This window comes from Capricornis sumatraensis, chromosome 13, assembly GCF_032405125.1.
Source record: "Capricornis sumatraensis isolate serow.1 chromosome 13, serow.2, whole genome shotgun sequence".
In the NCBI taxonomy this organism is placed as follows: Eukaryota; Metazoa; Chordata; class Mammalia; order Artiodactyla; family Bovidae; genus Capricornis; species Capricornis sumatraensis.
The window spans coordinates 90,871,736-91,012,663 of NC_091081.1; the positions used below are offsets into that span (position 1 = coordinate 90,871,736).

The 140,928-nt window shown below is 52.1% G+C and overlaps 2 protein-coding genes across 3 annotated transcripts; one reads left to right on the forward strand and one right to left on the reverse strand.

The window, feature by feature from the left end:
* Nucleotides 1-33,943: 33,943 nt before the first annotated feature.
* Nucleotides 33,944-43,020, reverse strand: DLL1 (delta like canonical Notch ligand 1). Its single transcript, XM_068984849.1, has 10 exons — nt 42,114-43,020; nt 41,657-41,953; nt 40,943-41,003; nt 40,455-40,712; nt 38,707-38,767; nt 37,537-37,933; nt 37,206-37,422; nt 35,335-36,130; nt 34,644-34,761; nt 33,944-34,551 (listed from the first exon to the last, which is right to left on the reverse strand). Exons 1-10 carry the CDS (start codon nt 42,165-42,167, stop codon nt 34,546-34,548), a joined length of 2,265 nt encoding a protein of 754 aa, XP_068840950.1. The 5' UTR covers nt 42,168-43,020; the 3' UTR covers nt 33,944-34,545.
* An 11,837-nt stretch (nt 43,021-54,857) lies between these two features.
* Nucleotides 54,858-119,688, forward strand: FAM120B (family with sequence similarity 120 member B). 2 transcript variants are annotated; one of them, XM_068985177.1, is made up of 11 exons: nt 54,858-54,919; nt 72,474-73,691; nt 78,782-78,962; nt 92,038-92,139; nt 94,901-95,073; nt 100,206-100,298; nt 107,178-107,384; nt 108,615-108,723; nt 111,195-111,287; nt 117,652-117,703; nt 117,870-119,688. In XM_068985177.1, exons 2-10 carry the CDS (start codon nt 72,495-72,497, stop codon nt 117,690-117,692), a joined length of 2,196 nt encoding a protein of 731 aa, XP_068841278.1. In that variant the 5' UTR covers nt 54,858-54,919; nt 72,474-72,494; the 3' UTR covers nt 117,693-117,703; nt 117,870-119,688. The 2 variants fall into 2 exon arrangements, with proteins under 2 accessions (XP_068841278.1, XP_068841279.1); XM_068985178.1 differs by lacking the exon at nt 111,195-111,287.
* The last annotated feature ends 21,240 nt before the right edge of the window (nt 119,689-140,928 follow it).

Below are 140,928 nucleotides of genomic sequence, written 5' to 3' on the forward strand. Positions count from 1 at the left end.
TGGCCATCAGCCTCTCAGGCTGGAGGGGAGAGAGCTTGGAGCAGACGCATGGAGGCAGCTCTGTCACCCTACCAGCGGTCAGAGGGGCCTGTCCTCCACCGGGCTCTGAACAGGCCCCAGTCTCGTCTAGGCCATTAAAGGGCCACTAAACACCCTTGACTGGACCCGTGGTGGGAGGCCGACTGCCCCAACCCAGGAACACAGATTCCCTGTTACAGTCAGGGCTTGGGAGATACAGAGCAAGCCCAAACCCAGACCAAGATCCTGCCTCTAACTCAAGCTTTGCTTCTCACCCAAAAGACAGGCTCCTCCCTTGAAGTTGGGAGTGTCTCAGTCACGGGAGCTCAGATGGGGCAGCTAGGGGCGAACTGAGGCAGGACCACCATACCACACTCACCACCCCCGGTGCAAACATTCACAGACGCCTGCACTTGGGAGGGACGGCCGCACTGAGGCGCCCGGCTGGGACTCGGAGGCGTCTGTTTGTCAGGGGCCGGGGAAGAGGCCACGGCTGTCGCAGAGTCCTGGAGCGTCACTTTTCTGCGCTGGGAGTTGCCTGTCCCAGGCGCTATGCAGGCAGATTCTCTCTGCTTCTCTAAGAGCCTCTCGCGACAGAGCAGCAGCTTTGTCAGTCACCCCTGAGGCACAGAACCCACAGCGTCTCATACCCTCCCCGGGGGGGACCACAGCTGCCCACCGCACGCGGGACCCCCGGACAGGGATCCAGAAGGACCCTGCACAACCACTCACCCCAAGGCCTGGTCTGTGGCCCGTGGGCCTTTTTCATTTTCCTTAAGGGCTTATCTGAAGAAAAATGATCCTTATTTGCTCATCTTTTTAGACGCTCTCGTTGGGCACACTTTACTTTTAAGAAACCAGCTCAGAGAGTCAAATCCAAAGGCTCAGAGACCAGGCCTAGGGCTGCTGCTTCTTGGGCAGTGGGCAGGCCCACCACGTGTCCGGAACTGCAGACACGTGCCCGAGACAGGTTCAGGGTGCCCGAGGGGCCAGCGTGGCTCCCAACGCAGGTGCACAAACCGCATCCGACTCTTGGCTAGACTCTGCCATGTGTCGAGACGACGCCACCCGTTCCAGGGTCCTCGAGACGTGGAGGCAGGCTGCTTCCTAAGAGCAACGGCGAACGGGAGAAACCGCGCCTGGAGAATGAGTGGGTTTCCTAAGACCACGCGCAGAGCCACTTAACTGAGTCTAGAAGGAAATCCTTTGTTGCCATGACGCCCTGGGGCTTTCCTCTCCGAGCGCAATTCTTTTTAATTAAAAGCCTCACAGCTCTTGCCCTGGCAGCGAGGCCTGTGCTCTGACCCTCTTTCCAGACGTGGCTGCACAGAGGCTCAGGTGAAAGGAGAGGGAAGGGAGAGGCCTGGGGGCAGGGCTGGCAGGGCTCAGCCCAGGAGGAGACGTGGGGAGCTTCTTGGACCAACAGTCACCGACGATCGCTCTTTGCTTCAAATAAAATTAAAATGAGAGTGAAGCCAACAGGCCCTGCCTGGATCAGGACCAGATGACAGCTTGCTCTTGCAGCTGAGCCGGGTCTGCCGTCCAGACGCCGCTTCTATTTCTCTCCCGGGCTTCCTGCGCCCGGGGCCGCTTCGTCCCTGGCTCACCAAGGACGCCTCTCATCTGGAAAATGACATGATGGCACTAAGAAGCAGGAGTATTTGTTTGGGGGAGAGCGAGCGGAACACCTCCTGTGTGACCTTCCACCCTCTCCGGGTTGGTGTAACTGGGGCCTTCAGGGGCAAGACGTGTCCAGCAGGAGAAATCGCTTCACGGTGAGTCTGGGGCCCACGTCGTCCATGCAGGTGAGGATACGCTCCCTGCACCCCCCACCACAGGACCCGAACGCCCCCCATTTAGGCCCCACCCAAGAGGACAAGGACCCCAGAGGCTCTGGTCCTGCCCAATAGTCCTCCAGGCACAGGGCGAGCGTGTGAGCAGCAGGGACTCTCAGCTCGGCGCCAGGCCGGCTGCGTCCAGAAGAGCCGAGAGGCACTGCCCCCCGCGCCCCCCGCCCCGCCAGGAGAGGCGCAGAGTGTCCTCGCTGTGGGACCCAGGGGTCCTGTCCGGTCATCCCTCGAGCACAGGAGCCACGGCGTCTGCTCCAGGAAGGCCTCGGAGAGCTGCTTGGTGCCCTGGAGGCCATCCTGGGGCTGCCGCTTGAGCCGAGCGCAGCAACCTTGGCAGCCGCCAGGGCTCCAGGGCCTGGGGTGGAGGGCCCTTCCCCGGCAGAGACGGCTGTGTCCCAGGGACAGGCTGGTCTGCCACGTGAGGGAGGCCCCGACCAGGACTGGCCTCCCAGGAGACGTCAAATGGGGCAGGAGGCCAGGCCCACAGCAAGCCAGGGGGCCTTCAGTTGGGGGGCTCCCAGGGAAGCCGCTGCACCCAGGAGCTTGTGCTGCACAGCCAACAGGCTCTCAGATCCGGCCCCATTACTGCGAAGCGGGACCCCCCCAGTGGGGTGGGTGTTCACTGTGGGGAAAGCCAGGACCACCTACCACGGCCCTCTTGAGCGCCTGAGGAGACCTTCCTGTCCCCACCGACCAGGGCCGAGTCGTCGCTGGAGTGGGCCCACGGGGAGCTACAGCCCAGAGCCCTGGTGACCACAAACCGTGACACGTGACAGACATGTGTGACAAACACGGACACGCGACAGACACGTGTAACACACGTGACAGACACGTGTGACGCGTGCGACGGACACGTGTGACACGCGCGCGATGGACACGTGTGACACACACACGCTCAAGATGGCCGTTCTCCAGCCTTTGTCCACCCACGACACTGCCAGCTTCATCATTAGTCAGCTCATCGATCAGTTTAGCGTAGTATCAGAGTCTCTGTTCTAAACTGACCGCTTGACCCTAAACAGACTTCTTGAAAGTCTGCATGGACAGCCCCAGACCACCAGCCCTTTGAGGGGCAAGTTTAAGCTGCAACAAAAGACGATTCGGAGGAAGGAGTTACGGGTGGTCGTGTGGACTCACGCCCGTGTTGGGTCAGGCCCCAGGAGCTGAGTGAGGCCTCCCCTTGCACAGGGCACCCTCAGCCTGGCTCTCTGCCATCAGACCCACAGGACCCAACCCAAGGACAAAACAAGTTGGCCCGACGCTGAGAGCCGCCAGGATGTAAGCCTCTCAAGGCCGGCACGGCGCCCACCTTCCAACTGACTGTTCTCACGGGACGAAGGCAGCAGCAATGCAGAGACCAAGTCCACATGACTAGCGGCCCTCAAGTGAGTGGGAGCAGGGGCTCAGGCTCTCGGTGTCACCCTGAGAAGCGTCGCGCTGCGCAGGGTGCAGGTTGTCTCCTTTGGCCGGTATGCTCTTTGTAAGACACTGCCAGATTCTTAGCTGAAATTTCCAAGAGAACCAAAGTGTAGTCTCCCCTGTTTGCCGATGAGATTCTGACGCAAGAAAACTGCAGGGCGGGGCCAGCTTCCAGCCTCCCCTGCCCTGGCTCTCAGCCGGCGTCAGGAGGCAGAACTGTGACTATCGAGGGGACGTGCAGGGACCACCGTCATCTGCGGCGGAGGGCAGACGGCCGGCCAGGACCCGCCCTCGCCCAGCGAACGATGCTGGGCTAGTGTTTCCAGGAAAGAAGCTCAGTGGAAACAGCACCACCTGCCACACGGGCCCCAGGAGACAGGGAGGTAACAAGGATGGAGCGTGTCTTACGAAGCCACTATTGTTCCGCTGCACCTGACAGAGGCCTTGAGTCCTGTATGCAAATACAGACTCAGTTCTTTACATTTCCGACCTTATTGACCACGTGCAGATTCAGTAAACACCTAACATGTGCCAGGAATGTGTGAGAAGCAGAGGAAAGAGATGAAAGAGGCTTCGACCCCAGTGAAGACTGCAGACAGGAGACGAGACAGACGCCAGAGGAGCAGCGTCTTCCTGAAGGAGGTGCTGAGGTCTGGGCCCTGAAGGGTGCGTGGGAGTCTTCCATGCGGCAAGAGCTGCATTCAGCGTCACTGTGGACGGAGTGAGAGGAGAGGACGGACCGGGGGACACGGTTTCATCCTGCAGCCAATGAGGCCGTGAAGCGCCTGATTGGAGGTGACCCGCCCAGCACGGCAGACAGACATTTGCTCGGATTTTCCAGGAAAAGCAAAGCACGCGTGTGATCGTTCTGGGAGAGTCGACTGTAGAAGTGTCGACACCAGCGCGCCAATGAGAGGCAGCCCGAGTGTCGCCCACTGTTCCTCTGGAAATCACATTGATTTCCTTAAAGCATTCTTTCACCTGCTTCTGTGATGCCTGAAATAGTAAACTGCTTTTTCTTAAATATATATTTTTTGTCAAGCTATTTAGCTTTTCACTAATTTGCCACAGTCTTCCTCCAACTAACAGACCTAATGAGATTTGGCTAAATTCCCTTAGAATGAATCCTCAAGCACACGTGGGCAGATGTCGGCCTGCAGGACTGCCCTGCTCCTGCCCTGGGGCGCAGACACCTGGGAGGAGGGGAGTGTGTGCGGTACAGAAGCGGGGGTCCCCCAGCGGCTCCCAGGAGGCCTCAGGAGGGCCTGGCAGGCCAAGCGCCGCTCCTGAGAGGCCTGTGCCACCCGCCCTGCCCCCCACGACTGCCCTCAGCTCCCCCGACTTTGACTCGGTGCCCCCCATCCCCACCCCCCACAACGGTCCTCGGCTCTGGCGGCTCAGGACCGAGGCCAGCCTGTCCCTGGCCCTGGGAGGCGCCCCAGAGCCTGGCCTCCTCCCGCAGAGCTGAGGGCCTCCCTGCAGCCCTGTCAGCACACACAGTGTCTAGACACGCCACGACACTTAAGTCACGTCTCTACGCAACCTAGCAGGAGGGCACCGCCAGTATGCTTCTCTCCACAGAGGGCACTCAGTCCACCGGTATTTATCAAGCACCTACTATATGCCAGCATTTCAGGGAATGCTGGAGATTAAATGCAAAAGATAAATAAGCCCCCAAGGAGGAATCATTGTCTCACGGGGAGGGGACTCAGGGCCAGAAGAACCTTATCAGGATGAGGGGGGTAGCCACACGTACGAACCGGGCCGTCCCCCAGGACAGACGGACCAAGAGGCCCTGGTGTATGAACTGGGGTCCGCCTGGGCCTTGAGCCTCAGAGGCCCCAGGAAGTGCACTGTACAAGCGAGAGCAGGAAGCTTCAGGGTCAGGAGCCCAGGGGCTCCCGGGTGAGGTCGGTGGGAAGGGCCCCGGGGGAAGCAAGGAGCCCGTCCAGGGGAGCAGCTCGGGGGCTCAGCCCCCAAAACGCTCCTCGCTCAGAGTCTGGCCGGCAGGACCCTCGGAAAGCCGGGTCCTTCTGGGAAGTAGGGGCCGACCCGAGCCCGGGCTGTCTGAAGAGCGAAGGCTGGGGGCGCCCAGCACTGAGGCCCTCCGTCCCCTCACCCAGTCTCTCCGTCTCTGACTGTCTCTGCCTCTCCCCGTCTTTCTCCGCCTCTCCCCGTCTTTCTCTGTCTCTCCCTGTCTCTCTGTCTCTCCCTGTCTCTCTGTCTCTGTGTCTCTCTCTGTCTCTCTGTCTCTCCCTGTCTGTCTCTCCCTGTCTCTCCCTCCCTGTCTCTCCCTGTCTCTCTGTCTCTGTCTCTCTATCTCCCTGTCTCTGTGTCTCTCCCTGTCTCCCTGTCTCTCCCCATCTCTCCCTGTCTCTCTCTGTCTCTATCTCCCTGTCTCTCTCTGTCTCTCCCTCTCTCTCCCTCTCTCTCTATCTCTCTGTCTCTGCCTCTCCCCGTCTTTCTCTGTCTCCCTGTCTCTCCCTGTCTCTCCCTGTCTCTCTCTGTCTCTCTCTGTCTCTCTGTCTCTGTCTCTCTATCTCCTTGTCTCTGTGTCTCTCCCTGTCTCCCTGTCTCTCCCCATCTCTCCCTGTCTCTCTGTCTCCCTGTCTCTCTCTGTCTCTATCTCCCTGTCTCCCTGTCTCTCTGTCTCTCCCTCTCTCTCTATCTCTCTGTCTCTGTGTCTCTCCCCGTCTCTCCCCGTCTCTCCCCGTCTCTCCCCATCTCTCCCCGTCTCTCCCTGTCCCCCTCTCTCTCCCCGTCTCTCCCCATCTCTCCCCGTCTCTCCCTGTCCCCCTCTCTCTCCCCGTCTCTCCCCATCTCTCCCCGTCTTTCCCTGTCCCCCTCTCTCTCCCCGTCTCTCCCCGTCTCTCCCCGTCTCTCCCCATCTCTCCCCGTCTCTCCCCGTCTCTCCCCGTCTCTCCCTGTCCCCCTCTCTCTCCCCGTCTCTCCCCGTCTCTCCCCGTCTCTCCCCATCTCTCCCCATCTCTCCCCATCTCTCCCCATCTCTCCCCGTCTCTCCCCGTCTCTCCCCATCTCTCCCTGTCCCCCTCTCTCTCCCCGTCTCTCCCCGTCTCTCCCCATCTCTCCCCGTCTCTCCCCGTCTCTCCCCGTCTCTCCCTGTCCCCCTCTCTCTCCCCGTCTCTCCCCATCTCTCCCCATCTCTCCCCATCTCTCCCCATCTCTCCCTGTCCCCCTCTCTCTCCCCGTCTCTCCCCGTCTCTCCCCATCTCTCCCCGTCTCTCCCCATCTCTCCCCATCTCTCCCTGTCCCCCTCTCTCTCCCCGTCTCTCCCCGTCTCTCCCCATCTCTCCCCGTCTCTCCCCGTCTCTCCCCGTCTCTCCCTGTCCCCCTCTCTCTCCCCGTCTCTCCCCATCTCTCCCCATCTCTCCCCGTCTCTCCCTGTCTCTCCCCGTCTTTCCCCATCTCTCCCTGTCCCCCTCTCTCTCCCCGTCTCTCCCCATCTCTCCCCGTCTCTCCCCATCTCTCCCCATCTCTCCCTGTCCCCCTCTCTCTCCCCGTCTCTCCCCATCTCTCCCCATCTCTCCCCATCTCTCCCCATCTCTCCCTGTCCCCCTCTCTCTCCCCGTCTCTCCCCGTCTCTCCCCATCTCTCCCCATCTCTCCCTGTCCCCCTCTCTCTCCCCGTCTCTCCCCGTCTCTCCCCGTCTCTCCCCGTCTCTCCCCATCTCTCCCTGTCCCCCTCTCTCTCCCCGTCTCTCCCCATCTCTCCCCATCTCTCCCCATCTCTCCCCATCTCTCCCTGTCCCCCTCTCTCTCCCCGTCTCTCCCCGTCTCTCCCCATCTCTCCCCATCTCTCCCTGTCCCCCTCTCTCTCCCCGTCTCTCCCCGTCTCTCCCCGTCTCTCCCCGTCTCTCCCCATCTCTCCCTGTCCCCCTCTCTCTCCCCGTCTCGACAGACATCCCTGGATGCAGGCTGTTGTCGTGGCTCAGCCGTGTGTCCTGGCACTGACCTTGACCAGGGTCTCTCGTCTGTGACTCCCCACCGTCTCTGTGGGTTTGCCCTGAGGATGGACATGCGGGCGTCTAAAGTCTGCTCAGTGAACGCCGCATTTGTGACCCCTGGCTCTGCTCGGCACCCTTTCCTGGAGCTGCTCGCTGTAGGACAGGGTCAGAGCAGAAGCTCTGCGGAGCTCAGCAGGCTCCACGCCCGAGGAGAGCCAGCGCCCACTCGGGTCCTGCCGAGTCGGCAGAAAGCACCGGCCCGCGCAGCCGCCCCAGGAGGCCGGCCTCCTGAGAGGGACCGAGCTGACGCTGCTGCCGGAGCCTCCAGCACTCTGCCGGCCCTGAATCTTGACCCTCGCTGCTCCTTGCCGTCCGCCCAACACCCTCAGGACACGAGCAAGTCGCTCCCTAGAAATAGACCAGCTGCTTTGGAGAAGAAACTTCTGAAGCCCAAGTTAAGCCAGGGCAGAGGCCGGCGCCGAAAATACCTCTCCTTGTGTTACGATAAATCATGGCCCAGGCCTGCTGGAGCTGCACACGCCTGTGTCACCTGTCACCTCTTGCCGCGCCTGCCCCACCCCCAGCCCTGGGGCCAGCTTTCTGCTCTGGGCCATTTTCTCCCGAAATGAAGCTTCAGAGAAGGCCCTTGGGATCATGGCCTGATTTAGCAAATAAAAGTGCAGGACGTACATTTAAGTGTGAGTTTAAGATAAACGATGAATTTTTTAGCATAGCTTCATCCCATGCAATATTTGGGTCACACTTTATAGTAACAAAATTTCTAGTCCACCCAAAATCCAAGTTTAGCAGAGCCTCCCCTTTCTACCTGGGAGCACTGCCTTTACAGATTCTCATCGTCCTGGGCTCCCACCTGCAGGTGAGGGTGGACGCAGTGATCTCACGGGGCCCCAGGTCCTGAAGACACCACCTTCCTTCTTTAGTAAACAGCGAGCGGCTCATGCCAGGAAGGTCTGCCGTCCACATCGGCAGGACCCAGGCCAGGAAGCGAGGGCCGGCCCGCTGAGCAACAGACGTCAGACTGAGCAACGGCCACACACCCTGCTCTTGGGCACTAGACTTGAGGAGGCCAGCTCCAGGAGCGGCCAGGCCAGCCCCTGCCCTCCGCCCCCCGAGACGACAGGGCATTCAGGGCCCTGCCTCCACGCCAAGAGCCTTGGGGCTGCAGAGGGCCTCCCTTGCTTCCTGCCCTCTGTGGGCCCAGAAGCTGCCTGTCAGCTTCCCTCCCAACACAGCAACAAGCTGTGTGTTTGCAGGCAGAACTGCCCCAGGTGCCGGGCCTGCGCGTGTGCCTCTCCGTCCGGCGTCTGCTGGCTCACCCTTGTGTCGTGACACAGGGCCCTGCTGCTTCCAGCACGACGCTTGGCTCATCCACCAGACCCTGCCAGGCAGGGGTCAACTCGGTGTCCCGGTGGGTAGGCGGAGGCAGCTACCGCAGAGAGACCATGAATCAGACACAGGCTGGGCCTTCGTCCCCAGGGGCCACCAGGACTCTCCGCTGGGCAGTCTCTCAGGAAGCTGCTCAGAGCGACCGTCCATGCTTTTCACTTTCACTGTTCTATTCTAGGGTGGCTGTTCTAATAATCAGAGGAAGAAGCTGAGCTCAACAGCAAGGTCACCACTTCCTGATTCCTGCTGCTGGACTGAGAACGCCCTGCCGCCTCCACATGGAGGATGTGTGGCAGGCTCTGGGGACCTCCTCTGCGGCCTGCCCTCAGCAGAGACAGCACTTCTGTCTGCCTCAGGCCTGCTGGTCCCCGTCGGACCTCCTAGTCTCCATCAGGCCTGCTTGTCTGCGTCAGATGCTCTTGCTGGCCACGTGTCTGGGGCCATGTGGGGCCAGCGGCCAAGGCTGTGATGCTTTGCTGCTGCCCCAGGGGCAGAAGGACCTCTCTGCAGCTCAGCCGCTAGGGGAGGAAAGCTCACCAGAGTGGACGACACGACGTCAGGCAAGCTCCCTGCTGTGGTCCTGAACGTAGTCCACCCAAAGTCTACAGGCTGACAAGGTTTCCAGGCCTCCTATTTCCAGCATGTCAGGTGAAGACAGCAGACCTGGTACCTGCCCTAATTCAGCACCAGGAGTGGAGGGGTTCCCGACCATGGGAAGCTGCCAGAGCCTCGGGAACCGCTGAGATCAGGCCCAAGTGCCCCAGGAGGACCAGTCAGTGGGGAGTGGCCCCACGGGCTCCCACCCATCTCCTTGCAAAGACGCTGAGAACAGTGACTGTCACCTGACTATCACTGAAGAGCATGAAGGTCGGTGGGGTTTAATCTTCAGCATACTTTACGTGTGAGGGAAGAGTGATGAAGGTAGGTTACTACTCTGTGTGGGATCTATCATATTCTAGGACTGCCATCCTGTTCCCTAAAACCCTGGCATCCAGGGGGCCAGCGGCCCTGGGGACGCTGATTTCAAAGAAGAGAAAGATCGGAAGCTGGAGTCACCAGTCCTTTACCAACTCTTGATTTCTCTTCCTCCTCCCCTTCTTCCTTCTACCCCTCTGTTTCTCTCCACACCCCTCCGGTCCTCACGGGCGCCTCGCTCTCCTTGTCGCCACCCTAAGCTCCAGCGGTGTCAGGTGCAAACAGTGGGCGCTTGTGGTGACTTCATCCGACTGGAAACTGGGTCTGTGCTCCACACCGTCAGCTGCCCCCTCCTGTCCTGGGTCCCGGGCATGGAGGCGAGCTCAAAGCAGTGGTCTGGTTCACCACAACGCAGCAAAAATAAAACCTCATGACAATAAGTGACCAAATCAAAAGAGAACGTCTTTTTTTGGTTCATTGCTGCCACACAATCAGCTGACAGAAGTGCTCCCACACCTGGCCCTGCCCTCCTCCAGCCCCCAAGACTCCAGGTGGGACGAGAGACAGCATGTGTGCCGTCCACCTCACGAAGCGCAGACAGAGGACCAGCTCCTGTGCTAAAGGCCTGTGTTTCTCAGAAGCACCGACAGGCACTGCCTTAGAATTGCTGGTGAGCTGCAGACACAGACCCGCACCCGGCAGGGTGAGGCTGGATGTAACTGCTGAAGGATTCAGTCGGAAGATTCTCTGCCTGGGGTGTCAGCAAGCTTTCCTGCAAGCTTGTTACCACGTGGGATTTGCCTTGGTCTGAGCCTTCAGAAATCTATAAAATTGGATCCAACAGAGAACTCTTTTTCTCTGGATGGCAGAAACGAAATTGCCAAGAATTAATACTATACATGCTTCTACTGAGCCCTTTTATAAGTGTTTATTTCATTTACGCCTCTAGGCTCCTCTGTCCATGGAATTCTCCAGGCAAGGATACTAGAGTGGGTTGTGTTTCCCTCTCCAGGGGACCTTCCTGACCCAGGGACTGAACCCAGGTTTCCTGCACTGCAGGCGGACTCTTTACCTTCTGCGCCACCGGGGAAGCCCTGTTCCATCTAACCTCACAGCAGCTCTGAAGGGAGAGCTGTCGTCTCCTTCTGCAGGAGGGAACAGTGCGGTCAGAGGGTCTAAACTCCCTGGCTGAGGTGCAGCCATGCCCAGAACAGGTCTGCCTGGTCCAGGGCCCCCGCTCCGGGCAGGCCATCAGCACACATGCCAGTCTGGCCCACCTGTTACCACTGTCGTTAAAATCTGGTTCTTGTGGGTCCAAGCCCGACACCTAAGTGAAATAAAGCACCTCAACTGCCGAAGGCTGGGCCCTCGGGAATGTCGCAGACTGCGGCGACCCGGCTGCCACGCGCAGGAAACCAGCCATGCTCCCACCCATTTCGTCACATGGAGAATCTCTGTGAGCTCCTCAGAGCTCTGAGTCCTAATGTGACTTTGTAAAAGTGGGTGAGCTTGGGGTGCCTGAGGCCCTGGAAGGCAGGGTGGATGAACAGACACCTCCTCTCCATAAGCCCCACTCCCAGGCACGCCAGCAGGGTCTGGGCCTGTTGTGATTTCAGGAAGAAGGTGGCACAGGTTCAGACAATCTGAGAAGTGGGAGTTGTCACGGGGATCCCCAAGTAATCACCTGAACTACACCAATTAGCTAAAACAGTCTTTGCTTTTGGTGGAATCACATCAAATTATTCAACACTCACCAGCTGCTCTTTGGCAATTAAATATGCCTTTGATCAACAAAATGGTAAGATGCATCAATGTACAAATGAACATAGGCTTTGTGGGGAAAACAATGAAAAGGTCTTTGATAATAGAAAGATTGAGATTATCACTGTTCTTGATAAGTTCTGGTACCCCAGAGAGGCTGAGATCTTGCCGTGTGGCAAGATCAATCAAATTGATAGGAAAACCATCACTATTCTACTAGATGGTGGTGAAAGAAAATTATAACTCAATGAGAGAATAGCCCACCTTGCTCATGGTCAAATCGTGTGATGAAAATGATTGCTGACCCATTTTGTTATAAAACATCCGTGATAAGTTCTGGCACAAAAGGCATCTCATCCGCCAAGGGCACAGAAACTGGTTCCACTGAGGGGAAGAGGTTCGAGTTTGGCAAGAGTTCTGAGAGCAGGGCCGGCTTAGGCTCCGCTACGCGGGGATCTGGGCGGCAGGCGGCAGGGGCTGTTGGCAAGAACCTTATGGTGCTGACAATCTTCCAAAGAAACGCTTTGTGGGGCGTTAAGCAGCCTGTTAGAGTTAGGGTTTAAAGACTATGTAGTAACAGAGAGACTGATTATAAACTTGATTAAAGATAGCAAGGTATGAAATTGTCCTGAGTATGATTACAAGCCTACGTGGAGTGCACTAGGAAAGAGGTATGAGAAAACACAGCAGATGACATGCATGCTGGGATCGTCTTATCTCACCAGAGCTTCTGTGGCATGGCTTAAGTTCAGACTTTCCAACTAAAGTTACTTCTTTGAACAGAGGGGCGTCTCGGGTTTCCCTCTTGGTTGTGCTAAGAGGCGGTTCCGAGCCAGGGCCGCACACAGGCTCACGGCTGGCCACGTGTCTCCCCGAGGGACTCCAGGTGACGCCTAGCAGCCTGAGGACACCCCTCCGCTTGGGGACCAGAAATAAGCAGCACCTTCAAGAACATCATGATAAAATACATATTACATAATAGAAACACAGCACCTAGAAAAAGCCATTATATAATGGATCCATTTGACCTACAACTTAAAGCCTTGTTGGAAAACTGCCCACACAGTCCACCAGGTTGAAAAACGTTTGACCTACATTTCAGAGCTGCATTTATCTTCTTCAACATAACTATTTTTTCAAATTTATATCACTCCATAAAACAACAGCTCTTTTCACAGTGACAATTATAAGCAAAAAAGAATGCGAAACCTTTTTCTGTACCTTCTCCCCCAAACTCACTGACTCAGATTCTGTGGAGACGTGTTTCCCGGGCTTACGTCTCCCTAACTCACCCCCCGGCCCGCCCCGCCCCCGGCGGCTCTTTCTGACTTGGAAGATCCTGGTTTTCCTGAGATTGCTGAGATAAAACACGCAGAAGTGATTCGTAAAAAGCAAAGCAAGACGAAGCTGCGGCTCTGCACACTAAGACACACACAGGTCACTGCTCCTGGACACCCGGGTCCCAGAGACACAGGCCTCTCCCGGGTCCGACAGAAAGACACCAGGTCACAGGTTCACCCAGCTATCTGCGTCCTGGCACTGGGACAGAGGAGGCTCCACACGCAGGAATCAGGCACTTTTCTCAGCTAAAATCTGGGCAGAGCCTGGAGAAAAGCCAGTTAAAGGATGACCAGACAGGAGGGTGGAAACACAAGTTCCTGGAAGACGTGGTTGGCTTGCCCCAGGGGCAGGACGGAGCCTGGATGTCTCCGGGGTTCTCGGGACCAGGGTGTGCAGGGACAGCAGGCGCCTGAGCACCTCCCCCTGGGCCCAGGAGAGCGGGAGGAGCAAGGGGGCCTCGCGGGAGCAAGAGGTGCCACCGAGACCTCGGGCACCGTCAGGGCTCACGGCGTGGCATCAGCTACAGCACGCGCTCGGCGCGAAGCTCCAGATGAGCGTTGCTCCTGTGAGCCCGAAACGACACCCGACTGACTCGCGCCGTCCCTCGGCGCTTCCCAGGGTGCGGCGGGGGCAGAGCTTCCGCGCGTCGGGTGGAGCCCCACCTGCGCACCTCCCGAGAAGCTTCAAGCCGCCAGAGTCACAGCTTCAAGAGCTGCAGCCGCAAGGGCAGCAGACCTTCCCAACGAGCGGCCGGCGGGCGCCCACCCGGCGCGCGGGCTCCCAGCGCCTCGGCCCCGGGACCACCGCACCCCGGTTTCTGCTCCGGCCCGCCGGCACACGGGGCAGGAGCTTTATTCCCACTGCGCACCGGCCGTCCCCTCTGTTCAGAGCAAGAGCCCGCAGTTCCACCCTTGGAGTGGAGCCCTGAGGGAGTGGGGCCTCTTTCAGGATCTGGGCCTCTGCGTGACGCCCTCTCCCAGGTCCCAGGTCCCTCCCACACACAGAGCTCGTGTTGCTTCTCTGAGCTCCACTGGGGCGTCTTAGGGGGTCTGCAGTTTAGAAGGGGGGACGCGGTGCCCTTGCTGGGGACAGAGCTGGCGGTGGGCACGGAGGGAGGGCACAGGGCCCAGCCAGTCCCTGCCCGGCCAGCAGCAGTGCCAGCGGAGACACGGGGCCATCGCCACTTTCCAAGCCACTTGATGTTAGCAGTCGCTCAGCTGCCAGGCTGCCCCAGGTAACAAGGTAGAAACATTTTCCCCACTTCCCCGGCGACTGAGACCGGGACTGGGAAACTGGCGGGGGCAGAGGCCCGTGTTCCTCTCTTCTCCGTTGCTGAAGTCGTTGCCAGCTCTTCTCCTGTCCTGTGCTGACCCAAGGAAGGAGCTCTTTCCATGGTTTCTGCCGTCTGCCAAGTGCCCTGCGCCCTTCCGTGCAAAGACCCAGCAAGTCTCGGGGCAGGGGCCTCTGCAGGCCACAGCCGCCATGGGGACCTCAGGGCAGCAAAAGGGGAAGTGAGAGCGATGGGTAGGGGGCCATCCGAAAGGGGACCCCAGTCCCTGAGGGGGTGCCTGACCCCTCAGAGCTTCCCTTCCAGCAAAGCTCACACTCACACCACCACACACAACGGGTCTGCGAGGGTCCAGCTCTGGGGAGGGAGCTCTCCAGCCTGGAAGTGGTACCTTCTCCTAAACTTCCCTTTCAAAACTGGCCTGGGTCCTTGGTATTCTTGGAAAAATCTGGCCAAGAAGACTTGATAATTTCACAGAAAAAAATTCAGTGTTAATGAATGCATCACTGGACATTATTTACTTAAAAAAAATGAAAGCCTAAAGCCCCAGAACGTAAGCGTTAAGAGGGCAGAGGAGGGAGAGGCCGCCTGGCACTGGGGAGACACCTCGGCCTGTGAGCCAGGCTTCTCTGCACCCCCAGGGGCAGACGCAGCAAGACCTCAGGCAAGCGCTGGGCCCTCTCCTGGCTGCCCCTCCGCCCTGCCCAGCGATGCGCTCGGATTGAGCCCAGGGGCTCGGGTCAACACGGTCACTTTCCTCTTTGTTTTTCAAAGAGGTCAAAGGTCAGGGGCCGGGGGCTGAAGAGACTGGGATTCTGAAATGTGGTTTCTTAGAAAACACCCCCAGGAAGAAAATACTTCTGTCACAAAGTATCAGTGCTGACCAGATGCCACCGAATTTTTTTTTTTTTGCATGTGTCCCTTAACAGCTGGCAAGAGTATGAGCTCAAGTTATTCACCAGGAGCACACACTTTCTGTTTGTCTCCAGATAAAGGGATTTAAAATCCTATTTGTCAGTAAGGGCTGGTGAAAACTGTGGGATGGATTCTTCTAGACCAAGAGGAGGCGTCCCTGCTCCCTGCACGTGGTCCCAGGACTGCAGGACTGCTCCCGCCTCCTACCGGTGACCGGGGGTTTTCCCTGGGTGAGTCCCATCGCAACCAGTGGGTCCTTCAGCAGAGCAGAGTTGAGGACAACTGTCACTGCCTGTTCCGTCACGGGGCTTTTATCCACATAAACCCCATCTCCTTACAATTTAGAAGCTCCCAGTCGTTCCTGCTCTGTTGAGGTCCAGTAGCACATTCGATCATACGTCTGATCACATAGGCCGTCTTGGGATGTGTTCCTGGCTTCATGTACAGCATGTACATCTTGTCTTTTCAGGCGCTGGTTTCTATTACATCTCCACTCCCTGGGGGCTTTGGACAAATAGGTTCTCAGAAAATACTGAGGAAAATCTGAAGCAGATCGCATGGTGTGTAAGCTCAGTTGTGTCTGACTCTGTGCCGCCCCATGGACTGTACCCTGCTGGGTTCCTCTGTCCATGGGATTTCCCAGGCAAGAATACGGGAGTGGGTTGCCATTTCCTACTCCAGGGGATCTTCCTGACGCAGGGATCGAACCCGGGTTTCCTGCATCTCTGGCACTCAGCCACCTGGGAAGCCCTTTAAGCAGATACTCTTTTTTAAGCCATTTCATCCATCATGATGACACCATGTGCAGTAAATTAAATGATCTCCCTCCAAGCCCAGCGCCTCAGAGCTTGACCTTGTGCGTAAAGCGGGTCTTTACAGACAATTCGGAATGGAGGGGGCTCACACTCCCTGGATGGCCCTTGACCCAGAGGCCAGTGTCCTCGCGGTAGCAGGAGAGGCGCACAGGAGGGGCCCTGAGAAGATGGAGCCGGAGCAGAGGCCAAGGCGACGCCGCCCGAGCCCAGAACCCTGGGAGCCAGGGTCGGGGGCTGGCACAGAGACCCTTGGAGCCTCCAGAGGGACACGCTCACTGGCAGCCCTGACGTTACTCTGGCCGCAGAACGGTGGGAGACCATGCTGCTGTCGTTTAAACCTACCCGGCTCAAGGGACGTGCTGTGGTGGCCCCAGGACTCGGTTCAGGACCCAGGAGGAGAAAAGCATCCAGTCAGTTCTAAGGAGGGCAGCTGCCCCAAAGGAAGAGCCTGCGAAGCACCAGCATCTTAGAGTCGCTTCCAGACCAGCCCTCAGGCCACGCACTCTCCTGGAAACCCTGCAGCCACACCTCTCTGCCCAGGACCCCAGGACAACGTCCCCCTGTGGACTGCCCTGGGAGGTGCCTCAGGCACAAGCTGAGTGGGCTTGGTGAGGGGAGCCCACAGGACTACCCCGGGCCCCAGAGGGGCATGGCCTTGGCAGGAGCAGGGGGCTCTGTGGCTTGAACCAATGAGAGAGCTTCCTATTTCACCGTGCTGATAAACAGCAGGCAAGGGCAAGACTGGACTCTGCTCTCCTCACCAAGAGCGCGGAGGTGTTGACTCAAAGTCGGAGACTTGGCTGCTGGTTATTATCCACACAACACAGCATGGGTACCCGGGGTGCCTGGCGCGTGAACTCCACGGGTGAGCACGCTCCTGGCTCCGTCTCAAGCATTCGACCCCGCGGCTCCGAGCAGGTTAGAGCCCGCAGTGAGCAGGCAGCCAGCGGTGCTGTTGCAAACCTGGAGAGTGGGCCGAGGACTCGCCAGGAGGGTGTGTGGAGCCCTCACTCTGAACACCAGCAGGGCCAGCGCCCAGGTCACAGTCTTCACACCAAAGAACCTAATCGGTAACTTAATCACACTTCCAGGAGGTACAGAAAAAATGAGCGAGAAAATCTTGTAGAAATTCTTAGCACTTGGTAGCTCAGCGTCTGAGAGTACAGAACCCAGCGGATCCCAGGGACCAGCTCAGCGAACACTGCAGCCTGTCATCTCCGTACGGGGAGGGCGGTGCCCACACAAAGGGACCCTGCTGGTGGGCAGGGGGAGGGTGCTGCCTGCAGCCCGCCCTTGATCAGGACAGATCCCTCCAGAAATGCAGCTGGAGGGGTGCAGCTCAGGAACCAGGCACCGAACCTCAGGCCAAGACCCGCCTCCAAGTTACCCGGCCACACCCGTGCGTGTCTCCCACACTGTGTACGTGGCTCCTGGCAGCGGTTTCAGCCTAGGCTTGTAGAGGAGGCAACCGCCATCTCAGAAAGACACCACGAAGGGCCAGGTGTCACTCCACAGCGACTGCAGGAGCTGCGGCCCGGCGCCCCAGCTTGCCCCCCTCTGGCTCTGCCGCAGGTCCCATGAGTCAGCTCACAAAACTAAAACTGTCACTGTCATAAGGAAAAGCAAGAAACATTCCTTGAATATTTCAGAGCAAAATGCTTCTGAAAGCCCTTGGTTCCTCCGCAGAAAACATATTTAAAGAAGAAGTGTCCTGAGTCAGTAGCAGCTGCTCCCCCACCTGTTATTTATTCCCGTCACTAACGCTCTCGTGGCGTTTTGGAAAGAGCTGAGCATTTTCCTACAGAAATGCTCTGGGTTCTGGAGCGCGCACCTGGCTGCATCCGACTGCTGTGAGACAAAGGCTCCCAGGGCGTCTGAGCAGAGCCGGCCTCCCCGCCGGCCCGCAGGGCCGAGCCCCGAGCCAGACCCGCTCCGCAGCCCTCTGGCCTCCCCGCCCTGCTCCGGGCCTGTTCCTGCAAGGACTCAGGTGGACCCATCTGCAATTCTCCCTGCCAGAGGGCATCTGGAGTGAGGGTCTTTGGAGCACTGGACACGCATTCTGAGGGTCCAACTTCAGACGCTGGCTGCTGGTGAGGCCAGAGCGAGGGGGGCCAGGTCCTCGACCCCATCTGTCTGCAGCCCCCAGAGAAGCTGAACCCTGGACTCACTTCCTCTTGCTGCTGTAACGAATGTCTCCAAACAAACAAAACCTCATCCTGCATTTGGGAAGGGCAGAGACAGGCCCCTGGGCTAAGTCCCATGGTCCACACGGCTGCTCTTCAGGGGCCTCCAGGGCACAGTCCTTCCTGCTCCTCCAGCTCCTAGAGGCCACTTTTTGCTTGGCTCCTGGACCCTCCCCCACCGTCTCTCTGGTCCTGACCTCCGCTCCCACAGTCACATCCACTTCCTGACTGACCACCCTGCCCCCCTCCTCCCTTATTAGGACCCTCTGAAGTTTTGCCAAGAGAACACACTGGTCAGAGCAAACACCCTCCTCCAACAACACAAGAGAAGACTCTACACGTGGACATCACCAGGTCAACACCAAATCAGACTGATTATATTCTCTGCAGCCAAAGATGGAGAAGCTCTATACAGTGAGCAAAAACAAGACCGGGAGCTGACTGTGGCTCAGATCATGACTCCTTATTGCCAAATTCAGACTCAAATTGAAGAAAGTAGGGGAAACTACTAGACCATTCAGATATGACCTAAATCAAATCCCTCACAATTATACAATGGAAGTGAGAAACAGATTCAAGGGATTAGATCTGATAGAGAGAGTGCCTGCAGAACGATGGACAGAGGTTCATGACATTGTGCAGGAGGAAGTGATCAAGACCATCCCCAAGAAAAGAAATGCCAAAAGGCAAAATGGTTGTCTGAAAAGGCCTTACACATAGCTGTGAACAGAAGAGAAGCGAAAGGCAGAGGAGAAGAGGAAAGATGTGCCCATGTGAATGCAGAGCTCCAAAGAACAGCAAGGAGAGATAAGAAAGCCTTCCTCAGTGGTCAATGCAAAGAAATAGAGGAAAACAATAGAATGGGAAAGAAGAGATGTCTTCAAGAAAATTAGAGATACCAAGGGAACATTTCATGCAAAGATTGGCTCAATAAAGGACAGAAATGGTCTGGACCTAACAGAAGATATTAAGAAGAGGTGGCAAGAATACACAGAGAACTATACAAAAAAGATCTTCACGACCCAGATAATCACGATGGTGCTATCACTCACCTAGAGCCAGACATCTTGGAATGTGAAGTCAAGTGGGCCTTAGAAAGCATCACTACGAACAAAGCTAGTGGAGGTGATGGAATTCCAGTTGAGCTATTTCAAATCCTGAAAGATGATGCTGTGAAAGTGCTGCACTCAATATCCCAGCAAATTTGGAAAACTCAGCAGTGGCCACAGGACAGGAAAAGGTCAGTTTTCATTCCTATTCCAAAGAAAGGCAATGCCAAAGAATGCTCAAACTATCACACAGTGGCACTCATCTCACACGCTAGTAAAGTAATGCTCAAAATTCTCCAAGCCAGGCTTCAGCAATATTTCCTCTATTTCTTTGCATGAACTTTAGGTGAAGTTCCAGATGTTCAAGCTGGTTTTAGAAAAGGCAGAGGAACCAGATATCAGATTGCCAACATCCATTGGACTATCAAAAAAGCAAGAGAGGTCCAGAGAAAACATCTATTTCTGCTTTATTGACTATGCTAAAGCTTTTGACTGTGTGGATCACAACAAATTGTGGAAAATTCTTCAAGAGATGGGAATACCAGACCACCTGACCTGCCTCCTGAGAAATCTGAATGCAGGTCAAGAGGGAACAGTTAGAACTGGACATGGAACAACGGACTGGTTCCAAATCAGGAAAGGAGTACATCAATGCTGTATGTTGTCACCCTGCTTGTTTAACTTATATGCAGAGTACATCATGAGAAACGCTGGGCTGGAGGAAGCACAAGCTGGAATCAAGTTTGCCGGGAGAAATATCAATAACCTCAGATATGCAGATGACACCACCCTTATGGCAGAAAGCAAAGAAGATCTAAAGAGCCTCTTGATGAAAGTGAAAGAGGAGAGTGAAAAAGTAGGCTTAAAACTCAATATTCAGAAAACTAAGATCATGGCATCTGGTCCCATCACTTCATGACAAATAGATGGGGAAACAGTGGAAACAGTGACAGACTATTTCCTTGGGCTCCAAAATCACTGCAGATGGTGACTGCAGCCATGAAATTAAAAGATGCTTACTCCTTGGAAGCAAAGTTATGACCAAGTGAGACAGCATATTAAAAAGCAGAGACATTACTTTGCTGACAGAGTTTTGTCTAGTCAAAGCTATTGCTTTCCCAGTAGCCATGTATGGATGTGAGGGTTGGACTATAAAGAAAGCTGAGCGCTGAAGAATTGATGCGTTTGAACTGTGGTGTTAGGAAGACTCTTGAAAGTTCTTTGAACTGCAAGGAGATCCAACCAGTCCATCCTAAAGGAAATCAGTCCTGAACATTCATTGGAAGGACTGATGCTGAAGCTGAAGCTCCAATCCTTTGGCCACCTGATGAGAAGAACTGACTCATTTGAAAAGACTCTGATGCTGGGAAAGATTGAAGGCAGGAGGAGAAGGGGATGACAGAGGATGAGATAGTTGGATGGCATCACCAACTTGATGGACATGAGTTTGAGTAAACTCCGGGAGTTGGTGATAGACAGGGAGGCCTGGCATGCTGCAGTCCATAGGATCACAAAGAGTTGGATATGACTGAATGACTGAACGGAACTGATTACGTCGGGCCACCCAGCGACCCAGCATTACCTCCCATCCCGACGTCCTCAGCTGATCACAAGGGCAGGTCCGGTTGCCACAGGACGCAGCATGTTCACAGGTTCAGGGGTTCTGGAGGCCAACAACTCTGGGCCTTCTGTCCACCACATCCTTAATCTAGGTAATTTTTAAATGATCTCTTTGAATTGCATCAGTTTCTATCATCCTTGAAGCTGATGCTTCACCTTCACCTGACCGTTAGTGAGTGAGTAAGTGAGTGAAGTCTCTCAGTCATGTCCAACTCTTTGTGACCCCGTGGACTGTAGCCTACCAGGCTCCTCTGTCCATGGGATTCTCCAGGCAAGAGTACTGGAGTGGGTTGCCATTCCCTTCTCCAGGGGATCTTCCCGACCCAGGGATCGAACCCAGGTCTCCCGCATTGGAGCAGACGCTTTAACCTCTGAGCCCCCAGGGAAGCCCCTGACCATTAACTACTGGGCTCCAATTCCAGGATGCTGGGAGGCGCAAAGGGCAGCGGAAGGGGTCTTTTCCGCCTGCATCATTCTGCCAGTTGTTGCTGAGCACCTGGCACAGAAGACGCCAAGCTCAGGGTGACCAGGACCATGGAAGGCACAGGGTCGCAGGTGGGCAGGACAGCGAATGGCCTCCAGGAGCCCCTCTCACTGTGTCCAGTCCAGCCACGTGGACGGAGATCCTGGGGCACATGTCCTTCCCCCAGAAGTCAGCCGGGAGCAATAAAGTTTCCTGTGGGTTGTGTTTTCTTGCCAGTTTGTGGGAAAATGCACAAACACAACCCCCAATGATCTGAATGAGTGTCACATGTTAATTTGGAATTTTCACTTCCTCAGTGAACCAAAGCGAGAAAGTGAAAGTATAATAAGAGGTCAGAACCTACTTCTTAGAACTTCCCAAATTTCTAGAGGTCGTTGGATTTCCTGTGGAGACGGCAGGCTGTCAGCATGGAGTATACGGCCAACGACCGGGATCGCCACGGCATCTCAGTGCCCACGCGTGTGGTTCCTAGTCAAGTCTGGAGGGCCTGGGTCTTGTGACCCTCTCACCCTCATAAGCTGCGGAAACTGGTGATTGAACCCCCATGTGCCTCAATTTTTCATCTGTAAAGCCCTTAACCCAAGGCCAAGCATCAGCCCAGCCCAGCCCAGGGCAAGAGCGATTGTTACTCCAGGTAAAGTCTGGACCTTTCCAGGAGGCTAATCCCAGGACCCAGGGGGCTTTGATGCTGGAAGGAAGGCTTGCTGAGAAGATCAGCCTGAAAGTGCGGTGCGCTCAGCACAGCTAGCGGACCGCGGGAACGGGGGGCCGTGAAGCAGCGCAGGGGCCGGGGCTGCAGTGGGAGGGAGGCAGCTGCCATCGGCGCATATCCTGGCCTCGCTCCAGGCCCCTCTTCCTCTCTCCAGGGTCAGACGGGCACCAGCGAGTGCTCTTCTGCAGAGGCCAGGCCTGGGAGGGGAGCAGTTAGAGTTACAAAGCGGCAGCTCCTCTGGGCCTCTCCAGCCAGGACGGGAGTTCTGCCGATGAGTGGGGGCCATCAGGGGCCAGGCAGTCACGTGGACAGGGGCAGGAGGCCCAGCCTCATTTCCTTGTTGATGGGGTGGAAACTGTGTCCCTCACTTAGAATCGGAGAACCATGGCCTTGCCTCCAAATCCCCCTGGAAAGGTGTTTATTTAAATGCTGTCACTGGCCACCAGAAAGCTGTGTGGTGAGGGCGGCTCAGAGACCTCTGGGACTTGGTCTTGTTGGTGCTGGGACCTTGGGCTTCAACCTCCACATGTGAGAATAAGGATTAAATGACACGCACTCGGTGCAGGGCAGGGACCCTGGCTCTGGGTGGCTGTGTGAAGAGCAGGTTGGAGGCTCGACCCTGAACGGGCGGCAGGGAGGCCCTGGCCCCAGGTGGGGTCCTCGCGTTGCCCCGCGGGCTCGCTGAGCTCGGGACCGCGGGCAGGAAGCTGCCGCCGAGCCGCTGGCTCTCCTCTCGCTGACCTTGCCTCAGCTCCTGCCGCTCTCACGCCTGGTCCCAGCGCTGACAGCCGCTGCCCTTCTGAAGCCGCTTCCCTCTGGCCACAAGCTCCTGTCCACACACAGCCAGACTTCCGTGCAGTGTTCAGGGCCCGCTCCTGACTCTTCTGTTTTTGCATAGTGATACTTTACTCATGTGGGACTTCACAGCACAATAGCAAAAGGTGGTTTGTGATAACAGCCAAAGTTATTAATGATTAGTGTGGTCAGATCATTTGAACCGTAATATTGCATGAAGAATTTCTCAAACTGCATCTCACTGCATCAGGTGCGAATAACCTGGGGGTAGGTGTTTGGTATACTGGAACTCAAGTCGGCACCCCGTGAGAGTGGCCGATATCCCCACCTCACGTGTGGCCGGTGCCACAGCCATCCTGGGCTCACGAGCCCACCTGGCCGCTTCTCTGGGCTTGGTGTGGGCTCGACATCTGCCCGTTGCTCCAGCTGCAGGGGCAGTGAGATGCTTCCAGCCCCCTGCACGCGAGGACTTCTCAGAAAGAGCGACTGGGAGGCTGGAGCTGCTAGAGCAGGACTCCTCCTGTACCGACCAAAAGACAGAACTGCAGGCTAACTGCCATCCAGGCCCAGAGAGGACGACAGGAGGGCAGATCTCGCTCGTTCTCTGTCCACTGAAAGTTTCCAAGCGCTCCTGTTGCTGACACTCCAGTGAAGGAGGCCCAGCCCCGCGCCGCAGCGTCAGCTGACAGGAGCCACAGGCTGGGTGCTCTGGTGCCGCCAGGGGCCAGGGGCTCGTCTTCTGGGCTTTCCCGGGGTCAGCAAACCCTAGAGCAGCCGGGCTCAAGATCCACGGGAGACCAGGCCGTGACTTTGAGCCTGCTCACAACAGAACCCTAGAAATCACGGTGAAGCATTGCAGGGTGTGAGGCCCAGAGGCAGCCACACAGCTGACCCTCGCTGCCCACAGTGAGGTATCCGGAGCTCTGGGCCCCGGTGGGAGGGGCCGTGGAGCCCAAGGACTCTGACGCAAACTGAACTCAGACGCAATGAGTCGGGGCAGAGCCCTTCTTTCACCAGATGGCCTGTCTACACAGGCGACTTCATGTCTCAAAAACTTTAAGCTCCCAAGGACATGAGGGGCATGGAGCGAGGCCAGGAAGGGTGAGGCAGGACTGCTGGGAGAAACTCTCTGGGATTGTTACCCGGGGGCCAGCGTGAGGAGCTCCGCCCATGGCATAGAACTGCAGCTGCTTTATGCTGCAAAGGTGGCTGTATATCGTCCCTGCCTCCTGAACCAGGAGGGTGGGGGATGGGAGCAGGTAGGGAGCAACATGGTCCTTTGTATCATTGCTGGCTGACTTGTGGAATGTCGCTTATTTCACCCAAAGAAAGCTGCTCTCTGGGCTTCCCACTGGCCCTGACGCCCTCAGTGGGAGCCCTCATCCTACCTCCAACCATTTCCCAACCAGTCTCCCCACAACCCTGTTCCAGGTGCCAACTGATGAGATTTACCCAGACTCCATGAAGACCAGCAGAGGTGCCACGCCTGCTTCCTAATCCCTCTGTGAAGTGCTTAGGAGAGGCCACCTCCTCGGCCACTCCCATCCTATTCTCCCAACTGCACCAGAAACCCTGCTTCCACCAAGGGCTGGCCTTCAGCAGAGAGAGGGAGCTGGCTTCAGAAGCAGAAGGGGCCCAGTAGGCAAGGTACTGATGGCAGCCCCAGAGGGGCCCCCAGAAGCATGGGTGGGAAAAGAAGGCTGAAAAAAGCGATCAGCATCCATACCGGGGGTCAGTGTCCATACCAGGGATCACTGTCCATGCCAAGGACCAGCGTCCATACCAAGGACCAGCACCCATATCAAGAATAAGCACCCATACCAAGGACCAGCGTCCATACCAAGGACCAGCACCCATATCAAGAATAAGCACCCATACCAAGGACCAGCGTCCATACCAAGGACCAGTGTCCAAGACAAGGACCAGCGTCCATGCTGCGTGTGTCTTCTCTGAGCCAAGACTGCATTGGTGACCAGGCCAGCCAAGGACAAACTGTGCAGTGGCCAATTTCCACATGGGCAGAGGTAAGGCAGAAGTCCCTTTACCTCCCCCAGGTGGGAGGCTTGGGTGGAAAAATTCTTACAAAATTTCTAAACAAGGAAAAGAGACATATGATACATGTGAGCAGAGACAGTTCAGCCCAGTAGGAAGGAAGACAAGGACCAGCTTCCAAGACAAGGACCAGCGTCCATACCAAGGACAAGCAACTATACCAAGGACCAGCACCCACACCAAGGACCAGCACCCACACCAAGGACCAGCACCCACACCAAGGACCAGCACGCACACCAAGGACCAGCACCCACACCAAGGACAAGCACGCACACCAAGGACCAGCACCCACACCAAGGACCAGCACGCACACCAAGGACCAGCACCCACACCAAGGACCAGCACCCACACCAAGGACCAGCACGCACACCAAGGACCAGCACGCACACCAAGGACCAGCACCCACACCAAGGACCAGCACCCACACCAAGGACCAGCACCCACACCAAGGACAAGTGAACTTGTCCACATGCGTGGACTTGCCCCGCCTCTGTTACTGGAGCCAGCTGAGCCACAGCAGAGGCTGTGCACAGAGCCTTCGGGGTGGCGGGGTGCAGGCCCTCCATCTCGCCTGTGCAGCTGTGCTCGTAAACGTGCACATTTCTCAAAACTCATGCAACAGCGAGTCTACCATGAGTCTACCATATCACATATTGATTATATTGCAAATACGGTTGTTTAGAAAAATTAAGACAAAAGTACACCCACCTATGAAGAAAACGCAAGCCACACAGACTGTAGACTGTAGACACACTGGGAGGGTCTGCAGAAGGGATGTTCTCCCAGGACACTGGCCCTCACTGCTCGTGGTTGGCCTGCTAGGCCCTTCACTGAACCTGAGACTTTTCTGGGTCATGGGAAAAGGAAGGAACTATTCCACCCTTTAAAATGTCTATGAAACACCCAACATGCGGTGGGCCCTCCTTGTGGACAACAGGTGCCAGGTGCCACCACTGAACAGATAGCGTAGATTAATTCTGATCACTATTTTCACTAATCAAACTGGGGAATCAATTTCTTAATCATGATTTATTTTGTTGGTGAAGAACTGGCGGGATTATAAATCGGTTCAAATTTTCTACTGGAAATTTATAGACGGTTAGAGTCTTTCAGTGTGAATTTCCTCTGGCAAATGAATTTCAAGTCTAAAAATTTATCATAACGAATAAACGACACAACCACAAGCGTTTATGTACAAAGATGTTCACTGAAACATTATTTAGACCGACAGCCATCAGATGTCTACAAATGGGGAGAGCAAGTGTATGCGAGCACAGCTGAGGAGGAGAACAGTCTTCCTCCAACTGCCAGGCTCATCCCACTGAGGACAGAAGAGCGCCTCGGAGCCCAGGAGGGTCCTGCCAGGGGGACATCTCCCAGGCCGTCAGAAGGGAGCCACCCAAAGGTCACCTGGAACAGTAGGTAAATAAAAATAGCACCCTTGGCTTTGGAACGAGCAGGAAAGGAAAGGTGAGCACACAGGCTCCAAGTTCTGCTTGGGTCAGTTTGTTAGTATCAGTGAGTTCGCCTGGGGACACACCAAATCCGTTCAAGGAAATGCAGCCAGGACTGACTCACAAGGTGGCTTCACCACAAGCCGTGGGGGACAGAGCCCACCTCCCTTCCTCAGTCATATGGAGGAGCCCTACCTTCCACAGAGTCCCCTTGGGGCTGGGAAGCAAGTTTGTGCCATCAGACCAGTGTGAGAGTCAGCAGAAAGGCCTGAAAACCAGGACCAAGGGCAGCGCCTCCTCTGAGAATGTAGGAATGGCCGAGAGCGGCTGTTGCTGCATTCAGAGCGTTGGGGACCCCACCCCTCACCCTGCGTCTCCTAGTCAGATTGTCCCCCACAGCCCAGTGCCCATGACTCTGCCAAGCCAGGATCGTGCAGTTGCGACCCGTCCCTCTTGCTGACCCGGACAGCAGCGCAAAGGCTCACCAGCCTCCTCTCTTCCCTTTCTGCCAAGAGAAACAGAAAGGGACCTCACCTGCCTTTTTCACCTTAACTGAAACGCCTCCTGAATTTTCAATGTTTTCCACTCAGAAGTTTGCCCTTTTAAATATCGCACTGACCTTGACTTTTCATTCTCAAGTTGCTTCTACGCTTCCAAGGAAGGGCTGAAAGCTGCAAGTCCTGGGCACCCACTCTAATTCTTGGAGTCGGGCTCAGGCTGTGTGTCCGTGAGCGGCAAACACAGAAGGCACTTCCCCCCACTTGAGATGCAGGGGCACAGCCCGAGGGGGCCCTGGAAACGCCACTGATGCTGCGAGAGCACGCCACAGGTCACTTCTGTACAAGGGGAGGTGCCTCGAGACTGGCCAGAGCCGTGCGCGGCACTCCTGCGCCCTAAAAGTGGCAGAGACCCTCAGCCAGTTCCATATCCGCAGGTGAATTCACATTCATGAAGCCTCCTGTCAAGTGTCCAAGACGAGCACATTATCCCTTCTGATCCAGTCATGTTAAAATCCAAGTTAACTTAAAAATGTACTAACTTTTTGATATTGATGTGAGCACGTTAGAGGTAAAACCCAGCATGTACAGGGCGCAGACGCCGCCAGCAGGAGTTGATGGCAGAGAATTCAAACTGGACCTTGTAGCGTTCTAGGTCTTCATGCTTCTTCCCACTCGACATTCCCGGGGTTTTCAGAGGTCACATCACAAGGAAATGCAGTCACCGCAACAACCCGCTGCCAGACCAGCCAGTCTTCTGATCCCACACGAGCCCCGCGACAGTTGTGGACACTCCCCTCTTACCCTGGCCCAGTTGCTGTCGGGACTGCCGCCACCCACACCTCGCTGCTTCTTTGTGTGCGTTAGGAAAGGAAGCCCCGGAGTCTGTGTTGCCGTACTTTTTAAACACTGCGTCATGCTGGCGCCTTAGGGACCCCGTTCTCGTTTCTTTTAAGACTGTAATCTCCAGAATGTGCAGAAGGCAATGGCACCCCACTTCAGTGCTCTTGCCTGGAAAATCCCAGGGACGGGGGAGTCTGATGGGCTGCAGTCCGTGGGGTCTCTAAGAGTCGGACACGACTGAGCGACTTCACTTTCATTTTTCACTTTCATGCATTGGAGAAGGAAATGGCAACCCACTCCAGTGTTCTTGCCTGGAGAATCCCAGGGACGAGGGAGCCTGGTGGGCTGCCGTCTGTGGGGTCACACAGAGTCGGACACGACTGAAGTGACTCAGCAACAACTCCAGAATATGCAATCAGAGAAGCCAGATGTGAGGTAGTGGATGTTTCCTTAGGAAACGAGAAAGATGAAAAAGGGAGAGTGTTGTTTTTCAAGTTTTATTAGCAAGAAAAGGCAAGCATGACATCAGCCGCACCTCCCAGGGTGATGCCAGCCAGATAGGTGTCTCCAAAATGGAAATGTTTATTTGAGCAAATGGATATCATTCAAGGTTGTTCTGGGGGAAATGCTAATATTCTGCCTGGACACATACCATCTTTGGGAAGTCTGCCTCTGAGTCACTTCCAAACGACACACGCCTGACATTGCCGAGTGCATGCGGTGTCTACACTTGCCACAAGAGGCGTGATGTCAGCAGAAGGACACCTGTACGCCCCACGTCCGAGGCCCCAGCTCAGCCCAAGTTCCAGCACTACTCTTCTTGATGTTTCTGTAGACACCCAGCTGCCCTTCAGGAAAAATACTTAACTTCCCTACACTTTTTCTGCAGAATTCATACCCTGAGAAATTACCAAATGCATATGGCTTTGTTTGCTGGATACCAAGCAAATATCCTCATAGCACATTTGTGTCTAGGTGACCATCTGTTTATATAAAAACAAAGAAATATAGTCTCCCCCTCAGATAATATCTCTGTCTGGCTTCGTGCTGTGGCCCCAAAGTACCAGCGGCAGTAGGAGAGATAAAACCTCTGTCCCGACCAGTCCTCACGACTCAGACTCACTTCCCTCCCGTGCGGGCGAGTGTGCACACACGCGACAGCGCTCGCTCGAGCTCCACGGTGGGTCTGGAGGCAGGGAGCGCCCCGGCTGGCCCCGGGACACGCGCCCCCCCACAGGCACTGCTCACACACCTCAGCTGCGGGCTGGCTGGAGGGCAGTGCTGGGCCAGCCCAGGGGCCTTGGCGGGCGGCCCGGTGGGCTTCTCGCTGCCCAGGGTGCTGCCAGCTCGAGGGCCTGCAGGTGGGAGGTGGCGGTGGGGGCTTGGGACAGGGGGGCGGGCAGTGCACAGCCACGTCCAGCCACCAGAGCGGCCAGAGCCGCAAGCTGAATGGACCACGGGGGGACAGTATAAACGGAGGCAGAGAGACCCTTAGGAGCCGGGCCACACGAGACGACAGGCCAAGGCAGGTCTGTGCAGACCATGCTGAAAGCAGCTGGAAGACATCAGCTGGAAGACATCAGCTGGTGTCAGCAGGAGCAACGTTCTTGGTTTGTGCTTTGGGAGCCTCCGGAGCCGCATGGAGAGCAGGGTCTTTGCAGAACTGCCCGAGGAAGAGCATCACTGTTCAGCAGCACAGATCATCTCCAAGCCCGGCCGGTGAGGGGAGAGCCTGGGTCTGGCCCGAAAGCCCTGAGCAAACTCGCTGCATCTCTACCTGCTGGATTTGATCATTTGGTCTCACAAGGCTTCTCGTCAGAGACAGAAAGGCTCCCTCAAGACCACTGTGCAGTGCACACACCTCTACGAGAGACAGCGTCACACACACCATTGAGCGTGCCATCGCAGCGCTTCCCCCGTGGAGAGCCCCTGCCCGTGCACGGGAGAGTGCAGCCCCTCGCACACCCGCTCCGCTCCGCTGCTGCCGCTGCCGGGCTCCTCGTCTCACGGGCTCCCTGCCCGTTGCCAGCAACCTTTCTTGTTGTCTTTAGGCAGATCCCAGATGTAGTATTACTTCATCCGTAATATTTCAGAGTTTTCTCTAAAAGTTAAGTACCCTTCTCTGTTCAACGTAGCAGTAATGAGCTCTCACATCTAAAACATTTACAAGTGCTGTTTAATATCATTAAAACGCCTAATCGGCATTTACATTCATCCAGGTGGCTTGTGAATTTTTTAAACTGTTCTTTAACCAAGTTGCTTCTAATCTGTGGGTTCCCCGGTCTTCCGCCTTTTGCCGAGTAGATTCTAGTGATGTCCTGACTGGGTCCTCAGCCCCTGAGCTTCGTAAGCTGATAACTAGATCTGACCAGAGTCAAGCTCAGTTTTCTTGGCAAAATACTGCCTCAGTGGTGTTGAGAAAGACCTATACAAAAAAAGTCTTAATGACTCGGATAACCATGATGGTATGGTCACTCACCTAGAGCCTGACACCCTGGAGTTCGAAGCCAAGTGGGCCTTAGCAAGCATCACTACGAACAAAGCTAGTGGAGGTGATGGAATTCCAGCTGAGCTGGTTCAAATCCTAAAAGATGATGCTGTGAAAGTGCTGCACTCAATATGCCAGCAAATTTGGAAAACTCAGCAGTTGCTACAGGACTGGAAAAGGTCAGTTTTTATCCCAATCCCAAAGGAAGGCAATGAAAAGAATGCTCAAATTACCACATAGTTGGGCTCATCTCACATGCTGGCAAAGTAATGCTCAAAATCCAAGCTAGGTTTCTACAGTACATGAACCAAGAACTTTCAGATGTACAAGCTGGGTTTAGAAAAGGCAGAGGAACCAGAGATCAAATTGCCAACATCCATTTGGTCATAAAGAAAGCAAGGGAATTAAAAAAAAACCCTACTTCTGCTTCACTGACTACACTAAAGCCTTTGACCACGTGGATCACAGCAGAATATGGAAATTCTTAAGGCGACAGGAACACCAGACCACCTGACCTGCCTCCTGAGAAACCTGTGTGCAGGTCAAGAGGCAACAGTTAGAGCCAGACATGGAATGACGGACTGATTAAAATTGGGAAAAGAGTCCGTCAAGGCTGTACATTGTCACCCTGCTTGTTCAACTTTTCTACAGAGTCCATCATGAGCAACGCTGGGCTAGATGAAGCACAAGCTGGAATCAAGATTGTTGGGAGAAATATCAACAACCTCAAGTGTGGAGATAATGCCACCCTTATGGCAGGCAGTAAAGAAGAACTAAAGAGCCTCTTGATAAAGGTGAAAGAGGAGAGTGAAAAAGCTGGCTTAAAACTCAACATTCAAATAACTTAAGATCATGGCATCTGGTCCCATCACTTCATGGCAAATAGAAGGGGGGAAAGTAGAAACATGGCAGATTCTATCTTCCTGGGCTCCCAAATCAGTGCAGATGGTGACTGCAGGCACAAAATTAAGACACTTGCTCTTTGGAAGAAAAGCTATGACAAACCCAGACAGTGTATTAAAAAGCAGAGACATCACTTTGCCAACAAAGGTACTTATAGTCAAAGCTGTGGTTTTTCCAGTAGTCATGTACAGATGTGAAAGCTGAACCATAAAGAATACTGAGCATTGAAGAACTGATGCTTTTGAACTATGGAGCTGGAGAAGAGTTTTGAGAGTCCCTTGACAGTAAGGAGATCAAACCAGTCAATCCTAAAGGAAACAAACCCTGAATATTCACTGGAAGAAAGGACTGATGCTAAAGCTTCAGCTTCAATACTTCAGTACCTGATACAAAGAACCAACTCATTGGAGAAGATCCTGATGCTGGGCAAGAGGAGAAGAAGGGGGTGGCAGAGGATGAAACGGTTGGATGGCATCACCGACTCAGGGGACGTGAACTTGAGCAAACTCTGGGAGACGGTGAAAACGGTTGGATGGCATCACCGACTCAGGGGACATGAACTTGAGCAAACTCTGGGAGATGGTGAAAGACGGGGAAGCCCGGCATGCTGCTGTTTGTGGGAAGAATCGGACACAACTGAGCGGCTGAGCAAGGGTGTTGTTGGCTGACTGCTCAACGACACAGAGCAGGCGTGTGGGTTTCACTCTCTCCTGGGCCTGTTTGGGGTTTGATCGCAGGTCGTACTATCTGCATCTCAGCCACTGACTGCTTTCAGGTTCACACACAGCCACGTGAGGAACCGGGGTTACTAAGAGCAGCTGGTTCCAGGGCCGAGCCAGGAGGGTTTGTGAGCCTGAAGGTAAGACACACCCAGAGACGTGGGGTGACCGAGGAGCCAGCAGGAACGGGAACCACCCCACCCTGGGCAGCAATGGCCTGTGAGCCTCTGAATAAGAATAAGAGCAGCGTCTACACTGCGGGTGGGAAGGCACCGCCCGCCGCTGCAGAGGACGACCAGTAGAAGGAGGGTGGACGCGCCAACCCCCGTCATGAGAACTCTGCTCTACGCTTGCAACATTTCTGTAAGTCCAGGTGAAAAGTTGAAGGAGAAGGCCAAAGCACGTGAGCCTCACCTTACTGGTCTCACCACAGCCCCAGAAGGTGGCGCGTGGAACGTGGGGTTGAGGTCTACAGGCGGGCCCCTGGGCGGGGGTCACCACGCTCGGGTGCTCCTCTGAACTCGAGACCCAGGTCCAGCGCCAGCTTCACCCCTGCCGCAGGGACCCGCCTTCTCACCTCCTTGTCTCACTTGTCACCGCTCCTCCCTGCCTGGTTCCCAGCGGTCTCCTTGGAGGACGTGCCCCAAGGCTGATCATGCTGGGCATCGCTTGTGTGGCGGATCACAGCTGGTCTATAAACACCCATGTGTTTATATGGATGTTTTTCATCAATGTACCTAAATTTCCCATTGCAAATGACATAAACCCTGAAAGCTGAGGGACCATCTGGTTAAATGTCAAATTAAAACGTCAGACTCAGAAGGGACCCCGGGAAGCACGTGCCCAGACAGCTGGCAGTTCGAAAGCTGCGTCTCTGAGTCTCCAGTTTGCTCTCAGTCAGGTTACTTGTTCGCCCAGATAAGAGATGAATTTATTCCCTGGTTTTACTAGAAGGTGGGGAAGATGAAAGTGAGATTATTTTTAAGTACATGGAGGTTCTTTCATGGAATGGACTTCATAAGAATCCCAGAAAATTCCATATTCTTGAAAATAGATATGCATTTATTATCCAAGTCATGTCACTTATGAAGGGGAGAGGAAGCTATGAATGACTCCAGGTTAACATGAGTCAACAGGGCTGAGTGTCCCCCACTTTTCCACCAGATCCTGTAGACTGTTGAAAGAAACCTTGGCGACCTCACGTATTCCAGAATATGCTGCTACCCCTTAGAGGAAGCAGGGGGCAGTCTGAAGGCAGAGGAGGTTTAGAAGCCTAAGTCTTCCTTGGCCACACTCGGGCCTGATGCTGACATCTCTCCATGGATGAGGTCACTCTGCTGGAGTCCGTCCTTGAGCAGTTATTCCACAACAACCAGCCAGAGTGACGGGATGGACGGGGTTGTGTCTTAGATGCAGGAGCCCCAGCCAGGTGGCTTCTGGGCACCGTCTGGCCTGATGCAGCTTCCTGGTCTCCACCCTCTATGCACACGAGGGTGGGCTTGGAGACTGACCCTCCTCTGCAGGAAGAGTCCAGAAACAAATTCATCATGGTCACTGGGCAAAGGCAGCCTCTTCCCTCTGACTGTTCCCTCCAACCCCAGAAATGAACCACTCCTCCCCAACAGTAACTTGTCTTAGAGAGCTGACAATCTACACAGATCCTTCAGAACCACCGAACTGCTCCAGCCCTGGGAGTCTGTTAACTCCCATCTCATTCTCAACAAGAAGCTGCATTTGTGACAAACAATGATGGCACTCAGCTCTGGAGACAGATGCCCAGATCTGAACCGACTTTGCCCCTGACCGGCCCCGAGTAAGTCACACCCCAAGCCTCTGTCTGCTTGGATCGAAGGAAGCCAGGGCGGAGCTCTTGGGGGATCCGTGAGACAGTTCAGGAGGAGCAGGCACCTGGCAGGTAGCGGCCGACCCCTCAGGAAGACAGGGTACCTGTCCGTGCTGTTGTCTGTGCTGAGGCTGAACTCACTACAAATAAGCCCACAAACAAACGGATGGGTAAGTGGCATTCTAGGACCAAAAGCTTTTGCCACGGCAACACTGAAGTGCTTCGCAGGCATTTAATCCAAAATGAGGCTTGTTCCAGTCCTGATGGAAGTAAGGCTCAGAGGAAGGTGACCAGCTTCAAGGTTCTCGGCTCTGCCCAGACAGGAGGCTCGGGGGCTCGGGCCCCGCGTTGCCCTGGAGTCCAGGGGCTGCCGGTAGCAAGACTGTCTGCAGCAAGGCACCTGCCCCTTCTTCGTCCTGATGGCAACTCCTGGAGGGCTCTTGGAGGGGCAAAGGAGTGAGGGAAGTTGCCCATCATCAATCCAACGAAACTACCCAAAGAGCAGAGGCCGCGTCTGTCCTCAAGGTCTTAGATGAGTGTGCGTGATCACAAGTCTGCTTGGAGGAGGGTGAGTAAGCACACCTCTGGATGTCGTTCATAATATTTATTTTGGAAAAATATTTTAAAAAGGAATTTCTTCATTAACAAAACAGTAAAAAACTCAAATAACATTTGCACAATATTCCATAAATACATTTATATACAAAAAAATATAGTCACATTGACCCGAAGTGCCTTTGTACATATTTACCAAAAATTTAAATTATAAAAAATGAACATCACAAAATACTCAAGCTTTACAGATATCATGAAAAATATTTTTACAAGTCCAAAAAATAACGCACATTTTTTCCACCTAGAAAAACACATTTTAGTATCAAAAAGGACAATAAAGGCAGTGTTTGTGATTCTAATTCAAGAGAAGACTGGCTCATAAGAATCCAAAATATACACTTCAGGCAGTGCGTGCTTCTTACGTAGTGATCAAGTCCATTCATTTAAATATATATTTTTTAAAAGCAACTGTCCATAGTGCAATGGGAACGTCCTAGAGGCAGAGCAGCGGCTGCGGGAGCGCCCGCCGCCCCCGGCAGGAAGAGGACCTGGCTTCCAGCAGCAGTCAGGAGCACGTCCGCTCCTCCCAGCAGCATCGTCCGGGCTCGGAAGTTCCTTGTTCTGCAGGAACGGAACTTGCCCCGTCACCTCCACGTCACACCTAGAGGACCCAGGAGACGGGGGAGGTTAGTGCGGCCGGAGGCCCAGTTCTGGCTCCCCGGTTGCAGGCGGGCCCCGCAAGCCCACTCTGACCTCAGTTGCGATGACACACTCGTCCTGCTCCTCGGATATGACGTACACCGACTGGTACTTTGTGTCTTTTGAAGCAGAGTACACAGAGTCCGGCCTTTTTCTTTCAGACGCTTCTCCACTAGAGGAAAATTAAAGCGCCACAGTCAACACGTGGGCACCCTTGTGAACAGGAAAACGACCAGAGCTTGGAGGAGCACACCCAGCTGGGCCCCCGGCCCAGCCTGTCCTGTGCCCAGCCTGTCCTGCCCATCCCCCGGGTGTCGGGGTGTCCTCCCCGGGAAGGCCCCCCTGCCCAGCCTGTCCTGCCCATCCCCCGGGTGTCGGGGCGCCCTCTCCAGCTGGCCCCCCTGCCCAGCTTGTTCTGCCCATCCCTTGGGTGTCGGGGCGCCCTCTCCAGCTGGTCCCCCTGCCCAGCCTGTCCTGCCCATCCCTCGGGTGTCGGGGTGCCTCCCCAGGATGGCCCCCCTTCCCAGCCTGTCCTGCCCATCCCCCGGCTATCGGGGCGCCCTCCCCGGGAAGGCCCCCCTTCCCAGCCTATCCTGCCCATCCCTCGGGTGTCGGGGTGCCCTCCCCGGGATGGCCCCCCTTCCCAGCCTGTCCTGCCCATCCCTCGGGTGTCAGGGCGCCCTCTCCAGCTGGCCCCCTGACCAGCTGGCCTCCCCATGTGCCCCCTCCAGGCCGAACCACTCACCCTCTGAGTGTCGGGGTGCCCTTCTCCTCCCCCGCAGAGCCCTGGGGCTGGCACTTGGCATCGTGCTTGCCATGGGGCTCCACCGTGGCTGTGGTACCCTTGAGGCCCTGCAGCAGGTTGTAGCCCACGGCGGGGTCTCGAGCTGTGAGGCCATTTTTCTCCGCACTGGGCTCCACATGGAAGTCTGCCTTCTTGTTGGTGTTCTTGATCTGCGTGGCCCCGATGACGCTGACGGAGACGTCCTTCTCGCGCCGGTGGCTGGCCAGGTTGTTCATGGTTTCCGTCTCCCCCCGGCAGGGGTCTGCAGGGGGCCGGCGCTTCTGCAGCCTCAGCCGCACGCAGACCACCGTGGCGGCACAGCCCAGCAGCAGCGTGAGGACCAGCACCACGCCCGCCCCAACGGCCACCCAGGGGAGCGGGCCGGCCTGGCCCTCCACGTACTGCTCCGTGAGGTCCACCACCACGGGGCCCGGGGGCGGCTCGGGGAGCAGGAACTGGCAGTTGGGGCCCCCGTAGCCCCGGGCACACTCGCACAGGTAGCGGAAGGCCCGCTCGTGGCAGGTGGCCCCGTTGTGGCAGGGCGCGTGCCCGCACCTGCTGATGGGGGCACTGCAGTTCCTGCCCGTGTACCCGGGGGGGCAGGTGCAGGAGTACTCGTTCACGCCGTCCCGGCAGGTGCCCCCGTGGGCACACGGGGAGGAGGCACAGTCGTCCACGTTGTCGTCACAGTGCTTCCCAGAGAAGCCGGCCTGGCAGCGGCAGACGTAAGCGTCGCCGAGGTCCACGCACTGCGCACCTGGGGCACAGACGGGGCGGCAGCTCGTCACCGGGGGCATCCTGGAGCATCTGCTGCCCCTGCCACCGGGCCACACACCAGAGCAGAGGCGGGGGACCAGACAGAGGCCAGCACTGAGGCAGCCCGCGGCACATGCCAGCCCACGGCAGGGCTGGGCAAGGGGCGGGGTTCTGGTCAAAACCCGCAAATTATGTAGAAAATACAGGCTGACACCTCCTGACATGCACCGAGCAAAGCGCTTCGCCTGCACTGCTGAATTCATCCTCACAGCAAGCCAGTGGAGGACCCAGTTCACAGATGAGGAAACCAAGGCTTAAAGAGGACGGTGCACTTGCCGTGGCTTCAGTTAGTGAAGAGCAAGAATTGAAACAGAAAGAAAGAGAATAGAAGAAAGGCACGGAGGGGCTAGGGATGGGTCTTTGTCTTTCCAGAGCCAAGTCTGACGACCCTGCCTAGTCCCCTCTAAAGATGAAGCGTCCAGTGCGTATCGTTCAATGGCTGGAAACAAGCCGGAGAGAGAGCTCGGCCCCAGCACTGCCTGTGGGGCACACAGAGAGCAGAGCGAGACGGTCCCTCTCTTGCCCACGGTCACGTCCAGTGCAGACGCGCCCGAGATGGTCCAGGCTGTCTGGGCCCAGCTTCCCCACCCATGAGTTTCCGTGGGGCATCCCTCCCACTCGTGGAGATCACGCAGCCTCATTAGCTGGCTCTGCCTGGAGACCAAGCGGAGTTGGGCTGGCCCCCAAACATGCAGCGGCTGGGCTGTCATGAGGGCGGGCCCATGGACACTGGGGTCTCGAGCACCTGAGGAGCCGCAGGACTGCAATCAAGTCACTGCATCTCCGCCCGAGCAGGTCCTGCAGGGAAGGAACACTCCTGCCTGCCTTTCCAGCCCCCTGGGTGTTTCCAGACTCAAGGGTAAGACTTCCGTGAAGTTTCTCATTGTTTAGACAAAAGGGCTTCTGAGACTCAAGGCAGCTCACAGTGATGAACTCAGCTTGAAACTAAACCCACACGCTTCTCATCAATGTGGACCCCTGGACAAAGTCTCAGGTGGGTCAGGCAGCCCCCTTACCATTGGAACAAGGCGAGGAACTGCAGGAATCCATCTTCTTCTCACAGTTAAAGCCAGAAAAGCCCCCAGGACAGCGGCAGGTGTACCCGCCCTCGGGGTTGTCGGAGCACCGGCCCCCATTGAAGCAGGGGCCGTCGGCACACACCATGGCACTCAGCTCACAGACCCTGCCGTAGAAACCGGGTGGGCAGGTGCAGGAGTAGCTGTTCTCAAGGTCCTGAGTAACGGAGAAGACGAAGAAAGCTTTCCTAGTCACTCCCAAGGACCCACACAGTCTGCCTCAGACCAGGGCTCCCGGCCTGGCGGGACAGCCCGCGGCGGCTGGACTCACCGTACAGCTCCCTCCGTTCCTGCAAGGCCCGACGCTGCACTCGTCCACCTCCGTCTCGCAGTTGGCCCCCGTGTACCCAGGCCGGCACGAGCACGTGTAGCTCCCTTGGCCCGTGTTGGTGCAGGTGGCCCCGTTCCTGCAGGGCTTGTGGTGTGTGCAGTAGTTGAGGTCTGCGAGGGTGGAGGCGGGGAGAGGAGGAGAGATGCGGGAGGCGACCTCGCCTGTGGCGGAGCCCAGGCGGGCAGGCTGCGGGGGCGGATGCTTACCCTGGTTGCAGAAAAGGCCCCCCCAGCCCTCCTGGCAGTTGCATTGCCAGGGCTGCTGGCAGGTGCCGTGGAGACAGCCTGGGTACCGGATGCACTGGTCGCAGTACCGGCCCTGCCAGCCCACTCTGCACCTTAGGAGAGAGGAGGGTCAGCGCGCGCTGCTGGGCTCACACGGCTCCCTCCCCGCGCACAAGACGTCGCCGCCAACAGCATCAGCGCTGCTGGTCCTCACGAGGCTTGGGCAGCCCTTGGGATCTCTGAACCCCAAGGACAGCTCCGTCCTGCCTCAGAGGGTCTGCCCAGGGTCATGAGGGTCAACCAGGGCAGCATCTCTAGGTGATTCTAACCTACTAAATACTCTCCTTGTCTCTGCTAATTCTTTTAAAATATCATCTGCAAGTTCCACAGCCACTGAGTAGCTTAGGTGAATGACTGCTGCTGCTGCTGCTGAGTCACTTCAGTCGTGTCCGACTCTGTGCGACCCCACAGACGGCAGCCCACCAGGCTCCCCCGTCCCGGGGATTCTCCAGGCAAGAACACTGGAGGGGGTTGCCATTTCCTTCTCCAATGCATGAAAGTGAAAAGTGAAAGTGAAGTCGCTCAGTCGTGTCCGACTCTTAGTGACCCCATGGACTGCCTACCAGGCTCCTCCATCCGTGGGATTTTCCAGGCAAGAGTGCTGGAGTGGGGTGCCATTGCCTTCTCCGTAGGTGAATGACTACCTTGATCCAAAAACTGTCCAGGTATGTATTAAGTAGAAACACCAGAAAAACAGCTCCCCAACCCCGCAAGCAGCTAATCTTACCTAAGTTTTCAAAGGATCATCTAGAGACACGTTGCTAGTACACTCGGTGTAAAAGCACAACAAGAAAAAGAGAGAAAAATGCAACTTTTGCAAACTTACTTGCATTCCCCTGGCTTGTCACAAAATCCGTGCTGCTCATCGCACCCTGGCAAACAGATGGCTGCAGGAGGAAAAGGCACAGGGTCAAGCCCACCAGAGTGCTTCCAGCATGAGGGGGCTACGAGCTGTGCCCAGCGAGCCAGGGAGCCCACCGGCCCTGGCATCGGACTTTACTCAGCGAGAGAGGCATTCTTCTTAACACAGCAGCTCAAGGACAAAAGAGCTCGGAAGCCCCCACCCCCACAGGCCCCTTTTCTTCTGAGAGAGGGTCAGAAGTCCTTCCCCCTCCTCCTCCCCCACTTCCCAACTCTATGCACAAAGCTCCACCTCTTAATACCCAGAAAGTGTGTGTGTAGATAAGGGTGGACAGCTGGTATGCAGAGTACCAGGGCGAGACAGCTGCTCTATTGTCTGTCCTCTCCCAGCAGCTGCCCCAGTGCAACAATACCAGCCTCCCCTCACACCCCGTGCCCCACCCCTCACACACACCCCTAGCATGCACATGCACACACACACACACACGCACGCACGCACACACACACGCACGCACGCACGCACGCACGTGCACCCTTCCGCCAATGGGAACAGGCGTGCGTCCCAGCTGCCTATCCCCGGGGAGATCTAATCGATGGCACGCGCGAGCTGGGGGCAGGGAGAGACTCCAGTGTTTGAATAAGAAGAAAAAAGTTTAAGTTTATGGCTACCCCACGGCGAAGGAGAGGGCGGGTAGCCAGGAGGGAGGCAGCAGGCAAGCCTGAGGTCCCGGAGAGGGGGGAGCCTGGTGGCTGAGGCTCCGGGCTGGCTTCCTTCTCCTGGAGTGGAGACTCATTAACGAGCCGCCCCACAAGTTTTCAGGACAACAGAGCCAGCTCGGGCCAAGGCGAGCTCAAAGGAGCCGAAAGCTGAGCGGGCTGAGCAACCGTGACGCTGGAGTCAGGATCAAATCAGAACTGAGAAAGTGCACCTCCCAGCGAGAGGTTCTACCCTACAGGAGAAGGTTCCTGGGCTCTGGGCAGGCGGAAGACGCCCTGGGGTTTCTGGGGGGCTCCCCACCCAGCTCTGGGGAGACCTGGAGTTGGGGGGGCAGTGAGGCACCTGAGGCCCAGCTGAAGTAGGCCCAGGAGTCCCGTGGCCTGCACCTGTGAGAACACAGGGCTGTGGGCGGGCCGGGCCGGAGTCCCTTCCCGGGCAGCGCGCTCTGCGAGCACCCACAACAGGGCAAGCGGGCCCCTCCCCGGCCGAGCTAGCAGACTCCGGTCCCGACAAGGGGAACCGTCACAGACAGTGGGATGCTTTTAAATACACTGGCTCTGCAGAGAGGCCGAGCACACCAACTCTGGAGAGAATGAAGCACTCTTCAATGAGACGCTGTCTCGCAAAGAGAACTCCTTTGGTCAAAGCATGCCCTGCACACAGCCTCCTCTCTGTTCCTCCCTTCCTTCCTCCCTCCCTTCCCTTTGGCTTACTTCCTGACCCCTGGCCCTGTGTCCAAAATCCTCCCTGATTAAGAAAGGCAGCTTCCCATTGCGGAAGTTACAACGTCTGAGTCGACCCCAACCCGCCTCTGGCTGACTGTGAGGTCTCAGCTAATCTCTCTGGCTCCCTGGCCCAGTTTCCACTACCCCCAGAACGTCTCCTTGGGGCTAAAATCGCAGGATCCCAGCAGCCCCGAGAATATGCCCCCCTGCTCAGGAGTGCAGGCCTGGGGGAGCAAGCTGAGGGCGGTGGCCTCCCTGCCCGGGACTCACGCTCTGTGCAGTACTGGCCCTTCCAGCCAGGGTTGCAGACTTTCTCCCCTCTCTCCCCGCAGGTGAAGTGGCCAAAGGCGTCATCTCGGGGGCGGCAGAAGACGGAGCAGCCTTCGCCAAAGTAGTGCTCATCACACACAAAGCGGTAGGAGTACTTGAGGTCCGTGCGGCCGCTGCTGTGCAGATCCTGGGACCACTCCTCCCCGACCGCCAGGTGCCTCTGTGTGGCCAGGCGGCTGATAAGCCTTTCTGGGTTCTCTGCAGAAAGGGGACGCCCCGTTGGTTCTGGCCGAGAACCCCGAGGCTTGGGGAATTGGGGAGAAGGAAAGGATGCCAGGCAGGGAAGCTTAACCCTTCTCCTGGACCTCCCAGAGGAACTGGCAGAATGAAAGGTGTAGACACTTGTTTCCGGGAAGATTTGAAGTCAAATACATACTAACTAGGGAAGCAGTTCACATAGTTTAGGAGTTTGGGGGGATTGTTTTCACCTGTTGCAAGGTCATCCGGAGAATCTGTGTGGAGAGCTTCAATGATCAGAGAGAAGGTTCCCTGGAGGAAGAACAGAAGGCAAACCGGAACTGTTTACAGAAGAATCTAAGGGCTCCGGGCAACCCAGTGGCTGCAGGTCTGCTCGCAGCGGGTCGTGGGGAGGGTCTGTGTGCCTCGAGGGCCTGATTTCACTTTCCTTAAGCGTATGGAACAACTTTCAAGAGTGGTTTCCTGATATGTTTTTTCAGTCTGTTAATACAGGATATCGCGTTTGAAGGAAAGAAAGCAGGCCGCGGAGCAGGCTGGAGGGGCTTGTGTGCAGTCTTCTGGGGAAGGAGCCAGGGAGAGGCGCTGGGGGCTGCCAGGCTGCAAGGGCGACTGACAACCGACCGGTCCAGGAGCTGCGGACCTGGGACTCTCCCACGTGAAGGGGTCCTTTCAGCTCCGCGGCTCGGCGCTGCAGGCCGGACACGGAAACGTCCCGGGTCCTTGGCCTCTCCGCCTCTCTCTACCCGGGCTGTCACCCCGCGCAACACCCCCTCGCCGCTGCCACCGGCTGTGAGTCACCCGGGCGTGGAGGCTGCGCCCCAGGGCCCCGCAGAGCGTGGCGCCCACCGGCCCGGGCCCCCCTGTGCCCCCCGCCCTGCGCCCCCGCCGCGCCGGGGCCTCCCGGCCCTCCCCGCCCGCCCCGCGCCCGCAGGTGCGGCGCTCACCGGCCAGGTGAAGCCAAAGGGGAAGCGGATGGGGTTGCTGAAGGCGGGGTCCGCGCCCGCGCCGTCCGGGAGGCTGAAGGAGTCGATGCCCAGCACCGGAGTGACGGCGCTGCCGTAGGTGCAGGGCGGCTCGGGGGACACGCTGGCCTGGTAGTGCTTGAGGCACACGCGGAAGAAGGTCCTGCAGGCGCACGGCGGCGGGCCCGCGCCCCCGCGGCAGCAGTTGCGGTTCCCCAGCAGCCCCTTCTTGTTGACGAACTCCTGCAGCTTCAGCTCGAACACCCCGGAGCTCCAGACCTGCGGGCGAGCCGAGGGCGTGGGGCGCCTGGCGCGGGGAGCCCGCCCGGCCGCGTCCTGCCCTGGGCACTGCCCCCCGCGTGGCCTGCTCCCCGGGGTCCGCCCCCGACGCGACGGCCTACTCGACGGCGCGGCCCGGGGGTCCCGCGTGGCATCTTACCTGGCACAGCAGGGCCGAGAGTACGGCGAGGGCCAGGGCGCACCGCCCGCCCATGGTGCACCGCCCGCGGCGCTGGCTCTCGTCGCGTCCCCCCGCCTTGTCTTCCGAAGTCGTCAGGGGACGCTGGAGGAGGAAGGTGTCCCCGGGAGCTCGGGCAGGAAAGCGCCGCCGCTCTGCCTCGGGCCGAGATAATGCGGACTTCTCTCCTGAAGGGTCCGGCTCCGGCTCTTTCGGAGGCCCAGGTTCCTTAGGTCCGCCTTGCGGAGGCGACAGCGACCCCGGGGATGCGCGAGGGAAAAGGGGGGGAGGGTCTCTCCGGAAAGCAGCTCCTGGCGCGGCAACTTTCGGTTTTCCCCTCTTTCTTCCAAAGCGCAAGTAGGTAGGGGTCGTCTGCTTCCTGGTTTTGTCTCAAGCTTGTTGGCAGGGAAAAAAAAAAAAAAAGAAAGAAAGAAAGAGGGGAGAGAAAGCGTCCAGATATTCAGCCCGATTCCCAACGAGCTGCAGGGCTCCTCACGAGTCCGTTTATCGAGCTGCGGTCTGGAAATCCCACGCGCGAGGCGGTAATCCGGGGCGGTGGAGCAGGATCAGCCCGGCCGGCTCACTCGGGGGCGGCGGTCCCGGCAGCGCCCTGGACCTGAATCTTTCCCGGGGACCCAGCCAATGCCATCCAGGTCAACGCCCGGGGTCCCGGACCGGGTCGAGGCGGAAGCTGCGCGCCGGGCTGTGAGTCCAGTGCGCTGCCGGCCGGGGTTCCGCGGGCGCGAAGGGGCTCGGGCTCTCCAGGCGCCGCCGCCTTATATCCCGCCGGCCGCCCGCATAGCTAATGAGATGCAAATGAGCAGCCCCCCAATCTGGCGAGAGCTGTCACAAAGGAGCCACTTTTCCAAACCCTCCTCTCAATGGATCGCCAAATGGTCAGTGAGCTGTAAAATGTGCAACCCTCCTCCCCGCCCCCACCCTCCCCGCCCCTGGTCCTCCCCTGCCCCCGCCCCCAGCCCCCGCCGCCCGAAACGCACTCATTTACATTCCTGCAAAACGTTCACCGCAAGAATCCCCTCCGCGCCCGAGGCGGGTGCCGCCGCCCGGGCTCCCCGGCGCTGCCCTCCGGCCGCAGGCCCGCAGAGGCCCGGGACGCGCGGGGGCGGCGCTGCGCCCTAGCCCGGCCGAGAGCCGCCCGGCGGGTGAGGCCGCGTCTGGCCTTGGGAGCCCTCCGGTCGCCGCGGCGCCCGCCTCCGTCCCCTCTCCGGCCGCGGCCGGGTCCTGCGGGGCGGGGGTGCGGGGGGGAGGTGCAGGGAGGGGAGTGGAAGTCGGAAGCCCAGTCCCCGGCGGGCCGCCCCTCCGCCCGGGCAGTCTCTTCCTAAGGAGGAGTCTCCGGGGCGGGGGACCGGGGCGCAGGGAGGGGAGGGTGTGAGCGGTGGGCAGAGGGTGGCCAAAGGGCAACGGCAGTTTCGGGAAGTTTGGGAAGCCCTGACACCCAGACGCCTCCCGGACAGCGACTCTGCGTCTGGAAACGCAGAGGTGAGCTCGGCGCCCTCGGGGACCCCGTTTCCTCGAGCTCGGGGTGTCCTCGCACGGGTCGGCCGCCGCTGGGGGCGGGGTCCGGGTAGCGCCGGGGATCCTGACGTCTCCAACCGCCGCCCCCCCTCCACCCCCAACACGCACACGCACACACACACACACACGCCCCCCTCTGGGCGCGGCTCGCGGCCTCCGCCACCTCGCCCGGGCCTCCGGCCCCTCTCTCCTGGGCATCCCCCCTCGGTCCCCCTCGGTTTGGTGAAAAGTGAGTTTGGTGTGAGTTGTTCGCGTGGCTGTCATTAAGGCGGTCTGTTATTGTGCGCGGCTGAATCAGTGGCTCTTTGTGCGCTCAGCTGTATGGTAATGCAGACCGCACCTGCTCCCCGCACAATGCAGACAGAAAGAGCTCCCCTCCGCGCGCGCCGCGGCCTCTGCAACAATGTCCGGCACATGTTCTAAAGCCTCTCCAGCCTGGCCCCCCCAGCCCGCCACCTTCGCACAACCATCACCTTATTAGGTTTTTACACGTCCATCAGACACTAGAACTTTTGTTTTCATTTTTTTTTTAAGGGAAATGAGTTTATTGGGAGGGCCGAAAACGCACGTTATCTCACAATGCGCTATCTTAAGTTGTTTTCAAGCTTGCGGGCACAGTGCAGACTTAAGGTGGGGCAGGGACTCCCACTCTGGCATCCAGCCTCGCGCAGGGCTCACGTTGAGGTCTCTATCCCACCCCTATCTGCTCCTCCTTCCACCTCCCCCACCCCCAACACCCGGGGCACCGTCATCCGGGGTGAAAGGTGTGGGCGTGGAGTAAAGGTCACGTTGATGAGCAGTACCGCGCAGGGCGCCCGGTCACTGCGGCCTCGCTGTAGGTGTGCCGCAGCCGGCCTCTCCGTAAGGACTGCACTGTCCCGGCAAAACGTGACTGTCATTGAGGCAGATGTTGAGATCACAGCGACCACGTAACGCCCAGGGAGAGGGAAAATCCTCAAAGACCGGTAGTCAGCTGAAGTCCTCCAAGGTCATCCCTCCAGCTGGTAGGCAACAGGCTCGAAAATACCTGTCAAGTTTCAGGACAGATTTTAGGTTTTCCACTGCTGCCAGAGAAGCAAGTAATTAATCAAAAGTAATGTAATCCAAGGCTGAGGTGAGAAAGGCAGGTTTGGATCCCGCCAGAACCCCCCACACTTTGGCTCAGAACAAATGGAGACTTCACACCTTCCTGTGGCCCCACGACGGTGGCGGCCCCAGCGTGGCTGCCTGCTGGGGACTTTGTGAGGACTCACTGCGTCGCCACTGGGCTGGGCCAGCGCGAATCCTAATTTAATCTTGCCACCTAGTGTCAGCATCCTTTTTTCACGATATCCATGTTTCCTCTGAAAGCTACTTTCTCAGAACTCTGTTCCCTAATGCATGGAAGCTGATGTGTACACGTTGGGGGGGGGGGTGGGCACCGAGAGAGAAAGAAGAGGGAGAGAGGTGGGTGGGGAGAGCTGAGAGGGTTCTGGGAGCAGGAGGGGGCCAAAGAAAAGCACATGAGATCTAAGTCCTCTGTGCTTCCAGACTGAGAGTAGATTTCAGTAAGAAATGAAATATCAGGAACCTTTTAATTAGAAAATGGAAGTGAGAAACAGGCCCACTTGAATGACTGTTTAGAAAACTGGAAATAAAAAGTTCCACGCGCAAGGGCTTAAACCTTGGGGTGGGGGGAAGACTTGCCCCAAATCTTTAACAAACCCCCCTCAGTATCAAGTATTTGTTAAATTGACATGGCACAGATTTCTCGATTACAGCGGCAAAGCGGAACTGAAAGGCATCGTAAAATCCATCAGAATCCTGCCCAAAGCGTTCATTCTTTTCCAGCTTAATTTATGCCACGCGATTCTGTATTGGGGAAATCAAGCAGAAAGCCCTTTTCTTGTCCTTTCTCTTCCTCTCGCTCTTCTTTCCTGCACTTTCTTCCTCCCGTCTCTCTCCATCTTCTTCTCCCTCTCTGCCCCCCCCCACGTTGGTCACTCTCCCCCTCTTCCTTTCAAAGTGGAGCTAACGGGAGACTGTTTAACTTCAGTGTTTCTATAGGAGTCTGTTGTAGTTTAACTCCTGCACACCAGTAGCTGAGATGAACAAAAGAGAGACTCGAGGTCCAACCATTCACCCTTTCTTTGCTCTTTAATTTTCATTGATTGGGAAGACAAGGGGAGCCCCTAGGGATTCAGGCTGAAGGGGGATGACACGCCTTTAGACGCCATCAGCCCCCTAGCCAGCCATCTGCTCCGAACCAAATGGCGTTTTTTCACTCCCTAACTGCATGTCTGTATACTCCCGCAACTAAGCGCTCGGAACCCCTAAATGCAGGAGGGAGCTTAAGCTCGACTATGTTAAATGGACTTGCCCCGTGCTGGCTGCGGCAGCCAGATTCCCTGCTCCCCCACACCCCATAAATCCTCACCTAGCTCATTAGGGAAAGCAGAAAACTTTCTTTTAAATACTTTTTGATGTCTCAGCAAATTTACTGTACAAAGTGAGGCTCATTAGGGCTTAGAAGGCACCCAATATATCAGACACAGGAGTGGAGAGAGGGATTTGCCGCCTGGTGTTGGTGTTTTATTTTTGCCAGGCATGCATAGCTTGTAGCCTGAATGACCCCAGTGACCAGGGTAGGCTCAGTTGTATAATCAGAACCACAGCTACAACAACTGCAACTGAGATCTCTATTTGTTGGAGACCCTGATTATTTTACCCACCCTTTTACTAGGCCTCATGGGAATGAAAGCTTATGACCATCATTTTATCAAATTAAATATGCCGCTGTCAGCAGAGTGTGAGCTGACACTGTGGTCAACCAATCCTGTTTCCATCCCCTTTGCCCAAAGAAAGGTTCTGTTCCTGCGGAACATGTGTGGTGGAGGTTGTGGCTGGGGGAGGAGGGTCTGTGCAGATTGCAGTGAACAATGCCCGGAATAGGCTCCAGACTCTAAGCCAGCCCCAGGTTCAGTTTTCTGTGTAAACAAGTCTGGAGACTTGAGGGGGTTTGTGTTTTCTTAGGCCAACTGAATGCTGTATACCCAACAGACAAGTTCTCTTATTCCTAAGAAGAATTAGGGTCCTTGTTCAGAACAAGAAAATGAAAAACTTCCAGGCAGCAAATCTGGTGTTGACCAAACATGCCAGCTCACTTGAGAAAGAAGAAGATGATGAAGGGCACCTAAAGCAAGTTTATTAGTTGGCATTAGTGTCACCTCTCCACCAACATGCCCTGTGCCCAGTCTCCATCAGTCACAGGTTTGGCATCGCCCAGCCCTTGAGGAACAGAGGGCTGGCCTGCTTGCTGGGCGTCCAGGGAGCTCTTAGAGACGCCTGTGTGCGAAGCCTCACCCGTGCCGGTGGCCGTTAGAGATATTTCCTTGCTTCTTAAGGACTGAACCCCGGAGGCGCATGGACATTTACAAGACACACTGACTCCAATGTAGCGCGGAGTTCGCACCTGATCACTCCATTGCGTCTGGATCTCCCTACAGAAGATACACGGTAACCCGAGCCGTCCATTGGTCCACGGCGGGAAAGAGGGGCCGATCTAGCTTATACTCAGGCTCCCAGGCTTCCCTCTCGCTGAGGATAAAAATGTACGCGGCACGCCCAGGGAGGCCCCGCAGCTCGGCCTCCCCTGCCCTCGCAGGAGCATTTCCCCGGAGGAGGGGCGGTCCGCAGACACCCAGGACCACGACCTGCGGTCAGCAGGTTGGCGCGGGTCAGAGGCCACGAGGACCGGAGGACAGAGCCCTGGGAAAACCCGGTGGACTTGAGGCCTCCCCTCCGCCCTCCCTTCCACCCGCGGAGAGTGTGGAAGGACGGCCCGGCCACGTGGTCCGGAGCGGAGACCCCCATGCCCAGGGGCGCAGCTCGGGCCAGGGTTGCGGAGGCATGCGCTGGTTTGCATGAGAAAGGCGGTCGCGTGGCTCAGCTGGCGGCGCGGAGGCCGCTCCTCCGACCCCGGGATCATCTGCCCGGCGGTCCGCGCTCATCTCCATGACAAAGCGCTGTTTACCTGGCGCGGCTCCGGGCGCCTTTGTCCGGATCAGATGACCGCGCAGCTGCTCCGCGCTCCCGCCCGAGCGGCCCCCGACTGAACGCGCCGGGCCAGGCGCTCCGGAGGGCTGCCTGGAGGGCTGCCTGGAGGGGGTGCGGCGCCGGTGGGCGCTCCAGAGGGTGGCTTGGAGTGGGTGGCGGCGGCGGGCACCCGTCGCAGGGGCGTGCGCGCGGGCTGGGATGGCGAGGTCGACGGGCCAGCCCTGGTCGCCGGGCGCGCGGCACAGGGGCGCACGCGGTCACCTGCACCGAGGCGCGGCCCCACCTGGGAGTCGCCGGCCCGAGGCCGCGTCAGACAATGCGGGTGGGAAAGGAAGGGCGGCGAGAGCGACCCGGGCCCGCCCGAGGTCTCGCTCCGGGACACGCCCCGCCCGGAGGTCGCGGGCACCTGTCGCCGGTCCCGGCGCCCGTCAATCACCGGCCCGCGGGGCGGGGCGCAGGCTGGGCCGGAACCGCCCGGACTCCGCCCCGCCCGCTTGTCCCCGCCGGACCCGAGCGGCTCCGCGCGGCTGCGCCGTCCTGCCCGGCCTCCCACCTCCTTTCTGCGAGCATCTGCCCGCCCAGGAACAGATGTGGGCACCTGCGGAGACAGGCCGCATATGTTCCGTCCTATTCACAGGCGTTCAGACGCGGCCACAATGAGCGGCCTTTGTGCGCACAGCCACTAAATATATTAATCTGCAGTCCCCAGAGCACCGGCCTGTTTAATTTTTCACTAGCAATAACATCTGATCTAATCCTTAAATCGGCTCCCAAAAGCCTGCTCTCCCGCCCTCCTTTTTCTCCTCTTTCTCCCCACCCCCTCCCGAAAAACGTGTGAAGCTATTCAACCTTCCACCTGTTGCCTGCTGAACTGGGCGTAGGTTCCTGCAACGTCTGATGTCGGTCTGGGCTGGGGGTGGCGGTGGGGGGTGGGCGCCGGCGGGGGCGACTGTGCGGGAGACGCTGCTGGGCCACATGGGCACTGCCAGGGCACGAGTATTACAAGGAAAATAAACACAACGTGCGAGGGTGGCTCACGAATGTTGTGCAAACAAAGACCAATGACTATTAAACAGCCTTCAGCATATTCATCCTCTTTGTGGAAGCAACTTAAAAACGTACAAGTTCCCGTTTACCTTTTTGTTTATTAAACTCTAATGGTCATTATAGACACCGGCCAATAGGCAGCATAGCCAAAAGCGAACATAAACCTCGGATGTATGACTTAGACTCCTTTTAGCAATACTGTTGTGTGACTCTTTTATTTCAGCATCTCGTATTCTGTTTTGGTTTGTTTTCGGTCACAATGATTCCCTTAGTGCCACTGTGGGTGTCACAACGCGGAGGGACATCAGGCTGTGAATGAAGACAGAGGCAGTTTAAACAAACGGAGCTCTTTCTTTCCTTTCCCGTCCATTGTGCTGTGAATGGGCCTTCTGCACTCTGCTGCTAGGAAACGGCTTTGCAAAGCCCTACTCCAGTAAATGGTCTGGAGAGAAAGGGACCCCAATAAACAACCTAAGTATTGGAGAAAAATGGGGGACAAATTTAGGCAAATGTTCTTTCACCTTCACATCAGCACATTTCCTAATCTCCAAATGTAAGACATACTTTCGAGCTTTTCAACAGTTTCCTTCCTTCTTGTCATTTTAATTCTTGCTCCCTCCCCTCCCCCACCGCACAGGAAACCCGGAGTGCGGACAGCTCACCATCGAGACGTTTTCAAAATTCTATTTTGTCGTAGGAAAATAGAATGGGGCCCAGGGCTGTTTCTCAATAATCATCACTAATGATTGTAAACTGCTCTCAAAAGGGATGCATGGAGGTGTTGCCAGGTACGTAGGGGCATGGTTGGTGAGTCTCAATACTTAAGGAACAATCATAAACCATAAATTGTTCTTGTGGTAGTTGGAACTGTTCCTATTAACATAGGTAGGTTAGTTGAAGCAAGAAATGTAGCTGTCTTCAGGTCAAATAACAGCTTGAGTACGTGAGGGAATGACCCACCACCACCACCTGCGTTTCTCATGGGCTTAAACAAAGTCATAGGTCACCACTGAACCAAAGACTGTCAAGGCACATGGGAAACCACGACTGGCTTATCTCAATCAGAGTTCACAGCTGGGGCTACTCCCAGACCCAAAGCACATGGCAATGAGAAGGCCAATTCAGTCATTTATTCATTCACCCACTCACCGCTCAAGGGGCTGGAGGTCCAGAGTGAAATCAGACCTGCTTTCTGCCACTAGATGAATGGTCCAAGGAGAGAAATGTTGCCTGGTCTTTAATTTTCAGAAAGTTTGTGTAGGATTAATGTCCTCAATGTTTGAATAGAATTCACCAGTTGAGACCACCAGGGTCTGGAATTTTCTTTGTTGGAATATTTTTACTTACAAATTCAACTTAATATAGGGTTTAAGAGATATAAATTTACCCAGATTTTCTATTTGTTCTTCAGGTTTGGTAATTCATTTGGTTCAAGGAATTTCTTCATCTGCTGCTGCTGCTGCTGCGAAGTCACTTCAGTCGTGTCCGACTCTGTGCGACCCCATAGATGGCAGCCCACCAGGCTCCCCCGTCCCTGGGATTCTCCAGGCATGAACACTGGAGTGGGGTGCCATTGCCTTTTCCATCATCTCATCTAAAGGTGTTCAAATAGCCTCCTTTTAATCTCTTCAATGTTAGTAAATCTGCGATACCATTTCTTCCATCCTTAATATGGGTAACCCATGTCTCCTTTCTATCATGATCAATTTAGCTAAAGGTTTATCAGTTTAGCTGATCTTATCAAAGATCAGTCTTCAAGAATCTTCATCCTTCACTTCCTATTGCCTAATGTCTGAAAATAGCAATTTCATATATTTTTACCTAGTTTTCTTGTTGTTTAGAGTGGAAGAGACAGTTCTGAAGTAATTACTCCTTCATGGACAGAAGCTGGAACAGTCACAGTACTTCGGGCTACAAGGCAACAGAAAACTCTAGTATTCTTAACTGTAAGGAAAAGACTTCATCTCACAGGATAAGGAGGTAGAGTGGTCTGAGTTAGTTTGGCTCAACCACATCTCAAGGCACAGAGTACCCCCATCTGTCTGCCCCACCTTCCCTGTCTTGTTGGCATCCAGCATGGATGAGCTCTCTCTAGTGGCTGCATGAAGCCGTTAGGGATCCAAGCAGTCATAGACAGACATGAGGGTAGCGGGTAGAGGAAGGGCACCCTTTCAGGGCTAAAGCAATTCTATATTTCATGTCGACCACCACGTAGGATTTTTTTTATGGTTGTGGCCTTTTTTCTTGCCAAAATTTTTGGAAACATTTTACTCTCCCTTAACTTCTCCCTACTTTCTACTTGCAATTTTCTTCCTTTTTCCCGTTTTTCTGTTTTATGTAAATCCTTCGTCCTCTGTTTTTAGATTCTCCCCAAACTGATAAATCTGATGTGCACAACAGGGCACAGCAAAGTGTTCATAGATGGTATGACACGGAAGGCGGGGAAAAGGATGCAAACAGCCACATGTAAATATTTGTGCTCCTTTTACACAGATTTCTATGTACAACTTTTCTTTTAATATCCCAGGAAAGAGACCTGGAAATGATCTTTGGCTTCTCCTCCCCTTCACTGTAATGTATTGTAGTCATAAGAATTTTTAAGAAACTGTTAGAATTTAGACAGATTTGAGTTTGAGTATTTGTGCAACTTACTATCACTGTACATGCAACTTACTTTTTAAAACTTAATATATTTTCCTCTTATCAATGTAATATGCCTACAGATTTTAAAATTCAAATAGTACTTCTAGGTTTACAACAAGAACATAGGTATTTCCCATACCATGCATTCCCAATTTTTCCCTTTCTGTTTACCTCATAGCTATTTTGTTTGAAATTTACTCACATTTCTTTAAGAGAAACTTTCTAATGCTGTATCTTTTTCAGTTGTGCACATTGTCTATAAACTTCCAACTCTAGAAACTGAGGGTTTAACACTTCCACAGGATTTCCTAGACACACACAGTTATGAATCCATAGAAGATCACCTCTAATTTTTTCAAAAAGTTACAGCACCCTTTTCATTAGGTTACCATTACTTACCTCATTAAAATTATGGAATCATTATTCACAGTTGAGGCATATACTATGATTACATTTTCTTCTTTGTACAATTTGTCTTTACTGGATTCAACAATTGCCTAATTTGCTTATAGATTTTTTTATGTCTCTCTTACATGTTGTCACCAAACTCTGTAGATCTCCTCTTAAACTACTCAAACACCCCAGGCATTCTATGGACTGACTTTTCCCGGAGATGTGTGTCTAGATTTTGTCCTGAGGTTTCCCATCTCTCTTCACTTGGATTCCCTACTGTCTGGATCCTAAATATTCCTTTTTCTTGGCCTCTTAAATTTTGGAGAGTTACCTCCAGCAGGTATCTGAGATAAAGTATTTGGTAGATAATTTTTTTGAACTGTATATCTGAAAAAATCTTTACCCCCACACTTATAACTAATATTTTGATTTTGAGTAGAATTCCATGTTTGTTTGTTTTTTTCAGAATTTTGAAACTTAGTGCTCTACTGAATTTGTTTCCTGGAATTCTGTTCAGACTTTCCATGCCATCCTGGTTTCCAATCCCTAAATGTATCCTGTTTTTCCTTATGGAAACTCTTTAAGGCCCTTTATCCCTGGTGTCCTGACATTTTGTGATACTGTGCCATCCTCAGAATCTTCATAGGTTTGTTGTGCTGGGCATTGCTGGGTCTTTCTTAAGTTTTCATCAAATTTATCTTCTCTTGAATCAATTTTTAACCTTAAATTATTGCTTTAAAAAAATTCTCAAGAGCTCTTATTTTCTGAATGCTCTTTGATATACTTTTTCTTTCACTATTATCTCCAAAAGCTGCAGATAATAAACTTTTTAATATTTTTCCTCTTCGAAGTTTGTTTTTTCCTCTTTATCCTTCCCATTTTTCTCAAATGTCTGTTGACCCTTGATCATCTGTATTAGGAGGGCAGAGGTGTTTATTTGAAGTTCTGTGGGGTAGAACCAAGTGCTGCTAAGTGGTAAGGACTGACACAGGGCAATGAGAGGGAGCTTTGGTCAGCTTGCTGCCTCGGCCTCCATAATCTGGCCCCGTGTCTGCACTGCGTGTATTTCCTGCTCCTGAAGTCTGGGCTGCCTGGCTGCTCCCTCACAGCACCTGAGTCCCTCTCTCCATCTCTTTCCTAGGTTTGTTCTTTCTGCCTATAAGTCCTTCCTCTTCTCATCCAGCCTCAGATCCTACCCTCCCTTCCCGGTTCAACTCTCACGTTGTCTCTTTGCTGCCTTTTTCATCCACGTTATAAAACCCACTCTTCTGTTTGTTCCCTGATATTTGAAGTGTTTGTCTCCCCAGCTACACACGCACTCATGACAAGAGACCATTTCACACACTGTTTGTCTGACCCTATGGCACCCAACCAGTATTAGGTGTGGAGCAAGTACTGTTTGATTTTAGGAAAAAATATGAACAAGAAATGAAAGTCTTATAGACGGAATGGAGAGAGCCCTTCCTAAATTAATACATACCTACGGTGTTACTTCAATTTGGTAATTTTTTTGTGGCCATGCCACAGCATTTGGGCTCTTAGCTCCCTGACCACGGGTCCAGCCTGCGCCCCTGCAGTGGAAGCCTCGGGCGAACCGCTGGGTCAGGAGGGAAGTCCCACCAATCTGCTCATGGTTTTGACTGCTTGGTCTGCAAGAGGCTCAGCAGGAACATCTGACCATCTTACTTCCCGGATGGAAAGCGAGCTCTCTGGGGCTTGCGGCAGCCCTCCTGAGATATGGCATGTGCAAAGACAGGGTTTGAGATGCGTCTTAAGTAACTTGATATTATTAATTGAAGTTTGCCAAGTATTTAAAAATAAATTAGATTGGTTTCAAAGTTATTCTGTCATCACACTTGGCTACCAAAATATTCCCTTGGTTGTAAATAAAAGACTGGCGTTGTGACTAGAGGAATGGGAATCGTGTGTAATCTGAAGGCTGCCTATCTCCCAGCCCAGGGGAGCATGTCCTTAACATGAACTTTACTGGCCTCAAAGCAGCTGCCAAGACAAGGCCGAGATGGTGGCTTCCTTCCAATGAATATTCAGGGTTGATCTCCTTTAGGATTGACTGGTTTGACTTTCATGCAGTCCAAAGGGCTCTCAAGAGTCTTTTTCCAGCACCGCAATGCAAAAGCATCAGTTCTTCAGCACTCAGCCTTCTTTATGGACTGATACTGAAGCTGAAGTTCTAATACTCTGGCCACTGGCTCCGGAAGAGCCATTTCATTGGAAACGACCCCGATGTTGGAAGAGACTGCGGGCAAGAGGAGAAGGGGGAGACAGAGGGTGAGATGGCTGGATGGGATCACTGACTCAATGGCCATGAGTTTGAGCAAACTCCCAGGACACGGTGAAGGAGACGGAAGCCGGGCCTGCTGCAGTTCATGGGGTCAGAGTCGGACTAAACAACAACATGGCTTCCAGAGTCCAAATTCCTTAACGTGAGACGCATCCTCGCTTCCTCCCCTGCCCTGGCGGCTGCCCTGGGCTCGCGCCCCATTCCAAACCGCAGGTCTGCCTACGAAGAACCGTAGGCTCCAGAATAGTTCGGGGGGCCGTCGCCGTCACAGCCATGTGAGCGTGGCTCCTCTCTACCTAGGGCTTGCCGTGCTCCACTGTGTCGTTGCTCAGTCCCAGCTGGGAAGCGCCGGCCTCCTCCCAGTCGGACAGATGGCAAGGTGGACAGAGCGCCAAGCCTGAAATTCCACCCGTTCAGGACCCCCCGCGCCTGCTCCTCCAGGCCCAGGGCTCAGGTCCAGCCTCCCGTCTCCCTGCAGATCACCCCATCACCTCAGCGCTCTCATGCCAAACTGCGCCATACGACCCCGACCCAGCGTACCGCCGCCGCGCCGCCCACAGCACCAACGGCTACGCCTGCGGAAGCCGAGCGAGTCGTGACCCCGACCTCGGAAGCACAGCGCGGTTTCCGCGGCAACGGGCGCCGAGCCGAGCCGGCACCGCCACGCGCTCTCAGGCGCCTGCGCGTGGCGCTCCCGGCGCCTCCCGGCCGGCTGCGCAGGCCCCGCCCCCGCGCGGGCGGGGCGGTCTCGCGACGGGAAGCGGAAGTGCGCACAGCTGCTGAGGGCCGAGGGCGGCGTGGGCGCGTCTCCGGTGTCCTGGCGCGTCTCTAGGTAGGGCTGGGCCTGCGGGGCTGTCGCCTCGGCGCTGAGGGTGCACTCGCGATTCGGCGCCGTCGCGGTCCCTGAACCGCGTCTCCCTGACCGCTCGACCCCCACAGCTGTGCGCCCTGCCTGCTCCCCCCGGCGCCACCCTGGCCCGACCCCTCAGGAAAGAGGCGTGTGGTTCCGGGTCCCCGGTGACCCTGTCCGCCGTCGCTCGGGGAGGCGTCTCTAACCTTTGCACGAGTGTCTCCGAACTTGACCGCCTCCCCCCAGTCACCCATCAGTCCTGAGCTGGGGCTCCAGCACCCAGCAAGCACCATGCCCTTGGGGAAAGAAAGGCCTGCGGGATGATGCGTTGGTGGCTGAGAACATACATGGTTTGTCCTAGACGGCCAAGGAGGGGACAGAAGTCTCTGTACTGGAGGGGGGATTCTAGCTGAGCTTCGAATAAGTAGAAGTGGAGAGGTGCTGCGGGCAAGAGGCCACTCATTACTGCAGCAGAAACGGTGCTTACCACATGCAGGTTTGAGACTGTCGGACATATTCTGGAAAATATAGGTTGCTTAGAGTTGGGGTTGGCAGGAAGCTTGAGAGAGTTGTGCTCACTCAGTCCTGTCTGACTCTGCGACTTTATGGACTATAGCCTGCCAGGTTCCTCTGTCCATGGGATATTCCCGGCAGCCAGGCTCCTCTATCCGTGGGATTTTTCCCGCAAGAAGACTGGAGTGGGTTGCTATTTTCTCCTCCAGGGGATCTTCCCAACCCAGGTATCAAACCCATGTCTCTTGAGTCTCCTGCATTGCAAGAGGATTCTTTATCACTAAGCCGCCAGGGAAGCCCCTTTGGGAGAACTAGGATCAACAAGAGATGTGATCGAATAAGTGATCAGATCTTAGTATTAAAAGAGTCATCTGGCAGGTGTACTGGTGGTGGTCTGGGATGACTATGTGTGATAAGATGGCATTTGCAGTCATTTAGGGAAGAGAAGTTTTAGGACTGAAAATTTGGAAATGGTAGTGGGGAGAACGTGGAAGTGAGTTTGATGTGGGGAAAAGTGAGGTGGTATTTCAAGTGACTTCCACATTTTTGACTTGAGCACTTAAGACAGTTCAGAGAACGGGAGGCAGGTCTGCAGCATCAGGCTCCTCGCCTCTCACCTCCCAAATGTATTATGCTCTGTGTCCTCGGTGTCTGGTGTGACCCTTGTGCTTTGTGCTCTGTCGCTGTCGTTTCTGAACCACGGCCTCCCAGCATCATGTGCTCTCTGACCTGCGCGTGTTTGGACCTTGCTGTTGAGAGCTACCCCCTGCCCCACTACAGCTTCACACATTCTCTGCGTATTGATTTCCCCAGTGTCTGCCATCTCTCAGGTCACTGGAGTGGCTTTCTCCCAACCTGGCCATTCCTCACTCAGAAATCTAGCAGTGCTTTCCTTAGTGTGTTGTGTTCATGTAAAGCAGTGAGACCTCCTTGGTTGTGTCACACTGCTCATTGCCACCCGTACTGCTTTCTGACTACCTTACCTCCCAGTTTCTTTGTGTAACTCCTAACCACTCAGCTTTCCAGACACAGAAATATCTAATGACTTCTGGCCGACAGATTTCTCACCTGAGAAATGAGAAGACCGAAGTAGGTGATGGCTGAGGTCACCTTCGGTTGTTACTATTCTGAGGTTCTGCCTACTCCCTGAGCCTGAATCAGTGGCATTCATGGGGCAGATTTTACTGTAAAGCTAATAAAATTCAGACTTCAGAGTCCTCACTTTCACGGGCCCCTTCCAAGGCACTGGGAAGGGCTTCAGTGGTTTTTAGTTTATAATTGTGTGTGTGTGTTTTAAAGAAGGGCCTCAAATTCTTAAGTTTCAGCCCCCCACAGTGCTTGGATCCCTTTAGTTACCTCCTATTGTCTTGGTTTTGTGTTCCTGTCGTTTACTTTCCCTTCCCCACCTCCCATTCCACCTTGTGTGTGCTTCTTACTGAGGCTTAGAGAGAAGCCACTAGTCATAGCAAATACCCTTTTCCAGCAACACAAAAGACGACTCTGCACACGGACATCACCAAATGGTCATTACAAAATCGGATTATATTCTTTGTGCCCAAAGATGGAGACGCTCTATACAGTCAGCAAAAATAAGACCTGAAGCTGATTGTGGCTCAGATCATGAGCTCCTTATTGCAAAATTCAGGCTTAAATTGAAGAAGGTAGGGGAAACCACTAGGCTCTTCAGATATGACCTAACTCAAATCACTTGTGATTATACACTGCAAGTGCTGAATTGATTCAAGGGATTAAATCTGGTAGACAGAGTGCCTGAAGAATTATGGATGGAACATCATAATACTGTACATGAGGCAGTGACCAAAACCACCCCCAGAAAAAGAAGTGTAAGAAAGCAAGCAGTTGTCTGAGGAGGCCTTACAAATAGCTGAGGAAAGAGAAAAAGAGAAAGGGAAAGATACACCCAACTGAATGCAGAGTTCCAGAGAATAGCCAGGAGAGATAAGAAGACTTTCTTAAATGAACAATGCCAAGAAATAGAGGGAAAACAATAGAAAATGTGAAAAACTAGAGGTCTCTTTAAGAAGGTTGAAGATGCCGAGGGAACGTGTTACTCAAGGATGGGCATGATAAAGGACAGGAACACTAAGGACCTAACAGAAGTAGAAGAGATTAAGAAGAGGTGGCAAAAATACACAGAAGACTGATACAAGAAAGCTGTTACGACCAGGATAGCCATGATAGTGTGGTCACTCACCTAGAGCCAGACATCCTAGAGAATGAGGTCAAGTGGACCTTAGGAAGCATTACTACAAACAAAGCTAGTGGAGGTGATTAAATTCCAAACAAAGATTAAATTCCAGCTGAGCTATTTACTAATAAAATCCTGAAAGAGGGTGCTGTTAAAGTGCTGCATCAATATATCAGCAATTTGGAAAACAGCAGTGGTCACAGGACTGGAAAAGGTCAGCTTTCATTCCAGTCCCAAAGAAGGGCAAGGCCAAATAAGGTTTCAAGTACTGTACAGTTGCTCTCATTTTACATGCTAGGAAGGCTGTGATACGTGAACCGTGAACTTCCTGATGTTCAAGCTGGTTTTAGAAAAGGCAGAAGAACCAGAGATCAAATTGCGAACATCCGTTGGATCATGGAAAAAGCAAGAGAATTCCAGAAAAACATCTATTTCTGTTTTATTGACTTTGCCAAAGCCTTTGACTGTGTGGATCACAATAAACTGTGGAAAATTCTGAGAGAGATGGGAATACCAGATCACCTGACCTGCCTCTTGAGAAATCTGTATGCAGGTCAGGAAGCAACAGTTAGAACTGGACATGGAACAACAGACTGGTTCCAAATAGGAAAAGGAGTATGTCAAGACTGTATATTGTCACCCTGCTTATTTAATTTATATGCAGAGTACATCATGAGAAACACTGGACTGGAAGAAACACAAGCTGGAATCAAGATTGCCGGGAGAAATATCAATAACCTCAGATATGCAGATGAAACCACCCTTATGGGAGAAAGTGAAGAGAAAATCAAAAACCTCTTGATGAAAGTGGAAGAGGAGAGTGAAAAAATTGGCTTAAAGCTCAACATTCAGAAAACGAAGATCATGGCATCCGGTCCCATCACTTCATGGGGAATAGATGGGGAAACAGTGTCAGACTTTATTTTTGGGGGCTCCAATATCACTGCAGATGGTGATTGTAGCCATGAAATTAAAAGACGCTTACTCCTTGGAAGAAAAGTTATGACCAACCTAGATAGCATATTCAAAAGCAGAGACATTACTTTGCTGACTGAGGTCTGTCTAGTCAAGGCTGTGGTTTTTCCAGTGGTCATGTATGGATGGGAGAAGGCAGTGGCAACCCACTCCAGTACTCTTACCTGGAAAACCCCATGGGCAGAGGAACCTGGTAGGCTGCAGTCCATGGGGTTGCTACGAGTCGGACACAGCTGAGTGACTTCACTTTCGCTTTTCACTTTCCTGCATTGGAGAAGGAAGTGGCAACCCACTCCAGTGTTCTTGCCTGGAGAATCCCAGGGACTGAGGAGCCTGGTGGGCTGCCGTCTGTGGGGTCACACAGAGTCGGACACGACTGAAGCGACTTAGCAGCAGCATGTATGGATGTGAGAGTTGGACTGTGAAGAAAGCTGAGCACTGAAGAATTGATTCTTTTGAACTGTGGTGTTGGAGAAGACTCTTGAGAGACCCTTGGACTGCAAGGAGATCCAACCAGTCCATTCTGAAGGAGATCAGCCCTGGGATTTCTTTGGAAGGAATGATGCTAAAGCTGAAACTCCAGTACTTTGGCCACCTCATTCGAAGAGTTTACTCATTGGAAAAGACTTTGATGGTGGGAGGGATTGGGGGCAGGAGGAGAAGGGGACAACAGAGGATGAGATGGCTGGATGGCATCACTGACTCGATGAACGTGAATCTGAGTGAACTCCGGGAGATGGTGATGGACAGGGAGGCCTGGCGTGCTGCGATTCACGGGGTCGCAAAGAGTGAGTGACTTGACTGAGTCACGACTGAGTGACTGAACTGAACTGAAGGCTGTGATCAGAATCCTTCAAGCTAGGCCTCATCAGTATGTGAACTGAGAGCTTCCAGATATACAAGCTGGGTTTAGAAAAGGCAGAGGGACCAGAAATTGCCAGCATTCCTTGGAATATGGAGAAAGCAAGGGAATTCCAGAAAATCGTCTATTTCTGCTCCATTCAGGACTTCCCTAGTGGCTTAGATACTCTCGAGATAGCAGAGCAGAAAGTCGTGCACTCACCTCCTGTGAGAACTCTGAAATTGCCACTAGCTGCTGAGCAGCCATCAACAGGAGAATGTTGGATCCCACCAAAAAATAAAAAAAAATACCCTATGACCAAGGGCAAAGGAGAAGCCCCAACAAGATGGGTAGGAGGGGCGAAATTACATTTAGAATCAAACTGCACAACCACCAGAGATACTCAGAGGGCTCAAACAAAACCTTGTGAGCCACACAAGACTGAGCCAGTCCTGCCTTAGAGAGTTTGAGTGTGTCCTGTGAAAGCACAGACCAGCAAGCCTTCCACAGGGACAAGGGCTCTGGCTGCAGCAGATGTGGGTGGTGTAGCTTATGACATCAGTCCTCTTGGAGGAGGTCGCCGTTAGCCCCACCACAGAGCCACTGGGCAGACGACCCACAACCTGGAGAACAATTATACCAAAGATGTTCTTGCGCTGTTGCCAAAGTTCTAGGGACCGCAACAGATTTCCCAACCTGTGGATCCTGCAAAGGGACTGAGAGCCCCCAGGGAATTTGAAGGCCACTGGGATTTGATTACAGAACTTCCACAGGACTGGGGAAGCAAACTCTTGGAGGGCACAAACAAAACCTTGTGCACACGAGGACCCGGGAGAAAGGAGCAGTGACCCCACAAGAGACTGAGCCAGACTTGCTGTGGGTGTCCAGGAGTCTCTGGCAGAGGTGTGGGTGGACAGTGGCCTGCTGCAGTGTCAGGGCACTGACTACAACAGTCTTGGGAGTCCTGGCGTGCTGGCATAGGTCATTTTGAAGGAGGTTGCCATTACTCCTACCATAGTTCCGCCTGAGGACAAACTACCGGCAGAGACACAGCACCCCCCTGGCCCATCAACAGAAATTGGATTAACATTTACTGAGCATGGCCCCGCCCATCAGAGCAAGACCAAGATTTCCCCACAGCCAGTCCCTCCCATCAGGAAGCATCACAAGACTCTTATCTTTATCCATCAGAGGGCAGACACACTGAAAACCACAATCACAGAAAGCTAACGAAACTGATCACATGGATCACAGCCTTGTCTAACTCAGTGAAACTATGAGCCAGCTGTAGAGGGCCACCCAAGAAAGATGGGTCATGGTGGAGAGTTCTGACTAATTGTGGTCTACTGGAGAAGGAAATGGCAAACCACTTCAGTATTCTTGCCTTGAGAACCCCATGAACAGAATGAAAGGGCAAATATGAACTCCCCTGGTCAGTAGGTGCCCAGTATGCAAGTGGAGAAGAGTGGGGAAATAGATCCAGAAAGAATGAAGAGGCTGAGCCAAAGCAAAAACAGTGCCCAGCTGTGGATGTGACTAGTGATGGAAGTAAAATCTGATGCTGTAAAGAACACTGTTGCATAGGAGCCTGGAATGTTAGGTCCATGAATCAAGGTAAATTGGAAGTGGTCAGATAGTAGATGGCAAGAGTGAACATAGAAATTTTAGGAATCTGTGAACTAAAGTGGACCGGAATGGGCGAATTTCATTTCGATAACCATTATATCTACTACTATGAGCAAGAATCCCTTAGAAGAAATGGAGTAGCCCTCATAGTCAAAAGAATCCAAAATGCAGTACTTGGGTGCAATCTCAAAAATGACAGAATGATCTCTGTTCAGTTCCCAAGGCACATCATTCAGTATCACAGTAATCCAAGTCTGTGCCCTGGCCACTAATGCCGAAGAAGCTGAAGTAGAACGGTTCTATGAAGACCTACAAGACCTTCTAGAACTAACACCAAAAACAAGATGTCCTTTTCATCATAGGGGACTGGAATGCAAAAGTAGGAAGTCAAGAGATTCCCAGAGTAACAGTCAAGTTTGGCCTTGGAGTATAAAATGAAGCAGGGCAAAGGCTAATAGAGTTTTGCCAAGAGAATGCACTGGTCAGAGCAAACATCCTCATCCAACAACACAAGATACAACTCTACACATGGACATCACAAGATGGTCAATACCAAAATCAGATTGATTTTATTCTTTGCAGCCAAAGAGGGAGAAGCTCTATACAGTCAGCAAAAACAGGCTGAGAGCTGACTGTGGCTCAGATCATGAGCTCCTTATTGCAAAATTTAGGCTTAAATTGAAGAAAGTAGGGAAAACTACTAGGCCATTCAGGTATGACCTAAATGAAATCCCTTATGATAATAAGTTGAAGTAACAAGTAGATTCAAGGGATTAGATCTGATAGATAAGAGTGCTTGAAGAACAATGTAGGGAGGTTTGTAACATTGCACACAAGGCGGTGATCAAACCATCCCAAGAAAAAGAAATGCAGAAAGGCAAATGGTTGTCTGAGGAGGCCTTACCCGTAGCTGAGAAAAGAAAAGAAGTGAAAGACAAAGGAGAAAAGGAAAGATATGTTAATGTGAATGCAGAGTTCCAAAGAATGGGGAGGACAGATAAAGTGTTCCTAAGTGATCAATGCAAAGAAATAGAGGAAAACAATAGAATGGAAAAGACTAGAGCTCTCTTCAAGAAACCTAGAGATACCAAGGGAGCATTTCATGCAAAGATGGTCACAATAAAGGACAGAAATGGTATGGACCAAACAAAGCAAAAGATATTAAGAAAAGGTGGCAAGAATACACAGAAGAACTATACAAAAAGGATCTTAATGACCCAGATAACCACGATGGTGTGATCACTCATCTAAAGCCAGACATCCTGGAGTGCGAAGTCAAGTGGGCCTTAGGAAACATCACTACGAACAAATGTAATGGAGGTGATGGAATTCCAACTGAACTATTTCAAATCCTAAAAGATGATGCTGTGAAAGGGCTGCATTCAATATGCCAGCAAATTTGGAAAACTCAGCAGCGGTCACAGGACTGGAAAAGGTCAGGTTTTATTCCAGTCGCAAAGAGGTGAATGAAAGTCACTCAGTTGTGTCCGACTCTTTGTGACCCCATAGACTATACAGTCCATGGAATTCTCCAGGCCAGAACACTGGAGTGGGTAACCTTTCCCTTCTCCAGTGTATCTTCCCAACCCAGGGATTGAAACCAAGTCTCCCGCATTGCAGGTGGATTCTTTACCAGCTGAGCTTCAAGGGAAGCCCAAAGAAAGGCAATGCCAAAGAATATTCAGACTCCCGCACAGTTGCACTCATTTCACATACTAGCAAAGTAATGCTCAAAATTCTCCAAGCTAGGCTTCATCAGTGCATGAACCAAGAACTTCCAGATGTTCAAGCTGGATTTAGAAAAGGCAGAGGAACCAGAGATCTAATTGCCAATATTTGTTGGATCATAGAAAAAGCAAGAGAATTCCAGAAAAAAATCTGCTTCATTGACTATGCTAAAACGTTTGATGGTGTGGATCACAAAAAACTTGAAATTTCTTAGAGAGATGGAAATACCAGACCACCTTACCTGCCTCCTAGGAAACCTGTATGCAGGTCAAGAAGCAACAGTTAGAACTGGACATGGAACAGCAGACTGGTTCCAAATTGGGCAAGGAGTATGTCAAGGTTGTAATTGTCACCCTGCTTATTTAACTTCTGTGCAGAGTGCATCATGCAAAGTGCCGGGCTGGATGAAGCACAAGCTGGAATCAAGATTTCTGGGAGAAATACCAATAACCTCAGATATGTAGGTGACACCACCCTTATGGCTAGAAAGCTAGAGGAATTAAAGAGCCTCTTGATTGAAAGTTAGAGGAGAGTGAAAAAGCTGCTTTAAAACCCACCACTCAGAAAACTAAAATCATGGCATCCGGTCCCATCACGTCCTGGCAAATAGATAGGGAAACAATGGAAATAGTGGTAGGTGTTATTTTCTTGGGCTCCCAAATCATTGCAGATGGTGACTGTGACCATGAAATTTAAAAATGCTTGCTCCTTTGAAGGAAAGGTATTACAAGCCTAGATGGTGTATTAAAAAGCAGAGACATTGCCAAAGAAATCTGTATAGTCAAAGCTATGGTTTTTCCAGCAGTCATGTATGGCTATGAAAGTTGGACTGTAAAGAAAGCTGAACACCTTCTTTAAAGAATTGATGTTTTCAAACTGTGGTGTTTGCCAAGAAAGAGTCCTTTGGATTGCATGGAGATCAAACCATTCAAGCCTGAAGGAAATCAGTTCTGAATATTTATTGGAAGGACTGAAGCTGAAACTCCAATACTTTGGCTGCTGCTGCTAAGTCGCTTCAGTCGTGTCCGACTCTGCGTGACCCTATAGACGGCAGCCCACCAGCCTCCCGTCCCTGGGATTCTCCAGGCAAGAACGCTGGAGTGGGTTGCCATTTCCTTCTCCAATGCATGAATGTGAAAAGTGAAAGTGAAGTCACTCAGTCGTGTCGGACTCTTGGTGACCCCAAGGACTGCAGCCTACCAAGCTCCTCCGCCCAGGACACCCTCCAGGCAAGAGTACTGGAGTAGGGTGCCATTGCCTTCTCCGATACTTTGGCTACCTGATGTAAAGAGCAAACTCATTGGAAAAGACCCTGATGCTGGGAAAGATTTAAAGCAAAAAAAGGGAGAGGCAGAGGGTGAGATGGATTGATAACATCACTGACTCAGTGAACATGAATTTGAGCAAACTCTGGTAAATAGTGAAGGACAGCTTGCAACAGTCCGTGGGGTGGCAGAGTCAGACATGACTTAGCAACTGAATGATGCCAAAAAGAAAATGTGAATGAGTGGGGCTGATCCCCTTCCTGTTGTAACATGGCTTTAGTTTGCTCTTGCCTCAGGAAGAAGGGAGGTCAGAGATTGACAGCTGAGCTCAAGGGGCAGAACATTTGCAACAATGGATTTGATTTGCTTCCTTGCTGCTGCCTTGCCACTTCCCTCAAGAAAAGGTTGAAAATAAGGGAAATCCACTTAATTAAGATCATAAAAGCAGCTCTTACCTCCACTGAAATTAGGGTCACACACTGGGAATTCACTCAGAGAAATTAATTTCATCTTAATTTTATTAGTTTGAAAGTGAGGCATCCTTACACTATCAGTTACTTTTATAGAGGAACAAATGTGAATAACTTTGACATTTTCATTTGCTTTTATAAGTAATTTTCTATTTCTTTGTAAGGTGTTCTGTTGGAAGAGTTTTCAGAGAATTAAAACATGTAACTTCAGGTTTAAATTCTGTGTATAGAAATAAGAATATAAACTACTAGAGGATTTTATAGCACTAGTTTAAAATCTGCCAAATTGAGAGGTAAACCATTGTCACTTGAGCAAGTGAAGAAGTCAGTGGTGTACAAAGAGTCAGTGATTTCTTTTCAGTCAGCTAGTAAGTCAGGGCCATTACTAGCTAAAAAGCCAGGTCCTCCGCACCCTTCCTTATAAACAAGTGTTACTCAAGGAGTGCGTTGATGTCAGCTCTTCTTACAGAACACCTGCTCTTAAACACACACCTGTCCGGCTGCACGCCCGCGTGCACGCTGGGCTCTGGAAGGTGCACAGCAGTGGCGAATGCTCCCCACGTCAGTGCTTTAGCTAAGATAGTGGGCCCAGCACAGATTCATGTAAGTTACTTTAAGTCATGCATGGTAAAGTGGTTGGCCATCGGGACAAGGGGATACTAGTTCTGAACAGCAGAGTTTTCTGGATAATTTAATTTTGGAGTTTTGCCCATTAAGGAGAAAAATCTCACATTTAGATTAGAAATCTTTCTGAAATAGAGGATTTGCCTGCTTTCCTAAAAAAATATATTTTTTGCCACACTACGTAGCTTATGGGATTTTAGTTCCCGAAACAGACTGAACCTGGGTCCCCTGCATTGGAATTGCATTCTTCACCAGTGAGCCACCATTCCCTGCTTTCTTAATAGAAGGTGCTAAATGTGTAGGAACTTTGCCTGATCCCTGTGATATGATCTCAAGTAAACATCGTAAACACACCTTGTTGTGATGAGCATAGTGTTAGGGCTTGTTAAGGCGCGCGCACCGGTCTTCCCTGCTGTTTATGTGGCGTTTTCCTGTCCCCTGAGTTTCCTGGGTCCGCTGTCAGAGGTTCCAACCCTCGTCAGCATGGGCACACCTGTCTCGTGCCCTTTCCATTACTGTGGACTTGGAGCTAATTATTAGAATTATGCAGAAGAGTGATTCACAGATGATAAATCAGAGCCCGAGAAGTCTCTTATGAATAAATTATTTCAGTTTTACTTACGAATTTTGAAACTTACATTGGAGTCTTATTCTGAATTCTGGATCAATGAGGCGTAAGTTTTTATAGATGGCAGGCATTTTCCTTTTCTGCATTCATTGACCTGTAAGGTGCTTTGTAAAGCTGCAGTCAAGTAGCCTCTGGGTGCCGCTTCAGTCCCACTGGTCCGTTAGGCCCTCTGGGGCTGGGAGCACTTCAGAAAGGAGCGCTGTGGCTATGCACGCCCCAGGGCTTTCTCTGCCAGCGGTGGTCTTCCCTGCGGGCCCAGCCGCCACCAGATCTCTGAAGTGTGGTGTTCGGGGTGGGCAGCCGCTCGAGAGAGGAGCTGGCTGTGCCGTTACTCTCTGTGACCTCAGCAGGTGACTCAGTGCACACTGCTGACTGCCCCCAGCCGCCGGCTCTTCCTCCTTTCTTTGCTGGCATGCAGGCCTCGCAGTGGAGTCTGAACAAACCCCCACAGTGCACCAGGGGGGCTGGAGGGGCGTCCACTGTGGGTTCACAGTGTACAGCTTCGTGCGCTTGGACACGTCTGCACGCGCCCAGGTCTGCTTCTTTCCCAACAGACCTTGAGCCTGGGCTCCTTTCAAGGTGCACGTCGTAGGTGTCTGTCTTGCTCGTTGCTGTGTCCGCAGCTGCGGGACCTCATGCCTTCGGTGTCCTGGAGGAAGGGGATACAGAGGCTCTCTTTAGCCTCTTTGTCTTGCAGTATGACACAGGGCTTTGCATCCCTCCAGAGCTGGGGTTCTTCCCGGTGAGAGAGGGCTTTGGATGTCTGGCCTGCCTCCATCCCTCTTCCACAGCACAGGCAAGGCAGTGCTTCCAAAATACACTTGGTGAAGAGCTTTGCGTGACACCCACTTCCCCTTAGAACCAAGTGTGCACGCATGTGTGGGTTTGGAAGCCGCTGTTGCAGAAGCCTCCGACTACATCTGTCCATATTCTTCCCTCCAGCAGAGGCTCTGCCAGGCCCCGGGGTTTGGGTTTTTTTGTCCCCCATATTCTGTGTTGAAGAATACATTTATCATATGCTAAGTAAAGTTGCAGGTTAAACTGCATAATAGAACAGATCTTTTAAGCACCTTAGAAACATGGATTTAATATAAAAAGACACCCTGGACCTAAATAAAGGCATCCCTGTCGCTCTTGCCTCATGCATCCCGTCCGCCTGCCCTCCTGCTCCCTCTGGCTGTGCCACCTGCCCTGGCTGCCTTTGTCAGGCCCTTGGCACGCCCTTCCCCAGGTGGATCCCCTTCCTCAGGTGGCGTCCCCTTCCTCGGGTGTATCCCCTTCATCAAGTGGCATCCCCTTAGGTGCGTCCCCTTCCTCAGGTGCGTCCCCTTGCCCGGGTGGCGTCCCCTTCCTCGGGTGCCGTCCCCTTCCTCAGGTGCGTCCCCTTGCCCGGGCGGCGTCCCCTTGCCCGGGTGGCGTCCCCTTCCTCGGGTGGCCCTTGCGGATCCCAGGATGGGTTGCGTCTTCCTGCTGACCACCTCTCACGCTGTCTGCTTTTGTCTGTCTTGAAGTGATGCCCCAGTGACGACCGCTTGCTGGGGCTTTTCCTGCCGGTGTGTAAGCTGCCGAAGGCAGGGCCCTGTCTGTCTCGGTCAGCTCGCATCCGCTGGAGTGGCGACAGGGGTGCTGGCTTGGCCCATCGTCCCACGTCCTGTGTGGGGCCCCCGCTGGGGCTGCCCTGAGGCTGTGCCTGTGAATTCCGGTGAATGCTGAGCAGGGACACATTTTCATCTCTGAATTTTCAGTCCTTTTTCTTAAACCCTGCTGTGTAGTAAGGGTCCCTATAAGTTCCTCTTAGCTGGGGCTCTCGGGGGGAAGAGGAGAGTGGACCTCAGACCCTCCACTTCAAGCTCTGGGGGCCTCATGAGGGGGCGCGGGCCCAGGCAGCAAGCTCCCGCTGAGAGCAGTTACCCAAGACTCAGACACGAAGCCAGGACAAAGGAGGACTGTGCGTCCGTCCCCGAATCCTAGGCCATTTCCAAGAGTTACACCTGCGATAGTTCCGGTTTCTAAAAGAATGTCCGTCTCTCTCTTAGTTTGCTGTTGCCTCTTGATGCAGCCCAAATATCACGATGATGCATGTCAATTTGTAGATCTCTGTCTTGTAGAGACATTATTTCTGTCTGATAGAGATCTATCGAGAGGTTATGGTTTTACTTCTGGAGAATATTAGTCTGATTTGTCAGCCAGCTTAGCAGCCAGCTCTTCAGATGTGCTCGGAACCAGCTTCCTGTCTTGCCTCTCCTCACTGATGTGCCTTTGCACACATGCTGTCTTTTCACCTTGGACTGTTATGCCTTGAACCTCTGGGACGCCAGGTGTCCCTGATGCGGCCACAGCTGCTGGTTCTGGTTGTCCTGCAGACGCTGTTCTGTGGGGTGTGTGCCCGGGGCTGTCCGTGGTCCATGGGTGTGTGCCTGGGGCTTTCGTGGGTCCATGGGTGTGTGCCCGGGGCTGTCCGTGGTCCATGGGTGTGTGCCCGGGGCTGTCCGTGGTCCATGGGTGTGTGCCCGGGGCTGTCCATGGTCCATGGGTGTGTGCCCGGGGCTGTCCATGGTCCATGGGTGTGTGCCTGGGGCTTTCGTGGGTCCATGGGTGTGTGCCCGGGGCTGTCCATGGTCCATGGGTGTGTGCCCGGGGCTGTCTGTGGTCCATGGGTGTGTGCCCGGGGCTTTCGTGGGTCCATGGGGTGTGTGCCCGGGGCTGTCCGTGGTCCATGGGGTGTGTGCCCGGGGCTGTCCGTGGTCCATGGGGTGTGTGCCCGGGGCTGTCCGTGGTCCATGAGGTGTGTGCCCGGGGCTGTCCGTGGTCCATGGGTTCTGTGCCCGGGGCTTTCGTGGGTCCATGGGGTGTGTGCCCGGGGCTTTCGTGGGTCCATGGGTGTGTGCCTGGGGCTTTCGTGGGTCCATGGGTGTGTGCCCGGGGCTGTCCGTGGTCCATGGGTGTGTGCCCGGGGCTTTCATGGGTCCATGGGGTGTGTGCCCGGGGCTGTCCGTGGTCCATGGGGTGTGTGCCCGGGGCTGTCCGTGGTCCATGGGTTCTGTGCCCAGGGCTTTCGTGGGTCCATGGGGTGTGTGCCCAGGGCTTTCGTGGGTCCGTGGGGGTGTGCCCGGGGCTGTCCGTGGTCCGTGGGGTGTGCCCAGGGCTGTCCGTGGTCCGTGGGGTGTGTGCCCGAGGCTGTTCATGGTCCATGAGGGCGTGCCCAGGGCTGTCGTGGGCCCACTGTCCTGTGCTCTGAGTGACCCTCCGTGCATCACCTTTGATCTCTCAGTGGCAGGCAGGGGTGTATGTGTTTATGCTGAGGCCTGCCTCTCCATTTCTCTAAGTGTTGCCAGTAGAAAGATGGTAAATAAAGGAGTTTCTGGGTTTCTCACCTCTTCTCTCCAGGCCTCAGTTGCTCGTCACCCCGGACCTCGGGACTGAGCTGGGCATGGCCAGAGCAAGGCTTCCCCCGGGCCCCCTGTGCAGCCCCTGCCCCACCCCGCTGTGCACCTGCCGGCTCCTTCCTAAACTGTCCTGCCCTGACGCCTTCTCTCCAAGTCAGACTCTGGCTTGTAGTCTCGCTTTGCCCACAGCTGAGTCTGTAAACTTGCTGGTTCCTGGTTTCTCTTTATATCCCTGCCCTGTGATGCCTTCATCTATCACTCCCTCACAGATGCTTGCCAGGTCTCACGTACCTGACTCTGCTGGGTGTTAGGGATCTGACGGGGTGACACCTGGCCCGAGGCCCACAGTGATGGGCAGGATCCCCAGATTCTCCTTTGGGCAGTAAGTCTCCTCCCTGACGAGAATAGCTTTTGTTTTCTTTCCAAACAGTAGTTATCTAGGTAATGGCAGCTCCCTGTATAGTTTGCAGGTAGAATAAGTAAAGCTTTCTGTGTGTGTATATGTGTATATATATGTGATTTTACAGTGTGTATTTTGTATATATATATATTTGCAGTCATCTTAAAAACTACCTTTAAAGAATGTAAATCCTTAGTATATGCTCTTAGAAATAAAAGGCTTAAAAAACAGAAGAAAGTTATTGAACAAGGTAATATTGACAGATTCTCTTTTTAAGCATTTCTTTTTACACCACACACAGCATTGATGGCAGGTTAACACTGCATTCGCGCTTTGGGGACCTGAAATGCCAGAAGGCATCCTCTAATGTCCCAAGTTCCCAAATCTTTACCTAGCCAAAGTGGTCTTTGTAAATACCGTAGAAGAGCACATTCCTAAGGTAATTTGTGATTCAAACTGTGAGAAATTGGCAGTGTAAAATACAGGAAAAACCAGTACCTGTTTAAGAAAATAGTGAGCTTTTTACTACCGAGGTAAGCGAGGAGGAAAACCATTTGAGTGGAACCAAACCAGAGGCCGAGCCCGACTTCTTGCGAAATAGAGAGGAGAGTGTTTCACGAAACTCAGTGTCGCCGCTTGCAGTTTCAGTAGAAAAGCGCTTGGAACAAAAATGGCTTTTCTATTAGCGAGGGAAGGCAGCCAAGGCAAACGAGGCAGGTGGGCGAGGCGGGTCTGCGGGTGGGAGAGGCGGCGGCCTGGAGCCCGCCTGCCCGCCCATGCGCCTCCTCGCGGGCGCGGCGGCCTCCTCGCGGGCGCGGCGGCCTCCTCGCGGGCGCGGCGGCCTCCTCGCGGGCGCGGCGGCCTCCTCGCGGGCGCGGCCTGCAGGGTCCTCAGGCCCCACGGACTCCCGCTGGGCGAGCTCTGCCTTGGGTCCTCTCATCCTCTACAAACCTTTCCTTTTTTAAAAAAAATCCATTTTGGTTTTGTTCCGTCTGACAGCCCTTCTTTGTGTTCTGAAACATGCTGCCTTCCCGCCAGGCCCAGGGGCGTGCCTGGGAACGAACTTGCGGTTGAGGGGGTTGTTCTGTGAAGTCCGTCTTCTGCATCAGAAGCACGCACAGCTTCCCAGGCCAGCCCGGTGCCGGCAGGATCTGCAGTGGTTGGGAGTGTGGGTCCATCATACTTACTGAGACGGCCTCGCTCGGTCTCAGCTTCAGTGGGCTGTTTGTGTCCACTCGGCTTTTAGATATTCTGTATTTTTGTTGTGTAGTGACTAAGTCATGTCCGACTCTTTGTGGCCCCGTGGACTATAGTCTGCCCGTCTCCTCTGTCTGGGATTTTCCAGACAAGAATACTGGAGTGGGTTGCCATTTCCATCTCTAGGGTATCTTCTTGATCCAGGGATCGGCAGGCAGATTCTTGGCTGCTGAGCCACCAGGGAGAAGTTCAGTCATGGCCGACTCTTTGCGACGCTATGGACTGTAGCCCACCATGCTCCTCTGTCCATGGATTTCTCCAGGCAAGGCAAGAATACTGGGGTGGGTAAGCCGTTACCCCCTCCAGAGGGTCTTCCCAACCCGAGGCTTGAACACGTGTCTTCTGTATTGCAGGTGGGTCCTTTACTGTCTGAGGCACCAGGCAAGCCCTGTGTTTATTATTAGGAGCAATTAAGTAGATAATTTTAGATTCTGTTAGAGGCCACTGTCCATTAACAGGTGTACATTCTTAGAAGGGAATCCACAAGGGGGCCTTTTCCCAGCCTAGTAATTTGCTTATCATTTCTTCACTTGTGAAATAGGGCTTATAGTTTTTACCCACCATGGTGGTTTTGAAGAGTGGAGACGTGTGTTTTGAGTGCCCAGTGCTCGTAGGCGGTGGGCAGGAGCTCGTTCTACTGTGTGGGGGCAGCTGGGGTGTCTGCCCTCAGCCCCTGGCCTGAGAGAGGGCCATTTCCTCTCTGCTGCTGTTTGCATGATAAGGATTCTTTTGTTCTGTTTCATCAGAGGACATGAAGCCTTGATGAGAAGAATAGGCTGTTGAGATAAAAGATGTCTGACCACCAGTGGGTGTCTTATACTATGTGCAAGGACATCATACTCATAAAGGACTCCGCTTAAATTTTTTCCTCCAGATTGTGAATTCTAACTCTTCGAACTATTTTGTGTGTTTTTACGTTTTAGAACAGATAGTTTTTCATCTACAGTCAGTCATCATCTCAAATGTTGAGGATATTTGGCCTAGAGAATTTTCGCATCATCTTTTTAACACCTTTATTGAGACATATTGATGTGCGGGAAACTTCGAGCCTGTGGTTACCTGTGAAACCACCCCGCAGCCGAGGTAGTGAACGTGTCTGTCACTTTGCCTGCGCAGCGTCAGCTCGCCCTCCTGCGCCACCGCAGACGACCCCGCGGCTCTGGCCCCTGCGGCCGGGCGTTGGCAGCGGCGTGCGTGCCTCGGTCCCGCCCCTTTCTCTCAGCGAAACTGTTTGGGGAAACGTCAGTGTTGCGTGTATCGGTTTTGCGTTTTAAGCTTTCAGAATTCACTTCTGTCTGCGCTCCTAGATGGGACGCAGTACTTCTGTGAAACTATTAGCCTGTTTTCAAACTTCGTTGGGAAATCTCTTGAGTAATAGTCATAGTGAAAATCTTGAGAGAACCCTGCCCCGCACTGTCCTGGTCAGAGCCCGACTCAGCGCCTCCTCGGGTCCAGCCGTGCGGTTGTGTGCGAGGAGGGCTCTCGGGCTCCTGAGAGCACGGTGTGCCCTGTGTTATGATGAGGACGGAGGGAATGTGAACCTTTGACTGTGTGCTTTGAAAGGCGCCGTGTGTCACGGTGACGCCGTATTTACTCATTTCTTTTCCTTTTTAGATCCTTCCCAGGAGTTCCATTATGGGCGTAAGAGGTTTGCATGGGTTTGTGGCAAGTAGCTGCCCACATGTATGCACCGTAGTGAACTTCAAGGAGCTGGCAGAGCGCCACCGGAGCCAGCACCCCGGAGGGACGCCCGCCATTGTGGTCGACGCCATGTGCTGCCTCAGGTACTGGTACACGCCAGAGTCCTGGGTCTGCGGCGGGCAGTGGCGGGAATACTACTCTTCTTTGCGAGAATTCGTGAGCGCTTTTACCGCTGTTGGCATCAAGCTGATCTTCTTCTTCGATGGCATGGTGGAGCAGTCCAAGAGAGGCGAGTGGGTGAAACGCAGACTCAAGAACAACAGGGAGATAGCCAAGATCTTCCACCACATCAAGTCCCACAGGGAGCAGCCTGGCAGAAACATGTTCTTCATCCCCTCCGGGCTGGCCGTATTCACACGGTTTGCTTTGAAGGCCCTGGGTCAGGAGACTCTGTGCTCGCTACAGGAGGCCGACTACGAGGTGGCCTCCTACGGCTTCCAGAACAACTGCCTTGGGATTCTTGGAGAAGACACTGACTACTTAATCTATGACACCTGTCCCTACTTTTCTATCAGCGAGCTCTCCCTGGACAGTCTGGACACCGTCATGCTCTGCCGGGAGAAGCTCTCTCAGAGCCTCGGGCTCCACCTGGCCGACCTGCCTCTGCTGGCCTGCCTGCTTGGCAATGACGTTGTTCCAGAAGGCATGTTCGAGAGCTTTCGGTACAAGTGCTTGACTTCCTATGCCTCTGTGAGAGAGAGCTGTGACAGAAAAGGTAATGTTATCTTAGCTGTAGCAGACCACATATCTAAAGTTCTTCGGTTGCATCAAGGTGAGAAAAAGCTGGAAGAGATGCTGCCTTTGGGACCAAACAAAGCTCTTTTTTATAAAGGAGTAGCATCGTATCTTTTGCCAGGACAGAAATCTCCATGGTTTATCCAAAAACCTAAAGATGTAGTAACTTTGGACAAGCAGGTACTATCCATGAGTTCAGATCCTGAATCTACGCAAGAGGTTCCCATGTGTATGGACCCTGAATCCAGGCAGAAATTACCTGCAGGTACAGACCCTGAATGCAACCTAGAAGCAGCCATGTGTGCAAACACTGAAGTTAAACAGGAAGACCCTGTAAATATGGGGCTTGAAGCCAAATATCAAGCAACTGTGGTTTCGGATCCTGAGATCTTAAAGGTAGGTGAACCTGCCCACCCGAATCTAATATGTCATGATTGAAAATGTACCCTGGGATGGATTTGTCAGTGAACATTTTTTGACTGCCTGCAGTGGTTAAGACACGGTGAGGGCCACAGAGCCAAACGCTTGAGTTTAGCTAGGAGCTCCCTACACTGTGGGCTCTGCCTCGTGTTGTTCCGTGGCTGCTACAGAGCGCTAGGGATCCGAAGAGAGTGATCGCTGTGGCTTAAGGACAGAGAGAAGCCCCCAGAGGACTAGTTACAACTGGAGCCAGGCCTTCCTGGGCCGAGGTTTGCTGTGAACAGACAAAGATGGGACCTGTGCCCTCAGCAGAGCCCTGGACAAGTAGCTGAGGCCTGGGGTGTGAAGGGCTAAGTAAGCAGAAGATAATTGGGAAGGACAGACAGAGCCAGACGGTGGATATTCCTGCATGCCACCCTAGGGATTTGAATGTAGTCCTGAAAATGATACAGAGCCTTGATAGTTTTGAAGGAAGGCCACTGTTCATGAACTGCCCGCTCGGTGTAGGTTGGTGGCAGTGTAGCTATGATCTCATCGAAAGCTCTCGTTATCCTTGGGTTACAGAGGAGGTGCGTGTGGACACGAATGCCCTGAGGCATCTCAGCAAGCGCGGAGCCAAATAGGACTTCAGTCACAGCTTCTCATTGTTCTTGGGTCGAGTGTCACCATCTTTCCAAGTTCAAAACCTGGGACCGTCTCTCCCATTTTTCATAACCAGTCTCTCTTAAGTCTTGCTCCTTTGGTCTTCTCAGTGGCCCTCACCACCCTGGGCTCTCACCGCCCTGCGTGGATGACTGCAGCCGTCTGGGAACTCTCCCTGAACAGGCTTTTGCCCCTTCCAGCCCCCTTGTCACGCTGCAAGCGGAAACAGAGCCCTGCTTTGCGTTTGCTAGCTCTTCGGAGGGAAGCAGTGACCTGCGCAGAGCGGGCCGCCGTCCTGGCTGCTGCTGCTGCTCCAGCCATGCCTGCCCCTCTCCTGGACGGCCCTCCGGCCCCTCCGCTGGTCGGTGCCTGCTGGGCCTTCCCTTCACACCCAGAGAGGCCGCCCACCCTGTGTGAGAGACTGATGTTTGCCGCAGGTGCCCCCAGAATGTCCTCTCCGGTTCAGGTCTCTCCTTCCAGACCAGGTGGTCCTGTGAGGGCCTGGCCTTGTTGGTTCTTGTCTTGCCCTGCCGTGGCCCCAGGGACTGCCCTCTACCTCTTCTGTCTCTGCGCTCTGTCAGTGACTTCTCCCCTCCGTCCTGCACAACTGCAAGGACCCTTCCCCTCCCTCTGTCACGTGCCTTGTAACAGAGAGGGTAGCTTCTTATCCTAGTGATAAGGTGAGAGGTCGGATGTGGTACATGTTTCAAGAGAGTTACAGGTGAAAAAGCATTAAGAAATGTATTCTACCTGGAAACATTCTTAACTGCTTTTTAGAGGGAAAAGAATGTGAATGGACATTGGAGGAGGGTTGGAGGCGGCCCTGCACGTGGAGGTCCCGAGGAGCAATGGGAGGTGGGTGGAGCATGTCAGCCTGGAGAAGGATGGGCCTCAGCGCGGCCCGAGGAGAAAGGCGGGCAGAGGAAGGACGGAGCCCAGTCTGTGCTCGGCTCCCGTGGTGCTCAGTGTGGTTGCGCCGCTGGCTCTCCAGCGACCACCTCTGCGTAGTTGTTCCTGGTTCTCGGCTGTTCCTCACTGTCTCTGCTAACACAGCTCTTGCTGGACGCCCTGGTCTCCCGCTCACGTGAGGCCGTGGGTGTGCAAAGGCTAAATGACATGTCTGCAGTGGTCACACAGCTAGTTCTTATAGACCCCGAGTTTGAGCCCAAGCCTTCCATGCTTCACAAGATCGTACCCGCCTTCCCTGGGGTCTGAAGGTCCATCGGCACTGGGAGAGGGACGCGTCGTGGTCAGGAGTTGGGAAGTGGGAGAACGGAAGAGTCTGCGAGGGAGCTGCCCTGCTCGGGGTCTCATTTGAGAGTTGGGCGTTATCTGCTTTTTGTCCAGCCCAGGACGCAGAGCAGTCCCCTGCCACGCCTCCAGCACCGTCCCAGGCCCTCTCTGCTCGCTTCTGTTTGCTCTGGCTCCTGCCGGTCCCCAGCTTTCACTTCCGTCTGTGTGCCTTGCACCTATCAGGCTGGGCTCCTCCTCACGCATCCTGGCTGCGTTTACTATGCCTGCCCCATACCCACTGGGCGTGGTGGCCTGGCATCTCACCCGGTTTCCTCCAAGGGGAGTCCAGGAAAGTTAGGTCCAGCCACAGAGGGCAAGCATTTGTGTGCTGAGAGAGTTCAGGACTTAGTTCTTAGCCTCTTTTAGGAGGCATGGGATAGCAAGTGGAGGTGTGGCGAGATCAGATACTTGTTTTCTGAAACACAGCAGAGAATGGCCCAGTGTGGCTATGAGCTGGAATTAGGGAAATGGAACCGGAGTAAAAGAAGCAACTCAGGCAGTGTTTCAGAAGAGAATCCTGCTGCACAGGTGAAGCTCCTGTGCTCAGGCTGGTGGGGTGGGGTTGGCCTGAGCCAAACAGAAGGAAGGCTTCACAGGGACCATCTGACGCTTCAAATGTGTGCTCTGCCTGTAGTGGAGACCCTCCAGGTAGAAGCAGTGATGCCCTGAGGGGTGAAAGGCGTCCGACGGGGAGGAGGGCTAGGTGAGAGTAAGCTGACAAGGGCCTGGGAGGCAGGTTCAAGGGTGAGAAGGAAGGCGGGTCTGCCCGATGCTGCAGCGGCCGTGGATGGGGCTCGGAGGTCGTCAGGATTGCTGTACAGAGCCGTGGTCCCCCATAGGCTTGGTGGAGATCAGATTACAGGAATTTGGTGGCAATTTGGAGGCAAAAAAGACAGAAGCTGGGAATGGGGTTGCTCTTTGTGGAAGTCTGGCGGAAGGAGCCCAGCAGAGTCTTCTGGGCCTGTGAGCAGGTGGAGGGCGGTGGTGGGGGGAGCGGGGAGAGGACAGAGCGTGTCCTGCATCAGTGACACTTGGACTTCTTGAGCTTAGAGGCCCCTTCGAAAATAATTTGGAAGTTTCTTAAATTCCCCTTAAAAATTCCTTAAAATTTTCTTTTTGCAGTAGCATCTTCTAGCACTGACAATAGATGACCAGAATTCAGACGTGCATTTTGGGGACATGTAGTCACCCTAGAAGCCCTTTGGTGCCAAGTAGCTGAGTGTAGCAATTACCTGGGTGCATGCACACAGCTATTGCTGTTTCCTCCAGCACCTGGATAAGCCAAATTCTTGCTTTAGGATGTTCAGATTAGGTGGATATGTTACAGTTTTTCCAGGTGTGGAATGCTATATAATATCTGCAGTAAGGGCAGAGATGAAAGATGCTGAGGTGATAAGCTAGTTGATGAATTAATATTATAATTATAGAAAACTTCTCTGAAAACCCTGTGTATACCCAGAAAAGAATGTTACATCTCAACTCTGTACAGTTGCCAAAATTGGAGGCTTTTTGATAGAGTGAATATATAATTTGTTATAATTTTATGGATAAATTTGTCAAGATTCTAACACTTTTGAAATAAAAAAAGAGGAAGAAACGTAGGAAGGTATAGGAAAATACATTAGAGGGTATTGTACCTTAAAAGAATCATGAAATATCTAACCATATTGTTGCTGATAGATTCTGTATCAAAAGGGGCATAATAGAGAAATAATGTTACTTCTAATGCTCTTGGTTAGAGCATTGGTTAGAGCATCGAGTAATAACTCTTTTGGGATCCTTGCTGACTTTAACGCTGCTAGCTTGCCTGCCATCCTGATTTAAAGAAGCATTTAGCCATGAGATAGACCCTGGAGAATGTCCAGCCAGAGAGTAGCCGTGGCCGCCTGTTGGCCATGCACTGTTTGCCAGCCTCTGATTAGCTCATTGAATCCTCATGGATAGTTCTGTGAGGACAGCACCTTTGTTAAACCTATCTTACACGTGAAGGAAGCAGGCACTGAAGATATTAAGACTCAAGTCACCGGAGTGAATGGGCCTGAGCGAGTGCGTCATGTGTGTCAGTAGCAGGACGCTGATGCGCAGAGGTTCTGATGCTCCAGGCTGTTGTCAGAGCGCATTTTACATGTCATCAGGGGCAGGGTGGCTTTAAATTATGAAGAGTAATCCTGCAGGTTGTCAGAGCGCGTTTTACATGCCATCAGAAGTAGGGTGGCTTTAAATTATGAAGAGTAATCCTGCAGTGGTGAGAGTGTTCTTTGCGGAAGCATGAAACCTGTGTGTCGGTTATTACAGACCATCTGATCTCAGCTCCTCATAGAGTGGGAACATGGCATCCGTTTCCATCATCCATCCCTTCACCTCCCAGTGGGGGCACCGCACTGCATTCAGAGCAGAAAGAAGCGAGTGCTTGGGCACAGTTTCTGCTCAGTAAAACAGTGCTGAACAGGTGGATGAAAGTGATGCAGTTTCTAATCCCAAGGAATCTGTGGTTTAATAGGAGGGATGAGGCAAGGCAGCGACGGGACAGTAAATGTGAGTTGAGCCCCTTAGGTCGGGGAGATGAGCCCTTGCTCACAGAGGATGGCAGGGTCCTGGAGAAGTGGCACCTCAGGGGAGCCTGACAGGCCAGTGCCTGGGAAGTGGCTTTTGGGAAGGGCTGAGGGAGGTCAGTTTCTGTCATGGAGATTGGGTTCCAGAGTGTCCACGAGGGGTGCACGGGAGGAGATGGAGGTCTTCACAGGGCCTCTTCAACTCAGGCTGAAGAGTCTGGTAGCCAGCCTGAGTGCAGTAATTGGGCCTCTGTTTCTAGGAAGACAGTGCCACTGGGGTGAAGGGTGGGTTGGAGAGCCTGGAGGGGGACGGCTGGAACCCTGGGCTGCCCATCTCCCTGTCGGGTGGACAGGATGTTCAGTGACAGCAGAGGTGAGTCAGAAGTCTGGTTGGTGGGTGGAAATTGGAGGAGGAACGCGGTAATAGAAAGTTCTGAGCCGAAAGCACAGAGGCCAGCTGACGTCCTGAGCTTGAGTGACGTTTTCTCTGCCTCTGAGCCCTAGAAGGCCTTGGGTTTCCTGCTGAAGGTCACGGCATTGTTTTCAAGGAGAAACCAGCTGCATCTGATTGTTGGGCAGGTCGCCAGAGCGCAGCACGTCCGGGCGGAGAGCTACCTGGTGTACAGCGTGATGAGCAGCGGCGAGGTGGAGTGCAGCAGCAGCCTGGAGGACGCCACGGACCAGGCCCTGCCCAGCCAGGCCTTTGTCTACCGCCCCGTGCGACAGCGCGTCTACTCCCTTCTGCTGGGGGGTGGCGGAGGTGAGTGCACCTGGAGCTGGGGCTGGAGCTGAGAACCGGCCAGATGGGACGAGCGCATGCTTTCAGGACTCAGGATTTGTTTCTCTGTGAAGTTGGAAATGGCAAACGCCGCTCAGGATTAGGGGCAAATGCACGGGGTGTCTGTTTACCTGATCAGCAGGCGGCTGACCAGAGCGCATTGAAAGGGAAGTGCGTTGTTTCTGTTGTAAAGTAGTTGTAGTTTTATTCCTTAGAAGGATTTAAGAAATTTAAAACTTTGGAAACTCTTTCCTCCTCCTGTAGAAGTTCATGCAGGGTGTGTCTGCTATTAGGAGACCGTTTCCGTGTGAGTATGGTGTATCTCCTTTCTGTTCTTTTACTTTTAAACTGTTCCTAATGGTTGGAGCGTTTCTCTTTTAAGCCGCATGTCGGTCTGGGCTATTTACGTTTGCTGTGCCGGCTGACGTGACTGGGTTTAAACTGTTCCTAATGGTTGGAGTGTTTCTCTTTTAAGCCGCGTGTCGGTCTGGGCTATTTACGTTCGCTGTGCCGGCTGACGTGGCTGGGTTTACTTCTTCATTGTGCTCTTTGCTCTGTCCTCTTTTCCCTGTTTTCCTCTTTTCTGACTTCTTTTGGAACAGTTGAATAATTATTAGTATTTTGCTTTATATTGGCTTACTATTGGACTTGAATTATTAGATTTATTTGTTTTTATGTGTTTGCTTATTTTCTTAGCAGTTGCTCTAGGGTTTCTAATGCATGTCTTTAACTTGTCAGAATTTGGCTTCAGTATTATACCATGTAAGGCGTGTTGTAAAAACCTTACAGCAGTGTGCTTCCATTCCCCCATCATTTTTCCTATTCAGTATATTTTAAAGATTTTATTTTGAAATAATTATATACTCAAGGGAGTTGCAAAAAATAGCATATAGGATTTCATGTACCCTTTATAAGATGACATTGTATATAATATAGTATCAAAGCCAGGAACTTGACATCAGTACAATACTGTGAAGCAGACTATAGCTGTGACTCACTTTTCAGCATTTTTTACACCCATTCGTGTGTGTGTGTGTGTGTAATTCTGTGCAGTATTATTCATTCAAGATATAGGCGTGGATGTGCAGGTGCCCACACGCAGATGCGGATGTGTCATCCGTGCAAAATACAGGTGTGTTGCACGGCCACAGCGGCTCTCCATCTGCTGCCTCTTCACACCCACCTTCTGTCCCTGTCCCCGGTCAACAGTGGTCTGTCCTCCAACTCAACCCTTCGGTCATTTTTGAGAAAGTCACATAAATGGAAACATAGTGGGTAGCCTTTTGAGATTATGCATATGGTTTAAGCATAAATACATGATTCTTATTTTTAAGCTGTTGGCAAACATTTTTGTGAAGGACCCGGTGATAAATATTTTAGGCTTTGAGGGCCCCACAGTCAGTAACAGCTAATGAACTCTGCAGAGGCGGGCATCCTGGATGCAAATCCAGGAGGCACGGTTGTGCCACTGAAGCGTTGCCTAGTTTTCCCATGTCACCAAGTCTGAATTGTATGCCATCGGTCTGTGTCACAGAATGTTCTTCTTTCAATAATTTTCTAATCATTTAAAGCAATATGAAAAGCATTATTAGCTTTCAGACTGAATAAAGGCAAGCCAGCCAGATTTGGCCTGGGAGCTGTGCTTTTGGTTGTTTTGGAAAGGAGTCAGTCGGTGAGTCGATGTCTGCCGTGTGTGCTGTTTCTGGTGCTCTTTATAGCAGAAATATAATTCTGCTGGGGGCAGAGTTCTAAATACTTCTGTCCGGCGCTTTGAGGGTGTTGTTCTGTCGTCTAGCTGCGTTTCTCCGGAGACGCCCGTGGTCCTTCTGACTGTTGGGTCCGCAGGTTGTGAGTGTTTCTCTGGCTGTCCTTTGGGTTTCCTGCTGACTGCTGGTTTTCATCCCCTGTTGAAGCTGAACTTTGGAGTCATTTCCTCCAGCTCTTGAGCTCCTTGGGTATGTGAGTTTCTGTTCCCTGTTGACTTTGAGAGCACCGTTTCGTGGAACACTGTCTTCTGTGTCTCTCTGTCCCTCTAGGCCCATATCACATGCCTGGCTCACACCTCACAGTGCCCCTCAGGCACCAAGGCTCGTTTGTTAAGCCTCTTCTCTCTGTGCTTCAACTTGGGTGCTCTTGTTGCTCTGATTTCATGTTTTCAGGGCCTTTCTTCTGTAGTGTCTAATCTGCTACTAGCCTATCCGGTGAAACTGTCATTTCAGATGTTGTGTTTTTAGCATTTTTGAAAAATCTTCCATTTCTTTCTTCCCTGTCTTCATGTTTTCCTTTAAATCCTTAAACTTGTTTGCAGTGCCTGTTTTCAAGTCCTTATCTACTAATTCCATCACCCCTGTCATTGCTGGGCCTGTCTGTTTATGGCCTTTTCTTCTTCCGGGGGATCCACGTGTTTCTGCTTACCCTCGTGTCCAGTATTGTACTGTGCTCTAGAAGGTTTTGGATCTGTGAAGGGTCTTGCCTTTTGTCCTGTAAGGGGTCATTTACCTGATCCTTGCAGGGTTTGCCTGAAGCCTTGTTAGGTGGTCTGGGGAACCTCAGGAGATGGAGGGGCCCTGTTCCTGAGGCCGGGGCCTCCTGGGCTGTCCCCGTGTGCCGGCGTCTGGCGCAGCCCCTGCACACGCTGGCCCTGTGTGGCCCCAGGGTCGCATGGCCCATGGCCGTCTGCCTGGCCTCGTTGAGCCTTGCCCTGGGCGTGACGCGCGCCAGCCCTCGGAACCTCAGGGCGTTCTTCTGCATGGCGCTGGCACTGGCTCTGCTCGCAGCCCTGCTGTCAGGGCAGCCTGTCCTCTCTGAGCCCTGCTTAGCTCTGCTTTGCTCTGCTCTCTTGCTCTTCTGGGCTCTCACAGCCTCAGCTGCCATCTGCACGGCGCCCTGGGTCCTTAGGCGCTTCTCGGGTCCTCAGTACGGGAAGGGTCGTGGCTGCAGCCCCGCAGTCCCCGTCTCGGCCACACCCACCCTCCTCTCCTGCTGTGGGTGCCGAGGGAGGTGAGTGCTGGTGTGGCGCTTGCACCTTTTTTGTGGCTTTTCTTTGCCCTTGGAGGGTTGTGTCCTGCATGTTGGTACATTTTTCTCCCATCCATATGTCTGTGGTGTTATTGGAGCTGCTCAGAAATGATGCTGGACCTCCTGGACTGATGTTTCGTTTCTTCACCCTTACTTCCGGTTTGTTTTTCCTGCATTTGGGGAACATTTCACCACTTCATTCTCAGCTTTTTGAGAGGGTTCCCTCTCTCCTTCCTGTCTCATTCCTCTCTCCTTTGAGACCTTGCTCATCTTACTGACGCTTCTCCTGGAAGTGGAATTCCTGCTGGAAGCCATGAACCTCGCTGGTGGGGGGCTGGCAGAAGTGGGTTCGCCCCCTTTATACTCAGGCGCTTTCTTTCACTTGCATTGCTTTAAGAATCGAATCCATGTTGACAGATACGAAATGCATTTTCCGACTCAAGCCATCCTTCTGATCAGTTCTCTTTATCCCTCAGGCCCTTAAACACTAACTCCCCCAGATTCCTCCCTTCTTCCCTCATCAAAACTGATTTCCCATCACTCACTGGGACCATCTTGCGTGTGGGAGAGGGGTGGTTGGGCGGGGAAGTAGGGGAGGAAGGAGGTGCCCCAGAGGGCCGCTGACCCAGTGTCTCCTCTTCCTTGCTGGGAAAGAAGTAGTTTCCTCTCTGAGGGCGTCTGTGCTCTTCCTTCTTCAGCAGATTTCAGCTTTTACTTGCCCTTGCGCATCGTCTGTGGCTGCCTCCCCACCGGGCTGAGCAGGGCCCGGTCGGGGCATTCTGCTGCCCCTGGCAGATGTCTCAGCGTGAATCACGGAGCGATATGTGTGTTTGAAATACTGCCTCTTCAGAAGTGCTTGCATTTGGCAAGGCACTCCTTGGAAAAGGCTTACTCTGATGGTTGGATTTCAGACACAGGGAGAGCGATGGCCCCTCAAGCACCACCACACAAGCAGCTGTCTCTAAGCCCTGTCTGATGGGCAGGCGGGAGCTACTTGTTCGGAATGAGGTTTAGGATCAAAGGTGCCTTTAGCTCCACAGTCTCTGACTCTCCGCACCAGAGCTCCTGCAGGTGTGCAGCTGTGGCCACTGGAGATCTGAGCCAAAGCACGGCACCAAATTGATGACTTCGTCCCTCAAAGTTCCTCATTATGGGCAAGACTTGGATTCCAGGCCTGTTGGCTGCTCCAGCCAGTCTGGAGGGTTGGCGGCGCCGCTTTAGGGAGTGCTCGGCCTCCGTCACTCCTCCCCGTGTGTGTGTGGCTGAGCATATGGCGTTTAGACAGCTCAGTGGCGTCATGGCCAAAACGGGAGAAGCCCTGCAGTCGCTCAGTCCTCAGCCGCCCTTGGCTTCACGCCTGCTCTTACCCCTGATTTTACACTGTCTGTTTCTCAGTCTCCCTAGTGATGACCTTAGATAAAGTCATCGAGAAGCGTGATGCGTCTTAAGAAATAAAAGAAACTCAAAAAGGAGCAAGAAGGCAGACTCTGTCTGCTTTCCCCCTCCCACCTCACTGGTTCGCAGCTCAGAATGGCCCACTCCTGTGGCCCTCTTTAACAGTTAATATTAACTGTCCTTTTTCCTTGTCACTTTCCCCTCATTTTCACTGCGCAGACATTCCAGGGATCCAGTGGGAGCTGCAGGAGGCTGATAGACCCGTGACGGACACCTTTGCAAAGCGCCTGCAGGGCAGCAGCTCTGAGTCCTAGAGGTTGACCTAAAAAGTAATCCTTTCTTCCAAAATATATATACAAAAAAGAAAGTTTGGGGGAATTTTCTATTTTTTAAGGACTAAAGCCATGCATAATTATAGATTAATCCAGCAATATAAAAAATGTAGGGTCATAAAGACAAATATAAACTTTTTAAAGCCTGGAGAGTTGTTATCAAAGTTGAAATCCCTGTGATTGAGAGGTTATAGATGACATTGCTTCTGCTCATTCTGTTCCCTTCCCGGTGCTCACAGACCTGCCAGATCGTGTGAGAGGAGTGGGCACTTTTGAGAGTTTGTGTGTTGGAATAATCAAGAGTTTTTAATGGGAGAAAGGTTGGACATGTAGACAGACCCACATTTTTGCTCCCAGGGGAACATTTCTTAGTTATACACAGAAGCTTTTATAAATGGTGTGATGTGTCTGTCCTTTGGAAATAGCAGAACAACTTTGGTTGTTATTTTTTTGTTTTCCATATAAAATGTTATAGTGTGAATAGAGTAAAACTAGCAAAGAACTTTCACTTCAGTTTTACTTTGCTCTTTGAACTTGGAAACCAGCAAATCGAAAGCTCAAATGAGGAAATCAAGCTTTCCTTTTAGGAATTATCAAACTCAATCTCCTCTTCTCTTTTTCTTCGTTATGAGGGCATTTAAGAAGATTATTTTATTTTAATTCAGACAAACTAGATTATTGCAAACATTTCTGCTGTTTCAAAATACATACCAGATTAAATCTGTGAAAATATGTGGTACCTCAGAGAAAACTCAGCAGTGGCTACAGGACTAGCAAAGGTCAATTTCCATTTCATTTCCAAAGAAGGGCATTGCCAAGGGATGTTCCAGCCATGGTACAGTTGCAGTCATTTCACATGCTAGCAAGTAGCATGCTCAGAATCCTTCAAGTTAGGCTTCAGCAGTACATGAACCAAAAACTTCCAGATGTACAAGCTGGGTTTAGAAAAGGCAGAGGAACCAGAGATCAAATTGTGAATATTTGTTGGGTCATGGAGAAAGCAAGGAAGGACTGGAAAAACATCTGCTTCTGCCTCACTGTCTTTTCACATTGCTCATAGGATCCTCAAGGCAAGAGTGCTGAAGTGGTTTGCCATTCCCTTCTCCCATGGACTCTGGGAGATAGTGAAGGACAGGGAAGCCTGGCATGCTGTAGTCCGTGAGGTCATAAAAGTCAGAAGCGATTGAGTGACTGAAAAACAGCAACTGCTTCTTTGACTACACTGAAGCCCTTGACTGTATAGATCACTACAAACTGGAAAATCCATCGTTAAAGAGAAGCGAATGCCAGACCACCTGACCTGCCTCCTGAGAAACCTGTGTGCAGGTCAAGAAGCCTCAGTTAGAACCGGACATGGACCAACTGACTGGTCAGAATGGGGAAAGGGGAGCACAGTGACAAGGCTGCATACTGTCACCCTGCTCATTGAACTTCTCTGCAGAACACTTCATGCTCAATATCGGGCTGGCTGAATCATAAGCTGGAATCAAGGTGCTGGAAGAAATGGCAGCCGCCTCAGACATGTAGAGAAAGCCACTCTAGCGGCCGAAAGCGAAGAGGAACTAAAGGGCCTCTTGATGAGGGTGAAAGAGGAGAGTGAAAAAGCTAGCTTGAAACTCTACATTCAGAAAACTAAGATCATGGCATCTGGTCCCATCCCTTCATGGCAAATAGAAGGGGGATAAGTGGAAGCAGTGACAGATTTTCTTTTTGGGGCTCCCCACTAAAATGACTGCAGCCATGAAATTGAAAGATGCTTGCTCCTTGGAAAGAAAGGTATGACCAACCCAGACACCATATTAAAAAGCAGAGACATCACTTTGCTGGCAAAGGTCCATACAGTCAAAGCTGTGGTTTCTCTACCAGTCATGTACAGATGTGAGGGTTGGACCATAAAGAAGGATGAATGCCAAAGAATTGATGCTTTTGAATTGTGGTGCTGAAGAAGACTCTTGCGAGTCCCCTGGACTGCAAGATCAAACCAGTCAGTCCTAAAGGAGATCAACTTTGAAGATTCATTGGAAAGATTGATGCAAAAGCTGAAGCTCCAGTACTTTGGCCACTTGATCTGAAGAGCCAACTCATTGAACCCTGATGCTGGGAAAGTTTGAAGGCAGAAGGAGAAGGCGCCAGCAGAGGATGAGATGGTTAGATAGCATCACTGACTCAATGGAAATGAACTTGAGCAAACTCCTGGAGATAGTGAAGGACAGAGGCGTGTGGGGTGCTGCAGTCCAAGGGGCTGCAAGAGGCAGACTTGACCTAGTGACTGAACGACAACCTCCAAAGAATGGGCTGATTTTCCAGCAAAATGTGTTTATTTTAAGAAGATTTCAGGTAACACTTTGCATCTAGCTGTGGCTTTTGGAAGAAGCAGGGAACTGTAACTGTGTCTATGGTAGGGGTAATCTGAATTAACAGAGAAAATGCTTCCAAATGAATGTCTCGGTTTGGACAGAGACCTCATTCAGACTAAAGACTTACTCTTTGCGTGTTGATAGGCTGTTCTGTCCTCTCTGCACTGCCCTTTGCCCTCTGCTGGCAGAAGGAGGAGGCAGGCGCGCTGAGTGTCCCTGTCACCTGCCTGCTTACCAGGGGAGCGGCAGGGCGTGGAAGAGCCTGCAGACACCTGGCTTCCGCTTCGGAGAAGACGCGCATCGTGTCTCTGTTCCTGTGTCCTTCCCCATAGTTGCTGATAAAATTTTGTTTAGGGAGTGAAAATTAAGATTAGCAGTTCCAATTGAACTTTCATCTTCTGGCTAGCTAATTTTATTTGAAAGGTAAGAGTTCCCTCTTCAAGGCTCTGTAAGTAAGTAGCTGTAAGTGCTACAGTTTATGTGGCAAAGTTCACTCTTGTTCTGGTCAGTTAAACTCATCAGGTGTTCAGTTAATCATTTTAAAAAGCAAAAGCTTTTCTTAGTTTGTTAGTTAAGAAATACTTTGGAATTAATATGCACATAACCCCCAGTTCAGTTCAGTCGGTCAGTCGTATTTGACTCTTTGCGACCCCGTGGACTGCAGCACGCCAGGCCTCCCTGGCCATCACCATCTCCTGGAGCTTTCTCAAACTCATGTCCATCAAGTTGGTGATGCCATCCAACCATCTCATCCTCTGTCATCCCCTTCTCCTCCTGCCTCCAGTCTTTCCCAGCATCAAGATCTTTTCTAATGAGTCAGCTCTTCTCATCAGAGTATTGAAGCTTCAGCTTCAGCATCAGTCCTTCCAATGAATATTCAGGACTGATGTCCTTAGGATGGACTGGTTGGATCTCCTTGCAGTCCAAGGGACTCTCAAGAGTCTTTCAACACCACAGTTCAAAGCATCAATTCTTCCATACTCACCTTCCTTTATGGTTCAACTCTCACACCCATGCATGACTACTGGAAAAACCATAGCTTTGACTAGACAGACCTTTGTTGGCAAAGTAATGTCTCTGCTTTTTAATATGCTGTCTAGGTTGGTCATAACTTTCCTCAAAGGAGCAAGTGTCTTTTAATTTCATGGCTGCAGTTACCATCTGCAGTGATTTTGGAGCCCAGGAAAATAAGACCCTCTGTTGTCCACGTTACGGAGAAAAGAGGGAATTTGGCGTCAGTCCTGGTCTGCATAATGAGGAAAGAGGGGGTTGGGTTGATGTGCTGGTCTAAATTTTGAGAGACGAGCTCCTGGTGTTGGTGCTGGTCTCAAGCCTGTTTTCCCTTAGGCCTGCTGCTCCTGTTGGACTCACCTCCATGGGCAGTGCCATCCTCCTGAATTGTAGCTGGGCAGATACTGCTGAGGTGCCTTGCCTAACTCAGTGGAACTATGAGCCATGCCGTGTAGGGCCACCCAGATGGACAGGCCATGGTGGAGAGCTCTGACTAAATGTGGTCCACCAGAGACGGGGATGGCACACCACTTCAGTATCTAAACCTGGTCCACCGGAGACGGGGATGGCACACCACTAAAGTATTCTTGCCCTGAGAACCCCATGAAAAGGCAAAAAGATCTGACACTGAAAGATGAACTCCTCTGGTCAGTAGGTGCCCAAAATGCAACTGGGGAAGAGTGGAGAAATAGATCCAGAAAGAGTGAGGAGCCTGAGCCAAAGCAGAAACAGCACCCAGTTGTGGCTGTGACTGGTGATGGAAGCACCAGCTCCAAAGCTGCAGAGAGCAATACTTCATAGGAACCTGGTGTTAGCTCTGTAAATCAAGGCAAGTTGGAAGTGGTCAGACAGGAGATGGCCAGAGTGAGCATCATCATTTTAGGAAGTGGTGAACTAAAATGGACCAGAATGGACGAATTTCATTCAGATGACTGTTATATCTACTACTGTGGGCAAGAATCCCTTAGAAGAAACGGAGTAGCCCTCATAGTCAACAAGAGTCCCAAACACAGTACTTAGGGGCAGTCTCAAAAACGACAGAATGATCTCCGGTCATTTCCAAGGCAAATCATTTAATATCACAGTAATCCAAGTCTATGCCCCAACCACTAATGTCAAAGAAGCCGAAGTTGAATGGTTCTGTGAAGACCTACAAAACCTTCTAGAACTAATACCAAAAAAAAGATGTCCTTTTCATCATAGGGGACTGGAATGCAAAAGTAGGAACTCAAGAGATACCTAGAGTAATAGGCAAGTTTGGCCTTGGAGTACGAAATGAAGCAGGGAAAAGGCTGACAGAGTTTTGCCGAGAGAACGCTCTGGTCAGAGCAAACCCCCTCTCCCAGCAACACAAGATACAGCTCTGCACCTGGGTGCCACCAGATGGTCAACACCAAAGTCTGATTCTTTATATTCTTTGTAGCCGAAGATGGAGAAGCTCTATACAGTCAGCAAAAACAAGAACAGGAGTTGACTGTGGCTCAGATCATGAGCTCCTTATTGCAAAATTCAGGCTTTAATTGAAGAAAGTAGGGAAAACCTCTAGACCATTCAGGTATGACCTAAATCAAATCCCTTATGATTATACGGAGGAAGTAGCAAATAGATTCAAGGGATTAGGTCTGATAGACGGAGTGTCTGAAGAACTGTGGACAGAGGTTTGTAACATTGTACAGGAGATGGTGATCAAAACCATTCCCAAGAAGAAGAAAAAATGCCAAAAGGCAAAATGGTTGTCTGTGGAGGCCTTACGGATAGCCAAGAAAAGAAGAGAAGTGACAGGCAAAGGAGAAAAAGGAAAGATATATCCATTTGAATGCTGAGTTCCAGAGAATAGCAAGGAGAGATAAGAAAGCCTTCCTAAGTGGTCAATGCAAAGAAATAGAGAATAACAATAGAATGGGAAAGACTAGAGTTCTCATCAGAAAATTAGAGATACCAAGGGAACACTTCATGCAAAGATGGGCACCATAAAGGACAGAAATGGTATGGACCTAACAGAAGCAGAAGAGAGTAAGAGGAGGCAAGAATACACAGAAGAACTGCACAAAAACAGATCTTCACGACCCAGATAACCGTGATGGTGTGATCACTCACCTAGAGCCAGACATCCTGGAGTGTGAAGTCAAGTGGGCCTAAGGAAACATCACAACAAACAAAGATAGTGGAGGTGATGGCATTCCAACTGAACTATTTCAAATCCTAAAAGAGGATGCTGTGAAAGGGCTGCACTCAATATGCCAGCAAATTTGGAAAACTCAGCAGTGGCCACAGGACTGGGAAAGGTCATTTTTCATTCTTATCCCAAAGAAAGGCCATGCCAAAGAATGTTCAAACTGCCGCACAGTTGCACTCATTTCACATGTTAGCAAAGTAATGCTCAAAATTCTCCAAACGAGGCTTCAATATTACGTTAACCGAGAACTTCCAGATGTTCAAGCTGGATTTAGAAATGACAGAGGAACCAGAGATCAAATTGCCAGCATCCATTGGACCATAGAAAAAGCAAGAGAATTCCAGAAAAACATGTATCTCTCCTTCATTGACTAGGTTAAAACCTTTAGTTGTTTGGATCACAGCAACCTGTGCAAAATTCTTAGATAGATGGGAATACCATACCACCTTACCTGCCCCCTGAGAAATCTGTATGCAGGTCAAGAAGCAACTGTTAGAACTGGGCATGGAACAAAGGACTGATTCAAAATTGGAAAAGGAGTATGTCATGGTTGTATATTGTCACCTTGCTTATGTAATGTATATGCAGAGTACATCATGAGAAATGCTGGACTGGATGAAGTACAAGCTGAAATTAAATTGCTGGGAGAAATATCAACAACCTCAGATATACAGATGACACCACCCTTGTCACAGAAAGTGAAGAGGAACTAAAGAGCCTCTTGGTGAAAGTGAAAGAGGAGAGTGAAAAAGTTGGCTTAAAACTCAGCATTCAGAAAATGAATATCGTGCCATCCAGTCCCATCACTTCCTCGCAAATAGATGGGGGAACAATGGAAACAGTGACAGACTTTATTTTCTTTTGCCCCCAAATCACTGCAGATGCTGACTACAGCCATGAAATTAAAAATGCTTTCTCCTTGGAAGAAAAGCTATGACCAACCTAGACAGCATAAGAAAAAGCAGAGACATTACTTAGCTGACAAAGGTCTGTCTAGTCAAAGCTATGGTTTTTCTAGTAGTTATGTATTGATGTGAGAGTTGGACCATAAAGGAAGCTGAGTGCTAAAGAATTGATGCTTTTGAACTGTGGTGTTGGAAAAGATTCTTGAGGGTTCTTTGGACTGCAAGGAGATCAAACCAGTTAATCCTAAAGGAAATCAGTCCTGAATATTCATTGGGAGGACTGATGCTAAAGCTGAAGCTCCAATACTTTGGCCACCTGATGCAAAGAACTGACTCATTGGAAAAGACCCTGATGCTGGGAAAGATTGAAGACAGGAGGAGAAGGGAGTGACAGAGGATGAGATGGTTGGATGGCATCACCGACTCGATGGACATGACTTTGAGCAACCTTCTGGAGTTGGTGATGGACAGGGAGGCCTAGGGTGCTGTAGTCCATGAGGTCTCAAGGAGTCGGACACGACTGAGCGACTGAACTGAGATGATGCTGTGTGTCTCTTGGAATATTGGTCCAAAGACTGCCTCCCTCGGTCCTCACGGGAGCTGGGAGGACTGCCAGGTGTTTAGATGTGGGCCCCAGCACCCACCGTGAGCCTCTCTGTCTGTCTTTTGTGTGTCACTGAGGGTTAAAGCTCTGAGACATTGCCTCTGAACCTCTGTGCTGTGAACAGTCTTAGATAAAAGGTGGTCATTTCCACGCAGTGTCAGATGTGGTTTTGTGACTGTTTTAGCGATTCCCAAGGAGTTACTTGGCAGGCCAGGCCCCTTGATAGCAGTGGCTGGGTGGGAGTGCAGAACCTAGTAACGTCTGTCTCTTGGCATGAGCAGGGCAGCATTCACTCAGTTGGCTACTTTTGAATGTAATGAAAATCTTGGCCAAGAGGATTACATAGAAATTGGGTTGTTTTATCTTTAACAACATTAAGAATACTCAGATCTTCTTTTAAAAATTTTTTTCTGTGTGTATGAAATTTAGGCTAAGATGAACTTGCTCCTAAAGCTGCAGTTAAGGAGCATTTGCTCTGGGCCTTGTGTTTTATGGAGAATGGTTTTTGCTCTCGGGAGCTCAGTTTTCCGGGACTCCAGCCAGAGTGCTAGCTGAGTGAGGCGCAGTGGTTGGGGAGCGTGGGAGGCTCAGCTGAGAGGGAGGGAAGGGGGGCTTGCCAAGTGTGGGCGCAGGAGGTGGTGTCTGCGGCGCGCTGGGGGAGTGGTGGAGGGGAGTGGGGGCAGAGCAGGGCGTGGCCCGAGCACAGAGGTGAGGAAGGGCGAGGTGAGCTGCGGCTGAGTGGGGCACGGCGGCTGACGGAGCCGCCTGAGCTTCCGCAGCAGTCAGTGACCCAGCCACAGACAGGAGTGCCTTTATTCTGGATCATTCCCGCCAGCTTTCTGATTTGTCTGACATAACCCTAGTCTTAATAGTTGCGTAAAGTCATGAACTTAAGAGCAGAAAGGACTGCCATATTCCTGCTCCCTAAATGCTCTCTGGAATGGCGTGAGGGTGGCGGGGAAGGAAAGCAGGGTGCTGTAGGAGCCGTCTCAGGGGAGACTGAGAGGCCGCCTCTGCCCCCAGTGACCACTTGTCCAGGTTGTCCTGCCACCCCCCACCCAAGGCTATCATGCTGCTGGGAGCGGATGGATGACCATCTGATCAGAGGGTAGGAGACCCACTGCTGGGCGCCCGAGGCCCCGTGGTGACCTTGGATGTGAGAACTCACCGGCGGGCCGTCGGTCCTGCCGAGGTGGCTCTCGTGCAGTGTTGGTGATGGGTTGGTACGCACGTCCACTGACGCAGCTGTCTTTACTCAGGTGGTTCCAGCACCGGCCCTGCTGTCAAGGAGTGGTTTGTATACTCCGGGAACCCACTGAGGCAGCCAGACCTCGTCAGGCCTCTGCAGATGAACCTTCCAGGTACAGACAGCCTTGATTCCACATGATGCAGCAGTGATCCCTGTGGAAGCATACTTTCCCGGCTCTGCACACACACCGCTTTCCATTCCTGCCGTGGCTCCGGGAGCGGCGCCTCGTGAAGCTCTAGTTACAGCAGAGGAGAGGGCGGCATACAGGCCTCCCCAGGCCAGTCTTCTGAGCCGCCCTGCCTCACTCCCCCGCCTGCTGCCCAGGGTCCACGCCAGGGGGAGCAGGAATCCAGGGCCACTGGAGTAAGCAGCTCGAGTTAGCACAGTTGCATTCTTGCTGCTCTGTTTGGGGCGATTCTTGTCTTGCTTCCACGATTGAAAGTGGGCTTGATGAACTAGGAAGAGGAGGTGAAGGAAAGTGTTCAACTGTAAAGATAAGTTTTTTTAAGGGGCATATCTTAAAACACATAGTGGGAGGGGAGGAGAAAACAGGGTTCTCCTAACATTAGTTGAAGTAAAGTCTCCCTATGGGCTCTTAGTGTTTGAAGAGGGCCAAGCACGTCCGACTGTAGGAGACAGGGCTCCACATACAGACGCTCAAGAGAGGAGAGTTTCGGGCTTATCTGAGTGGGCTTTCTCACTGGTCCACAGACAGATACTTCTCCACAGTCCTAAGATTCCACTCTCACCTGCTTCAGATTCTCTCAAGGCACTGTTGTGCTCTGTCACTCAAGCCTGTAGTTTGCCAGATAAGAAGCACTGTGAGGCACATTCCTTCTAAGTGGGATTGCACGAGGAGAGAGGCTGAGGGAACGTTTCCTAATTCTTTCAGTTGGTAAGTGATAGACTCAAACCTTAATATTAGTATTTTAGTATTTCAGACCTAAAGGTACTTATCACAAAAACAATTTAAGAATGAATTGAGACCTTTTACAGCAAGAAGTACTTTTAAAGAATACCCAAAATCATTTCCCAGAAGTGTTTTTATATATATATATATATGTAATTTTCATTTTATAGTATCATTCCAGAAATAATGTAGAAAGGGAATATTTGGCCTTTCATTTATTATATTATGAGTTAATTTTAGAGGCCACTCAGTATAAGGCTTTAATAAACTCTGAAGTTCACTCAGTTGTTGGAGAGACTGCTTCTGAGGCTTGTGGGCACGTGCTCCTTGGCACTGCTGAGCCGCAGGTGTGTGCGTGTTGCACATTGGGACTGCACACGGGGCCTGTGCTTCCAGCAGGAGCGGGAGCCCCGCCCACCCGCAGAGGGCTGGCGAGCATCTGCCATCACGAGGACCCTGGAGGTGGGGCCTTGAACTTGTGTTGCGGGTGATTCAGATGAATGACTGTTCACATTTATGTTATAAACAATACAAAATGATAGGCTTTTTATATATAAATCTTCCCTCTATCCATGAATAAAAACGCCGGATGGTTTTTATTTTGGACTCATTTGGAAGCTGGACCATCCAGGTGCCTATCTCGTGGTTTTCCAGCACCCTGATGACGTGTATGTTAAGAGCAGTGGACTCGTGCAGCTTGGTCCTTGCCTTCCGCAGGCACTTGGAAGGGTGTGCCTTGAAGTTTGGCTTCCTTTCCCCCAGCCTGTCCCTCACAGGGTCCCTGCGTCTGTGCGTCATCCTCAGCCGCCTCCCTTACTGACATGCTGCACTTTGCGCTGCAAGTTTTGGACCACACAGCAGGCAAGCATCTGACATAGCTTTTTATCTCCCAAACTGGATATTCTTCTTTAGGCAACATTTGGTGATTTTTTCTGTCTTTGCCGAGCCTCTTTTTGGTCATTTTAAGCATATCCTTATTTTATAAACCTCAGAAAGCTGATTCACACATCTAATTGGTAGTTTCTCCATCTGGAACAATTTTTAAAGCATTCAAGAATCCTAGAGTAAGCTTAGTATTTCTTGGCTGTTTAAAGATGTGACTCACTAGCACCTTGCAGACCCTCTTAGACGATTGTTTTATAAAATGAAACAAGTTGTCATTCACAGAAATTACCTCCTTCCCTGTCCCTCCGGGCAGCACTCTTCGGGCTTGCTCATTTCTGAGAAGCTCTTGAGACTTTCCTGTCCATGAATTCACACAGAAGCCTTTGCCAAGTAAGGACATAACTTGACTTTTGAAGCTGATATGTTTCAGGAGCCATGCAATTGGGACCTATAGACGAAATCTCAGCTGCCCATGGAACTCTGGGTGAAGTGTGGGGGCCACCCTTGATCCTTTCTGGCAGGGTCATGTGATTTTCTCAGTGAAATGTTTTCATGTTGCTGTTTTTGACTATTTAAAAATGTGAAAATCATTCATTCATAATTTCTGCATATAAAACCCAGGGAAATGTATCTTACACAATTTTGGCAGCTGTTTCTTTTGCACAGTGTACTTTGAAAAGCACTAGTCCAGGAAAATAAGAGAGCCAACTACCAGAGCAGACCAGTGGTGTTTTCACCAGGCACCCCTCACAGCCGCATCTGTCTCACCCCCTCGGACAGCACAGCTGAGCACAGGAGGAGAAAGCCCCCCCTTTCCCACACAGTATAGCCGTTTAAAGAAAGAGGAATGTTTCCAATGAGATACATGCATGCTGACCTTTTAGGGTTTCTGCTTGTTGGAATCAGGAAGTTCTGTTAATGTGTACTTCCCAGTCGCTTTAAGTGTAAAAGCCCAAGGAAGGCAGCAAGGAAAGAGGTCAGTGCCCTTTCTCTCTTTACTTTGTTTCTGAGAAGCATCTTATAACTTGCTAGTACGAAGAGTAATGGTAAATGGACTTTTTTTTTTTTTTTAAACTAGGGGGAACGCCTAGTTTGAGACAACTGTGGCTGAGCCAAGAGCCAGGAATCCAGGCCCAGCGCTTGGACACACTGCTGGCCTGCTTCGACCTTTCATCCTCACGAGAAGAGCTGCAGGCGGTTGAGCGCCCCTTCCAGGCGCTGTGCTGCCTCCTGGCCTACCTGTTCGTGCAGGTAACCTCGCTCCTGGCCGTGGCTGCTGCCCTCACCCCTCGCTTCTGGCCCTTGGCTTTCGGGGGGTATGGTGGACTGGGGTGTCCCATCTCTGCCCAGTGTCTGTTTCATAAAAAGCGAGGTCTCTGTGTGGCTGTACATTTGAGGAGCCCTGTCGGCTGCCGGCATAGAAGTGGGCTCTGCACCTCCCTGTGATAGAAGCTTGAGGTGTCTGACAGGTCCAGGCCACGGTGCACTTTGCTCACGATGGCCCAGCTTTGTAGAGCGTGGGCTGTCCTGTGTCCCCGTTTGGATGGTAGTTACCACAAACATGGGGTAGTTAGACCACCCTTAGTGAGTTTCAATTTTACTGCCTCCTCACTGGTTTCACATGCACCAGGCCGAACTTTTGTTTTGAGTAGAACTTTCCTTTATTTGCACCAGACTCAGCAAAGGATAAATCAGTAAATGATCGCAGGATTATCTAATGTTTAAATGAGAAGTGCATTTCTCTTGCTACTTTTACTAACTGTGCGTGCATGTATTATCAGTCAGTGCCCTCTTTCCTGGGTTTGTGAGTCTGCAGGCGGCCGAGGTGGACACTGGGGGTGGGGAGCTGGTCGATGGCCAGCAGCTGAGTTTCCTCCTCCAGGAGAATAGGCGGCTTTCTTCTCAGGACTGTGTGTGAATACATGGATACTGATATTTGGATATGGACATACCCTTGGACAGCCTTGTGTTAGCACTCTCAGAACTACATTCTGCACTTCTTTTTCCAGCAGGAGAGAGAGGCCCTCGAGCCCATTCGCAGCCACTTGGCACAGCTCTGCCCTCTTGTCAGCGGTGCAAGTGCCCGTTGGTGACGAAAATCCACTTCCAGAAGGAAAATGCCCCAGATCACAGAAAAGCTACTTTACGTCTCACGCATTTATATAAGCCTGAGGCTAGACAAGTATCAGAAGGAAAATTTCCACTTTTATCTTCCTACTACTAGTAATTACCTTTTAAATGAAGTCTTTTTAGTATAAGTCAGCATGAGATAGACTCATTGTTGGTTGACTTTAAAGGATACATTCAAATTGGAACTTTTAAAATAGAAAACAAATCAATGCGTCAGTGTTATCCCTTAGATTAAAGGTACTGTAGTGTGTTGTTATCCATAAGGATAACTATTCTCTGTTTAGATTAATAACTGTAATCTGTTTAGATTAATAAGGCTAAATAGTATACTTTTGTATGCTGCTGCTAAGTCGCTTCAGTCATGTCCGACTCTGTGCGACCCCACAGATGGCAGCCCACCCGGCTTCCCCGTCCCTGGGATTCTCCAGGCAAGAACCGTGGAGTGGGTTGCCGTTTCCTCCTAGTTAAGCTTAAATTAGGTGCCACACAGGATGAATGCATACTGTTGAGTGCACAGAGCATACAAAGAAACAAAGCCCTTATTTGCTGACTGTTGGATCCTAACTCGGTTAGCTCATGTTTCACTTGGAGTCCAGCCTCCAAGTTAGCGTTATTAGAGGCTTATTTGAGAAGCTTTTCTGAAAGGGTAATTTTGCATCATAGAAAGTTTGCATATTCTTTATAATCGTGGTAGAGCAAATGCTTTATCATAATAATCTCCACTGCTGCTGCTAAGTCGCTTCAGTCGTGTCCGACTCTGTGCGACCCCATAGACAGCAGCCCACCCGGCTTCCCCGTCCCTGGGATTCTCCAGGTAAGAACACTGGAGTGGGTTGCCATTTCCTTCTCCAGTGCATAAAAGTGAAAAGTGAAAGTGAAGTCGCTCATCGTCTCTGACTCCTAGCGACCCCATGGACTGCAGCCTACCAGGCTCCTCCATCCATGGGATTTTCCAGGCAAGAGTACTGGAGTGGGTTGCCATTGCCTTCTCCGATAATCTCCACTATGTGAAGTTTAAAAAAAATTGGTATTACTAAGAATCTTGCTCCTCTGATATGTTATCAGTGAGTTCAGTTCAGTCGCTCAGTCCTGTCTGTCTGTGACCCCCTGGACTGCAGTACGCCAAGCCTCCCTGTCCATCACCAACTCCTGGAGTTTACCCAAACCCATGTCCATTGAGTTGGTGATGCCATCCAACCATCTCATCCTCTGTCTCCCCCTTCTCCTCCTGCCTTCAGTCTTTCCCAGCATCAGGGTCTTTTCAAATGAGTCAGCTTTTCACATTAGGTGGCCAAAGTATTGGAGTTTCAGCTTCGACATCAGTCCTTCCAATGAACACTGAGGACTGATCTCCTTTAGGGTGGACTGGTTGGATCTCCTTGCAGCCCAAGGGACTCTCAAGAGTCTTCTCCAGCACCACAGTTCCAAAGCATCAGTCTTTTGGCACTCAGCTTTCTTTATGCTCCAACTCTCACATCCATACATCACTCCTGGAAAAACCATAGCTTTGACTAGATGGACCTTTGTTAGCAAAGTAATGTCTGCTTTTTAATAAGCTGTCTAGGTTGGTCATAACTTTCCTGCCAAGGAGTAAGCGTAGATTTGCTAATTACAAAGATGGTTGCAGAGTATGAAATCGATAAGCTGAAAAAGTATGAAATCGATAAACTGAAAAAGTACGATAAAAGATTTTTTTTTGGCTACATTGTTGGCATGCAGGATCTTGGCTCCCCAACCAGGGATCAAACCCATGTCCCCTGCGGATAGCACAGAGTCTTAACCACTGGATTACCAGGGAAGTCCAAGAGTGATTGTTTTTTTGTAGGCTGGTTTTTTAAAATCAGCTTTCTGCGAAAGATGCTAAAGGCAAGAAGTAGAACTAACTATATGCCAACAAACCTGTCTAAGAGAGGTGAGGGCTTACGAGTTTGAACCCTTGGTCTTGCTTTTGTAGGTTGAGATCTTTTTTCTTGGTCATAAGTGCTGAGCATTTGCAGATTTCTTACTTTTTCTGCAACATAATTATAGCTTCATTTATGCAAAGGCAGCTTTGTATAAAGTTGGAATAAAGGTGGAGATGGATGGTGATGGGACCAGTGCAGCATTTGGTGGCTGAGCCCCTGACCCTGTGAGGAGGGCGTGGAGGTGCTGGTGTGACCGGGCCCCACCCATCTGTGTGCTCCGCCGCCTCATTCCCAGGCTGTGTCTCTCTGTGTCCTTGTCTCTCCTTGCTTCTCACTCACACTTTGGTTGGACTTTTTGATTTCACAGAGGATGGGAGGAGATGCATATTTGGGGAATCCTGGTTTCTTGTAAATGGGGATGCAAAGACACAGCTGACATCTGGGGCTCGCAAGCTCATGCTCATCCCAGCTCTGATCACCCTAGCTCAGATTAGCTGTGGGTGCTTTCTGTCTGCAAACCCCCGCAATTGTCAGCTCTGGAAATTTGTGTTAACCCTTGATGACCCACATTGCTCCAAGGCTCAGATTTGGCTATAGCTCAGGCTTCCCACAGGCATTCTGGAGCGTTCTGCTTTGCTCATGAGTACCAGACTCTGCTGCCCAGCCTGGCTCTGGTTAACATGGAGATTTACACACCAGGGACTGTGGATGGGGGGAGAAAAGACCCCGCCCACCTCCAAGGGTGTCTCTTCTGTCCTTGGTGTGAGTGTGTGTATATGAGAGTGTGTGCTCTGCTGCCCCAGGTGTGTGTGTGTGCTCTGCTGTCCTGGATGTGTGCATGTGTGTGCATGGTCATGTGTATGTTCTGCTGCCCCGGGTGTGTGTGTGTGTGTGTGTGTGTGTGTATGTATGAGAGAGTGTGTGCTCTGCTGCTCCAGGTGTGTGTGTGTGTGTTTGTGTGTGTATGAGAGTGTGTGCGCTCTGCTGCCCTAGGCGTGTGTGTGTGCTCTACTGTCCTGGGTGTGTGCATGTGTGTGTATGGTCATGTGTGTGCTCTGCTGTCCTGGGTGTGTGCATGTGTGTGCATGGTCATGTGTATGTTCTGCTGCCCCGGGTGTGTGTGTGTGTGTGTGTGTGTGTGTATGTATGAGAGAGTGTGTGCTCTGCTGCTCCAGGTGTGTGTGTGTGTGTTTGTGTGTGTATGAGAGTGTGTGCGCTCTGCTGCCCTAGGCGTGTGTGTGTGCTCTACTGTCCTGGGTGTGTGCATGTGTGTGTATGGTCATGTGTGTGCTCTGCTGTCCTGGGTGTGTGCATGTGTGTGCATGGTCATGTGTATGTTCTGCTGCCTGAGGCATGTGTGTGCTCACACATGTGTGCACATGCACTCTCCTGTGCCTGTGTGTGTGCTTTGCTGCCCCGAGCGTGTGTGTGCTTTGCCTCCCCCATCGTGTGTGTGTGTATGTGTGTGCATGTGCATGCTTGGCTGTTCATGTGAGAGTGTATGTGTGCTGTGCTGCCCTGAGCAAGCACGCATGTATGTGTATGCACACATGTGCTGTCCAGAGCCTGTGTGTGCTTTGCCACCCCGAGTGTGCATGTTTGTGTGTGTGCATGTGGGCACATGCAGTCCTGTGTGTGTATATGTGTGCACTTTGCTGCCCTGAGCATGTGCACACGTGCATGTATCTGTGTGTGTATATGTGTATATGCGCTGTGCTGTGTAGGTGTGTATTTTGCTGCCATGACTATGCATACGTGTGTGTGTACATGTGCACACACACGTGTGTGTGCATGTGCTGTCTGTGCACTTGCCCTGAGCGTGCACACATGTATGTGTATTGTGTGTGTGTGTGTACATGTGCATGCACTGCCCTCTGTGCTTTGTTGCCCTGAGGGTGCACATGTGTGTGTTTGTAAGTGTGCATGTGTGTGTGTGCATGTGCAGTACATGCACACATGCTGTCCTGTGTGTGTGTGTGCACTTTGCCGCCCTGAGCATGCATGCATGTGTGTGTATGTGTGCGTGGACATGTGTGTGTGTATGCACGTGTGCACATTGTCCTCTGTGTGCACATTGCCACCCTGAGCGTGCATGTGTGTGTGTGTCTGTGTGCGCGCATGCACTTTGCTGCCCTGGGCGCATGTGTGTGTGAGTGTACATGTGCACACATTGGTGTGTGTGCTTTGCTGTTCTGAGCGTGTATGCACGTGTGTGTTTGTGTGCATTTGTACGCGCGTACATGCAGCCCTGTGTGCCCTTAGCTGCCGAGCGTGCATGTGTGCATGTGTATGCACGTGCTGTCCTGTGGCTGTGTTCTCCCAGGGCTGATGCTGGCTCTCTCCATGCAGGTGGACACTCTCTGTCTGGAGGATTTGCACGCCTTCATTGCGCAGGCCCTGTGCCTCCAAGGAAAGCCCGCCGTGGAGCTCGCAGACTTGCAGGTACTGACTGTCGCCACCCTGGGGATGGCCCACCTGGCCACAGGGTGACACTTGCCAGCATTCCGTAAGTTTGGTTGGTGTTCACAGGAAAGGCTCCATGACGCACTCACTTTGTAACTGGGAAGCTTGCCTTCTGAGCCCCTGGGCCCATTCGGCCCACCTCCTACCCCTCCCCCTGGCAGCTGCCACTCTGGTCTTTGTATCTGTGAGTTTGTGTGTTTTTTTGTTTGTTTTCTGTTTTGTTTTCAAATTCCACATAGAAGTGAAAGCGTGTCATTTGTCTTTCTCTGACTTATTTCCCCTAACATCATTCCCTCAATTCATGTAGTCACAAATAACAAAGTTTTATTCTTTTTTTATGTTCAATCATGTGTGTGTGTGTGTGCGCATGCACAGTGCACGCACACTCATTGGTGTACACTGAGGTTGGCCTGCTTGTCTTGGCTGTTGTAAACAGTGCTGCAGTGAACACGGGAGTGCATGTTTCCTCCAGATGGTATTTTCATTTTCTGAAGGTAAATTCCAGGAGCGGAATTGCTGGATCGCATAGTATTTCTGGTTTTAATTTCTAAGAGCCTCCATGCTGTTTTCCACAGTGACCTCACCGATCTGTATGCCCACCAACAGCGCATAAGGCTCCTCTTCCCTCCACATCCTCTCCAACATGTGATGTTTCTTGTCATTTTGATGATGGCCATTCTGACAGATCTGACAGGTCTGAGGCGGCAGCTCACTGTGGTTTTGATCTGCGTCTCTCTGATGATCAGCAGTGTTGAACGTCTCTTCATTTGCTTGTCGGCCGTCTACATGTTTTCTTTGGAACAAGGTCTATTCAGGTCTTCTGCTGAACCTAAATCAGATTGTTCGGTCTTTGGTTGTTGAGTCGTAGGAGGTATTTTTGCATTTTGAACATTTATCCCTTATCAGACAGATGTTTTGCAGATAATTTCTCCCACTCAGTGCATTTTCTTCTCATTTTGTTGATGATTTCTTTTGCTGTGTAGAAGCCTTTTTTTCCTTTTCTCCTTTGTATTTTTATGAGGTATGGTTGCTGTACAATATTATATAAGTTACAGGTATACACCACAGTGATTCACAGTTTTAAAGGTTACACTCCAGTTATAGTTTCTATAGTTACTGTAAAATACTGGCTTTATGTCCTGTGTTGCACAGTACACCCTTACAGTCCATTTATTTTTGTACAGAGTAGTTCATATCTTTTTTTTGGTATCTTTGAATCTGCAGAAGCACTGTAGCTTGAGGTACCCTCACTTGTTTCTTTTACAAACCCCATCTGATAGGTTGTGGTGTATGTCCTGGGTTGGGCGGCTGGGCATCCCAAGACGCCATGCCCCACTCACTCTGGGGAGCCTGTTCCCCAGCCCCTGCCCTGTGGAATGCCTGTTCCCAGGCTGGCTAGGCAGCAAAGCCCACACAGCCGGTGTAGAGCCTCTTCCCAGCCCCAGGGCTGGAGGCAGAGCTTGCTGGCTGTCTGGTCCTGCTGTTCTGAGCTCAGAGCTCCATGTGCTCCTGCCCCTTCCTTCTGCTCAGACTCTTCACACCTGGGGTGGATCTGAGGCATCTCAGGCTCTCCTAGGGGTGGGACTTTTGAAACTCGGAGGTCAGAACTTGACAGGTTTGCCTTTCCCTGCCCCGTGTGCTTACTGATGGCGCCAAGTCTTAGGCGACTGAAGAGAGGGGAGGAGGGTGGGGTTAGGGTTACTGCTTCAGGCTTGCTCTTACTGCGTCTTGTAAAGATTTGCCTTTTGCCGTCCTTTGAGTCCTGGGTCCTTTCTGCAGCTCTCTACTTGTAACCCTAATGGTAGACCTCGTGGTGGCCATGGCCCTGGATCACCCTTCCTCCCGACTGGGGCACGTGTGGCTGGAAGAGCTGCCTGGGGTGAGGTGATGGAGGGGGTGAGTCTGCGTCAGAGCTGGGCTGAGGAGACGGTTCGGACGGCAGGCTTCACGCTGCAGGACGTGCACGGGCTCTGCTGCTCCCAGAGTCGTTTCCTCTCTCATGTAGTTTTTCGTGAGGAAGACACTCGGCTTCAGGCCAAGCTGCATGCTCTCTTCTTTCCGGTGTTTCTGGGTTCTTTCTATAAGCTGGCAGACACTCCAGTGGAAGTTGTTTTTCCTGTTTATTATCCGGGGTCCTCCACTCTGAACCTCAGACGAGGGTCAGGACTAAGTTGGAAGTCACGTGTGTGTTCAGAGGCTGCCTCCTCAGCGTCCTGCGCCCTGAGGCTGCAGGTAAGACAGTTACGGTTGGAAGGCCTGTCAGTCCTGGTAGACCCAGCTCACCTGAGACAGCCACTGACTTTGGCTAGGGGGAGATTTTGTTGCTGCACATGGTGAGTTCAGAAAACTTGCAGTTGTTTCCGCTGGGACTGTGATATTTTAGTGATCTTTTTAGGGTGCAGCAGCCAGCCTGGTCCTGGGACAGGCAAACCTTGCCAGTGTGTCTCTTACTTCGTTTTACCCTCTCCTCCTTTTGTTCCTCGTATCGATTTAAATTCTAGGAGTGTATCTCAACACAGTTTGCATTTACCTGGCTTAAAGGTGAAGCATGAAAGTGACCTTGGATGGGAATGGACCGCACAGAGGAGAGCTGGTGTTTGTTTTGCTTGCTGGGGGCAGGAGCTGCGTAACAAGTGCTCGCCCGCCCAGGCCTCGGCGTTCTCACCGCAGCGCCGGCCCTTCATGGAGGCGCCATGCTCGCCAGGCCCAGCCCTGCCCCGGCACCTTGTGAGGAGGAAGAGACTTCTGGATGCACTCCTGCTGGGCTCCTTGTTAAACCAAACCTCGATCTGATTTCTTTTCCCCTCTGAGACAGGATCAGAAGATGGTAGGTTTCCCCACACAGCCTTCACATGTCACTTATTTATATGTGAGCCCAACAGCTATTTTTAAAGTACCCACTGTGGGGCACTCCTCCTGCAGTGAGCTGGCTGGCACGTTTGCCCCACCGTGTTCTCACAGGCTCGTGTGTCAGACAGACGTGGGCGAACTGCTCTCCACTCACAGGCACGTGGCTCACGGCCACCACGCCATGTCCAGGCCCTCGGCACAGACGTGGGCCCTGCTCCCTGGCTCCCGTCTTCCTCCCCTGCATGCTCGCTGTGTGTCACGCAGATGAGCCTGTCTCCTGAGCATTCACACACCTGCCTGCTGGCCCACAGCTCTCCCTGTTCTGAGGGCGCGTGCTAGGCCGTGGCTGTGTGACTGGAGTTCAGGTGCCTGCCCCTGGCCCCACCGCTTCAGGCTGCCGCCTCCCGCTTTGGACGCCGCTTTCTCACCGTATCACATCCTGTTTCATGGCAGGGGTGGCACCGGACAGGGATGGGAGGTTTGGAAGTCTAAGCTGGGGAGCTGCTGGGCTCCAGGAGAATACCAGTATTTGATTTGAGCCAGCAGTATTTTCTAGCCCATGTGCCCCCTGTTGAGGACAGAGCGTCTGAGGGTCTGAGTGTGACTCACACACTCAGGTGGGCATGTGCCAGACAGTGCCCTTCAGTAAATAAAAGCTTTCTTTGGAGAATGAGAAGTATAAGGAGAAGGCACAGGTGCAGCATGAGAAACCTCCAGGGGAGGAGCTCGGTGGCTGGGTGGCTTCTGCCCTCGGAAGCTGTGGGACCCTGTCCAGTCCAGAGGGCTGGGAGCAGCCGCTGCTCCTCATGTGCCCGCCGGTGAGGTTCAGGCCTCCTCGGGCCTGTGTGGGACGGCCGTGCCCAATCATAGCCGCAGAGAACTCGGTGTAGAACCTCTAACATCTGGCTGGCCTTTCAGGCCACGGAAACTCAGGAGTGTGCTCTCGCTTTGTTGTCTGGTGAGTGGCGGCATGTCGGCAGTACTCTCCTCGCCCTGGCTGGGTTTCCACCTGCTTTTAAGACGGTCGCTCTGCTGAAGCAATGCCTGAAATGGCTGACTTAGGGGCTTCAGCTTCAGTGTATGCATAACTGCTAGTGAGCCGCAGGTGTGATGAACACCACAGATGGGGTGTTTACTGCTCAGTATTCACCCTGAGGCTTTGCAGCAGTAAACTGGCTTTTCTGGTTTCGTGCCCATCACCTCAGCAGGAAGTGCTCAGGAAGCAGCTCCTCCCTGTCTTCATTCCAAAGCATGAAGACATGCCTGACTCCTGTTTCCGAAACATGGGCCACATCCTCTTCTCATTGTGTTGGTGAAGCCTTACCTTCGCCACGTGGAGTCAGCCCATGCTCACCAGTGACGCTTACTCTGGATTCAGGGCCAGGCTTCTGCCACACTGACTTGTCCCCAAATCCTGGTTCTTTCGGGAAGAAGAGTCGCTGTGTGACCCTCCCAGTTGCCAGAAGAGGCCCTCAAGCCTCATACTTTCATTCTGCTCTTTTGACACAAACAAGTATTTACTTTTTGAAGACACGCTTAGTTTACCGTTTGAAAACCAGTGTGTTTGCCTCCATTGGCACCGTGCATGCTGTAGAGAAAGTGTTGGTTGTATTCAGTTATTGTTTGTGGTGAACAGTCTCAGTAGACTAGGGCTGGAAGAGAGTTTTCTTAATCTAAGAAAGCGTGTCTAAAACAAAAGTCAGACTTTATAGTGAAATAGTGGAAGTTTTTCCACTGTGCTGTGCGTGAGTCAGGGGTGCCTTCTTTCACCAACTTCCCTTACACTGAAAGAATAGATTAAACCTGTCATTATTGACAGGTGGTGTGATTGTGTTTATGAGAATCCAAGTCCACAGAGCGACGATTAGACTCACTACACAAACTGATCAGGGGCTAGTGCAGACTTGACATGCATAATTCAAGTGTATTCTACAAAAACAAGTAAAGATGACCACCACATTTGCTGTGTTTACGCTTAACATGAAAGGAAAAAGCAAAACATTTAGGAAAAGCAGCAGTTGGACAGAAACCCACTCTGAGAGCTGTAAAGCTGTGCTGACAGAATGCACTTCTGGGTGGGAACAGGCTGTCTGTGAAAGGTGCCACTGTCTCCAGAGTGATTACATGTAAGAGTGCCCTAGCCAGCACTGCACAGAGTGGTGTATAACAGCGCGGAGGGGGAGCAATGTAGAAACCCAGCACTATATTCAGTGGTGTATAACAGCGCGGAGAGGGGGCAGTGTGAAACCCAGCACTATATTCAGTGGTATATAACAGCGCGGAGGGTGAATGGTGTAGCAACCCCAGCACTATATTCAGTGGTATATAACAGTGTAGGGGGTGAGCAGTGTAGAAACCCCAGCTCTGCACTTAAATTCAAGTCCCCCTGGGGCCCCCCCACTGGCCCGGGCAGTGCCTTTTGAGATGGACAGTACCTGGTGTGGGCACACAGGGCAGGTTCCGTGGCTGGAAACAGGCGGTGGGGGCAGAATGCTGATGGCAGCGAGCGCTCAGTAGCCTGGTGAGACCCTGATCCGCTGAGGGTTCGCGACCATGTTTCTTTCAGTAGGGAAGTGAAACGGGTCGGTCCTTTTCCTGGTGTGTTTCAGTTTTGTGAACTCTGTGAGGTCCGTAAGGGTGTTGGAAATCGCTGCTGTTTTCTTTGAACGGCACAGACCCACCGGCTGCTGACAGATGGAGTGGAACTTCCCTCATTAATAAAGCCCTGTGGACACTTGCTTGTGGTCAGTTCACTGTTTATGGTCAGCACAGAACACAAATGCCGAAAACATGAGCAACTGACGCAAATGATATCTCTGCAGGTTCCTACCATACGGAGCCCCCACAGTGTCCAAGAATAGGAAGGAGGTTTGACAACAAAATAAAAATTTTGTATGGGTGTGATGTTAATTTGTAAGAAGTACCAGGCCATCTTTGCCAATAAAGGTCCATCTAGTCAAAGCTTTGGTTTTTCCAGTAGTCATGTATGGATGTGAGAGTTGGATTATAAAGAAAGCTGAGCGCTAAAGAATTGATGCTTTTGAACCGTGATGTTGGAGAAGACTCTTGAGAGTCCCTTGGACTGCAAGGAGATCCAACCAGTCCATCCTAAAGGACATCAGTCCTGAATATTCATTGGAAGGACTGATGCTGAAGCTGAAACTCCAATACTTTGGCCACCTGATGCAAAAAACTGACTCACTGATGCTGGGAAAGACTGAAGGCAGAAAGGGACGACAGAGGATGAGATGGTTGGATGTTCTCACTGACTCAATGGACATGAGTTTGAGTAAACTCCGGGAGTTGGTGATGGACAGGGAGGCCTGGCGTGCTGCAGTCCATGGGGCTGCAAAGTTGGACACCACTGAGCAAGTAAACTGGACCAGCCCATCAACCCTATGCAATAATAAGCCATTTTGTTCTTGAATGACAGACATTTATGTGAAATTTTATAGTAATGCTCATGGTTAGAACTCAGTGACTCATCAGTGTGCAGAATGACGCTGTCTTGGCCTCTCTGCCTTTCCTTTTTTTCTCTTTTCTTCCCTTGCGGAGTTCGTTTTCTTTTCGGCAGTGCTGGGTCTTCACTGCTGTGCGCAGGCTTCCTCCCTTCGCGGTGAGGGGCTGCTCTTCGTTGCATGTGTGGGCTCTTACAGTAGAGGGCTCTCCTACTGTGGACCTCGGGCTGCAGGGTGTGGGCTCAGTTGTTCTGCAGCATGTGGACTCTCCCTGACCAGGAATCGAACCCATGTTCCCTGCATTGGCAGGCAGACTGTACCACCAGGGAAGCTCCTGCCTTTGCTTTTAAAGAAATTTTCCTGGTGGGCCCAACGCTGTGATCCCATCACCTTCCTGGCAGGACAGAGCTTTGCTGCCCCAAGGCCGTCTGTGGAGAGCTGGTCCTGGCCTTGTCGGTGTGGTGCCTGAGCCACCGGCCGTGTTGGGGGAGCTCTGGCTCCCCGTGCGAGGGCTGCCTCCTCACCTTCTCCCTGCGTTTTGCCTCTGCAGCTCGACCACATCGACCCCAGAGCTGTGCAGCTGGCCACCCTCCTGGTGCGCGGTCTCACCACCCTGGTGCTGGTCAATGGTGCCTGCGGCTCCCCCTGGGAGATGGCTGACTTCATGCCCTGGCACCTGTTCGACGGGAAGCTGTTTCATCAGAAGTACCTGCAGTCCGAGAAAGGGTACACTGCAGAGGTGCTCGTGGAGCAGAACGTGAGTCCACAGTCCTCTTCACATTAGAGAAGGTAGTAGGTTTGAAGTCAGTCATTCAAATGCATCGTGAAACCTCAGGGTCCTTGGCTGGAGGTCACAGGGGTCAGCAGCACTGTCTGTCCTCACGGTCACTCCTTCAGGGGTGACCCCAGAAATCGGCAGGGTTGCTAGCGGCCGCCCGGCTCAGGCCGTGCCCCTGGCCTGAGGATCACGTCACGAGCTTCCCCGAGATTGTGTGGAGGCAGCGAGCGGCATCCCACCGTCGTGCACATTTCATATTTCCGAGCACCTTTTCCCCTTTTCCCCGTTTGAGTGAAGAGCGTGCACTCCCTGCAGACCTCTCTGCGCAGGCGTCAGGGCGGTTCAGTCGGCGTGGTGGCGATGTGTTCCTTTAAGGCCAGCAGTTTAGTGGGGCTGCTCACCACCACCCTGTGCTGAATGGCTCCTGGAAGATTCCCAAGTCAAGCTACAGCCCGGCTCGTTTGAAACAAGTGTCAGCACCCGCAGGACCCTGTGATGGGCCAGAGCTGACCGGTCAGTGACGGGGTGGCATTCCACGCCTTAGGCATCAGGCAGAAAATGTTGATGTGTTGGCATCGCTGTTTCACGCAGAGACAATTCAGGGCGTCACAGGAGTGTAAGTGTTCAGAATTTAGAAGCAGCCAAAGTTAGGCACAGTCAGCAAAAGCAGAGTGCTGGCAAAAATGCCTCATGGCCGTGGCTTTAGAACCGAATCAGTGAGAGGTGACAGTAGGCCGGGCTCACACCACTGCCCGCACACCACCCCCGCAGACCTGCCTCATGTCTGGAGCCAGCGCAGATGGTCAGGGGCTGCACTTTCTGCTCCACGGACGGTGCCGACAGACGGGCGAGCACACAGCCGCCCAGAGGCGGCTGGGAAGGTCACCCGTCCCTGTGCTATCGCGGCATCGCCCTGTCTGCATGCGGTCTTGGATCTGGCGGGGACTGAAGTGATGACGTCGCCAGAGGGATGTCCTCGGTGCTGTCAGTGGTAGGGTGTAGACGCCCTCGCGGGCCTGAGGCCCTCCTGCAGACCCTTGTCTCCCTGCAGACACAGGTGTGCGCTGCCGCCAGCAGGGCGCGGGCGAGGACCAGCGTCTGGGACTCCTGCCGGCTGCAGCGTGGCGGGCAGGCGCTGCCCTCCCCATCACCGTGTCTCCCGAGCACCTGCTGTGTCTGATGGTGCTCTGCTGACCCATCTGTTTGCAGAGGTCCCACATCACCAGATTCCACACCCTGAAGTCGGTCGTGTGCAAGGCCTGTGGGAAGGAGAACAGACCAATCGTCAGCAGGCGGCACTGGCGTCCACACCACGCAGGTGGGTCCTGGCCCCTTGGCCCTGTGTGCAGCTCAGGGAGGCTGGCGTAGTGGGAAGAAGCGGAACTGAGGTGCTCGTGTGCTGCTGAGTGGTTAGGTTCTGGCCCCGCAGGAGAGAGTCTGCAGAGGCCGCGTGTGCAGAGGGCTGAGGCCCCTGCCCTGGGGCTTCGCCTGCTCTCCAGGAGGCCCTAGAGTGCACACCACTGGGTTGATGGGTCTTTATTTGACAAAGGTTTGGGTTTATTTTTTCTCATGATATGAGAAGAACTCAGAATATAAAGAACATAACTAAAAAGGGTTGTTTTAATTACATTGAAAGCAAAACAGCCTTTAAATCTGTCCCTGAAGGTAACAGATGTTTGCTGTTGACAGTGTCTGTCTCACTGTGAGTGTGCTCGGTGTGTGGCCTCTCCTCCTGGGCACTCGCCTTCCAGCACAGTCACGGTGCTCAGGCTCCCCTCCACAGAATCCCCACCTCTGCATGCGTGGCGTTTGCCTGATAGCTACCCTGCCTCAAGCTTCTGGGTTTCTTTTTACACATGATGGTTTTGTGTGTGTGTTTCCTGAGGGTAGAGTTCCATTGTTCACAGAGTTACAGATCCAGACATCATCGGATTTTAGATTAACGTTGCCAGCTTGTTTCCTAAAAGCGCATGGTCGCTTCACACCTTCACCAGCAGGACTAAGGGTTTCCGCTGGGTGCATCCTGACATCACTCGCGTTTGCTTTTCTCAGTAATGTGATAGATAGAAAAGCCTGTCTCCTTCACTGGGTGCCTCTTCACCAGCGGAGCTGGGCATCTTGCTCAGTAACTTGTCGTGCTAATGAGTTCAGTTTAATCATGTTCCCATGTCCTCGTTTGGGTGGGGTCTGTAACTGCCACTGTAGCTGTCCTGGTGCTGCGGTGACGGAATAAGAGAATTACCCCAACTTCCTACCCGCAGACTGTCCTGGTTCTCACCCCAGCCTTGCACGTTTTGCTCCCAGAGACGTTGTGCCCTGAGGTCAGTGAGGCCTGGGGTGCTGTCCTGCTCCTGCCCATCAGCACCGCGTGCGGTGGCTTCAGCCCCTCCTGGCTCCTGTGGGACAGACCCCCCTGGCCTCACCCTCTTGCTGTCTGTGACCTTTCTCCTGCCACCTGGAGCAAAGCAGAAGTTGATTCCTTGCAAAGTAAATAGGCAGCATTCTCTCTGCATCACCTGTTCCCTGCATCTCTTGGCAGCATCACTCAGACCATGTGTCCCGTGAGCTCTGGCCCAGGATTCCCATCAGTGGTGCGGTTGTCTGTAGAGCAGGGGCGGGCTGGCTACAGACATGCAGACAGCAGGGTGCAGCCTGCTTCAGCCACGGTGGTTGCTGGGAGGCGAACTCCTGAACCTCTTTCTGCACGTCAGAGTCGGGTGCTCAGGCCCAGGAGGCCCACGTGTGGGACAGGTTTTGTTTAAGGCCTGTGGTCTCACAGATGTCAGGTGTGTGCTTAAAGCTGCCGTCCAGTGGCTCCTAGTAGGGACAGGAAACTGTGACTGCTCTCTGACGAAGTGTCTGTACAGATGGTAGCCTGGGGTGGGCCTTTCGTGTTATCCCAGGTTGTGGAGGAAACTGTTAACAGCCTGAGGTTCTTTGGTTCAGTCCTCTGTGCCCCAGTGACCCACCAACACCATGCAGGTTCTTGGTGGCAGAACTCAGCCCCTTGAACCCAGCCCAGCATCCTCGGTTACCTGTACCAAACGCTGCCTCCTCCTCCTGGACAGGGCTGTGCCAGGGACACTTGTCCTGGTACCTTCCAGGCAGCGCCCAGGTCAGAGTGCATGTGGAGGGCAGCGGTCACAGTGCTGGGCCAGTGAGGATCCTCCTGCCTGTGTCCGCCGAGCGCTGGTTCACCTCGGGGCCAGCACTGGGCAGGCTCGGCCTCCTTCCTTCATAGAGCAGCAGGAAGTGCCGAGACACTGTCTAAAATCACGTTTGAATTTGTACTCAGAGTCGCTAGTGCTGCGTCCCAGTAGAGACAAGCAGAGGGCAGCAGGGCTTAGGGCTTTAGGAGAGGAAGTGAGGGTGAATGGCTTACGTGCTGATGGAGTTCATGAAGAGCTGGGAGAGGGCCGCCTGCTCAGGCCTGCTGTGTCCCAGAGCCCACTGGGTGGTGGCCAGTGTTGCGGGCCTGGGCTTCTAGCTCCGGGCACAGCAGTGTCTAGTCCACTGCACAGAGCAGCTGACCGAGGAGGCCCTGCTTGGAGGAACCTAACAGAACGCCCTGCTCATCACCAACACAGACTCTCCTGGGCATAAGTTTAAAGCAGCCCCAACCCAGGCCGGCCCCAGAGCCTGCGTTTTTCATGGGCTTTCCCGCTGATGGAAGGGACGCCAGGAGTTTGAAAGCTACCAGCCCAGGGCCACCTTGCTCACTCCTAAGAACAACTGCCACTTGGGGTCAGGCGCGTGTAGCTGCTGACATGCCATCGCGTGTCCCCACAGGGCGGTGGGGCCGACAGGGATCCAGCTCCCACGGGACAAGCTCCGGGTACAGCCGGTCTGGCCACGGACAGCACTGGAGGGACCAGGGGCCAGGTAAGAGGCCCACGGGCGTTCTGGGCCTGCCTCGTGGCTGCTTGGGAGTAGGCTGTATGTTTGCAAGTGAGTGAGCAGGAAAATACACAGGCCTGGGAGCCCCGCCTGCTCAAGTGCAGAGGCAGTCACCATGCTGGGCACCAGCCTGCCGCCTGATTCATCTTCTGTTAATTTGTTCAGCTGCCCAAGACCCAGTTTCGTAATTTACTCAAAAGAAACTCCTGTGAAGGTTACATACGCATGTGCGTGCGTGCGTACTGAGTCACTGCAGCCATTTCTGACTCTTTGTGACCCCATGGACTGTAGCCCGCCAGGCTCTGTCTGTCCCTGGGGCTCTCCAGCAGGAATACTGGAATGAGCTGCCGTGTCCTCCTCCTGGGGATCTTCCCGACCCAGGGATGGAACCTGGGCCTCCTGCATTGGCAGGTGGGCTCTCCAACACTAGTGCTGCCCGGGAAGCCCCTGTATACACGCACATCCTTCTAACGAGGTCACACAGAAAGTAGCATTCTGCCAGTATCGGCATCTCCTTATGTCCTGTGAGGAACCGAGGAGCCTCAGAATGTGACCTGGGAAGCAGGGTGAGTCTTTTCCTGCATGTGTGCTGCAGACGCCTGGTTTAAAACATGAGGATGAACTTCATATACAGTAATCTACACTTTAAAAACACTGAAAACCTCATATCAGTATTTAAATCCAGATTCTGTGCAGTTTTGAGAGCCAAACTGTATAGACTTTTGAATTCCCTAAGATTTCTACTTTTACCTTTGCAAATGCAAACGCCTGTAATTTTCCTGTTACTTTTGCAACCTTTGAGGTGCATGCCATGCTCCGGCCTCTCGTTGCTGTGCGTGACTGCTGCCAGTCATCACGGCGGCGTGACCCAAGACTCCTGGGGTGACCCTGGTCCCGCGGGTGGCCTGTGAGGGCTGTGTTCCTCCTGCTGGTTCTTGAAGGATCTGTACACTTAGCGGATATTTGGGGTCCACAGTAGGGTTCCATGAGACCCCACCTCTGGAGGGGAGAGAAGCCCCCACAGTGAGTCACAGTTGCTGCAGCTGTTCCTTTCACCCTGCTTCCCCTTCAGCCTCTGCTCTCCAATCATGCCTCCCAGTGCCCCCCGAGGCCTCCAGACGGGCTGGCTGAGCAGTCAGTCGGTGGCGTCCACCCCTGAGGAGCCGCGGTCCGGAGTAAGCACGGATTCCCTCCCCCGGTGCCAGCCAAGCTGTCTGAATAGTTACGTAGCGCAGTGTCACGAAGAGTAGGGAAATACCAGCTTTTCCATGGTTCCGAGTGTGTCTGAGAGGATTTCCAGTTGAGAAGGGGCTGAGGTTGACGACGAAACCACAGACAGGGCCCCCACATGTAGGCAGGTCTGTGTCCACCCTGGAATCAGAGGGGACCCCAGTGAATCAGAGGGGACCCCAGTGCTGTGGACTCACAGTTGAGGGCAAGTCCCTCTGACACGGGGGTGGGGGCGGAGGAGGGTCCCTGTCTGTCCTCACACCCGCACGGTGTGTAAGGACACGGCCCCTAGCTGGGCAGTGGAGCGTGGGGAATCTCAGCTGGCAACTTTAAGACTGACGGCCCTCCTGAGAGAAGCCAGGGCAAGATGGTTGGGTTTTGAATTTGATTGATCTACTCTTGGCTTTGTTAGGTCACCGTCGCCGAGCGAGGGCTTTCTCTAGTTGCGGCTCGCGGGCTCAGCTGCCTTGTGGCTTGTGGGGTCTTCCCAGACTAGGGGTCGAACCCACGTCCCTGGATTGGCAGGCAGATTCTTAACCACTGGACCAGCAGGGAAGTCCGGGGAAGGGGTTTCTGAGAGAAAGAGGGACCTGGAGACATGTAAGCCCAGAAGGAGAAAGGGGCTCACCCCGGCCTCCGCCACCTTACAAACTGAGGAGACAGGCTGTGAGGAGAGAGTCTTTGAGGACAGGGGCTGTGAGGAGAGGAGCTCTGAGGAGAGGGGCTCTGAGGAGGAGAGGGGCTCTGAGGAGGAGAGGGGCTCTGAGGAGGAGAGGGGCTCTGAGGAGCGGGGCTCTGAGGAGGAGAGGGGCTCTGAGGAGAGGGGCTCTGAGGAGGAGAGGAACTCGGAGGAGAGGGGCTCTGAGGAGGAGAGGAACTTGGAGGAGAGGGGCTCTGAGGAGGAGAGGGGCTCTGAGGAGGAGAGGGGCTCTGAGGAGGAGAGGGGCTCTGAGGAGAGGGGCTCTGAGGAGGAGAGGGGCTCTGAGGAGGAGAGGGGCTCTGAGGAGGAGAGGGGCTCTGAGGAGAGGGGCTCTGAGGAGGAGAGGGGCTCTGAGGAGGAGAGGGGCTCTGAGGAGGAGAGGGGCTCTGAGGAGAGGGGCTCTGAGGTGGAGAGAGCCTCTGAGGTGGAGAGGAACTCGGAGGAGAGGGGCTGGTGCGGGGCCACGGCCTGGGGCGGGAGCCGCAGCAGCTGCTGCCGCAGTGGTCCCCGGGCAGAAGCCGGAGAGGCGGCGGTCGGTCAGGCCTAGAGCCCGCGGCGCTGCGCGCGGAGGCGACGCGGTCCTCACTGGACCTGGCCTCTGTGCTGGCCCGGGGGCCTCGGGGTGTGCGGGGGGCTGAGGAGCAGTGGCGGCTCCGAGCCCCATCCCTGTACCAGTGAGATGCCGACCCCCGGAACCAGGCCCCGCGGAGCGAGGAGGGGCCGCGGTCGTCTTCCGCTGCCCGACCCCACGCGGCCGGCTCGGCCCTCCTCCAGAGCCCGCGCCCCCGCTTCGCACGCGGAGGGGAGGCCGCCCAGAGCGCCTGCCTGGCGGTCTCCCGGTCGAGCTCCCGTCGAGTGGGTGAGAACAGCCGCCTTCCTCACTCCTTGGCTCGGGCTTCGGGAGAGCCCCGTGGGGAGGCTGCAGGCCGAGCTGGGCACAGGTGGGCAAGGGCGTGACCGCGGGGGGGCACAACTCCCGGGACCAGCAGTGCCTGTGGGCGCGCGTGGCCGACCCCAGCAGCCCACTGACGGGCTTCCCTGCGCCTCCTCAGGGGCGTCAGCCTGGTGCCCTGGGGTCCTTCTGCTCCGAGCCCCAAGGTCTTTGCTGCTGCTGTTTTGTGTCGGGACAGCCTGCGGGGTGAGTGCAGGGGGCAGGCCGTGTCCTGGGGACACATCATCAGGAGCAGGCCTTGTGCTGCCCGCACTGGGGAACTTGGACCTGGTGGGCCTTGAATTTGAAGTCTGCAGAACAGTACAGGCTACAGCCTTTCTTTTCTTACTTCACTCGGGTCCAGCCAAGTAGATGCTGCCTGGAATCCTGCAAAGGCAGTGCCCCCAGGGCTCTCCCTGACCTCTGACCTGGAGGGAAGAGACTGATATCCCGGGCCTCCACGTGTCACAGTGGTCTCTTCTTGATCTTGCTCTTCTCCTGCATTGATTGACTCTAGAGTTTCTCTTAATATTTTTACATTGACCTGTCCTGTTAGAGTTTTTTCTGTTAAAAAGAAAAGTCAATTATACCTCAGTTACAGCTGTTTTTTAATCACAAAGTAAAGCAAGGAAACAAAGCACACTGACGGCAGGCTTGGCCTGTGTGGTTTCAGCCATCACTAAGCACGCGACCAGAAGCCATCGCTTAAACACCAAGCCCTCCCCAGGCCCTTGCCCTTGGCCTGATCAGCGTTCCTCTGGTCACTGGCCAGGGGAGGTGGGAATATTGGCTTCCTCTTTACTTCCCAGAGCTGTCAGGGCATGTTAACATCAAAGGAGGAACTGCTTTCCTTGGCTCTACAGTGAACAGTCTCTCCAGACTGTGTTGGCAGACAGTGGTGTCTAGGAATCCCTCCTCATGCAGATTGGAAAACAGACTTCCTTAGGGTGGAAGAGCACACCCTCACGTCAGCCCTGGCGCCCTGGGCAGGAATCTTCTCCTGAGAGCCCTCATGACTAGACGGCAGGGGTCTTCGCTAGGAGCCCTCGCGACTAGACGGCAGGGGTCTTCTCTCGGCGCCCTCATGACTAGACGGCAGGGGTCTTCGCTAGGAGCCCTCGCGACTAGACAGCAGGGGTCTTCTCTTGGCGCCCTCATAACTAGACGGCAGCGGTCTTCGCTAGGAGCCCTCGCGACTAGATGGCAGGGGTCTTCTCTTGGCGCCCTCATAACTAGACGGCAGGGGTCTTCGCTAGGAGCCCTCACGACTAGACGGCAGGGGTCTTCTCTCGGCGCCCTCGTAACTAAACGGCAGGGGTCTTGGGGGCAGCCCCAGGAAGCTGCCCGTGTACCGTGCCCTGCGTGTATGGACGGCCCCGTGGAGGCTGAGGTCAGGCTGAGTGCTGTCAGTGATGCAGGTCAGAGAGTGGGCAGGTCGCGCTGAGGGCCTGGTGTCCCTCTGGGCCTGGACCAGCGGACAGACGGGAAGCTGGTGCCTGCCGATCTCCCCCGTCGGTCTGGCAGGGTCTGAGGTTCTGGGAAGGGGTAGGTCTGGGAGGCCAGGGAAAGAGGTGTCACCTGCCAGAGCACAAGGCCAGGGCTGCCACCACTTTGGGCTGACAAGAGGGTTTGAGGACGCATGCCAGCAAGGCCTGTGTGTCTGGTGAGTCGTCCAGCCCACCCGTGGCCATCGAGCACATTGGCAGAGCAGAGGCCCTGGGGGGGATGTGCTGTCTCCCCGGTCCTTCCACTCTGCTGGTGACCTGCGCTCTGGGCCCTGTGGGTCCCACTGCCGAACCTCCTGTAAGTCTCAGGCCCAGGTCGACTTGTGGACCTGAGGGACCATCAGCTCTGCGAGCGAAGCCGGAGGTCAGGTGCCGGTGGTTCCCGCGCTGGCCCGCCACCCTGGGGTGCTTTCCCTGCAGGCTCAGGGCAGACGGTTGCCAGGTGGCCTCTGAGGAAACCCCTGCTCTGTGGGTGCTGCAGGAGCCCCACCAAAGTCCAGGGGTGGTAGTGCCAGAGGGTTTGGGCTGAAACACTTCTCTGGGGGCCTCAGGTTGGGGGCAGAGTGAGGTGGTGAGTGCTGCTTTGGTATCAGACTTGGCAGTTTAGGGGTTGGGGTGGGGGAGAAACTGGAAGGTCTGACTGGACACATACAAGCAAGCAGACTGTGTCCTTGCACGTTGCCCGATACGGAAGGTGCTCAAAAAATGTTTGCAGTGCACGTATGTTTCCACACACAATGTGTTTTATACACACACGCATGTGTGCATTAGGTCTTTTATTAGAACAGGAACATGTGTTTTCAGGTGAGGTAATCCATTTTTTCACCTCCTTAATGTGGTTGAATGAGTCGTCTTCACTTAGCCAGCACATTTTTTGCTGTGTTTTATCTACTTTTGAGCCCTTTTTATAGTATTTTTTGGAGATACTCAAGCAGTCCAAGCAGAAAGTTGTCACTGTTTTCAGGACAGAGTTAACAAGCAGGTTTCCCATGGCTGCCCCTAGGGCCCCTGACCTGATGAGAGCTGAGCTGCTCCATTTGGGCTGGGCAGAGAGGTGAGAACTGAGGGCTGGGAGCCTTTCTGGGCTGGGAGCCAATGAGACAAGGGTGGGGACCTGGGACCTGCAGAGGTGTGAACCTCTGTTCACCAAGGGGTGGACATCAAAGCTTTCGGAACTTTTAAAATGCTAGCCTGCAGCTAAAGTGAGAACGTTTAACCTCTTCATGCTGTTGGTGAGAAATGATGTGTTAAATTCCACAGTTGGTAGCTACAAATTTGCCTGTGATTTCTTCAGGTTTTCACTTCTCAGTGGTGATTCCTAGGAGGCCTGGGCTGTTGTAAAGCTGCCTCTGATCATCTGTGATAACAAGGATGCTGCCTGGAAACCTCATTCTGGCCACTGCTGTGACCCTCTCTTGTCACCCTCCTGAGGGGTGCAGGTGACAAGGCTGCCCATCACTTTTGCTGGAAAAGTGCTACATTTTAAATGTGAAAGCCGTCACCTGTTTTACTTGCAGAATGATTCTTTTCTGACCCTAGCGATGCCAGAGAGTGGGCAGCAGCCCCGAGGGCAGGGCTGGGGAAGCCTTGAGCTCTGCTGCGGAGGGAGCCACCCTGGTGCTTTTCTGCTCTTGGCAGAACATCCCAGGTGCCATCTGCATGGGAGGGCCGTTTGCAAACATCCCTGGCAGCAGTGGCTGCGTAGATGCCGTGCAGACGGTGGCCCTGGAGTTGAGGGGAACAGTTCTGACAGTGCTTCCTTCCATCAACAGGACTGCCTCTTAATTAATTGCTTCCTACTTTAATGAATAATTATGGAACAAAATTTTAATGACAGGTGGCCACAGCTAAAAAGACAATAAAGTTCTGGCCCAAATACAACTCAGATGTTTTTGTACATACTTAGAAATGTGTCATTTTTTTCTGTTTGATTTTTAGAAAAATTTAATTCTTATTTTTTGTTTTGTTATCTGTTTGGTACAGGAAGTAGACAGTATGAGCCTGACCAGTGGAGAAGATATTAGTCATCTTCTGGGTAAGTCCACCACTCAACATCTTCAGAATAAATCAGTTCTGTCAAAGATTGAAGTAAAATATCTGTCTTTATACCATAAATCTTTCATATCAAGTACCAAACTTTTAAAAGAATTCAGATGTTAAAACCTCCCAACTTGGTTTCAAGGTAAGTTTGCTTTCTCTAGAAAAAGTGTGCACAGAAGAAGCTGCAGAATCTGGCTGTCAAACCAGAGTGAAGCCTCTGGATCCTCTGGACCCTCCTTCAGAGTGAAGTCATCTAAGGAGAGGCTCACCGGGGCTTCCAGACCCAGAGTCACAAGAGGAGAAGCATCTATTTCAGCCTTCTTCCTCATTCACCTTTAAAACGCCTTTGTGGGCTTACTTGTAGATGTCGTCCTGACTCCACGTCGCCAAACAGCCATGGTTAACGTCTTCATGCCGGTCTGCATCTGTTGATTCTTTTAATGAATTGAAATCTTATGACATCCCACTTTTTTTAACTTTAATACTAGAGGATTAAAGTTGTGAGGATATTTCCCAGATGATCTTATCTTTTAAGACATGATGTCTAATAAGCTGTACAATTTTCCAGAAATTATTCACTAATCATAAATTGTAACCAGAAGTAAAGTTTCCAACTGTACCTTCACAGAGAAAGATGTACCAGCTTCCTTCTCACCTTTTTGGTGGGAGAGGTGACTGCATGGTCTTGACATTGCCTGTGACGCATGGGTCTGTTTCAGTTGTTTCACCCTTTCATTTAGAATTTGCTCCAGCCCAGAGCCTGTGCCTGTGAAGACACCTGGATTCAGCAAACATTAGGCATCAGACAGGAAGCCTGCAAACCATGTAGAGAGACGCAGTAGTTGAGTGTCAAGAAGCCTAGTTTATGATGCCGCTAACAAGTGGGACATCTGTCGCTCTTTATCTGTGAGCCCTGAAGGGCTCTTGTTAAAAAATATTCTAAATGAATCCAATTTCAGAGACATTCTATTCATGAAAGAATTTTCACATAATCTAAGAATTGAAATTTTAAGTCCCAGATTGTCCTGACCTCAGCCCCTGGGTATTTTGATAATTGAAAATAATCTAGATTGGGGATTCGGTTAGCAGCTGTCTCCCTTTGGCCTGGAGCTGGTGTGACTGCCAGCCCACCTTCCAGGCTGCACCCGCACCCAGGAGAGCCTCTGAGTCGTGCTTGCCTGCGCTCACAAGACATGTCCTTCAGCTGATGTCATTAAAACAAAATAAACCCTAAACAAACCATAGTGCACTTTGTACCTTAGCACTTGATACTTTAGCCTGACTGACAGCTGTGTGTGCAGGCTCCTTTGTTGTAGAATCTCATTTGGTAATATGTGTGGCTCAGACGGTTAAGTGTCTGCCTACAATGTGGGAGACCAGGGTTCAATCCCTGGGTTGGGAAGATCTCCTGGAGAAGGAAATGGCAACCCACTCCAGTATTCCTGCCTGGAGAATCCCATGGATGGAGGAGCCTGGTAGGCTACAGTCCATGGGGTCGCTAAGAGTTGGACACGACTGAGTGACTTCACTTTCACTTTCACCAAAAAGAAATATAGTCTCCTATTCACTTCCTGCAGGTCCTTCTTTAGGACATCTGCATGTCTAGTCACTTTTTATGTAGTCATGTAGGACCTATAGCCTTATTTCCCAGTTTTAGAAATAGAATTTTTTTATATGTAGGTTTCCTGTCTAAAATTTTAACATTCTATTCATTTTGTTTTTGCTAATTTGATACCACTACTGCTTCTAGAAATTTCATTTCTTTGTTGCTTATTTGTATAACTTTGAAATAAATCTCTCGCTCCTTAGACTAGAAGAGTAGACCTCCGTGAACGTCATCTCCCCTTTCACAAGTGAATTCTAACTTGTCAGTAAAATATTTTATGTTCATTTAATGCTTAAGTGAAGCTGTTGAGTTGATAAAATCTTTACTACATTTGGAAAACCAGTGCAGTGATTTTTTTTTGTAATTTTGGTGGTGTTATATTATCTCTGCAGTTAAGTCTTCTGATGAAGTTTCCATATATCAGTTTTAAAATGAAAATAAAAGTATTATTATTCATAATGAAATGTAATTTCACTTTTTAAAAATTATTTGGAAGACATTTTACCATCCAATATATTGGGATCTTTGTGAAGAAAAAGGATGTTAAATTTTGTCAGATGCCTTTTCTGCATCTATTGAGATAATCATATAATTTTTCATTTTCATTTTGTTATTGTGGTATATCACATTGATTGATTTGGGAATGTTGAACCATCCTTGCATCCCTGGGATAAGTTGCAGGTGCTCAAGGTATACAGTCTTTTTAATGTACTATTGAATTTAGTTTGCTAATATTACGTTGATGGAAAAAGTAACTGCGGTTTTGGACTGTGAATTTTAAATCATTGTAATTAGGCTCAGACACATCTTTATTAATCAAAATAAGAGCCATCACAATCAATACACTTCTCCCAGTGAGAAATAAGCTTATTTCTGTAGCATAGAAATCCATGCTTTGGGATCTGACGAACTCTTGGAAAGCATTTTCTGCTGCCTCCTGGCTGTGGAAGTGTTTCCCCTGCGAAACCGGGTTGAGATGCGTGAGGAAGTGGTCGCTGGCTGGCACCCGCCTGCTGTGACCGTGGCGGGTGAGCAGAGCTCCATAACCCGGTCCCTCCAGCTCTGAAGTGGTGCTTGTGCAGTATGCAGCTGGGCGTTGTCATGGAGAAGAATTGGACCCTTGTTGACCAGTGTGGGCTGCAGGTGTGGCAGTTTTTGGTGCATCTCATCAATTTGCTGAGCGTGCTTCTCAGATATAATGGTTTTAGCGGGATTCAGAAAACTGTAGTGGATCAGACCAGCAGCAGACCACCATGGTAAATGCTGCCCACAGTCACCATGGCCTTTTTTTGGTGCAGGTTTGGCTTTGGGAAGCACATCACCAGCTGTGGTGTAAAATCTGCTTTTCATCACATGTCACAGTCCAACCAAGAAGTGGTTCATTGTGGCGCAGAATAAGAGAAGATGACACTTCAAAACGACGAGTTTTTAATTTTTGGTCAGCTCAAGAGGCACCCATTTATTGTGTTTTTCACCATCCCCGTTTGCTGAATGCCAAATGACTGTGGAATGGTCAATGAGTTCTTCAGCAACTGCTTATGTAGTTGTAAGAAGGTCCCCTTCAGTGGTGGCTTTCAGCTGGCCATGGCCAGCTCCCAGTGGCCGGCCCTCGCGCTCCTCATCTTCAGGGCTCTCGTCTCCTTTGCACAGCTTCTTGCACCGCCACTGCACTGTCCATTCCATAGAGTTGCAAAGAGTTGGACATGATTGTGTGACTGAGCACACACACAGCTTTGTTGAGGATTTTTGCATCAGTAGTCATTAGGGATATTGGCCTGTGATTTTCTTTTCTTGTGGTATCCTTGGCTGTTTTCAGTATTAGGGTGATGCTATCCTTGTAAAATGAGATTGGAAGTATTCCTTTCCCTTCAGTTTTTTGAAAGAGTCTAAGAAGGATTAGCATTAATTCTTTTTAAAAAATGTTTAATAGAATTCACCAGTGAAGCCGTCTGGTCCTGAGCTTTTGTTGGAATGTTTTTAGTTACTGACTCATTGGTCTGTTCTGATTGTCTATCTCATTGTAATTCAGTCTTGGTAAGTTGGGGCTTCCCAGGTGGTGCTAGTGTTAAAGAACCGGCCTGCCAATGCAGGAGACATAAGAGACATGTGTTCGATCCCTGGGTCTGGAAGATCCCCTGGAGGAGGGCATGGCAACCCACTCTGGTGTTGTCCTAGAGAATCCCATAGACAGAGGAGCCTGGCAGGCTGCAGTCCATGGGGTTGCTCAGAGTCAGACAAGACTGAAGCAACACAGGCACACACTCCCTGCTGTCTTTGGACTTGGTATCTTCTTTTCCTAGTTCTTTCAAATGTAACGTTACATGGCTTGAGATCTTTCTTAATATACGGATTTACTGCTATAAACTTCACTCTTAGAACTGCTTTTATTGCATTAAGTTTTTGTATGTTGTATTTCCATTTTTGCTTGCCTGAAGATACATTTTGATTTTCCTTTTGATTTCTCCCTTGACTTATTGCTTGGTCAAGAATGTGTTAATTTCCACAGATTTGTGAATTTTCCAGTTTTCCTCCTCTTACTGATTTCTAGTTTCATAGCATTGTTATCCTTGGGCAAATTCCAGGAGCTGGTGAGGGATAGAGAAGCCTGGTGTGCTACAGTCCATGGAATTACGAAGAGTCGGACATGATTTAGTGACTGAGCAACAACCACCATTGTTATCAGAAAATACACTTAATGTCACATTAGCCTTAAATTTTTAAGATTTATTTTGTGGACTAACATACCAGTCCTAGAGAATATTATGTTGTTTTTACCTAAGAAGACTGTATATTCTGCTATTGGATGGAAATGTGCTACATATGTCTGTTAAGCCCACTTGATATAAAACAGTTCAAGTTCAGTGTTTATTGATTTTCTTTTAGGATGATTCTACTACCCATTGTTAAAAGCAGTTATTATTGTCAGTACTAATATTATGATATTATTACATTGCTATCTGTCCTCTCTTTAGTTTTAATATTTTAGTTTTAATTTATTTTAGTTTTAATATTTTCCTTATGTATTTACATTTATACATTTATATTTATTTATATATGTCCATTTTAACATCCTTTCATGATAAAAACTTTCAACAAATTAAGTATAAAAAGAATGTACCTCAACATAATAAAGGCCGTATATGACAAACCCACAGCTAACGTCATACGTAATGGTGAATGGTTGAAGGCTTTTCCTCCAAGACCAGGAATGTGACAAGGGTACCCACTGTCACTATTTCTATGCAACATAGTACTTTCTAGCCAGGGTAGCTAGGCAAGAAAAAGAAATAAAAGACATCTACATTGGAAAGGAAGAAGTAAAACCTGTTTGCAGATGTCATGATCTCATATATAGAAAACCTTAAAGACTCCACCAAAGAAGTGTTAGAACTAGTAAATGATTGTAGGATATAAAATCAGCGTCCAAAAAAACAGTCGGATTTCTGTACACTGACAACAGAGTTGGACCGTAAAGAATGCTGAGGGCCAAGCAATTGACGCTTTCAAATCGTGGTGCTGGAGAGGACTCGAAAGAGTCTTTTGGACTGCATGGAGATCAAACCAGGCAATCCTAAAGGAAATCAGCCCTGAATATTCGGTAGAAGGACTGATGCTGGAGCTGAAGCTCCAATACTTTGGTCACCTGATGTGAAGAACTGACTTATTGGAAAAGACCCTCATGATTGGAAAGATTGAAGACAAAAGGAGAAGGGGGCAGCAGAGAATAAAATGGTTGATGGCATCAGTGACTCAACGGGCAAATTTGCGCAAACTCTGGGAGATAGTGGAGGAGGACAGAGGAGCCTGATGTGCTGCAGTCCATGGGGTTGCAAAGAGTTGGACACAACTTATCAACTGAACAACAACAGCGGAGTATCAAAAAAAGAAGTTCAGAGAACAATTCCATTTATAACAGCATCAAAAAGAATGAAGTACTTAGAAGTAAGTTTAACCACGAGGTAGCAGATGTGTTTACTGAAACTTATAAAACAGTGATGAAAGAAATGGAAGAGGACACAAGCAAATGGAAAGATATCCCATGTTCATGGATTAGAAGAATTAATATTATTAAAATGTCCATTCTTCCCTGGGTGATTTACAGATTCAATACAGTCTCTAACAAAATTCCAATGGCATTTTACAGAAGTAGAACAAACAATCCTAAAATTTGCATGGAACCACAAAATACCCCAAAGAGCCAAAGCAATATTGAGAAATGAGAATAAAGCTTGGGGGGTCACATTTCCTGATTTCAAACTATATTCCACAGTAAAGTAACCAAAACTATGGTTTGGGTATAAAAGCTGACATACAGATCAGTAGAACAGAATAAAAAGCCCCCAAATAAACCCTCATACATGATCAGCTAATCTTCCACAAGGTCTCCAAAAAGTCTCATCAATAAATGATGTTGGGAAAACTGGATAGTCACATAACAATGAAGTTGAACCCTTCCAGCATACACAAAAGTCAATTCAAAATGGATTAAAGACTTAAATAACCTGAATTTTTGAAATTCTTAGAAGAAAATGTAGGTAATAACGACATTCATATTGGCAGTAGTTTTTTTCTTTTGGATATGACACCGAAAAGCACAGGCAGCAAAAGTAAAAATAAGTGGAAGTACATCGAACAAAGGAAGAAGGAAGACTGAAGAAGATGGAGAGCCAGCCTCCAGAATGCTTCAGAGTATTTGCAAGCCATACCTAACAAGGAGGTGATATCCAAAATATGTAAGGAACTCTTGTAACTAATTAGCAAGAAAGCAAATAATTGAAAAAATGGACAAAGAAATTGAATAGACTATTATCAAAAGAAGACATACAAATGGACAACAGGTACATGAAGAGATGTTCAGTGTTATTGATATCAGGGAAATGCAGACCAAATCCACGAGGAGATACCACCTTACAACTGTTGGAATGGCTATCATCAAAAAGACGAGACAACGAAGGTCAGTGAAGATGTGGGGAGAGGAACCCTTGTATACTGCTGTGAATGTAAAATGGCACAGCTACTGTAGAAAACTAGAGGTTTCCTCAAAAAATTAACAATAGAGTGACCACATGATCCGGCAGTCCCAATTATCTATTCATATCCAAAGGAAACTAAATCAGTATCGCAGAGAGACATCTGCATTCCAGTGTTCATTTCCACACTGTTCACAAGAACTAGGCTGTGGAAATACCCTGATCGTCCTTTATTCACTCATTTGATGAATGAATAAAGAAATTATGGTGTATATATGTATGAAAGGAATATTATCCAGTTTTTTTTAAAAAAAGAAAATTTTATTTGCAGCAGTGTTGATAAACTTGTAGGTCATTATGCTAAGTGAAATAAGCCAAACACAGAAAGACAAATACTACATGATACCACTTACATGTAGAATCTAAAAAAGTTGAACTAGTAAAGAGAATAGAGTGGTGGTTGCCAGGGCCTGGAAGGTTGGGGAAATGGGAAGATACGTGTCAAAATGAACAAACTTTCAGTTATGAGATGAATGAGTTCCTGGGATGTGATGTGTAGCATGGCAACTGTGTTGATAATAATATAATGTATACTTGAAATTTGCTAATAGAATGTTCTCACTCCACACACACACACACGCAAATGAGAACTATGTGAAGTGATGGTTCAGCACACATGCACAGCACACATGCAGACACGTACAGCACACGCAGACACGTGCATGGCACACAGGCAGACACGGCACACGTGCAGCACACAGACACAGGCAGCACACAGATGTGTGCACACCAAGGGGCTTGTTTGGGCTTCTTTGCGTCATGGCAGCTGGATACCAAGGTAAGTGCCCCTCGAGCTAAAGAACCAGGCAGAAGCCACGTCACCTTTTATAACCTAGTAAGTCATGCTTTTCTGTCGCATTCTGTCATAAGGTAGCCAGGAAGGCGTCCAGCTTCAGGTGGAGATGAAGTAGGCTTTCCTCTCAGTGGGAAAGGAGTGGGGTTCTGGAAGAGCATAGGAGACAGGAGTATTGCTGTGACCATTTGTGGAAACCGTCTCCTGAACAGAGCGTCCCCCCCCGCCATAAAAACCATGACCTTCAGCTCTCGTGCCATGTACCCACCACCACGCTTCCTGCTGTCCCTCCGATTCTCCAGATGGGGGCTCCTGGCTCAGTCTTCCCAGCACGCCTCTTGGGATGATTTGAACAGCCTTGACTCGATAGTCCCTCCAGCAGCCTGATGCTGATCCCTCGTGCTCCCTTTCTGTGGCCTTTGCCAGCCCTGCCATGCACTCAGTGCTCACCAGCCTCAAGGAACTTGGCCCCGGGCCCCACCAGCCACATGGTCTCCCAGGCCTCTCTGCTTAGCTGCCCACGCTCCCTGATCCCCAGGCACAGGTGGCGGCTCTGCTTGCTGCACATTCTGTGCTCACACTCTCTGAAGGGCAAGTACATTTTTATTGAGAAAAATCAAAATAATTTTAGAAATGATGAAAGTGCTACATTCTACAACTCATGGGAGGAGAGTGATGTCGGAAGATGCGGAGTAGGAGGGTGCGGGCGTGCGTCTGTCCACCTGGATACGCAGACACGTGCACAGACGTGTGCAGTACACAAAGACACTTGCATACCACATGCACAGATGTGTAGCACACGCAGACATGCAGCATACATGCAGACGGCACAGCACGTGTACAGACATGCAGCACACATGGAGATGTGCACAGCACATGCACAGACACGTGAAACACAGATGTGCAACATGTGCAGACATGCACAGATGTGCACAGCACACAGACACGTGCAGCACACAGGCGGCTCTCACCTGAGGGTGTGAAGCTCCCCAAGGAGGAGCTGCAGCTTACCCTCCTGCCCCTCCTGTCCCGCCCACCCCCTGCACGCCCAGGCCCTCCCGCTTAGGAAGCCATCAGGTCCTGGCAGGAAGGGCCAGCAGCCCCAGAAAATGCAGGTGCCAGGGAGGCTCACTTGGCTTGTGGTCCAGGCAGTCCAGTCAACACCTGCCTCTTCTGTCACCGTTGGAAAGAATTGTAAGTCATGTGTTCTTAAGCGGAAAAAGGTGCTTCCCTGTGCCAATTTATTGTTCTAACGTTATTTGAATACTTGCAGACACACATTAGACTCCTTAAGCTTAGCAGCTCTTCCTTCATACAGCTTTCCATCTAAGGTGTCCTGTGTGTGGAAGGAAACTAAACTACAAAGCAGGCAGTGTCACGACCTCAGCAGCTCCTTCTGGGCCGTGCTCAGAGGCGGGCTTTGCTGGGATGGCGTGGGCGGCCCCATGCAGGCGCTGCACCGGGGCATCAGGGCCTTGCAGGGAGCAAGGCTTGGCCATGGTACCCGGACGGGGCCTGGGCTGGCCGCGCACCCTGCGGCTGGGGTGCGGGGCCATCCTCACTTCGTCCCCTCAGCACCCGGGCTGCAGCCTCCCCGCTGCTCCCTTGAACTGGAGCGCTTGGGGCCTGGGTTTCAGAAGAGCTCCTGCCGGAGCCGTGCAGCAAAAGCCTCTGCGGCAGGTGCGTGTGGAACCTGAGGGGTGGGGACGCTGTGTCTGTCGTCAGTTAAAGTGTGTGTTTCTAAAGTACTCATCATGGTGGTGTCCCTCAGTCATGTCTTGATTCTTTGTGACCCCATGTAGCCCGCTAGGCTTCCCTGCCCATGGGATTCTCCGGGCAAGAATACTGGAGTGGGTTGCCATTTCCTCTTCCAGGGCATCTTCCCGACCCCAGAATCCAACCACATCTCTTCACCTCCTGCATTGCAGGTGGATTCTTTCCCTGCTGAGCCACCAGAGAAACCCAAAGTACTCATTATTTGGGTTTAATAAATCTGATTTCAGGTTTCAGAACCGAAACTTGGTTATGTTCATTTTTTTCCCATTCTTTGAACTTCTTGTTTAAAGATCTTCCAGGCCTCTGTCACTACTTAGGAAGAAAAATAAGTAGAAACCAATATTTCCTGATTCACAGAAGAAAGAAAAGAAAGAAAAAAAAATTGCAAAAGGAAAACAAAGCACGTGTGAGGCGAGGCTGTGTTTTGTCTGTGGTGCCGGAGCTTCAGCAGGCAACATGCAGGTGGCCAGACAGCCTCACCAGGTCTTCAGTGTCAGCGTGGCTTGGCGCCCGGTAGGTTCCTCACTCAACCCATCCCGCTGGCTTGGGGACGAGCAGGCTCAAGGCCGTGCAGACTGTGCTGTCAGACGAGGAACTGCATCCCTGGGAAAGCTGCAGCTCCGTGTGGGCAGAGGGGACCCGGCCTGCCCACCAGGTGTGTTTGGGAGCCCGTCAGTAACCTCCTCCTGTTTGATGCCAACATGACCCACAGCCAAGCTGGCTGCCTCCTTGTTACTCTAGCAAAAGCTGACTCATGTTTTTTCTTCTATGGCTTCGTCTCCCAAACGTTCCAGGAGCCGTTTGGGAAGCATTAAGGGCTGGAGGCTGGCTCTGCAGAGTTGGTCTCATCACACGAAGGTGACATAGCCTACAGTTGGCAAATGGTCCCTCACATTAGCCACCTGCACAAGGAGGTCCTGTGTTAGAAAAGTGACTCCCAGTTTCTGGTTACACTCAAGACGGTGATTCGTGCCTTGTCCCCAGGACCCAGGCCAGGCCAAGCAGCTTCCAGCTAAGCCTGCCTCCTGTGGAAACAGTCCTGATCTGCAGGATGTGTATAGTTCTCAGTGAGAAAGCACATAGTGAAAACCAGCTTTATTAGAAGTTAGATGAAAAAATTACCTTGAGCCTTCTCTATTGGGCAAGTCATCTCTTCTAAAAAGAAGGAGAAGCAGCGACCTCTGCCAACCAGATTGGTCTCCATGTTCATGGTTCCTGGAGAGCTTCTCTCCTGGAGATCTAGGTCACAGGCAGGCCAGACGCGGGGTGGTCACGAGGGGCCCACGTGCCAGTGCTGACCACCAACCTCCACGGACAGCAGCTTGGAGCCCACCTCTGCCTGGAGATGGGAGCTGGAGGCAAGGGGGCGTGAGGGGAAGGGGCGGGCCCCAGGCCGCAGCCTCACATGCAGGCCCTGATCTCCACTAGGTCCACTGAATTTAGTAAAACTCAGTCCAGTAAGGTTTGATGGCCATAGGCTTTCTCACTGGCTGCTGTCTTCTAAACCTGAGCTCTTTGAGGCACAGCGAGCATCGAGAGTGAAACACTGTCCGAGGCCCGTTTCTTGGTCTGACTCATCCTGTCAGCCCTCTGTTAGCAGCTGACTCATGTTTGTGTAAACATGAGATATTCTCTCCTTTTCTGATCTGTGTAGTTGTTAGGGTACAGGAAAAGCAGATTATGTGATTAATTTAGGCCACCAATCTGTCTATTGAATCGAGCCACAGCCCTTAACATCAGATCCAAATGAAGATAAAAGCCTTTCAATTGTGAAGAGATATTGAGACAGTCTGAGCCACTGAACTGCGTCTGGTGTGACCCCAACGTTCCTGTCCCCGTGCAGCGTGGTGAGTCAGGTCACGTGTGCTCAGGGGAGGGGAGTGCGCATTCGCCTCCAAAGACGGGAATTCTTTAGAAGCTTTGGCGTTAGCCCCGAAACAAGCTGCCTCTGAGAAGACAGTGCTCCAGTGCTGAAGGGGCTGTGACTCAGCAGTATTGTTTACGTCCTAAAGGACAATCACCAACTTAAGGTTACAGAATTTTGTTTCATCCTGAAAAGCCTTCCCCAGAGAGTCACACCCTTTCACTGCCCTCAAATACCCTTCTCTTCTTTGCTCTTTTCTGATACTCTAGGTTTCAGCATGCTTCCTTCTGAAAATCAGGCCTTTCCAAGTCTTAAAGCTGGTTTAAAGTTTTTATCCAGGCTGGTATGTAGTGAGGTTCAGCCTTTGACTCTCATGAACGTGCTCACAGCACATTATAAAGAGCTGGCTGTCAGTATTTCTGAGCTTGTGTGGACAGGTGTCAGGGGTGTCCTTATGTTCGGATACTGACAGCTTTCTCATACTCGGAGTAGCAGCTGTCGTCGCGGTGGGCTCCCAGGCTTGCTGGACCCCAGCAAGTGCATGGAGATCATGGAAAACGTGCCTGTCATCCCCTTAGGGACAGTTCTTGCTGGTCTTAGGCCCCTTTACATCTGGAAACCGGAGGACTCTCAGTTACTGTATTAGAAATTTAAAATGATAAAAAGTTTAAATGTGTATTTATTAATTCATTTAAAAATAACAGTACACCAACTACACGAGAACAGTTTTCATTCCCAGTGGAACCCCTGCATTGCCCCCCGAAGTTAGAAGAGCAGCAGTTGCTCTTTTGCAGACGCACTTAGTGTCCGGGTTTAGGAAAGACGGCCACCCGTCTGCAGGAGCGCGCTGCTCTCTGAGGGGAGGGCCAGCCACGGGCCTGTGGCTCAAGGACAGGTGGCCCTCGTGGCCTCTTCAGAGATGTGTGGACAGTCTTCTGGAAACGACCCCAAACTCCGCAGGTGCGAATTCTCTGAAGGCAGCTGCCATAGAACCCAAACCCCCTCAGTGACCTCAGCGAGTGTGTGTGATAGCCGGCGGTCTGCCCTGCCCTCTGGGTGTGCAGGTGTGTGACCTGCTTGGTCATGTAGAAAACACAGCTTGCTGAGCCCTGCAGCTCCGAACGCCAGCACGCTCCCTCACGAGAGACACTGGCCACGTTGTCGGCAGCCCCATCGGAGGTCTCTTCTGTGTAGACAACCTCCGGCAGCTGTGGCTCTCACAGGACTCCGAACTCTGATTTTTGTTTGAAATCTCAAATTTCATCGTTGGCAACAAAACTGTTTCTGTATTGCTTTCCTAAGATGACAACTTTAGCACCTCTAGAGATGGACTATGGAAAGAGTTGTATAAGTTGTAACAGAAGGTCCAAAAGTTCATGCAGGGCAGCCTGGAGGAGGCTGGATGGAGGGGTCGGAGCCCCAGGGTGCAGGACCGCAGCGGGGGTGGGAGGGGGTGGGCACGTGCATGGTGCAGCCGTTCTCTGGGCAGACAGGCCGACGTGACACTTGTGTGGGAGACTCTGTCCCCCGGGTCCAGGTAAGACTTGACTCTCCTGTCTGTGCAAAGCTGCTTCTGAGCCAGGTAGCCCAAGGGAAGAGAGTGTCCGACTTGGGGCTCAGGACGTGTTCAGAGTAAGTGGAACAGGGGAGCGTGTGGTGTGTTCTGCTTCCGGGGCGCCTTTGGGAAGGGTGGCTGCTGACACCTGGCCTTGGAGCCCTGACGCTTGAGACCTGGGCTCCCCAGCTGTCTAGAGTTTCTCAGGAGAGCTGAGTCTTAGAAACGCTGTCTGAGAAGCAAAGGTGTTGGAGGCCCTTGAGGTGGGGCTGCTGGGGTCAGGTTTTATCTCCGCTCGCCTGGCAGGTGCTGGGGCCACCAGGAGTTTCCAGGGAACTTGCCTCTGAGCCTGGCCTGGGGCCGTGCGTCCCCTCTGCACTCGAGGCTCGTCAGCCGCTGGGCAGACTCGGCAGGGCCTGTAGGAGTTGGTGACTCTGCCAGGGGCCGTGTCTGCAGAGGCCGTGTGCTGTTGTGGGGCCGCTATGTGGTGTTGGCTCTTTCCCTTCGGCCCCGACATGCCCACACCGCGTGAGTCCATTCCGTGGCCTGTGGTCAGAGCCCCCACGGCCTGACTTCTCTGGACAGAAAGCATCAGAACTGAGGGCGAGGGAGGAGCAAGCAGTTCCCTGCGGAGGAGACAGAAGGCATCCTGAGACCTCGCCAGCAGCGGCCTCAACCCCAGGAGCCGAGGGAGGGAGTGGGGCACGGCTCTGGTCTGTTCTCAGAAGGGGACTGTCCTGTGCCGCGGTTCCCTCTGTCTCATGGTCGCGTCGAGTGGGAGCAAATGGCAGCCCGAGCTCAGGGACCTCTGATGGGCTGTGAAATGGCTCAGGTTACATGAGAGACCCAGGGCAGCTGACTCAGAACCACCTCTGACTTCAGACTGTTATGCAGGTAGGTTTGTTGCTAAAAAGGCAGACCAGCCATGGCAGCCCAGCCCTTAGATCCACCTGGTTTTGCTGCCCTGCCCGGGCCTCACTTCTGCTTGGAGAGCTCGCCCTCGCGCAGGTATGCTGTCTGGTTGTGGAGGGCCCTGCACGCCTCCACGCGGGCTCCGCGGCAGCTGGGAGATGGTCTGCCTCCCGCCTCAGTGCCGGCCACACCAAGACTGCTTCCTCCCACATGCTGCTGAGTTCAAAGCATTTTATTTGCATCATTTTTACTAGGGATGGATATTAGTAAACTTTTGTGGGCTCTTTTTTTTTTTGCAAAGCCTAATAGCCATCTAAAACAAACCAGTAAGAAAGCGACACTTGCTTCTTTTATCGTTTTTAATCTAAGTGTAGTTGATGTTTACAGTGTTGTTAGTTTCTGGTGCACAGCAAAGTGACTGATGCATGTTTATGTACATTCTTTTTTTCACATTCTCCATTGTGCTTCACCACAGGATACTGAATATAGGTCACTGTGCTATACAGTAGGACCTTGCTTATCATCCAGTATATAGTAGCTTATAGCAGGCTTTTAAAGTCCAGCTTTAGTAAACGTGATGGAGTTTACTGAAGTCACTGACGCTGAGGCACATCACAAGCATGTGTTGATGGACCCTCCCTGATTGCCTGGTGGGCGTTCAGCTCCCTCCTGCCCCCTGTCTCTGTGTGTTTGAGTCTCCCTCTCTGCGGGGACTACACGAGCCTCCTCTCTGCCTGTGATAAATGTCACTGTTCCTTTCTCTAGCTGGCGGCTCTCAGGCCTCCCGACAGCTGTTCTTCCCCTGCCTCTGACCCATGCAGGGTCCCAGTCCCGGTGGGCTCACCGTGGTGGCCAGGATGCCTGAGATATGTCTGCTTCCGGAACTTTTACTTCAGTCCAGAATGTCTCTCTTGGTGACAGTCATTTCCAATTCAGTATCATCTGCACGAATTTTACCTGAAGCTTAGCTTTAGGAACCCTGAGGATGGTCACTTGTTCATTCACTGATAATGCCTGCCGCTGTAGGAGACGTGGGTTTGATCCCTGGAGAAGGAAATGGCAGCCCCACTCCAGTGTTCTTGCTGGGAGAATCTCATGGACAGAGAAACCTGACAGGCTGCAGTCCGTGGGGTTGCAGGGTCACACTTCAACAACAGATGAGCAACTACTGTGTGACCCGTGCAGGGGCTGCAGGAGACGAGACCCAGGGCCAGGTGACAGTGTGACCGCTGCCCAGGCCTGGTGGAGAGGGGCCCCGTAACCCTAAGCCCTGGGGCCCACATGGCCATCCCAGCTTCGCCTCTGCCTCAGGTGGCCCGAGGCATCTCCAGTGTCTGGGTGTAGCCAGTGCGCCCTGAAGGGCAATTGCTGTAACGCTGTTGGTCATCACCAGCCATTCTGAGGCCCCTTCTCCCCACACAGGTTTCTGTAGGCCAGAGTGGAAGCTGATACTTAAACTGCCCAGAAAGGAGGTTTAATAACCAAATGCGGTGAATGTTTACAAACAGCAGAAGACAGAGAATCTCAGGGTCACACACTAGCTAGTGGCCAAGTGGCTGACCACGTGTGTCCCAACCTTGAGTTTAAAACGTCCCCACAAGGACCTGTTTCTGCCCCACCGCCACCCTGGAAATGCTTCAAGAGGTGTTTAATCCGTCCCCCACCCCATCCCGAAGGGAAGTATGTTGCTCCTGTAAAGGCCGAAGGAACAGCCCAGGATGGGCAGGACTATTAACAAGGCTCTGGGCCCTGGCTGTCGTGCGGCCAGCTCTGCTACCCGAGGCCCAACTGCACACACGGCGCTAATCCCCGTGACGGGGAACAGAGGAGGAAACGTCCGGTCACCGAGGAGCCCCCCCAGCCTCCATCTGTGCCGCGGCTGGGCTTGAGGAGCATATGCCGCCTGTTGCTCACTGACCATCTGCTCGAGCTGCCGAAGTGTCCCTGTTACCATGACAACAGAGGCCTTGATTGGCTGTGGCCACACAAACACTCCCGGCTCAGGTTTCCCTTTTATCTGTGCTCTGGAATGGGGCTGGGAGGGGTCAGGCTGCCCCCCAGCCTTCGGCCCCTCCCTCAGTGCTCCCCCCACTCTGGCCTGGCCTACCCCGCACCCCCACCTCGTGCGGAGCCGCTACAGTTGGGGGTTAGCGGACCTGAGAGCTGGGTGGCGGTGAGTTTCTGTTCCCCTGGCACCTGGCAGGTGACTCCAGAGTGGACCGTTCCCCATATTTCAGGCCGGTGTCAGGGTGCGTCTCTGCCCGCAGGGACAGCGCCAGCTGCCGGGACACTGCCCCTCGGCCAGGGAACGTCTGCCACCCATGCGGTTAAGGGAGCTGGTTTAATGGGACAAATGGGTGGGCTCCGTCAGCCGTTAGCAGGACCATTGCATAGGCCCTGTCGTGGGGGCCACGTCCTGCCAGCGGAGGTTCCCTGGGGGCACAGCTGCGGTGCTTCAGGTGGGACTGAGACCCTGCTGAAGGGAATGCGGGGGTCCCAGCCCCCACAGGAAGCTCGGCCCTCCTCCACCCGGGTGTCGGGGCTGGGACGAGAGCCCCCAGCGGGAAGGAGGGGTCTGAGGCAAAACTAGACCTCTGTTAAGTCCCCCAAACTGGGTTCCTTTCCTGGTGAGCATTGTTCCAGAAGAGAAGGAAGGATTTCTTACTTGCAACAAGTCAGGAGAACACCAGGGACCTTCCCAAAGCAGCAGAATCGGGGAGCTTCAAGCTAAGTGCCCGCACCTTTGTGACACACCTTGAGCAGAGGAGAGTCCAGCACAGCCCTGGGACGAGGGTGGACAGAAGCCGGGGCCTCAGTCCCTGCAGAGCAGTTCAAAGCCTGCGCCAGGTTGTCCCTTACACCTCGCGGGAGGAATGGACTGTTTATTGCTGGACTGTTGCTTCTTGGCTGCTTTCCCTTTGTTCTTACGTTCCCCACCTTCATGAACATCATTAAATACCGAGACCTGTTTGAAGGCAGGCACTGTGTCCAGGCTCAGATCACAAAAGATCTGTGCCAAAAATGGCTTCTTATGTGAGAAAGCCATGCCTGGTTCTTTCTCCTGGGATCCCTGCCTTATAAATCACTTCAGTCGTGTCTGACTCTTAGTGACCCCATGGACTATAGCCCACCAGGCTCCTCTGTCTGTGGGATTCTCCAAGCAAGAGTCCTGGAGCGGGCTGCCATTTGCTTCTCCAGGGGATCTTCCCGACCCGGGGATCGAACCCGCATCTCACATCTGCCTGCATAAGCAAGAGGGCTCTTTACCAGCAGTGCCACCTGGGAAGCCCACCCTGTCTGCTAACAGTTTATTTTTTGAGCCCTGAGAACTGAAGGACACTGAGTCGATTGTTTCTCCCCCTGGCTCTCTTCAGGGACCAGCTCTGGCCTCCAGCTGCTTGGGTCCGTCAAGGCGGGCATGTGTGGCCAAGGTGCTGCCACTGGCCCTGCTCAGACCTGCACGTGGAGCCCACCCCCCAGGCTTATCAGAAGAGGGCAGAGCATGGCAGCCCCTCCCTCATATCCTCTGTGTTGATGCAAGCACTCAGAGCCAGGACCAGGCAGAAGGGCTGCACGAGGTCCACCCTGGGATTTCTGGGGGCCTTCAGTGCTTTGTGTGGCCGGATCTGGTGTGAGGAGTGGATGCCTAGGCAAGACCTGGGGCATCTTGTGGGTCACTGGGAAGTCAGGGCCCCCAAGAGAGTCCGTGCAGGCTAAGGAGAAGCCACCTGTGGGATGAGTGATTCCATGGCCAACCTCATCCCCAAGCCCCTCCCAAAGTGCCTGCCCAGCATTGAGCCCTGGGCTGTCTGGTGTGCACCAGTAGCTGGGGTCAGGGCCCCCAGAGTTGCACAGAATCTGCTGTAAAGTTTCACTTGTGGCTCTAGGACATGGCATCCTCTGAGACCCAGGCGCTCGGTCACTGCGAGGTCTCAGTCCTTGGTCGCTTCTTCAGCCTGGCCTCCCCATCACGCTGCCCAGGGCTCACCAGCCATGCTCTGACCCGGCCCCCAGCTGCCTCCTTTCAGCCTCCGGTCACCCGACTTCCCCGGAGCCCGCACAACTGCCTGGTGTGCGACAGCAGGCAAGTCCTGCTGCTTTCTGGACACAGGAAAGCAGGTGCTTGGCTGCTTATAAATTATGTTTTTCTTGGCCATTCACCATTGCAGCTTGAGAGCATAGTGTTATTTAAATAAAATTAAAATCTGGGCTTCCAAATTAACCAACAAGTATTGCTAGATACCAAATGGCCTTATGAGCAAGTCAAACGTGAAATTTTACCAAAAACAAAACTCCTATTTAGACTTTATTATCTCACCTGCTTTTAAAAATAGAAATTTCTTTGTCATAGCTTGTATACCTTCTAATGTCTAAAAGCTGCACATAGAAGACCCATTTCCAGATTACTTGGATACAGGGTGGAAAAGGCTAACTCCCACCATGCCACTTGCCCGTCTGTTCCAACAGTGTTTAAGCCATCGCAGACGTAGGAAGAGAGCAAACATAGCATTGACACCAAAGAGATCAGCAAAAGGAAAGCTGTCAGCTAGTCTAATGTATAAGTAGCAGTGTGAAAATCCTAAATAAATAATCAGAGAACAGAATCCAGCAGTGTGTTAAGAGGATTATATACTAGTGAGTGACTAAGCGTTTTTTCCAATGAAGTAGGAATGGGTCAAAACTAGGTCTTTAGATATAAATCGCCATTTAGTGGAGCAAAAGATAAAAACAACGTCTCTGTAGATGCTGACAAATGTTGAATGAAATTCACACACACTCTGTCCTTTCAAAATGCTCCTAATGAAATAGAGGTTGATGAGTATGCCTTTAGTGTCATCAATGCTGTCTTAGCCTGCAAGCTCGCACCCTGGGGACCCTGGAAACAGCCCTCCACCCCCCACCCCCACCCCCCACCCCACCCCCCTGCCAGTATCAGAAAGAAGACAGGCCCTCAGAATCCGGCGGCCCCCTTCACACTGTTCTGGCGGCTCCAGCTCGTGCAGTTTAGTCGAAAGAAAGAAAGTACCACAATGGGAAAGGATGAGATAAAGTGATTTCTTACACATTATTTCATTGAATATCTGGAAAACCATAGAGAAGCAGCTGGGGAAAAAATGTACAAAATAAAAGGGAATTTGACAAAGTAATTAGTCAGCAGCCTTCCTGTCTGGAAACCACTAGGAAATATGATAGAAAAAAAGGTTGCCTTTATCACAGCATCAAAAAAAAAAAAAAAGAAGATGAACTATCTGATGCTGTGGTTAGGGAGAGATGAGAAACACAGGGACAGAGACAGCAGTGCCTGCGCGCGTGGGCTACAGCGCGTGCTGTGGAGAGGCCAGTTGCTGCAAGTTAATCTGTGCACATCGTGCACTCCCAACTGAAGGGTTGACCCTTTCTAACTAGACAGGTTAAATCTAAATTTGTATGAAAAAATAGAAGTAGGCAGGACAAACCTAAAAGAAAAAACAAATAATGGAGAAATTAGTCCCATCAGATATTAAAACACATTATGAAGTTACATTTTAAACTTCTGTTACTGGCACATGGATAATTAGGAAGTCCAAAAAACAGACCCAAATACATGTAATTTATGATAAAAATGTTTGAATCGTTGGGCAACATGATTTTCCTATAGTGATGTCATGTGGGCAAACATCATGGAAAACTGAAAAGTTAGGCCCATACCTCATCAAAGTAAATTCCAGAAAGATCAACAGTCTAAATGCAAAAGAGAAACAGACATGTACAGAAAGAAACCACCACCGGAGGATTTTCTTCTGTTGAAGTATGGAAGGCCTCCCCTTCATGAATCACAGCCTTGTGGCAAAGGGTTAAAGCTCTGAGCCATGCCTTGCAGGGCCACTCAAGACAGATAGGTCATAGTGAAGAGTTCTGATAAAACCTCATCCGCTGGAGGAAGAAATGGCAGCTCAGTCCAGGATTCTTGCCTTGAGAACTCTGTGCACAATATGAAAAGGCCAAAAGGCCTGACACTGGAAGATGTACCCCCCGGGTTGGAAAGGGTCCAGTATGCTTCTGGGGAAGAGCGGAGGGCACTTATTAACAGCTTCAGAAAAAACGAAGTGGCCAGACCAAAACGGAAAGAATGCCTAGTTGTGGATGTAACTGGAGGTGAGAGAAAGTCCAGTGCTGTGAAGAACAATATTGCAAAGGAACCTGGAACGTCAGGTCCATGAATTAAGGTAAATTGGATGTGATGAAGCAGAAGATGGCAGAGAAGGAAATGGCAACCCACTCCAGTATTCTTGCCTAGAGAATCCCAGGGACAGAGGAGCCTGGTGGGCTACTGTCCGTAGGGTCGCACAGAGTCGGACACGACTGAAGCAACTTAGCATGCGTGCATGCATTGGAGAAGGAAATGGCAACCCACTCCATTATTCTTGCCTGAAGAATCCCAGGGACAGAGGAGCCTGGTGGGCTGCCGTCTGTGGGGTTGCACAGAGTTGGACACGACTGAAGTGACTTAGCAGCAGCAGCAGCAAGCAGAAGATGGCCAGACTGAACATTGACATTTTAGGCATCAGTGAACAAAATGGACAGAAATGGGCAGATTCAATTCAGATACCATCATATCTACTACTGTGGGTAAGAGTTCCTGAGAAGAAATGGAGTAGACCTCATAGTCAGCAAAAGAGTCTGAAATGCGGTCCTCGGGTGCAATCTCAAAAACAACAGAATGGTCCTCTCAGACCATTTCCAGGGCAAACCGTTCCACATCACAATACTCCAAGTCTATGCCCCAACTGCTGATGCTGAAGAATGTGAAGTTGAATGGTTTTATGAAGACGTATAACACCTAGAATTGACACACACACAAAGATTCCCCTTTCATCATAAGGGATTGAAATGCAGAAATAGGAAGTTAGGAGATACCCAAAAAACCAGGCAAGTTTGGCCTTGGAGTGCAAAATAAAGCAACGCAAAGGCTAACAGAGTTTTGTCAAGATAACACGCTAGTCATAGCAAACACCCTTTTCCAAACTCAAGAGACAGCTCTACACATGATGTTACTAGATGGTCAACACCGAGATCAGATTGATTACGTTCTTTGCAGCTGAAGATGGAGAAGCTCTATACAGTTAGCAAAAACAAGACGGGGCTGACTGTGGTTCAGATCATGAACTCCTTATTGCAAAATTCAGGCTTAAATTGACGAACACAGGGACAACCACTAGACCATTCAGATACGACCTAAATCAAATCCCTAATCATTATGCCAGGGCTTCCCCAGTGGCTCAGATAGAAACGCGTCTGCCTGCAGTGCGGGAGACCCGGGTTCGATCCCTGGGTCAGGAAGATCCCCTGGAGAAGGAAATGGCAATCCACTCCAGTACTCTTGCCTGGAAAGTTCCATGGATGCAGGAGCCTGGGAGGCTACAGCCCATGGGGTTGCAAAGAGTCAGACATGACTGATCGACTTCCCTTTCCTTTCTAATGATTATGCAGTGGAGGTGATTCATCAATTTAAGGGATTAGATCTGGCAGAGTGCCTGAAGAACCATGGGTGGAGGTTGGTAACACTGTGCAGGAGGTGGTGACCAAAACCATCCCAAGGAACAGAAATGCCAGAAGGCAAAGTGGCTGGCCGAGGAAGCTTTAGAAATAGCTGAGAAGAGAGGTGAAAGGCAAGGGAGAAAGGGAAAGACAAGCTCAGCTGGATGCAGAGTTCCAGAAAACAGGAAGGAAAGATAAGAAAGCCTTCTTAAGGGTACGATGAAAAGAAATAGAGGAAAACAATAGGATGGGAAAGACTAGCGATCTCTTCAAGAAAATTGGAGATGTCAAGGGAGAATTTTGTGCAAAGTTGGGCATGATAAAGGACAGAAATGGCAAGGACCTAACAGAAACAGAAGATATTAAGAAGAGGTGGCAAGAACACACGGAACTATACAAAAAGGTCTTAATGACCTGGGTGACCACGATGGTGTGATCACTCACCTAGAGCCAGACATCCTGGAGCGTGAAGTCAAGCGGGCCTTAGGAAGCATCACTGTGAACAAAGCTAGTGGAGCTGATGGAATTCCAGGTGAGCTGTTTCAAATCCTAAAAGATGATGCTGTTAAAGTGCTGCACTCAGTATGCCATCAAATTTAGAAAACTCAGCAGGGGCCACAGGACTGGAAAAGGCCAGTTTTCATTCCAGTCCCGAAGAAGGGCAATGCCAAGGAATGTTCCAGCTACTATACAATTGTACTCATTCCACATGCTAGCAAGGTTATGCTCAAAACCCTTCAAGCTAGGTTTCAGCAGTACACGAACTGAGAACTTCCAGATGTACAAGCTGGATTTTGAAGAGGCAGAGGAACCAGAGATTAAATTGCCAACATCAGTTGGATCATAGAAAAGCAAGGGAATTTCAGGAAAATGTTTATTTCTTCACTAGTACACTAAAGCCTTTGACAGTGTGAGCACAACAAACTGGAAAATTCTTAAAGAGATGGGAATACCAGACCACGTTACCTGCCTCCTGAGAAACCTGTATGCAGGCCAAGAAGCAACAGTTAGAACTGGACATGGAACAATGGACTGGTTCAAATTTGGGAAAGGAGGACGACAAGGCTGTACCTGTCACTCTGTTCGTCACCCTGCTTATTTAACTTCTATGCAGAGTGCATCATATGAAATGCCGGGCTGGATGAATCACAAACCGGAGTTAAGACTGCCAGGAGAAATATCAGCAACGTTATGTATGCAGATGATACCACCCTAATGTCAGAGAGTGAAGAGGAACTCAAGACCCTCTTGATGAGGGTGAAAGAGGACAGTGAAAAAACTGACTTAAATTCAATATTCAAAAAACTAAGATCATGGCATCAGGTCCCCTCACTTCATGGCAAAGAGAAAGGAAAAAGTGGAAGCAGTAACATATTTTCTTTTCTTGGGCTCCGAAATTACTGCAGATGATGACTGCAACCATGAAATGAAAAAGACACTTGCTCCTAGGAAGAAAAGCTTTGACAAACCTAGACAGCATATTAAAAAGCAGAGACATCACTTTGCCAATGAAGATCTGTATAGTCAAAGCTATGGTTTTTCCAGTAGTCATGTATGGATGTGAGATTTGGACCATAAAGCAGGCTGAGCGCCAAAGAATGGATGCTTCTGAACTGTGGTGTTGGAGAAGACTCTTGAGAGTCCCTTGGACTGCAAGATCAAACCAGTCAGTCTTAAAGGAGATCAATCCTGAATATGCATTGGAAGGACTGAAGCTGAAGCGCCAATACTCTGGCCATGTGATGTGAAGAGCTGACTCATTGGAAAAGACCCTGATGCTGGGAAAGATTGAAGGCAGATGCAACCGAGGATGAGATGGTTGGATAGCATCACCTACTCAGTAGACATGAATCTGAGCAAACTCTGGGAACCAGTGGACAGAGGAGCCTGGCATGCTGCAGTCCATGCAGTCGCAAAGAGCTGGACCCCACTTAGCAGCTGGGCAGCAGTGGGAGGCCCACATACAGCTGGAACCCAAGAGGCGTGATGTTAGGGAAACTGCGTGAGAATGAAAAAGATGGCGGATCAATCAAAATCATCACCATAAGCCAGTCAGAAGATAATGGCAAGCTGTGAAAAATATTTATGAGGCATATCAGAAACAAAGAATAGTTTCTCTGTTGTATAAATCAATAAAAAAGAGACTAGTAGGTCAATAAGGAAAAG

What these genes read in the sequence shown, in the direction of transcription:
- DLL1 (XM_068984849.1), bottom strand. Translation starts at nt 42,167, where the DNA reads ATGGGCGGGCGGTGCGCCCTGGCCCTCGCCGTACTCTCGGCCCTGCTG. An exon ending in GGGCCAGTACTGCACAGAGC is followed by an intron (nt 38,768 to 40,454) that starts GTGAGTCCCGGG and finishes TTCCTCCTGCAG; the next exon opens with CCATCTGTTTGCCAGGGTGC. An exon ending in GGAACGGAGGGAGCTGTACG is followed by an intron (nt 37,423 to 37,536) that starts GTGAGTCCAGCC and finishes TCCGTTACTCAG; the next exon opens with GACCTTGAGAACAGCTACTC.
- FAM120B (XM_068985177.1), top strand. Translation starts at nt 72,495, where the DNA reads ATGGGCGTAAGAGGTTTGCATGGGTTTGTGGCAAGTAGCTGCCCACAT. An exon ending in TGGAGCTCGCAGACTTGCAG is followed by an intron (nt 100,299 to 107,177) that starts GTACTGACTGTC and finishes TTGCCTCTGCAG; the next exon opens with CTCGACCACATCGACCCCAG. An exon ending in AGGTGCTCGTGGAGCAGAAC is followed by an intron (nt 107,385 to 108,614) that starts GTGAGTCCACAG and finishes ATCTGTTTGCAG; the next exon opens with AGGTCCCACATCACCAGATT.